Here is a 128,961-nt window from a genome sequence, read left to right on the forward strand (position 1 = left end):
TTTTTGTGAAGCAAAACTTATCGCTTTGCGAATGGCGACAATTATTGGTAGCTATGACTTTCAAAGTATCCAGTAAAGTTTTATAGTATTATGCAATTAATGTACAATTATTTACGAGGTAGTTAATCACCAATCACCATTTTTTCTATGCCCAAATGCCAAAACTGGTATGACCTTTCTGACAGATAACACAACTTTGAAATCCTTTTCACCTTTTCAATCTAATGTTTTATTTTTCCTTTGCTCTGGAATGAAGAGTTACCAATTTTATCAACAGTTATGCATTTAATCACTTTGATTTAAAAAAGCATTAGATATATAACTAAGGGTATTGAGTTCTCAATCAAAGGTTAATATATATATGGTACCCAAGGAACGGAGAGCTTACACAATTTGAAATTACGTGAAATATTTTTTAAAAACAGAATAAAGAAACAACTTCAGAATCTCCCGGATTTTTATTCAAATGTCATCTAGTAGAATGTGATGTATTGTTTTGTTATTTTCACTAAATGTGGTAGATTTCCAGAACCGTTTGCACCAACAAAGCTAGTTAAAACATATTTAAGTTTTGTCACCCACCTCTTCACTGTTACAATAAATGGCTTAGAGCCTCCACAAGCTATACCTTATTCATATTTATTTTGGTCACATCCAGATAATCGGTTTATTTATCTCAATTTAAATACTTAGTTCAGCTCTACAAATATATGAGAAGATTTACAGAAATTCAAAGACCTCTACATATGTTACAAACATATTAACAAATTTAATATACCTGTTTCACACTAAGGTAAAAAAGATCAGTAAGGAAATTGAAATTTGTAGTTTATGTCTTACATGAAAAAAGAAATTATATATTCGTTTACAAAAAGAATTTTAAAAAGAAGAGTGAAGAGTCACACGGAAGACAAAGTAATATGTATATAAACTATTTGTACAGTTAATGCACATATCTAATGATAAAATAGGAAATAAAACACAAATCTAAACACAATTTTCCTAAAACATTAAATGCACATTAACGCATAAAACTGAGTACACAAATTAAAACACACAGCGGAAGACACCGCGGAAGTTGGCATTACAACAAATGGAAGAGTTTTAATACAATAAAACTGCCCAACTGCTTTTTCTAGTCTCTGGAAATATTCAACCTAACAGGTGCGACGTCAAAAAAATTTTGATAAATTTGTTAAACAGGACAATTGCAAAGGAAATTTAACAGCTCGTGCACTCAAAACCTTGTGCACTGAACTATAAAATCAGAAATACTCAGTAGGGTTGAGTAATGTAAAGAAGACGCACCCAAAAATAATTATATGTATGACTCTGCATGATTCCAATTCTTTATGTGAAAACTGTTTCATGTAAAGGTGTAGTTTCAAAGCTCCCATATAACAATGCAATTACCTCAGTATCTACAATTTTATATATAGCAGGTTTTAAACTATTTCATCTGAAAAGCACTACGCCACTGTTTACGTTTTACTACGCTACAATTACGTGAAAATATAAATAACAATGAAATAGTTTCGGTTTCCAAAATTCTAGAGCGTCGATCTATTTTGTTTAGCTTATACTCACCCTTCGTGGACTTGTAATGCATGAGTGCATTTATGGGAAACAAAACTTTTAATTATTAAAGTCCGATTTTATTAGAGACCTACCTAAGGTTATGTTCGTTTATCTATGATTTAAATTATAAAAAATACAAAAATCGTACGCATGTACGCGAATTGCTTTCTGCTTTCAGAATCGTTTTTAACTTTTATATAAAAGCCAATATTTTGTCAAGTACACAAGTCTTTTGTGTTATTCATATGTAAATTATATTCATTAATAGACCACAAAATTGATAAAACTTTTGTTTCAGTTCATTTGTTTTCGCTTAAATAAGTGCGTTCCCATAGATTTCGGAATGAAAATAAAAACAAACCTATTATTTTTGCATTTTCATTTGACTATTTGACTTGAAGTATATGAATACAATACACCCTTATATAGTTTGTGATAGAACAGGGATGGCCTTGAAAATCACATTAATAAAAAATTTATGAAAACAGTAAGAACTCACCAAAATTTTGAGGTTAATGTTTATTTTTTCATAAAACAAAATCTACATGCTAGTTAGTTACTACGGTGACAGAACGAAATATAACCATAATATTGTTCTTCCTTTTTATTGCTCAAGAAAATATTTAAAAAAGTATGGATCACTAGAAAATTTTCTCTTCAGACCTATTTCAGAAAAAGATCCCACTCAAAAGGCCAAATTCGCTAAATGACGGATAACACAATACGATTCAGTAATTCCCGTTTTCGCACTCCGCTAGATCTTCAAGATTGCATTCTAAGATCTTACGAAGTAATTCTGTTCAAGCTTTTTAATCTTCATTTTAGTAAATTTGGTTAAATTTTTTATATTGTTTATTTTTATATTGCTGTTAGCATATTGATATACTAATATGAATATTTTTAACAAATATTGTATACAAGACATTTTTATACATTATACATTATACACTTTTCTTATATTTATCGGTAACTTCAAAACAATTTTCTATTTTAGCAAACACTTCTCCAGAACATATTTTTAACATTTCTAAAGAGGTAGTAGTTAGTAAAGTTTACGGAAAAGTATATAAGTAATATAAGCAATTTGTGTCATTTTGCCTTATAATATTTTGATGATAGGTCACTATCTTCTTCTTTATCTGTTTTTTCTACTTTATCCTTCAAATATAGCAATAATACTTTGAATGACTTTTTCCTCGTAAAGCTAATCAACGAAAAAGTTTTTCTTAAAATATGGACGCGATAAGTTTTCTAAACGAATTTTGATCGCTTTGGTTAGTTTTCATTAGTTGCTATCAATTCAGCTGTCAGTGCTTACCTTAATTTGATGATATTCAAAACAATTTTATAAATATTTTGATGTTTTTTTAAGTGATGAGTGCGGTTTCTCGCAAAGTCAAGAATATTGGAATGCCTTAGAGATGTTATACGGAGTACATAAGTTCAGCGGTAAGGTCATTCTTTTGTTAAAAAATGACAAGAAAAAAGTTTCTGAGTGCTGAGAATAGAAATTTAAATGCGTTAAACATGTTGTATGTAGTACATAAGTAAAACCTATTTTGATCTATTGTATTAACACGAATTTTGAAACCACAAAAACAAAACAAGTCCGTGCTAGATAAAAACATACTCTTTAATCCATAATATTCGTATAAAAACCAAAGTGAAAAATATTGTTAAGAACAACAAGGTGCGCTTAGAATGATCATATTTCAGGAACTTCTAACGATTTGTCAAAGTCACGATAGATTTAAGACCTAGTAGAAAATGTGCACTGGAAAGACCACCCAAACGCTCAAAAGAGAACTGGGGATCCATGTCAACAGAATTTACTTGATATGTATTTTAAACCCTTCTATATATTTATAATTTGGTTGATATGTAGTAAAAAACGGTTTTAAAACTTTAATATGAAAATATTATTATGTTATATGTCTCGAGAAGATTAACAAGCATAATTTCAAACAAAAAGGACTACAAAGAAGTAAAAATTTTTTTTCTGTTTTTTCCGTACTGATATACTCTTATATCAATATTTTGTTTTTTTTACTTTGTAGTCTGTATCTTTTGTAAATAAAAGACAAATCTATTTAAAATATCGTATCAATATTATTCTAAAATAATTTTTTTTTAATTTTTTGCTTCCAATAATCGCTCAATTGTTTTTAATAAATATTTTTGAGGTAAACAAATTAATTATTTTAAATTTATGAAATCTGAATCATACTTAAATTTTTTTCTATTTTGTTTACATTCTCAAGGCATTTAACGATCCATTCTTATATAAGCCCCTCCATATAACATAAACAATTTAATGAAATGAGCGCATTTAGCCATTCTCGGTAAATAAAATATATTTTTGTATTATTATCATATTCTATTACTAAAAAAATAAATTTATTTAAACAACATAGTTTAGTATTTTAGAATGTTTAAAAAATAAAGTAAGAATTTTTTTATTTACTTATTTTATTTTGTCATAATTTATGACCAGGTGAGTGACCCTCGGATGTAAATAAATTACTTAACTTACTTCAGCCTAAAACAATTACGTGTAGGAAAATACGATGGTAGTAATGGATTTTTATGTTTTAAATGTTGGCACGTGACCTCAATTGATATCAACTTTGTAGTTCGTTTTAGTACGCAATGACATCAATTTGCACAAAACGTTAAAACCGCTTAAAATGCCATTTCAAAATGTGTTTGTATTATAAAAATAGAATGTAAACTAACAAATAAAACTTACTCTACTCTGCGAAATAAAATCAAAGTCTATACTAATTGTTAGCATGTATGTAATTCAAAAAGTCCTAATGCTAGCGGTTCAATAAGTAACTTTTAGCCAAACCAAATAAGTTCCTGTTTCAGTGACAATAATAGTCGCTACATATCAATAACACTAGCCACATCAGGTTAATATCATACTCAACGTAATGAGTTTAGGGAATCTTCAGAAGATTGCGTAGCAGGTGTTTTATTCCGGTGCGAGGCTACTGACTTTGCGATCAACACCCAACCTGGAGGACCAGATCCCCTTAAAATCTAGGGATAAAACTGGTGTTTGATAGCTAGAGTGTTTCCACTCTGATAGGTGTTTTCCGGTTTACCGCCTGTGTTCGGTCGCCAGACCCTCATATGCGGGAACAGGTTGCATCATGTGTAGGTAAGGTTGTCTAGGCTGTGTATTCGCATCACTCCCCCATTGGGCACACACTTTTGCTCCTTGCATCCCCAATGTTACAAAATGTGTGTCACAATCTTTCACCTCACATACTTTACGCAGTTCAATTTCTCACAAATTTATTTAACAATTGTTAACAATTTATTTAACAATTTTTTTAACATGATTTTTCAATTCCGTCTATCTGGACAATAATATCTACTCCTCTCTGAAAAAGTCTTACACTTACGTAACATATAACCTAAGTCAATTACAACTACCTTACAGTAAACCCTTTTCTTTCTACCATTTATTTGTAACACAATTTTAACTTATAAAAATAAATATATATATATATAAAATCTTTTTTCATTTTTCTTTATTTGGAAGACTTAACCTGAGTTATTACTTTTTATCCTTCAATTACGATACAAATTAAACTTATATAAATTTATTATGTTTATAAATGTTAAATTTTATTAATTTTTTATCTCGTCGATATTATCTATTCTTTTCTTGTGATCTATTTCATAGATGTTACATTATAACCTGAGTTTTCATAATTACTTTTCATTAAAAAACTTCTTCTCAACTATTATTTGTAATACAATTTCCACTTGTATAAATTTATTATATATTATATTATATAAATATTAAACATTTCTCTATGTCTCTTCCCCAAGAGTACTAGAACACTGTTAAAATATAAATGAGGTTTGAGGTTATTTGTGATACAATTTTGACTTATTATCACGGTTGCCACTTATGGTACTTTAGTACCAAAATTGGTACTTTTTTTTCCGTTTGGTACTCTGGTACTCATGTTCAAAAAATGGTACATTTTCGGCGACCCAAAATGTATTGTATTGTTTTATACTTTTTGTACATTTTATATAAATTGTATTTTCTTATAAAAAGACAATAGAAAAATTTTGGACCTTTTTTTACAGAAATGGTACCAATTTTGGTACAGAAAAAAATTTTCAAGTGGCAACCGTGCTTATTATATAAATATTATATAAATATTAAAAATTTCTCTATGTCTCTTCTCTAGGAGTATTAGAACACTGTTAAAATATAAATGAGATTTTCAAAATATTGACCTTTATAGTTTATATACAACATGGTTTTTAATTCTTTTTACCTACCGAAAAACAAATAATGGTTTGGTATGTTAGAGTGTACCCATATTTCTTTTGCTATAGGGTTAGTTTGTGTGTTGAATATAGACAGCTTTGTGTTTTCGAATCTATCTATATTATTGAACAATTTTAATGCTTTAACTTTTTCTGTGCTCTTAACTCTCAGATCCCTGGGTATATTTACTATTCTGATGTATCATAAAGAGTTTCTTTTTAGAGCTATTATCTTGCAAGTTTACTGTAGTTTAGTAGAAAAAAACGAAGAAGGCCTTTTACTTTTATCAACATCGTAATAATGATACTTGAGTATAATGTGTAGCGTATCGAGAAACCATAACGTGACAATGACAAAAACAACTGCAATCCAATACAATTAAATGTTGTTAAAATTGCGTGAAATCCAATTAATAAAAGTCGGTGTAGAACAATTGGAAATCGGCTTCTTTCTCTATGCGACGTCAGCAAACGCACTTACCGTCCTATACTTATTTAAATGTAAATATCAAAAACATGTCTAGAATAAGTACCTCATGTAGTAGAAAACTGACAGTTAAGGCGTTACAATGCACAAATATTGTAAGTTCATATTACAAATGTTACATTTTATATTTTTTGGTGTTGTTGAAGAGCGGCAATTTCATAAAAAACTGAGACGCCATGAGACGCTAAAGTAGAACAAAACTGAAATAAAAATTTAGGTTACATTTCAAATGGAATGGATAAATTTGTGTATGGCCACTTACTAAACTACAGAAAATAATTCATTAATTGAAATGATACTTACAACTCATAATTCGCCACATTTAGAATTTACAACGAAGTCGAAAATTGTGTAATATAAGAAAATCATAATAAAGCCTTTAGCCTTCTATATTAGCTTAAAGGCCTTTAAGTCATTATTTTATATGCATTCTCTGAAACCGGATAGCCCAATGATGCATACCTTTTTCTAAGATCATTTGTGTGTGGCCCGAAATAAATGAAGTAAAATCAATTTGTAACATTTAATGTTTTCTTAATTATTTAATTCATTTTTTAAATCACATTCAACGCAGCTATTTCCACATTTTTATTTAAGCGGATTTTTAAAAGTTATTTTTTTTCATTTTTTACTGAGTATTCAATTACATTTTGTGTTCAAATGCAGTTTTCAAAGGTTTCAAGTGTTTTATTCTCAAATTCTTTTTTTAAAAGATTTTTTAATAGCTCTTATGTCACTTCGAAGATACAAAAGTATCTACTTGTAACTAAGAATGTGTGTAAGAATATATGTGTATAATGTGGATACTTGTGTGTGTCATCAAATGTCATTTTCACCTTTGGCACCTTTAGCTTACTTATTGCTATTGCATTGAGAATTGAAACTTTTGTGTCAATGTTTTGTACAATTATTTGCCAGTTGAGTATTAGAACTTAGTTAATTTTTGTTCTGAATGTGACTTTGTACTTATTTTTATTTTTTATTTATTTTTTATTGTTCACTAATTTTAAGTATTTAACAAAACATTGTTTGTTGGCGCTCAAGGTATATTTTTTTACTTGGTCACTACATTTTTTACTACGACTAATATATAATATTTAAGCCATACAGTACACATATATGGATAAATAGCTGGAGAATAGTTATAGTCTTATTAACAGAAAGTATATTTATTTATATTTATATTATATATATATTGAATATAAGTTATAATATAATTTTTTATAATAATAAATCACCAAAACCTTAAATTCCCTATTGGAGACCGCTATAAAACTACTTATTTAATTAGTACTATTACACTATTATTTTTAACAAATTATTATTAATCAACACAATGAAATTCTAGCTGGACTAGTTAGATGCGGTAGAACTTTCTTATCTATTCAAATAGCGACTAGGCATCGTCTTATCACTACACACCTAGATTTTATAGAGCTTTCTTATTTATTTAAATAGCGAATAAGCATCGTTTTATTACTACACACCTAGACTTGATATATAAGTTTTAAAATCAATCCCTTCTGTTCGTAAAAATGATTAATTTTGGAGATCTACATTTGGGATATTCGTTTGCATAATGGAATGTCTCAACCCTGCCAGGGATAGTTCAGTGTGAAAATACCTCCCTTATTGTTACAACAGCCCCTACATATCTGGAAGAAGATTAGCACTCTGTCAGCATCCTGTCCAAACCATATGCTGTAACCAAACATATCAGTGTTTTCTATATCTTTATTTTCATTTCTCCCTGTTTCTTAGTAGTTTCATGTGCACAAAATACACCCCACTTACTGCGCATATACGATTCTAGATCGCAAACTTTGTTTCATTAGTTTGAATAAAACTTCTGGTTATTTAATTTCATAGACACTTTTAAATGTATAAAACCGTTTACGAAATCATATGAAACTATATAAAAAAGCTATATGTAGTTTTATCTTGGTTAATTTTTAAAGCAAGAAATTTCATTTTAGCTTCTAGGTATACGCATATTTCTTCTACTTTATGCAAGTAAAGCTAAATTATCACTAAATTCACCTACTTGCATTAATTTATTGAATATCGTCGAGGATTGATATAAATCTTGAATTATATTGCCAGAAATCAAGTTAAAAAATAAAATGAGAACCACATTATCTTATTTAATTCCTGTCTAACTGACTTTAAGTAGTAGCGATAAATATACTTGCATAAGTATTTCAGTCACTTTTAGACCAACAAGTGCTGCAAATCTTTGCTAATACCTATCTTTCTCAAAGCATATCTGCTTTAAAGCAACCACAAATTAAATATACTTTACGAATGTAGGGTGCACGGCGAACACCCATCAAAGCACATACAAGGATATAGAATAAAAATTAAGAAAAAAAAGAAAATAAATATCATATAAAATGATATATACTTATATGATATTAACGATATTAAAATTTAAAATATAAAAGTTATAATACAAAATTTTTCAGTTCTTTAAAAAAAATTGTTTTAATGTTTCATTTCATTTTTGCTGATTTTTGTAACATTAAAGTTGATAATTTTTTTTCCATCAATATTATCGTAATAAGATATAGTATCAAGTAGAAACCTATTTCTTGTTGTATAATTGGCTGATGTGTTATGCGTAGGCGACGACTTGTGTCTCTTATATTTCAATATTTCAATATAAATAAACAAAACAAGTATGCATCTCATACATTTATCTGATGTATCTTTTATTAGCATAGACATGTATGTGTACTTATACTCATATTTAAAGGTTAATACGCCGACACTTAACGACAACAATAAATATTGACATTCAATGTCAAAATAGAGTTGCTGTTCTCTTAATTGAGACAATTTTTGTTTCAAATATCTGACATCTCAAGTCGAAAACAAGATTTTTACAAATGTCAAGAACAGCTTTCTACTATGAATAATGCGACTGCATCAACTAAAGTAACAGAAAACAACTTTTCATTTCTTATTTTTTTCTTTTCATTCTCTAGATCTTAGACTATGACGCCAACTCATCGCTATTCTACAGAACAACTAGTAAATCTACACACATATGTATATGAAATTCAATATATAAATACACATGCACAAAAAATTCTGTCTAAATTCTTTAAAGATTATTTGGTTAGATTTTTAATGTAAGTATTGTTGCACTTCCGGAAACGTGCTATTGCATATTTTTCAAATATAATTATAGTTTATTCGATATTTTCCAAAGATCTTATCAAAAAATATAGTTATCAACAGTTCTTAATTTCTTGAAGTATTTTAAAAATATTTGTTATATTTAATAACAAATGAAACTCGTAGTTCTGACCTATAAGAAGAGGTTAACGGATGGCTAAGAATAACAACAAGAACAAAAATGGAATATATAGAAAAGTATACAGATATTAAAACCTTTAATTCCTTAAAATCATAGTGCCTGAAGATTATTGGTAACAGGTCACATTTTAGACCGATTTTTTAGTTATATTATACTCTTTTTATACTACAATAATATACTTTTTATTTATACTCTTTATACTACTATACTTTTAAATACTAATGTACAGTACGTACATATATACTAATATAAATCATGCCAAAAACTTTCATTAAAATTATTTACAAAATTAAATGCATTATTTCAAAATTAAGTAAGATGTTTTATATTTTTTTAAACAAATACATTCTGCAGAATCGTATATCTAGCTGCGGAAGATATTAATGTCATATATAAAATATTTTAGTAAGCCAAATGTTATAATAAAAAAGGAAATGATTCATACTGTTTATAAGCTCTATGCCATTTCATTACTGACACAGCTTTTAATAATAAATAATATTGTACAAAAATATATTATACTAAGAAAAGATAAATTTGCTGCAATTTATGCTATATTTAGAAAAGCGATTGCTACAAATCTATTCCAGATTTAACTTTTGTATGCATACAAGAATTATAGTATTTGTATTTTTTTTTTAAATCAAGATTAAGAATTTTTACAATTCAATCTCTTTATAAAAAATTCATAATAATTATAATTATATTTACATTTATACAAACAATAGTCATATATGAACATAAATGGAAGTATAAGTGAATCAAGTTATATAGTGACTTGATGAGAACAAAAGTAGAATAGCACCTATGGTTGGAAGTCTAAAAGCTATTTATGCATTGAAAGATATTTATCTTACTATGAAAATATTTCAAAAATATGAAATATTTAGTAATATATTTTAAAATTATATTAAGTATTGCTTAATATTAATATTTAGTTATAATTGTTTTTATTTTTTTTCTTTATTATATATAGAATTTCTTAGCACTTCATTCTTCGATTAAAAAATTTTTTTAAATAAACTAATTTTATAATATTTCAATTATCAAAATGTATTACGTTGTTATGGGGCAAATCCAAAAAAAACAATGTACATTCCATTCCCACTGGCCCACTTACTGGGTCAAAGAAATGCATTTCTACCTAAAAAATTGTTGAGTAACTATACAACTACCAACCAAGAACTTAATCAATTCTGTTTAATTATTGAAACTTTTATTTCTGCCTTTGTTGATTAACTTTAAAATATTTAATAATATTGTACTTTATTTACCTTTAAAATCCAAAAGCGACTTTTTAAGAACTCTCTTCACTCAAAAGACAAATTGTTCATCGATGTTATCTAGGATGTCTGCTAAAAAGTATTTGGTTGTTGTGATGTTAACATTATTAACATTGTTGTGATGTTTACCTTATGTTTTAAATCAATCACTTTCCGGTATCCACAGAGACCTTAATAGATCTCGTATACTGCAACATAACCATAACTAAACAGACCATATTAATTCATACTTTATTTGGATTTATTTAAAAGTAACGCTGTTTTATAATTTTTTTATTTGTGTACGTATTTATTTTGACTCAGACTATATCTAAATGATGTAAAATCGTACCAAGACAAGTCTGGTATTTTTCTAAGTCTGTTTTTATACTTTATTATCTCTTATTAAATTTTTACATTAAAATACTGCTGAATAAAGAAATAAATTATCAGTGAGTTTATCTTCTTTTAAACACAGATTTTATGTCGTCTAATTTAAATCTTATCAGAAACGTGCATATAACTTTTTCTATCAAGAAAAGCTACGATCTTTTGTAGTGAAAATAAAAATAATAAAATAAATTGCTACGTAACACTTTCAATAATCTTAAAACTTTAATAAAATATTATATTTTTCCAATTATCATTACTATATTTATATATTAAAAGTAATAGTTACTTTTTATAATAAACAGTTCTAGATCAATAGGTTTTTTAGTTTTTTTTTAAATGTTGTACCCTTCTTATATCATACATATATATAATTTACTGCGTTATATTAAAGTATATATTGAAGGGCGCCAGCCACAGTATATCACTTATATGATTTCCATTACATTATTAAACATTGCACATTGCTTGTAATATGTTACGTATAAAATCAAAGGGTCTCCATTTTTGTTAAAATTCACCCTGCATAAATACTTTTGTCATTTAGGGGTTAAAATTAATATTAATATATTTTCAAAAATTATTTATTATGCTATTAGTTTCAAGGATTATTTATGTTGCAATTTTTTTATAATAAGTGTGCTAATAAAATTGAAAGTTTTTCACCCTAATTGCAAATAACGTACTTCACTATAGTTCACATATGGACGAGACTAAGCGTTGGAGTTGCAAAGCAAACGTAGTCTTTCAATTTATGAGTTTAATACTTTTAATACAAAATGACTTTATTAAAAGTTTAATTTATTAAAAATTTAGGGATTGAATATCAACTAGTCCAGAAAATATAATTTTCACACATTTTCTACTGCTTTTTGAAAAATTTAAATTATTATTATTATTAATATGTCTCAGTTCCACCATAAAGGGTATTGGAACATACAAAGGCGTTGTGATACCCTTGAAGAGATTTCCTTACCTTTTTAGCAACCTCTGGTTTTCTGTAGCAACCTCAAAATCAAACAATAAACCAAAAAAGCCATAAAAAACTATTATTCGGTTAATTGTATTCAGGTTTACCAATTCCTTAAAATCGAAATCTTGTAAGGAGTTACCGCTTTGTTTAGAGAAAGCCAGAGAATTCTTCATGTTAAAATTTTTAAGTGTGTTATTACTATCGTCTCCAATGAAATTAATCTCAAAGCAAAACTTTGTCAATTAAAACGCTCTCCTCTAAGTGTTTAAATATTACTTATTTTTTGGCTTAGAAGTTTTGAAAACCAAATAGTAATTAAGACTTAAGACTAATTTCAAAGTCATAACTTAAGATTCAGTACTGATTTATGTCATACTTAAGTTACTAATTTTGCAAGCTTCAATCATACTTAAGTCAGTTTTGGGACTGAATTCACAACTGTGCAATCGAGCCGTAATGTCTTATTATTAATATTTAATGTAAGATTCCAAAAATATGGTTTATTCAATATATAATTAAATATACATTTTTATTTTATTTTCTTAAAATGTAAATGCATTTACAAAATATTTATAATGTGTATAATACGTATGTAAAATGTTCAATGTATACTTACTATGGAGTCATTTGAAGTTCATCTATTCAATACTTTATATGGATTTATCAAAGTGCATGATTGAAGAAACTCATTAAGTATTCTTATCATATAAAACTAAAAACGTTCAGGAATGAAAGACAAATTAATGGCACAAAAGTATATACCCTTTCTTTCAATAAATGAATATATATGAATGCATATATCAAAATTAAAATGTTGAAAAAAATTCTAATATTAATTTATTATATATTGAATATTATTTAATTATTCATTCAGAAATATATTAATATTTTTCGTGAAAAGACAAAAAACATTGTACGGATATTAGAAATGAAAGGTGTGGCCTTCTTAAACTTTGAGACAGACACATGTACTTCAAGTACACACTCTTCTGCTATCAATGAAATATACGGAACACCTTTCAAATTAGTCAGAGTACCATATATTGTAATATTTTACTAAAGTTTACAGTAAAAATACTTATAATTGATAAATCATGTATAGAAATTTAATATTGTTAAAAATAAAAATATATATATATATATTGGCGCTCTTGGCTGATCGCTACTGTGCACCCTATCTAAAATCTAAACACACTATATCTCCAGGCTCAACAAAAAGTACACTACACAAATTAAATTAGAATTAACTGCCTAGCTATAACGATTTCAATGCCATTATTATTACAGGTTCTAAGTTTTTTATTTAAAACAAATTTTAAAAAGTTTAGAACCAACTTACCGTGTATACTATATATCCAAAAAGTATTATATAATCGTATGTTTTAGTGCAACAGGAAGTTAGATGATATAATCGCAAATATTTATTGCTCGGGTCCGACACCTCTTCGTTTATATCGTACCACGTACCCCGTTAATATATGTTTATATTTTTCCGAAATTAGGTTCCTTTGAAATAATAACCCATACGTTGCAACAACAACTTTAACAACAGCATTAAGATCTTTCAATCCCTTTAAAAAATACTATTTTATAGATGTATAACTGAACAAACCAAATTTATTCTTTTTTTTTTCTTTGGTAATGCAATATTTTCACTCTTCGGGGTATTTTTAAGAAATTATCATTTTTTATATATCTTAATTGCAAACCACATACAATCATACCACATTAATAGCAAAAAGAAAGAATACTTAGAGCATACTATTCACATTCTACTATATATGTATTTTTTTTTCTTCATCTACAAATTGCAGAAAATTTTTGCTATTATGTGAAAGTAAGTAATAATATCTACAAAATATATAAGGCATTTTTGTTTATAAATCACTTTATGTTAGATACAAAGCATACAAATACACTCACTTTAACCCAAAGAGATAGCCTCAGAAAATAAAGATTTTATATAAACAATACCTTCAATTGCACACCTACTATAATTACAAGTATTAACTATCTTTGGCAGAAAAAAATTACATTCAACTGGACAATAAAAAGATACAGGATCACATTCCAAAATTGGTACGAAACTGGAGCAGTGAATGCTTGTATGTAAGTATCTGTAAAAAAATGGACAGAAATAGGAAAGTTATGAAAGGTGAAGTAATAAACTTGATTCGATTGAGAAAAGCAGTAGAAGGTGAAGTCACGTACTTTTTTATATTATTTCTATACATAAAAATATTATAAATATAGATATATATATATATATATATATATAATACAAATGTTATGCAGGACACAACTTAATGTTTATTATTAACTCAACCAACGACTAGACATAAATTTACTATATAAAAAAGATCTCAACAGGCACCAAATTAAATTAGTTTTAAGCTGATTGATCTCATTTTAAAATCGTTAAATCGATTATTGAACCTAATTTGGCTCCCACTGCACTTAAATAAATTTATGAGAGATGATCTGGTGCATCAATTTCCATGATATGATGTGTCCAAACACCCCATAATATCGTCCATCTGTTTTCATGTCATAATACACTCACTCATTTAATTCCAATTTAGTCTTTTCCCCATTCACATTTCTTTTACCCAACCATATCCTTACACATGTATTCGTACTTTTAATTTCATGTATGTTATCTGCCATATAAATCTACACTAGTAATCATAACAACAACAATAATCTGGTGCTAAAAATATAGAAATAGTGAAATCAGCGAAAGCTATATTTGTTTTCAGTATTTACTTAGAAATGGTGGATCAAAGCAATGCTTGTTTAGATAATGTTTTGAAGCTTCGGAGGCTTTGAATAATGACAGTGTTGAACAAGCGAACCTATAACTTATGTTGAGCCTTTTCCGAGTAAGTGCATCTGGACATTTTTACTCTATGATAGCTGTGGAGTTTCTGCAGAGTCCCATCGATCTCACTGACTAATTTGAGTATTCCTCATAATCTTCGTGATTATTTAATGATTGATCTAAGATCTACGTACCGCCCCGTGCGGTTAGTGATTACTTTGAGATTAGATAGTGCTAAGTAGAGCAGCCTATCGGTTTTCGCATATAGCTTCAGAGCTCTGTCCTAACCTTTTCAACCAGAAATTATATATTTATTTAACTTCACATAAATACATAAACAAATTACTAGACAAGTATATTGAATTAGTATATTTAAGGCTTTTTACTGATCTTCAAATATGTCTTAACGTTAAAAAATCTGAATCTCAGTGAAAGTGACTAAATACACAAATATAATAATTTTAATTTTTCGTTACAAGGCAACGCAATATGAGACGTCTGCTTTCTTCTTTGATTATAGCATAAGAAAAGAACTTATATTAAACATAAGTATAATTTTAAAAACAGTTTAACAAATAAAAACACTCAACAGGTAGTAAAACAGCAAAACGTGGTTAATGTACAGATTTACATGGTGTTTGTGCGTGACAAATCCAAACTCAAAACATTCATCCACATTGGAAAATTATTTACGAAAATAAAAAACTGATTAATATTTATTAACGAATATGCAAAACATATTCGCAAGAGAAAAAACACAACCAACAACCCCTGTGTTTAAATAAACTTCTGCGAACGGTCATTACAATCCAGATACAATACGTGATCGCATCAAGCTGGCAGAGCCAGCCAACTCATAAGATGCAGATACATACAAACTAGCAGTTTGTCGTTACAAAAAATACTGGTTTTTTCGTGTAAGTTGGCTGAATACGAAATTTTAGAACAGCAGACATAGAACAAAATAATGTCGGTATTCCAACTCATACAAATGCAAAAATGATTTTTAATATCTACAAATACTCGCACTCTTTTCTTTTCGTATGAATAATACTGCAACCTTGCTCAGATACATTCATCGATCTTAACACTCTACTTGACTACAATAACAATCATTATACATAATGTGTGTTCATCACTTAAAGTAAAAAACGAAGCTCCTTTCTGTTCCGACACTGTTTTGCAGAACAGATGGCCTACACGTATATAAGTATAAACGTATAGACGATTGAGGACGTATCTTACAATAAGAAATTGGTTCCTTTCCAATTCTTATGCATACGTGTACATGCCACATAAGCAAACACCTGAGTTGAGTACGTACATGTAGGTATGTACATAGCAGCAGCTGCACATGCGCAGGTAGCAAAAGGTTGATTATCAATTCACTTTTTCCGAGTATTTCTTCCAAAAAGAAATCCACTTATTGATGTGAAATTGAAAAAATCAAATAAAACATAATCACGCCATAATCTTTATTTGTTTTCTATTATATTTTTTAGTTATTCACAACTTCCAATAAATCCATAACCTTTAAGAAATCATAACAGGGCAATTTTTTTTAGTTTTAAATTTTATTCCTCATTTATAAGATAAAATAGCGTCTTTAAGCTTGGGAGCGACAATTGAAATAATTAAATCAGATGAAAATTAATTAAAAGAGTTCTAATAAAAAGAATCTGTCTTATTTCTATTTTATAAATAGACCATGATCATTATAGTGCATAAAAAAAATTAAAGACTGCTTACTGATTACACAAAATCTATGAATAAATAAGTATGCTAAACCTTTATTATATTGAAAAGTAAGGATAATACAACTATTGCAATACAGCCATTACATACGTTATATATATTAACTACCCCATAAAATCATTCATTACAAAATACGAAATCTTAAGAATAAAAAATCAGCACATCCTAACGATATCACAATCATGGAATCAAGAGGAAAGTGAAAGAAATTTAATTATACTAAGTGTATTACAGATCTGACATTAGGAGGTCCTCAACGGCCAACATTCTGGCTTTCATTCGGAAGGTGGTATGTCTTCTGTTCGGTTAGGGTCTGTTGCAGCACAAAAGATCAATCATGGTCGCAGTACTCCGCTCCATTGGGAGCTGATATCCAGTTTATCCATATTCCTAAATGTATTCAAGAACATATATCGAAGCTATTTTTACATTTTTAATATAAATCTCAAAAGAGCGATTCATTATAAAGCATGAAACTTAAGAATTAATAATCCCCACACTTTTTCCCATCTCAAATAACTATATCCTTCCTCTTCTCTTATATATAACTATCCGTCTTCTTATTCTGATTTGGTAGTATGGGTCTGCGATATATGAAAAACAGAACTGTCATCCAAATCAACATATGTTTTTTGTCATTATACAATATGTTCTATATATATATGTATAATAAAATGTTTTTTGTCATTATACAATATGTTCCATAATATATGTTTTTGGGTAAATGGATTAGAAAATTATTAAAATTTAATTGACAATTTTTCGTTTTTTAGAAAACCTCATACATCTTTAAAATATTTGCTTTTCATTTTTTCTAACATATATCCTTTTGTAGTCGATTACAATGTTCTTTAAATATAGGGATTTATTAATGCGATAATATGAAGGGACTCTACAAGCTATTTGAAGATTCATCTTTATGCCACATAAGGAGAAATTGCAACAGCTGATTTAATTGAACAACAGTAAGAGCAGATAAAAAGCAAGTATAGTAAATAACTACAGGCAAATTTATTTCCCAAAGATAATATATTACGTATACTTTATTGCTCTAACTTGTTAGATTCTACTTAAAAAGGCTGTTTCTGTAAGATCTCTGGATGATCCTGGTCCAATATAGACAATAAACGTACCAGTCAGTTGTTTTATCTACCGAAACCTGCGAAGCACTATGGTGTCGGATGTAAAGGGTCACTACGTACTAGATAGACATGTTATGAGACTGGGTCTACTATATATTGACTTTTTTAGGGTTATGGCTCCACAAATAAGAAGAAAACTGTACTCCATCTTATGTGGCAGTGTCCATAATTAACTAGAAGAAAATCTAACCTAGGAACTATGTATTATATATATAAAGATCAAGAAAAATACAATATAATTTTCACTTAATTAATTATAAAATTTTTTTTTAAAAAAAATATTCAATGTTAATGAAGTAGTCAAAGTAAATATGTACACATATATGTATGTAATAATAATATATATATGTATGATATATATATAGATATCATATACACATAATTTAGTATAATAAACTTAAAAATTACCTTAAAATAGTTTTGATAGAAAAATTTCTTTGATTTTCACGAAAACATATATAAATTAAAAATTACTACAAACCATAAAATTAAGTAAAATAGCTTTGATCGATGCAATGCAAGAGAATGCAACATTCTTCACTCTTCTTTAAAATAAACTGAATTCACACATGGAAAGAAACTGTGCAGTTTCAATTTCATGCTCAACTGAAAATAAATTGAAAGTATTTTCTTGTTCCACTTATGAAAATTTATTTGTTTTAATTGAAAATCAATTTCCGGAAAATTGATAGTGCATTGGCGAAGGCTGACGTTCACTAGCTGCGGCTATTATGATTCCTCTCAACCATTTGACTCATATTCTATAGCACACAAACCAAGAAAAAACAGCACAAAGAAGTGAACTGGAAAGCAGAAATTGGATTAAGAGGAGCGTTTTCTTATTAAATAATCTGAATTAGCAAAAATAAGGAAACAAGGGCATCTTATTATTCGTATTTTTGAAATCAGTCAGAAAAATTAGAAAAACAGAGACGTGCAATAAACATTTTTCAAGGTTTGAAAATGTGTTTACCTTAACTCAGTAGGAGATGTAAGAAAACTTAACAATTCGTTAGAAAATATTAAACACATTCTTCAAAAAGTTTCTTGGAAATATTTATCATAGTTTTGATATTTTCTAATATAATCTTCAAATATTCAACTCACCGGATTCAATGTGTATTTCAAAGCATATTAAAAAAAGTTGTTTTAACATTTTTTCTTCATACAGTACAAAACATGAAAACTGTACCAGAAGCAAAAAAATAAACAAAAAGTAAAATAAACAAAAACAGCTTCGCTTCTCTACACTTGTTGCACCCTTAAACGTCATCTTCAACAAAGCAGCTGCTATTGTTGCCTTGCAATATTAATGAAAGTGTCTACTGCACGCATGTACGCACGTACAGACACACTTGAATCTTAAATGGATAAGACATCAGTTACGAATCGCCGAAATACGTACCATAAATAAAGCTATGAATGACGGTCGATTGTCTGCGGGTCACTAAATAAACTCAAAATCAATAGAGAAAATCTTAATTAAGAATGCAATAAATAAAACTGTTTATTACGACATTAATAATTTTGCCGCACAATAATATAACAGTACAATCTGTGTTAATTTTTAACTATTGAATAATCTATGATAAAGAAAACTTTAGACCTCCCTCTGTTGTCTTAGAGTAAGATTGTCTTAAACAGTCTTAATTATTCCAAGAATTGTAATCCCAAATATATATGACACTAAAGGTGATCTTAAAAAATAAAATAAAAATAATAGTTTATAAAAAATTTTAACTTATTTTCATAAAAACATCAAAACTTTCTGGTAACATACCACCTTCATATCATTTTACACGTTTTTTTTTAACTACAGTGTCATCTCCTATTCTTACTACATCTCATACCCAGTCTAGCTGCCAAGTCTTAATGTCGCGAGTGTAGTTTACGCAACTTTTTGTTCTATTCAAAACAATATTCACCATTAAAGCAAATAAGACCGATGATCTTTCCATGAATTTTTCTCCCCAATACTTCTAAAGATTGCTCATCATTATCTTCAGAATCCGCATATCTACGTTAAATATGAAGATGAAGAGAATAAATGACTTGTAAAGAATTCATTGATAGAGGGTTCGGCTTCTCCACTGCTTACTAAATCTATAGTAGTACTTGGTAATGGTAGGTTGTTTCTTGATTTTGTTTCATATTTCGGAAGACTAAATAGTAATATTGTTCGACAGACACTCAAGTGAAGTCTGCTAAGCTCTAGGGTCTAGACAACTCGATGCGTGGATTATGATTCGGAGGAGAACAATTGAACACGAATTGGAGAATGCAAATTACTTTTAAAATGACCATGCCATATTTTTGCCCTTACAAAATTTGATATAAATTGTTACCAGAAACTTTGCATTAAACCTAAAAGTATGAAATCACATAGATGTTATTGATTGACTCTTATTATCAGTATATATAATGTGAATTTAAACAGTAAAGAACTGTATCCCTATACTTTTTTCTGTATACATATGTTTTGACTTGTCTACTGTAGTCTATAATATATTAGTCATTATCGTTTATGCATATAATTTATAAATATAGGATTGATTTATTTATTTAATTGTTTATACATGTACGAGTAACATATACCATAACAGTATATGGAATTTACCATTTTAAAAACCCGCGTGAAACATACCACAAAAAAATGTTTTTCTGTACTATGTTACCATTTGAGATTTAGTACATTTTTCTTTTCACAATTATACCTTTCAATGTATAATTGCGGCTACACAAAGAACACTCTCTCTGTTTTTAAAAGATGACTCAAAGAATATGATCAACTAAGTACCATATTCATCAGATATAGACCCATGTGACTCCTTTTAATGGGTCTAAGCACATGTTACCACTTCGAGGAATACATTTTAAGTTAATTGCAAGTATAAAAGAAAATTCCCTAAAAAATTTAAAGGCCATAAGTAAATCAACTTACGAAAAATGGATTGGTTCTAGCGCTGAATGCCGATGAGAAAGTTTTTCACTCTTACGTTATTGACGATATACTTTTATATATATATAGATGTAGATGAATAACAGGAAATTAGGTTCCCATTTACCATCATATTATTTTTAGATAATTATAAGTTAATTTCTCAGTTCATAATGTGTTAAGTTTTCCATTTGCTTTGTGATGTATAGTGTTGTATAATGTCGTCAGTATAATACAAAAACTTACTTTCTTTTTTTTAACCACAAATTCCACAAATTTCAATCGAATTTGATTTCTGTCTGAAATTTTTATTTCAACATTCATTAAATACTTCAACATAAATCATTGGTAATTGCAATTTCAAAGTTTCTATTGTAAAAAAAATGAATGTGTGTTTGTATATTTATATTTAAACTCATATTTACAAGAATACATACATATGAACTGAAATGCTATATTTAAATGTTTTTTAAATTAAAAGCTACATTATTCACAATAAAATATGATCTGTACTGTAAAGTGCGGAAGCGGAGCATCTTTGAATGGCTACATCATTGATTCTGTTGCTATTTCTAAAAACTGATAAGTTCAAATAACCACTTGAATATTTACACTAGTCCGTAAGCGTTGCTATATTTGTTTACTTTACAAGATTCTGTTTGCTCCATGCTTATAAACATACTCGTATATATATATATGTATACATATATATTTATATACATATTTATTACAAAATCGAATACTATACACATAATTCGAAGTAAAAGTGAACAGCTTCCAAGTAACTTAAAATGATAAGAATTGAATTATTTTTATATTCAATGTTTATATAAATAAATTTCTCAACACATAATTGTAATAATTATTTATAATCAATTGTTGAATTAAATAAGAGAAACAAAATTTATATTATAAATATTTTATACTTACATTTCAATCTTATAATTACCCAGACTCTGATCACTGACGATGGTTCATCAAGGTTTTATTCAGATAATGAGTATATATTTACAATTTTTTCGGTGTCTTAGAAAAAGTCCATTGTATATTTATGCATTAATGATTTTGATAACTCTAAATAAATCATTAATCAATATTAATATCCTTAAAATTGTCTCCGGGTATATTAATTTTTTATACTCCACTAAGAACAAAAACATCTATTTATAATGAACATACATTTTTATTTTGGCTAAATTTTGATTGAATTCACAAAATTTTTAACAGTATCTTTTTTTACCTTTTAAACCATTCATTGTCCCATGAGTTTAATTCTACACAGTGCCTGTGCTCTTCATCTTAAATTTAATCCAACCGATCGAAATATTTATACTGTACCACATTACTTTAGCAGTCAATTAATATACGTCAAAGTTGAAAAAGTATTGAACTAACTTCAACAATAATAGAAAAATAAAATTCGATTTTTGTGGATTTATATTTTTTATTAATTTTTTTAGTTTCACATATTTTAATTGATTTATAGGTTTTCTCTTTTTTTTAATTATTGGCTTGTAAAAAATACTATAAAATAATATTTTATACTTCCCTAAATAAAATTTGAAAAAAAAAATTACAAAAATATATTTTACATCTTTTTCTCATTTATTTTTCTTTATTAATTATATTCGCATTTATATTGTTTAAATATATAACTATTTCTTACTTAATTATTTTGTAACGATTTTATTTTATTTTTATATATGTATTTTATGTTTAAAACTATAGGCGTTCTTATAACTAATACTAATACTCGTAAATTAAAACCGATCGATATGTTACATACATTAAGACTGAAAAGTTTTCGGAAATTCTCATTTAAAATTCGCGCGCTGTATATTTTTCGATATTTTAAGTTTATGTAGTTTGGCAGCACTGTCCTTAATTTCTATGCCAAAAATGAGCGCGATCTGTCAGACAGTTCGTTTACGGCAGCTGTTGAAACCAGTTCACCTCAGTAGTGCGTTGCGAAATGTCTTCGACGGTCGTACGCCCGTCCTGAAGGCTTTGTACCACTCATAAACTTGAGTTTTCGATAAAACTGATTCCCCATAAGCCTTTTGTAGCATTCGCAACGATTCTGCACACGAAATTTCGTTCGAAACACAAAATTTGATGCAAACTCTTTGTTCAATATTTTTTCCATTGTTTTTTTCGCAACGCACTACTGAGGTGAACTGGTTTCAACAGCTGCCGTAAACGAACTGTCTGACAGATCGCGCTCATTTTTGGCATAGTAATTGTCATGAATTCTGCCAAACTACATACTTAAAATATCGAAAAATATACAGCGCGCGAATTTTAAATGAGAATTTCCGAAAACTTTTCGGTCTTAATGTATAAAAATACTTATTTCAAAATTAATTATATAATTTATTAATTTATTTTAATTTTTTTATATTTAATAGCTAATGTTTGTTTATTTTTAGTTTTTGAAATTATCTTTATAACTTCATTACATATTTCATATTCATATATATTTCTTTAATAAAATATTTACTAATGCAAAAAAAATAAAATAAAAAATAATTAAAAATTAAAACTAAAAATTATTAAACTAAAAATTAAATATCTGTCTTTATTACATTACTTTTCTTAACTTAAACTTAAATTATGGGATTTTTAAACTCTTTTTAACAAAAAAAATTTATAATTTTTTTGATTTACATTTCATTATTGTTAATATTAACGGAAATATGTTTCATATCTGGCCTTTCTTTTCGAAAGTAATTTAAATAAATGCTTTTTAGTTTTTAATAAATTCACCGATTAATTTAATTTCGTTCTTCTTATATATGTATATTATTTTTGTCTTGAAACAAGTTTCAAATATATCATAATAATATCTATATTTTATCAAAAAACATAGTTAATGATGTAATATTTGTTCGTAATTTATTTGTTTAGTTTTTACACGTATTTTCAAAATTATAACAATCGATATAACTTTTCACACTCTTAAATGTAAATGTTTTATAAATTAAAGCGCCATAAAGCGACATGACAGCGTAAAGTCTTTTAAGTCCATTTATTTATAGATATGTTAATATGCGTATGTATATATACACGAATGAATGTTAAACTAATTTACTTAAATGCGCCATCCTTGATCATCATCTACATTAGAATCTGTATCGGATGGTTCTTCACCGTACATATCAGCTAATTTACGGAATCGTGGTCCGAAATTTGATAAATAATCAAAATTGAGATCTCCGTCATCAGTACATGACGCTAAACTGGATAAGCTACCATCAGAATTACCATCGCCTTCATACGCATAATGTCGTACATCATCAACGGGATAAGCACCCGATTCTCTATCGCAATTTTCTTTTTTATCCCCTAAGAAACCACCGATATCTGGAATTTCACTTGGATCTCGCATACCTTGTAGTACATGAGGATCTTTGTACAATTTTTCCTCATAGAACGGTTGAGTGCGTAATACATTTAGATCATAATCGGTATCGCGTTCACCACCACCTTCATCTTCGTAATTTATAATCGTTTCTCGTATATCATCAATATCTTTTTCATGCCAACCGTTCTTTTGTTTCTTTTGCACAACAACAGCTAATAATATAATAAGAAGAAGCAAAACACATGATATAATCGCAATAATGAAATTACGATCTATACCGAAGCTAACAGCGACAGCTACAGCACGTTGGCAACCCGAATCAATATTACGGGATACTGATGGCGCTCCTAAGTTATATGTTTGTTCATTAATTGTTAAATTTCGTATACAACCGAAAAAGCCTTGCGTACTGGGTATATAAGTCCAATTGAGCTGACGACCTAATTGTAAAAGATTTACTGGTGTTCCACCTAACTGTAATGGTGCGTTAACGTTAAGAAATTCGTTCAGACCTTGTGGTGCGCCTAAACTCATACAAGTCGATAATCTACAATTATCTACAGTCATTTCAATACTTGTTTTTTGTAGTATTATGTCCAATTGGTACGATTTACCAGCTTGTAACTGTATATGTCGATGTTCAATACGTACACCGCCAGAACCATAATCGACTGTTAAAACTGGATAACCTTTGACTAGTTCAAGTGCCAAGAAATCAGTCAACGGAAGTAATGAATTATAGTTTAACGGACCAATGTACATTACAAGGCCATGATCTGTTTGCGGTGCAATTTCCAAACTTATTCTTGTGTTATCACAAGCTGAAATCGGTTCATAGAAAGCATAACCATTTCCATAGAATCCTACAGAGACAAGTTCACAGTGGGGACCCGAAAATCCTTCAATACAATCGCAAGCATCGTCTTCTCCTACTTTCGGCGTGCCTCCATTAAGACAATAATTTCTAATTCTTGATTCGCATACGCAGGCCGCCTCTATGAATGCATTAACTCCTACAAAAGATGTGGTATTCGAGTATATAACGTAAGCAACTGATGATTTTTGTAAAATATTCATGCATGAAGACTCGCATTTATATTTTTCTATTAAACATTCATCAATGGGCACCATTTGGATTTTTAAACCCAGATCATTCTCTAGTTTTTGCTGATTTTGAGCAACCATACCATTGAGTTTTTCTGGTGCATAATAAGGAGATCCATGAGCAGAAAAACGTACATCTAAAGTGTTATTAATATTTTCCAAAACAGTAAAAACATCGACATTCGAAACAGATATGTTAAATAGCTTAGCAATAGAATATTGTAATCTATCTTTAAGCGATAATGAATCATCAGCATGAGCATCGCGTGGTATGCTTATAAAATCTTCTTTTGTTATATTGAAAAAGCGTATACTACCACTTTTATCAACAGCTTCCTCTGGAAGTTCTCTAACCACAATTGTCACATCAGCATCAACGGAGTGGTATGGAATAAAAGTAGATTCTTCTGTAACTACAAATTCTAGCATATATTCTCCCTCCTGTGTTCCTTGTAACATAGTTATCATACCAGAACTGGGATTTAGTCGAAAATTATCATGTGGTATTCCATTTTTCCATTGGAATTGCTTATCATCCAAATCCCAATCATCAGGATCATCGACAAAAACTCGTCCAACATCAGTATCAGGTGCCTCACCCTTATAATTATAAATGAAAATACGTGAGGAGCCCTCAGTCATAGCGTTGTCATTCACGTCACCAATTATGAGATGTAGTATGCTTACTGCACTTTGTCTCGGTTGTCCGGAGTCACTGATACGTATTGGTATGAAGTATTCTTTCTGTTGTTCGCGATCGAATTGTACATTAGCAAAGAGGTAATCATTGTCAATACTAAATTTGGTTTTAATATCTGCCGAAGCATCACTATCAATACCATAAGTAAATGGTGGACCATTCTGAACCTCATCGTAATCATTCGCTTGCAACTGTACCACCTGTCCAGGATTACGATTTTCCTGCCATATAACAGGCATTTTATTAACTAAGAAAGGCGCATTATCATTTATATCTTGTAGAGAAATTGTAACTGGTGTCACAGATTTAAGGCCATTACCATCTGCATCAACAGCAGTTATCAATACTTGCCAATTTTTGTGTCCATCTGGTAAATCACGATCCAATGGGTGAATTAGTTTCAAACAACCATTATTATCAATACTTAAGAATTTCTTCTGTTCTTCCACGACAAGAAAATATTTTATATGTTGATCAGCAGTTCGATCTTTTATATCTGGATCATATGCTTCTATATTAACTATACAATGATCAAAAACTGCTTCCTCTTGTATTTTATATATATTTTTCTTATAATCTTCCTTAAACATTGGTGGATTATCATTAACATCTTCAATTGTTATAGTTACCGTAGCAAAATCATCGTAAATACCATCAAAAGCCCGTATCTTAAGTACATATTCAGTTATATTCTCATAATCCAATCGTTGATTTACTGAGATACTACCGGTCTTTTCCTCAATTTTAAAAGCATTACCTACGTTACCGCTTTCAATAGTGTAGACAATTTGAGATGCATTATCTTCATCCTCCGCTGTTACTTCGACTACAATGTGATTAATATTAGAATCTTCAGGTAATTTTTCAGCTACGTACTCAGACCTTTGAAAATGTGGTTTATGATCGTTTTTATCAGCAATATCTATGGTAAACACCTGTTGGCCACGATTTGGTTCCCCATTATTAAATAAACTAGAAGGAGAGTTATCACTAGCAATAACTTTAATATTATAAAAATCGCGTTCCTCCCGATCAAAAGTAGTCAAAGCGGTTATATTACCAGTGTTGGAATCAATTGCAAAATATTCTTTATAATCTCCAAGCTCAAATGTTACAATATTATTAGCTGAGGTTCCGTCCATATCAAATGCACGCACCTGCATAACAGGCGTACCAGGCGGTTCATTTTCTAAAATAGTGCCTTTATTTACTTCGAACAAAAAGTATGGTATATTATCATTTACATCTTCAACTTTTATCTTTATTACGTGTTCGGTTACAAGATCAAATTTATTCTTAACACTCATAGTCAGCGTATAATCAGTTATTGCTTCGTAGTCTAAAGACTTGCCCAGACTAATGGTAACACTGTTGCCAATTTGGTTGAACACAAATGTCTTTCTACTATTTGTTTGCTCGGTTCGACCAGTTATCAGTTCAAAAGTAACCTCCGGTTTATCAGGTATATTTGAAACTGCCTGCAGTGTCACTATTGGTGTTGAATAATCGTTATAGTCTTCTTTTAAATATATTGGTTCTTCAATTGGGTTAATGAAAGATGGTGGTTTCTTCGATGATTCCACTACCTTTATTTTAACTATTGTTTGTGCATCTTGTGGTATCTCTGGAACAACATTATAGGCGCGAACAGTAATTGTGTAATGTTTTCCAGGTCGTTTATCGATGGGATGATTTAAATAAATAATACCTGCTACTTTGTCGATTTTAAAGTACTTATAATCGCGTTCAGGCAAAATTTGATATTCAATAGCACTGTTTATGCCATCATCAAGATCAGTAGCAGTAATACGCACCACTACCGTATCAGGCTGAAATAGAGTATAAAAACAAAAAATAATAGTTGAAGACGGTTTAGAGTATATATTTCTAAAAAATAATTAAGATATTTGTTTATTAGTTAGTTTACTTATTAATTTTGCAATATATTTTAATTATTTCAGAAGGTTTTTACTTAAACTAAATTTTAATACAATAAAATAATTAAAAAAACATAAATTTTGGTGTTTTAACTTAATTACTTCGTTATTTTATTTTTTTATTGTGAGTAATGAAAAATAATACTAATAAAAATAATAATAAATATATTAAAAATAAATTCGAGATTTATCGGTTGAAGCCTCATTGACCAAAAATTAGAGCATGCACAGGAGAAAGGACATTTAAGCAACTGTTTCTGTACTAGTATTTTTTATATATAGCTTTACACACCTTAATATTGATTACATTTTTCATAATAATTTAATATATATAAAATTTTCAAATAGTTCCTTATGAAGAAATGAGTAAGTTAATCGTAGAAAGAACGTAGTTTTTTATAATTATAACTCAGTTTAATCACTGGATTCTTAACTCGGCATTCTGGTAATAAATCAAGCACGCTGATAGGTCCAGATACTATGAAATATAGAATAAAATAAATTCCCTCTCTTATCTACTTGGTCTTTGTGACTGACAGGGTCAGACCAATATCTCCATACGATTTCCAATGAATCATACAATGTTTAGGATATTAAATCAAGAGATTCAAGACTACTGCTTAATGTGTTGCTAATGAGACTATATATCCAGGTATAGCACTATAGATTTCAAAAATCGTTATTTACATTATTCCTGTTAATAATAAGTATACTACATTTTTTATTATTTTAAGAGAACAGAAAAGAAATAAAATCGGATGTAAATATACCAGAGTTGAAAATTCTTGTTACAGAATTTAAAACGCTATGCTCAACTTAGGGTTAGTTTAGCTATGTAGATCACTTCATTCTTAGCTCTGCATTAAATTTTATATTTACCATAATTCACACAGTAAACCAGCAGAAGTCTACATATACTTAAGTTAAAAACCATGCTTTTTTGGAAATCGTGTGACCATAAACAAAGTTCCAATCTGAAAATATTGATATAAGCTCGAGAACTGTGTAAGTACTGAGAACCCCACTTAAGATACACAAAGTTGAGTCAAAGATGGGCAATGAAGTAGTAAGTACTATATTAATTAAAAAACTGAACTGTCTAAATAATAAAGATTCAGACATCATTGCGGCTTTTTTCAGAAGGTGCTTACTACTGTTCAAGAACTTATCTTAACGTAGATAATATTGCCAATAAACTATCTCATATCTCTAATTTAGATGTTTACATAGTTCAATATTTATCTTTCTTGAGTTCCAAAATATGCAGACATTATTGGGAACTGTAAACCTTGTGAGATAGTACAGCGTGCTACTGTAGAATAGTTCTCGAGAATTCTGAAAAATATTTAATATGTGTAGTAAACTCAAATCATAGTTTATGACAATATAAGCTTTGTCAATGAACTGTATGGTGCTTCTCTAATAAATTTTTTATGTTATACTATAATATAACATAATCTAGTTTGTCTTACTAAAATGTTTGATTTTATATGTATAGCAATAAACCTTTCAAATTAAGAAAAATTGACTTCCAACCTAACATAATATAATATTAGGTAGCAATTATATTTGCTAATTACTTATTAAGTGAGTTATGATAAAAAAATATTTCAAATTAAAACAACTACAAAATATTTTAAATTTCAAGAAGTATAAATATGATTTATATAATATATACTTTATGTCAATTCATATTTTATAAACTTCTATTTTAAAATTATATTAAAGTTTTAAAACACAAAATTTGAAATATCTGATAAACAAAAATCTTGATTGACAATAATATTTAATGGATTGTGTAGGTGTAGTTAAAAATTACTATAAAAGTTTAGAGATTCATATAAAGATTGTAGAAATGTTAATAGAACAATTATTACTAAAAGCATCTCTAGAAAATGAATATTTTGAGTATTTTCAAAAAAAAAAACAATTTATTTAAAATTAGATGTTTGCTTACTATTCGATATATTTGTAATGTTGTTAAAATAAAAAATTATCTTAAACAATAATCTAACTCATCTTAATAGGAGATTGAGGTAATCATTTATTTCACTTTCTAAAATCAGTCTTGACAGTATAGAAGGTTAGGACAACCTAACCTAAATATTGTGATTCTTAATGACATAAAACTAATTTTTGTTAGAAACCTTTCATATGTACTGAAATAAATTATTTCAACTTAAACTATAGATGCGTACATATTAAATTTCAATGAGATTATCTAACAAAATCTAAAATCTTTAGTGAGAAATACCAACTTATATTAGGAACGTTTGATGTGTTTTAGAATAGTCATTTTAATACATATACCTTGAAGTAAAAAACAATATCATCAATATATATTTATTAATTGCTAAACAAAATTAGCTTCTTCATATCCAAACAACACATAGGACTAATTAACTTCAATATATAATATCAACCTTAAGATTCTACATTCAACACAAGATCTCTAGATCTTTAAGAAGAAGATCTCTAGAAATTTTTTAATTTGCTTTATTTAAGTATTTGTTCATGTCTTTATTGTATATAAATTAAATAATAATTAACCACAAGGCATTGAAAAATTTATTTTTAAAATTTAAGAACTTTCGATCTTGGAGAACAAAATGTATAAATAAATCATTCCCAAAATAAAAAAACAATCTTAATCAAAGTCCTTACAAAAACAAAACTTTTTAGTATCCTTTTACAGGTTTTTAATATTGTGTATAATTAAAATTAAGTTTAGAAACTATTTTCGATTTTGGTATTATAATTTATTATAATAAAAGGTTGTGGTAGGATATGAGTTATAAATTTATTTCTTCATTATTTTTATATATTATAAATCAAAAAGGAAATTATCAGATGTTTTTACATATTCTACAATTTTACATATACTATAACCTATTGTAGTTTTTCAGAAAGTTATTATCATTGATTTAGCTAACTCAAGTAACAAAATAACGGATTATAGAAAGAGATATATAATAGAAAAGAGAAAGAAAACTGAATCAATCAACCTTGCCGGTTAATTAAGTTTAATTTTAAGTTTTAGTTTAAAAAGTTTAAGTTTAAAAAAACTTAAAATTTATTATTTCAAATTTCATAAAAAAAAATATGTATTTATTATCTATAATTTAACATAGTCTTTATGAATCAATCGACATTATGAATCAACTAAACTTCTTTTACAAGTAAAAAGTAGTTAAATTTGTTAAAAATATTTTATATAATATAAAAAGATTTTCTATATATATTTATATAGATCTATATATTTTATACTTTAGATATATATAAATAATATTATGAAACGGTTGATATTAGCTTATATATTATTATAAATCTAGTTATATGATTATGTGAACAATTGCCTCTGCTGTTGCCCAAATTCCAATATTTAAAAAACACATTTCTGTAATCTCGTTTCAAATCATATATAGTAATTATTTTAAATATTTCACAATCGGAAAAACTATTTACTGTAACGCGGTAGGTTTCAGATGGTACAATAAACTAAACTAATTTCTAAGGTGACAAACTGTAAACCGCGAAATTTAAGGTTTTCCAAGAGAGGAAGCCAAAGGAACACTAAGCCAACTAATCTAAGTGAAAATGGAAAATAGCATACAATGTAAAAATATGCAAAGGAAAGGTTGATAACATATAAGCATGAACTCTAAGTATAAAAATTGATGAATTTATTTTTAATACTAGAAATAATTTTAAACTATTATAATACAGTGCTGCGCAAAAGTTTGAGACCACCTCAGTATTTTCCAATACAACTTACGAGAATGTTTTAACTAAATAAATTAATTTTTCAAATAAAGTATACAAAATTAAAACAAAATAAATTAAATGTTCTTCATTATATCAATTATTTCTTATATTGAAATATATTTAAAATAAAAAAACAACTGCGCATAAATTTAAGTCCATTAAGTCCATAAGGCAGAATTTTAAATTCTGTGCGGAATTGATGAAAACGAATTATAGAGACCATTAATGGAAATATTTGTTCATTGCTCCAAAAGATTTACTTTAAGATCATTCATTGATATGGAATGTTTTCTTGCTTTTACCTATACGTGTTCAATTTAATTAAGAAAAGACATGTGTGGACACAATGCGTTTATAAATAAGTTTTTGATTATTCTCTTCAGGTTATGTCAATTGTAATAACAATTGTAAAATCAATATAATACATAAAATTTCTAATAAAGATTTAGTTGCATGCTTTATTAAAAAACGAAATGTTATATTAAAATTAGATAGAAAATATGTTCGGTTTCACGTTAGAATAAGTAACTCTATTTAAATGAATGGCCATTTAAAGTATATGAAAATTATAATTTTGCAAAAGGAATATAAGTATGTGTACATTATAGTGTATTCCTTTTCCAAATTTATAATTTTCATGTACTTTGAATTATCATCTTAGTCTCTATCTGGAGCTGCAAACAGAGTAGATTTTCTGACTGACATTAATATTTTATATATTTATATATTATATATTTATATATTATATATTTATATATTATGTATTTATATATTATATATAGATATTATATATATATATTAATATATTTTAATTTGTTATTATGATAGAACAACCGTTTGCATCGTTTTTCATTGAAAATATTATATACTAAATTGATAAAGATTTGAAGGCCTTAAAATTTGTGTTATGATTAGTTTTTAAGTAGGTGCTTATGTTAATTAAAGATTATAACCTGAAGAAGTAGAGAATAGACATTAACCTAATTATGTGCGCATATATTTCTTTTTTAATCAAAATGATCATTTTTAGGCAAAAAACATCTGGAAAAGTGGACAAATATTTCCAGTAATGCTCTCCATAATTTTTTTTTATCGAATTCAAGCGGATTTCAATGCTGCATTAAAACTAAAGATCTTATTATTAAGAAGAATACCTACATTTACTTTAATAGATGTTAATATAAAAAACAATTGATATAAAAAGAAAAATTTAAGTTATATCACTTTAATTTTCTTTATTTGAAAAATTAATTCAAAAATATAAATAATTTTCGTACTTTGTATAATTTTCCTTTAAAATTAGTGCATAGGAAAATTTTTGAGATAATCTTGAACTATAATACTATATATTGCAATTTAACATAAAATATATAACAAATTTTATAAAATTTAATTTATTAAACTAATTATAATTAAATACATATACTTTACTTAATTATGGAAATAAATTATCTATAAATATAGCAATTTAACACCTATACCACCAAATCGCAGTAATCCTGGGTCCACGAATTTGGTAAATATATGTGTGGTAATTACTTAATTAAGTTTTGCATATCAGCAATATGCTTACAATGTACTTACTTGTGCATCTTCTGACATATTCTCATCATATACTCCTTTATTAAAAACCGGTGGGTTATCATTTATATCTAAAATGGTAACTTGAAATGTACAAACATCGTCCAATGCAGGATGTCCATTATCAGTTGCTCGTACTGTAACATATACAGCTTTTTCACGTATAGGTTCATCACGATCAAATGTGTGCGCTGTAGTAATGACGCCGGTTTGAGAATTTATAAAAAATTTGGGACGTTCCGAAAACGATTGTACAACACTGTATTTGATTTCTTGTCCTGGATCAGGATCTTCAGCTAGTACTTGTATGACATATGTGTTTTCTGGTTGTTCTTCTTTCACTGATGGTTTATATGTGGCACAATTCTTGAAAGCTGGTTTACGATTATCAACCGAAAAAGCTTCATTCAAATTCGCGCTGCTCGTTTGTGAGGCACTGTTATGACCAAAATAAACCGCAGAATTACCGGAACGCGCGGATGGTAACGAACTATGTAACGAACTAACTGTATCAGGAGAGCGACGTAATCGAACACTTTTAGATGTATCCGTTATATTTTTAAAATTAATGTCATCTATTAATTGATTGTGAAAATGATGCAGGTGATTTTTTGAATTTGTCGTGGCATATACAATCGCTGGTATATGTGATAATGTGAAAATCGTTAATGTCAGCAGCATTAATTTGTGAGTGCATTTTCGTTTCTGCAGCTTTATTGAAGGCATTTTGTAGCATTACACTAGAAAAAAAAATGGATACAAAATTATGTTATTAACATTTTTTTTAATTAGTTTATTTTAGCAATTTTTAAAGTTAATTTATTGATAAACTAATTTTATAACTTTTTGATTATCTTAATTTCTGAATTTCTTAAAACAACCCTGGTTTGATGATCCTTTAAAGGTATAAAAACTATTGTTACTTTTATAGTATTTAAAATTTAATAATTCAAATACTGCTGACCCGTTGAAAAAATATTTTTATAATTTTAAATTGAAAAATAGGGGAACTACAAAGAATTGTTATGAAATTAACAACTCTGATTTTTAAAATTTTTTTATTTAAAATATAAGTAATTGTTTAATGAAGAAGCGATTCCTGAAGACAAATAACATCACACATCCACTTGAAAAGATTAATACATTTAAACTTCTCATCTAAAAAAAACGTACTTCTTCATTAATCAATTTGTTAATAACCTTTAAAAAAAAAAAAACAAGAAATATGCAGAAATTTTTAAAAACAAGACTCATCAAAAAGTTTAATATAATTTTATGAATCACCCAGTATTTTTACCTTTTTCTTTTTTGCGTACGTTTATTGTAGTTTGAGAGTTATTAAGCGATCGCCGGTTTTTTTAGCGTTTGCACGTTTCTACTATATTTTACCAACTTTTTTTATTTGAATTTCATGTTAATTTCGTTTGGTAATTTTTAGTTTTATTTTATATTAATTCAAGTTTTTGTCAACGTCAGCGGAATCCACTACGTAACTTTGGCACTATAACGTTTATTTATAATTGTTATTGTTAGTGCTGACGTCGTTTTTCATTACTTGTTGTTGTTAGATATGTTATTGCAAACTTTTGCATTTTCATGGAAACCATGGCACACACTCATAGGCACTCATATATACACATATGCATATATTATCGTTTATCTTTTTCCAATTTCTTATAAATTGAAATTTACGTTTTAAATGAGAAATGCACAAAAAGGTATTATCTTATTTATCACTTATTCTCACTCTATCTTTTCTGATTTGTTTGCACGTTATTTCATTTTTTCGTTATTCTCTTGTTTTTGTAAATTTTCTTTTTGTTATATTTCCATTTTAAACAGGTAAATCCAGGTAAAAATAGTGGTTATGAACACTAATACAATAAATTATAACACCACTACCACTACTGGATACCATATCCACAGCCATATATATATATATATATATATGCTTACATAGATAATGTATGTTACCAATAAAATATGGTAACAAAGAGGAATTCCAAAGACAATGGACGGCGTCACTACGGCAAGCGAATTTTAACGGACAATTTTTTCGTTTAAAATATTTTTAAATTCCTTATTTAATTTTTACTGTTGCATTACATTTCATATATACCGAAACGTTGCACTTGCGCACTATTAACCTTATATTTTGGATTCTATTAACAATGGTAAAAATCTTGTTTTCAATATTACCATTTCAAAATATTTAAATCTGAATTTGTTTATAGTCACTAAATGCACTAATCTTCTTAAGAGAATAGAATTCGATCACCCGCTCGCACAGCAAAACCAACCAACGCAACCAATCGACAAATTCGAACTAAATCAACATGTTGGAGAAACAAAAAACCAGTTTTCGTAATGTAAATGTATGCACACAACAACATTTTTTTTTGAGTTTTTACTCTTCGACAAGAGTATTAAGAGAACGAAATTAATATGCAGGGTGTTTCATTGGGAAATACAAAACAACATACTACATATTAGAATTGATTTTATTACAATATAAAACTTATTGAAATATTGATTAATAATATTGTTTATTATATAATTATAAGACAGCAATATATATATATATATATAATGTTCAGAAATAGTTGGCATAAAATTATTTTTATAATAGTTCTACATGAAACTTAATGTTATTTTTTAATTGATAAATTATTAATTCAAGTAACAAAAACCAAATTATAAAATATTTTAAAAATTCATTATATATTATTTTAATTAATTGAATTTTTAGCTGACCACACAGATGTTTCGAGTATTACCAAATACCCATCATCAGTGGTATTGGAAATATTCTTGTATTTCATTTTGCGTAAATAATTTTTTGAGACTGCAAGTACCAGGAATAGAACTCGTGTCCTGCCAAATTTGAAGTTCAGAGTCAGCGCTCCTTAACAAACTGACCCAAGTCGTACTTGACTTTTATGTTCGAATATATTTCTAAAATTTTGTTAATTGGCTGTGAAAGTTTATTAACAAATTCACTTGTTGTGTTTATATTAGAACGAATTAACAAACCAGCTATAGAATATTTAAATTAATTAATTATATTTTTATTTTTAATTGTTAAATTTCAATACTATTATGTTTGTAGAGGCAATATTTATTGCATGATTTATAAATTCTTTCTTATATATAGAACCTAATCTAGGAACGTAATAGAACGTAAGTCATACTAATGTTATTCCACGAGTATATTCATAAAATATTTTAAGATATATTAACATTTAATCAATAATTACTCGATATCCGTGTTTGCGGTAAGTCAAATCCATTGATTTGATTTTTATACATTTTGTAAAAACATATACAAGTTGAAAAGAACTCTATTATGCCATATTAAATCCATAAAAATGTTTAGTGCTACTGGACCCTAATTCATCCTTCAGCATAGTTAGAATAAGCCATGAATGAAATAATTCTTTATAAAGCAATACTTGAACCAGTCTGGGACGAACGGGTTAGAACTTTGACGAACAGCCAGTAATTTAAATTTAAAAATTCTGCAAAAATATCAATCATAGCTTATGGTAATTTATAATATCTTATGGTGTGTAACCAACACATATCGAAAGACTGAAATCTTTCGATGCAATAGTTAGTGCCCACGCTTCTACACTATAAAACAATGATGAAAAAAAGTATCATTTCAGCATTCGTATTCTGAATGATAAAGAATCTTTATCTTTATTAAAGATAGCGTTTCGGAGCAAAACCATTTTTTCATCTGTATAAAAGCGATACTTGCCTTTTCAACGCATACGTATTTATAATGGTCCCATTGACATCATAGATATGTTGACCTTTTTTATATCTAAACCATTTGCTGTCAGTAGTGTCATTTTTATATGTCTATTGCTTATCATTATAAATTTTGCGTTACTGCAATTTAATTTTAAGCTATATAATAACATAATATAAATTATTCCATAATCTCTCTAACAAATCGGCAATAAGCACTGTTTCATTGGTGTATCTCAAGTTGCAAATAAGCATTAATTTACCATAATTATAATTCTCATTCATTGCATCAATCTAAAAATAATGTTTATTGTTTATATTTATTTTGTATATAATATATTAAATAACGTATTAAACGTAATATTATCAAAAATAATAAGACAGTACTAAAAAATAAAACTTTACAACACTGTATAGGAGATAGTTGTCATTTTAATAAAAATTGTTTGATTTGTTTTTTAAGTTGATATTCAAGGTGTTGGTTTACATTTATTAAACAATGTCGGAATTGGAAAAAACGGAATTAACAACAGCGCAAAAATGTCGCATGGAACGAAATCGGGCTAAAGCATTAAATATACGTCAAACAAAATTAGTTTGCCATCCATATGCAGCTGGAAAAAGGTATATACATAATTTATATCTGAAATATATACATAATATGTTTAAAATAATAATCCAAATCATAATAATCATAGCAATTGCCCTGAATCATCAATTATAAAGGTACAAGGTACAAAATATGTCGATAGTGGTGGCGGTTTTCTAATTGAAGAAACACACGATAAACTGAACGAAAATGTGCCGGACACAGAAAAGAAAAATCAGGAAGTTGAAACTATAAACATTCCAATTACATACCAGGAATGCATTGAATGTGGAGACCAATTTGTTGATTCCTTCTTATACAACAACTTTCAATATTCCGTTTGCGACAAGTGTCGCGATCCCGATGAACGTCATAGTCTAATAACTCGTACCGAAGCTAAAGCTGAGTATTTATTAAAAGATTGTGACTTTGATAGGCGGGAACCGATTTTACGTTTTATTAGCCGAAAGAATCCGCACAACGTACGCTGGGGTATTATCTAATATAATACTTTATTGAAACGTTGAATAAATTAATTATCATTTTAGGTGAAATGAAACTTTATTTGCATCTTCAAGTGCAACAGCGTGCTATGGAAATTTGGGGTACTGAAGAAGAACTTATGCGCCAGCATGAAAATCGAGAAGAAAAGCGAGAAGTAAGCAAAGTACGAAAATATAACAAACAAATGAAAAAGTTACGTATGGAAATTAGAAGTTCATTGTATACTAAGGACACAAAAGTAAACCATGAGCATGAATATGGTCCAGAAACGTATAATGAAGAAGATGATAATTATACTCGCTCCTGTACCATATGTCCTTTTGTACAAACATATGAAAAAATGTAAATGTAAATGAAACTACTAGAATACTAAGATTTTCATTTCGATTAATCCAGAATAATATACTTTCGATATTGATTGCTGATAATTTTATAATATATTTTTTACTACAACGATTATGTTATTATAATTATAATTCTCTGATGTTAACAAATAGTTAAGTTATTAAGTCTTCAAGAAATATACACATACTCATGCAGTTTATTATTATATTCATTTCAATAATTTTGTTTTTTTTTAACTGTATTAAATAAAAAAACTTTTAAGGAAGTTCGGATTTATTTAAGTATTCAAATAGTATACGTGAAATATTGGATTGCACATGCCAATTTTTAGGAATTTTAGCTCAAGAATGATTAATCAGCATGTGTAGTACTAAGCTAGTAATAAATTTTATGTTATTTTTTTTCCCCAAAAATGTATGAAGTCTGTTTATTTAATAAATATGTATTTAAAAACGCTGAAACTATAAGTTATAACAACTCTAAGACCACTGATGATGGGTATTTGGAAATCGAACTCGAAGCTGTATAAAAAAACCCAATTAATTAAATAAATAAAGTTTTATTGTTATAGTTTACTACTGTTCAAAATACCTCACTATTGAAAACAATAGTTTATATCAGGGCTGTCCAAAGTACGGCCCGCGACATTATTTACTACAATTACGTAAATTTTCTTTATTTTAATCTACTACAATTACGTAAATTTTCTTTTAGTGTACTGGTAAAAAATTATTTTATTTTAATGGTATACTAAATAAATTAATTTAAATTGATAAATAAATAAAACTAAATTTAACATTATAATGGTATTTTCATTTTTATCGAAAACAAGTGTGAACGTATTTATTTGTTTCTGCGGCCCTCCAATCTGTACAGTGATATGTATTGGCCAGCGATGACATCTGATCTGGACAGCCCAGATTTATATTAAGAGTTCAGTTTCTTTCGTCAAAACATATGTTAAAAATCATTCAATATATATATGATATTATATTATAACAATATAATATATATGCTTACGTTATATATTTATTAAAAAATGTTTGGGTGTTGTGATTTTAATATTTTAAAATTATATATAAAAATTAGTTACAGGTAAGTGATAACACATATATCATTTATGTATTTTATATATATGTATGTTAAGCAAAGAATAGATATTCTTTGGTGTTATGTATGATTTTGTCATAACACCACTAATTAAAAATAATTTTGTGTTGAACAAAAATTTCAATGAAGTATTATTTGAAGCGATATGGCAACGCCATATGCACCAAATGAAAAAAGTAAATGAAGTTTGTAGTCGTGAACATAAAGTGCCAGAGCAGTTCATATATGTTTTGCAATTAAAATAGCGCACAACAAATAATAAAAATATAAAAGACTGAATTAAATTTTATAATAAGCCTACTTGATTACAAAACGAAATTTTGTATAAAAAGCAATTGGTGGGTGTTGGTTAGGAGCATTTATATTGTTTGATTAGACAGTGATCTCATTTTTGCAATGTGATGAAGCCGACATTCTACGTTAAAATATAAGATTTATTAAATTATAAATTGCTATTGAAAATTTTGGTTCAATATTAATGCTGCTTTTGAAGCTAGAGTAAAATCAAAGTAAAATATTTAATTAAATTGTATGTACAAACAATGAAAAAGTTTTGTTGTTTTTGAGATATCAATCACTGTCTCTTTTTCACTTTTTAATGCAAGTGAATCATAATGTGTTAAATCTATTACAACGAAGTCGATAGTGCCTCTTGTTTTTTGATTATCTCTGCAAAATTAAAATACTTTATTTTGTAGCAAAGAGAGTATTTATAAGAAATATAAAACGTTTTCTTTATTTCCAGAATATATATTAGTAAAACACTACTAATTATTTAAAAAAAAGAACTTTGTTGAAATGGAGCAAACACAAATAAGTGATGCCGAAAAGGTGAGGATCGTTTCAGATTTTATTCTACACGCACCTCCAGGAGAGTTTAATGAAGTGTTCAATGATGTACGTGAATTGCTGAAGAATGATGCACTTCTCAAAGAAGGTGCAAGCCATGCGTTTGCTCAATACAATAAAGATCAACTAACACCAGTTCGTATTGAGGGCAGTGAGCATAATGCCGTAATATCAGAATTCAATGATTTAGGTGAGTGCAGATAACATACATAAGTGGTTTAAAATTTACAGTACAATATTTTGCTTAAAATGGGCATAAAAATAAACCACTTGATTCAGCACCTATTTTACATATATACCATATTCAGATATAGTTCTCATACGAATAATGCTTAACAGTTTTTATCAGTAAAGTGAATCGTTATCAATTCAATTTATTATATTTATTTTTTTATTTGCTGTTCTTTTTTTTGGCATGGTTTTTTTAATTTCAGACTATAATACCTCTTGCTAAAGAATTTAAGATATTTATTTATACAAATATTCGTTTTGATAGTAAATTTATATATAATAATATTTATAGGAGGGAGTCGTTTCTATGATCCACGAACGAAACAAACATTTAAGTATGACCATTTGCGTAAGGAAGCAAGTGATTATCAAGATGTGGAATCTGATGCAACAGCAGAACCTTGGCGTGCTGCTTTGGATATTGAAGCTTTGGCTTATACTGCCAGTCACTATAGACATGGGGTACTTATTGTTTTTATCAAATTTATATAAAATAATTTTTTGATTTTTCGTTCGTATATTGTAGGTATGTTCTGTTTACAGCAAAACTCAAGCTAACCAAATTACATTAACTATATGCATTGAAGACCATCAGTTTCAACCCAAGAATTATTGGAATGGTCGTTGGCGTTCACAGTGGCACGTTACATTTCCATCTGGTGGTGGTAGCGCAGAACTAAAAGGTGTACTTAAAGTGCAGGTTAGTATTGTCCATTCATTAGAGATAGATAGGAATGTTATAGCACACATGCATAGAAATATTTCAAAATATTATATTTTTAGGTACACTATTATGAAGATGGCAATGTACAATTAGTATCATCTAAGGAATGTCGAGAATCAGTACTTGCCAATAATGAACAACAAATGGCCAAAGAAGTAATTCGCCTTATAGAAGAAGCTGAAAATGAATATCAACTGGCCATATCAGAAAATTATCAGACTATGTCAGATACAACATTCAAAGCTATGCGTCGTCAACTCCCAATTACAAGAACCAAAATAGATTGGGGTAAAATTGTTTCATATAGCATTGGTAAAGAATTGAAAACGCAATAAGAGCTAGAGGAAGCGGAGGCGGAACCGCAACCTATGAAGAGACCGACTAGTCTTCCTCTGGCTATTGATTATAAAAGAGATGTAAAAAGTAAAAATTAGAGAGAAACGATAAATAATTTTAAAACTATTAGCACTTTGAAGTTTGCTATTAAATGGAAATAATTTTTTGGAAAAAATTATTGCTTTGTTCAATATAACAAAATTTGGAAACAATTTTCATTTAAACATTATAATCAAAAATTAATATAGCCTAGTAAAACAAATTTATTTTACTTTTTAAACTAGAACTTAATGATTTTTTTCGTTGTTACAATATTTATATCGTTTTACTTTACATACTTGCGTGGGTGAAAAAAAGATATGAGAAATTTAAACCCTATAATAATGTTATAATATGAAACGTTATTAACATTTATATTAATAAATACTATAAATATTTTACAAGTTTTTATTTTAGACTTTTGAATTTTATTACACCACTAAAAGATTATCATATATAACAAGGATTTTAATAAGACTTAGTTTTCACACACCTATACATAATATATATTATCTTTTAAATATCTATTATCTTTATAGGAACGTAAAAATATAACGTCAATTTAATGAAATTGTTGAAAATTCTATTAACATAAAATTTTTTTATCAGTTTTTGAACTCACCAGTTCAAATGCAATGACTTCATTTTTATAAGAATTGTGTTAATAATAAATATAAAATATATGCTAATTGATATTTGGTGTTTTTAAATTTACTTTACTCTATTAATCTACCATTCCTTCATTCACTGATTTTTTTATTAGAAATCGTTTATCTGGTTGAGATTTAACTTCCAAGTCAAGACGGTCTAAGATCCAACCTTGATTATCAGTGCGAGTTGCCCAAAAATATATTGTACCTGTAAATAATAAAGCGTTTGTGGGTTAAAAATTAAAAGTACGTTTATAAAATCTATACAAAAACTGCAAAGGTTTGACAATTGTATATGTATACATATTATAATTTTAGTGTTTTGAATTCAAGAGTCGTACCACGATCTTGCGGTCCTCTAACTTTTATTTCGAAATGCGCTTTTTGACCATCACAAGAATTTTTTTTGTCACTTAAATCGAAACCTAATTCCTTTATGGGTTCGCCCAATAAACTTACAGCACCTGGAAATATTTATTATATTGTTAGAAAATTCCATTAATAATATACAATTAAATTCATGCCTTTGTGTTGTCTTAAAGTCTGTACTGCTAAATGATAGTAATCAGTATTTCGTATGCGATCTTCAATTCTATACTTCATATACATAACAGCTGAGATGGAACCGATAGCACCATAAACTGCGATTTTAGCAAGAGTTTTATTTGTTAGAAAAGTCATCTTCAATTCATTTAATATGTAACAACAAACGGTTAAACAGCCCAACAGGCATATTTACAAATAAAACAGCTGTAAGGGTTTCTAAAGTACTTTTGGTAATTATAGTAACTCATAAAATTATAAAAAGAAAATTAAATAATTATCCAACATGTAAAAGTCGGTTTGAGATATGTATAAATATATTTAATTTATTAGTGTATAAATATAATTTACTCAAAATTGTACATTTTTAACAATATTTTAGCTACTATTTTTTATTAAAAAATTAAATTTATTTGCAACACTGGTGTCATTATAACACTTTTAAACAGATGTTAAATCAATCTTTGACAACATTTTTAGGTTAGAAATCCTAGTGTTATTATAAAATAAAATAATCTATTAAATTTAAAACAAATTTGAAAAAATGAATAACTTGGCAAATGGACTGAATATACTGAAACAAAAACTGTTTCAATCGACAATTTTAACAACAAGATTTTATGCAAAACCATTGGGTGGTAAATTAGAAAATGTTTATTAATTTTACAAAGAAATATGGAATAAGTTTTATGTGAATTTCAGCGGCTCCAACAATGAAAAAGAAAAAATTGGGTAAACTTGGTCCAATGATGGAAAAAAAAGAAATTCCTGTAGAAACTGATGTCAACAAACTAGTTAACTACGTTTGTGGTAGTAATATTTACAAAACCGGAGAAGATATTAAAGTAATTTGTTGTTTTTTTAAATTATGCCTTTTCAAAATTTTTTTACAAATATTTACAGCTAAAACCCGACAGTGAATATCCCGATTGGTTATGGAGTTTAAATGTGGACCGTATTATACCGTTGGAAGAATTAGACCCTAATACAAAACAATATTGGAGACGTGTCCGAAAAATGGCACTTCGTCGAAATAATCAACTTGCGAAGTTGAGAAGATTTTAAAGTTTTAAATGTTATGCATAAATTTTATAAATTTTCTGTTGGTATGTAAAATATGTGTTTTCAACATATATATATATGCAGAATGTAAATTGTTATAAGGAATATAAATAAATATAATATAAATCAAAGCTATTATTAATTTAATTTTACTTTTGATTTTATGCGTAAGTTTGTTTTTGTTTTTATTTTATCACAGCGAAGTTAAACAACTTATATTACAGAATTCATTTATAGCGCAAATATGTTTTCAGATTATTATTGTTAAAAATGCATAATAAAAATTTTTACAACATATAAATTTTCTTGTAAACCAAGTGTTTTACAAACAATAATTTCTTTGATAAATTCAATAATTATTATAGTTTTTGTTTGATATATTGTATTTTAATCAAATTATAACAAAATTTATAATAATTAAATACTAAATAAAAGTCTTCTTTTTATATCTGTTACTCAATTAATTACACTGTACATTAACAAAATCTTAAAATAAAAAATTATGGAATAAGTAAAAGAAAAATTAGAAAAAGATTGATGTTTATTTATGTGCATTTCTTCGTGAACTCATAGATTTGATTTAATTAAACATTTTATAATGTATAACTTAATAATTTCCATTTTAGGTTTATGCAATTATTTATATAAACAATATTATAGACAAGAACAAATAAATATATCCTTAACGTATCGATCGATTTTTTTTAATTAAATATTTACGTTGCAACATTTTTTTTTTTTGTAATTTTTTATAATCTTTGAATGCCATAATGATTTTATTTATCGATTTCACATATCTATATAATATTTTTATATAAATAAACAACGTAATTTGTTTTGTTTCACTTCAGCTTAATAATATTAATAATAATTACTTTTAATATAGTTAGTTTACCTCTCTGGTTATGTATCTTTTTAATATTATTTATCTTTTATTTTGGAGAGTTCAAAGTTGTTTTTGTCTGCCGACATGAATGCGTCATATTTTTTCTTGTTATATATAATAAAATTATTTTTTGCAATAAGTGAAGATATTGTTAACATATTTAAATTTTTTATTGATTTCATATCTTTATTTTTCTTATCGGACCTTACACAAATATTGTTTTACCCTCAACGAAGAAAAATGAAAGCAGTCTCCAAAAGATTTTCTACTATAAAATTGAATGATACATTTTGAATTGCTCAGTTTTAAAACTGATACGTAGAGTAAAATACAATTAAATTTTAAAATTTTGTTATTAAATTAAAAGTTTTTTCTTATATAATAAAATGCTTTTAAAAATTTATATAATAACTGTGCTATATATGCTGCTACATCAAAGTGAAGTCGACTGCAAGATAAATAGTAAGTGCTAGCTAAAATATTATTAATGTTGAGTATAAAAATATAAACTAATAGTTAATATTTACTATATTAATATAAAATAATAGTTGATATTAAGTATATTAATAAGTATAAATAACTGTACTAAAACTCTTAACGAAAATAACTAAACTTAGATTTTTAGTGTTAATTCGACAATTAAAAATTTTATTTTTTTTTAAGTAATTTCAAATATTTTTTAAATTAAAAATAATATATATATATATATATATATATATATATATATATAAACATATTTATTTTGAAGAAAATATTCAATTATTTATTTAAAACTATTTATTAAATTGATATTATATTTAATATAAATTTGAAATTTCTATAATAATTATGTGAACAAGTATCAATTTTCTTAGTTAATTTATGTATATTTGTTGAATACTGATTACTATAACTGCGTCAATTTCAATATGGTTATGTAAAAATTATATATATTTATTAAAAATTTATTTATATTAATGACAAAAAAATTTATTTAATTTTAATGTTTATTATTAGTGTTTATTATTATTAAATATTAAACACAAACATATTTTCTTTTAATTAAAAATCAAATTGAATTAATGGCCTATAAAAAAACATACTTAAAATATACACATTTTTTTGAACAAATTAAATAATATATTTGTTTCTTATGTATTGTATGTTACATAATAAATATATTTTATATCTAATACAATTAATGTATTTATATCGAAAATATATAAATAAAAAATAAATAAAAAAGTTTTATGCTTTGCAGCAATTTCTTGAAATTACTATATATAATATACATATAATTACTATATATAATTACTATATATAATATATATATAATATACATTAATAATACTGTTTAACCAAATAATTAATAATGCTTTTTAACAATACTGTCATATTGTTTTTTTGAAACGGCAAGGAAATTAAACTTAAAATATTATCTACTTATTTAGCAAACGGCTGCACATCTGCACAATTCACGTACACATATATAAAGTAAAAAATAATAGATCTGTATAAATAATTTGAGTTTACAAGAAAAATCAATTATAATATTTAACTGATAAGATATATCTACACGATTTGTAGTTTTGCTAAAGGGGACTTTATTTTTATATCAGTAAACAAGAAATAAATGAACATTTTTCTTTTGTTATAGCAAAAGCTACTAAATATATGTTTATATATGTTTATATAGTATATATATATATATATATATATAAATAAATAAATAAATATAAAAAATATCCAATATATATATACAAATATATATAACCCATATGTACTAATTTATTATTGATTCCAGAACATGTTATATGCTACCACGGAACATGGTCCACATATCGATCTTCATACGGTAAATTCGACGTCTCTAATATTGATCCATTTTTATGTACTCATTTAATGTATGCCTTCTTTGGCATCGAAGAGAGTGGAGACTTGCGTATAATTGATCCTTACTTAGATTTAGAGGACAATTACGGTCGTGGTAATATAAAAAAATTTAATGCTTTGAAATTGAAAAATCCAACACTTAAAACTTTGGCTGCTGTTGGTGGTTGGAATGAGGGTTCGAAAAATTTTTCAATTGTAGCTGGAGATGCCAACAAACGTGCACGTTTTGTTAAATCAGTTGTAAGTTTTTTGCAAAGGCATGGTTTTGATGGATTAGATCTAGATTGGGAATATCCACTTCAGAGACATAATCTTACCACACAAGATGATCGTAATAATTACATAACGCTGTTAAGAGAACTTAAAGAGGGGTAAGCCTAATATAGTTATATTGTAAAAGTTACAACCTATAAGTTTTTTTTCACATTTGATACATATACGTTGGTAAATTCATCATTAGATGCAATAGAAAAACCTTTACAGTTTGTTTCAAATCAAATAAGAGTTAATTTTGATAATAATGTGACTTTTCTTGTTTCATGCTATTATATAAGTTATTAAGAGTCTAATAAAAAAATCGTTCTCATTTTTTAATAATTTAAACATAGAATATTATACCACAAATAATTTAAGGATCTCTATTGACGCTATGTTTACACTTGTAATTATCATATCGTATTATCGTACAAGATTTTGTATAAAAAATGTTATTTATTGCTGCATTTTTTATCAAGTTAACGTGCTGTTCGTTGGGTGCAGACACCCATCTGCCTCATAGATATAGCAAAAAATTTAATACCACATTCTCCACAATAAAACCCTATAGATAAATTTGAACCATCTTATTAAATTATGTAGTTATTATAGATCAATTGTATTGAATGATCATCAGGCTAACAGATTATCAAGAAATTATTTTCTTTTTAAAAAAAAATCTGTTTTTTCTGTTAACCAAAGTTGGGCAGTGGCAGCGAAATTATTAGATAATATTTTCTCGTTCAAGATTCCGCAATTTCTATTATAAGAGTTGAACTTAAGTTGCAGTTTTTCTGCATACATCACAACCTATATAAAAAACTTCAGTTAGCTTGACAGGAGGGACTAGATCTCTGTTAATAAATTGTGAGTGACTGTCACCTATGATTAGCAGGAGAGTTCTCTCTCCTCTGAGAACTAATATCTGAGACCTTAATATTTAAGCTGTCTGATTTTTCATTCTATTTAATGTACCTATGAGCTGAACTATTTATATGTTATTAAGTGTTTAAGTTATTAAGTCTTTTCTATTTCTATTTTATTCTATTTAAATTGGATGTTGTTGCTATTGTTTCTATCAGAATGTTGATAATTTTAAGATTATTTTTGACTTTTGAGCAAGATGTACGTGATAAATCTTTAACAACTCTATATTTAAAAGCTTAACAGCTTTTTTATCACATTTATTATATTTTTAAACTAAGTTCGAAATACTTCCATAGATAATATAAATACAAATATCGTGAAGTAAATCCCGTAATAAAATACTTCATATTCTCTTTATCTTATATGCTATAATACATATAATTGTCTTTAGCATATGGTTAGTTTGATGATAAATTATGTGTATTAAACGATACTCAATAAAATACTATATCTTTTATACTAATTTTTTGAATGTTGCAGTTTGGATCCGTTCAATTACTTACTGACAGCAGCAGTAGGCTCAGCGGAATTTTCTGCATCCCTTTCATACAATATACCAGAGGTATCGAAATATTTGGATATTATCAGCGTTATGGCTTACGATTTGCATGGTCCTTGGGATGATGTTATAGGAATTAACGCTCCACTTTATGGTGGTAATAGTGATAAAACTAAACGGGAGAAGCAGTTGAATGTCGATGCAATAATTAAATATTGGCTAAGCAAAGGTAAAGTATAAACAGGAATAATTTATTTAAGTATTAAATACTATTATTTATATGTTATCAACATATTTTCTAATTAACATAAAATGAATAATAAAACCTATATACATTTTAGGTGCACCGAGCGATAAACTTGTTTTGGGAATACCATTTTATGGACGTTCATTTACTTTAGAGAATGCTGAAAAACATACACCTGGTTCTCCTCATCTTGGGCGTGGTATAGCTGGACAATACTCCGTAGAACCAGGCGTAATAGGCTATAATGAATTATGTGAAAAAATGCAAAGTGAAAGATGGCATGAAGAATGGGAATCCGAACAAATGGTGCCATATGCTTATCAAGGCAGACAATGGGTTGGTTATGAAAACTTAAATAGCATTAAACTGAAAGCAGATTATGTTATGGAAAAGAATTTAGCTGGCATTATGATATGGTCAATTGAATCAGATGATTTTCGTGGACAGTGTGGAGAGGAAAAATTCCCTTTGCTTAAACAAGTCAATAAAATATTGTTTGGTCTTACCGCTACAGGAATGACTGAGGCAACAAGTAAAATTCAAAACTTGTCAACAACAGATGCCAATAAAGATAACAAAGGTATTTCTGGAACTGATGGTTCTTCAACATTTATTTTCAAATGTGAAGGACAAAATGGTTATGTACGCAGTCAATACGACTGTTCCAAATTTTATTACTGCGATCCAAATGACAATAGTTTTTCATTTGAATGTCCACATGGCCTTTATTTCGATTTAGAGTCGATTAGTTGTAATTATGCGGATCAAGTTAAATGCTGAAATAAAATAAACTTAAATTTAGTTAAGTAAATATTTACAAAATTATTATTCCAGTTTTTGTAAATTAAATTCTAACTTAAAAAAGTTAAAAGTAAAATACTTTCAAAGTCTTCTTGACAAACCTTAATATTTCCTTAATATTTGTATTGTAAAATTATTTTTTTAACTAATAAAAATAAACAAAATATTAATACAATTGTATATAATTCCACATTATTATTTATTTATTTAACATAAAAATTAAATTTTTTTTTAATTATGACAATTTACTAACTCAGGCCAATTACACCTTATGGTGGCTTCATCGAAGTACAAACCACTAGGACATGACATATCGTAACGGATCATATCATTAGTGCAATAATAATATTTTGTGCAGTCATTGGAATTAACAAAGTATCCTTGTTTGGTACACCCATTGGAATTCGAGGTGCTCGTCGTAGTTGTTACGGGAGGTAGTGTAGTTACGACTGCAGTTGTGGAAGTTGTTATAGAACCTTGTGTGGTGCTTGTTATACTCGTACCACTGTATAATGCATTATTAATGGCATTCAAGAGTGGATATGCACTTCCACAAGTACCTCGAAAATCATCACTTTCTATTGACCACACCATTGCACCAGCCAAATTAAGTGATTTCAAAAAATTAATTTTCAAAGTTATACTCTCCTGATTGTCATAGCTAACCCATTGGTTATCTTTAAATGCATAGGGAGACGAAGAACTTGTGTCCCATATCTTATTCCAGTTTACAATCTTTTCACAAATTTCATTGTAGCCCAAAAATCCAGATTCATATGTATATGGACCAGCAGCTCCAGGACCTGCACTAGGTGATCCAGGCGTATTTTGATTTGAATATGCTAAGGTAAATGTACGTCCATAGAATGGTATACCTAACACCAATTTGTTCGGTGGAGCACCTGGACAAGTATATGAAATAGTTATTCTGGAGACATATGTGTATATTTATTTCGGTAAACCTTACCACTTTGCAACCAGTAGTTAATTGAAGCTGTTACTGTATTAAGACCGGAACCAGTTAAAGGTGAATGTATGCCAATATTGCTATCCCAAGAACTAACAAAGTCATATGTCATAACGTTTATGTAGTCAATATATTGCGACATGCTTGGTATGTCGTACGAGATACTAGCGGATGTTTGACCAGCAGCAACGGCGGTAGTGAGTAAAAAGCTCCGCTGCGAAACTTAAAAAATTAATTATAATTAAATTAAATTTTCTTTTTGGTGTTGGCACATTTTATTTGTTTACAATCTTTGATGTAAATTAGGTATACTAATTATGATTAACAAGTATATAATTAACAAGTATATAGGTGTAACAAAACACTGTTGTGCCACTAGTAATCAGTATACCGATTAACATTATTTTACTTACCGATTAAAAATAAGTTTTTATGTTTCTAAGTTTATTTAAAATCTATGTGATATATAATCGCTAAGAACCTACAGATCTACGTGTAGCTATAAAGTTCTATATACTTATTTGTTTTCATATTTTATAATTTATTATTTAGCAATTTATTAATTTCAAATGTATTGAAATCTTATAGATTATTACCGATATATTCATCTATATGAGGCTGCAGGGACTATCTAATATATATATAAAATTTTGTATGAAGTTTTGTCAGAAAATCTTGCACTAAATATATGTAAACGTAATGTTAACCATTGTCGTGTGTTTTAAGACGAAATGGAGATATAATAACTGACTACTTGTTTGGTCGAATGAATATCAGAGAACATCAATACCCCATGAGATACACTCACTGCTCATCAAGTTACAAGTAAATCTTTGTGATCCAAGTAATTTGGATCAAAAAGCTTCTGTTAAACTAGAGAAATTATGTATGTCCGCACGTAAGGTGTGTGTAGGTATATCTTTAACATTATTAAATCAAGAAATAAAAAAAGAATTTACGGAAAAAAACTAACTAAAGGTCGCAAAAATGATCAGGAAAAAAGGATCAGTCGACAGGGTATGACAGTATATGATGATGTTTTTATAAAAACACATATCTATAACATAATGCGAAAATGGCTTAAAGCTTTAGAGTTAATTAAATTTTCTTTTTGACTTTAGTAGATAATGCCTTTGAGTCATAATTCCCTACTTACGCTTGTTTTAATTCCTTCAGCAAAATTACAAAATTTTGTCGGTCTGCAGAGATTCCATCGCGCTGCGCTGGATATTCCCAATCTAAATCTAATCCATCAAAATCATTCTGATGTAAAAGAGCTAATGCTGAGTTGATAAAATTTAAACGTTTTGTCGCATCATCTGCCATTGTTGAGTATTTTATTGAACCTTCATTCCAACCACCCACAGCCTCTAACACTTTAAGGCCAGGGTTTTGTTGTTTCAATGCCACAGTATTAGCAAGATTATCTAAAAAACACTGTCTATATAACTGTCTATAGCCATTTATATAATAAACTTGAGCTTACGCAAATCTTCATCCAACCAAGTATCCAGCCAAGTAATATTATTTACTTTGTAGTTTCCATTTCCATTTCGGTAATGGGACCATGTACCCCAGTAACAAAAAACAATTTCTTAAAATTAAACAAAATCCACATTACTTAAAAAGTTTTTGAATTTAATCAATTAAGACTAACTTTCCGTAGTAGCCCTAACAGCTATAACTTGAAATAGCAAAAGTACAAAACTGAACTGTAGTATGGTTCCCATTTTAAAAAGATTTCAGTACTAAATCAGACGAGTAAAACCACCAGCTTTTATAATGTCGGTCATACTATCTATACTAATTTACCTTTCTTAAGAAAAATTTGATAAATTATATTAAATCTGCTGACTTTAAATTTTAATCTAAACAAATATTATAAATTTTTACGAAAACAAAATGTGAATATTCAACAAATACACTTTTGAGCTACATTTTGAAAATAATAAATAAACTAAACATGTATTGAGTCCAACATATATCTATTAAGAAGTAGTAATTATTATTAAGATCTGTTTAGCTCATAAAATATCATTTCAACATATTGTGACTGTTATTTACTATTATTATTACTAATAAGCTACATTTTCTTTTTTGTAGATACATATATAATTATCTTTCTAATTAATTTAATCTGAACATGCTAGCTTTTATGGTCGTAATATCTTGGTTTTTATTTCTAAAGAGATTAAAACATTTTGTTTATGGCATCCCCAATATATTCCAAATAGTGAAAATCAAAATAAAAATTCTGATAAATACATTAAGGAAATATTTACATTAAAACTTTTTTATTTTTCATTTATTCAAATGAATCATGTTTATTAAAATTTACAAAATAGTATGATCCACAAACATCTATTCAATGGTCGCCATCAAGAATTTTGCAGCTTCTGTGTTGATCATATATCTCTATTTTAAATATTTGATTTTTAATAAAAATTTCTTTTATAATTAAAAACAATGTCATGTTTAGGTCTTCACATCTTTCCATAGCTTGGATCAGCTTATTTTAACGAACATATAATCCATTTACAAATATCTGAAGAAAGTCGATGTCTAAATGCAATCTAGAAATTATGAAACTTCTGTGACGTTCGCATATCTTTACTTTACATTCTTTATTGTTTTTTTATAGTTAAAAATAATTTAATTTTTAGGTCTTCACACCTTCCCATCGCCTGATTAAAGTCACTCCGACAAATATATAAACCAACTATAAATTTGTGGCAGAAAATCGTTGATTAAAATTTGTTTTGTCTATAACTTTTAAATAAATTTAATGTAATTTTTCTTAATCTTTATGTTTTATAATTTCTTTATGCTATATTAATCTTAAATTTATAACTCAATATTGATTTATTAATTTTAAATATTTTCTTATTCCAAAAGTCGACAGCCTCTACGTCAATACCTATTTGTTTCTTAGATATAATATGTTTATTTAATTTATATTATTGAAATAGAAAGAAATGAATAACATAAAATATTTATTTTAAATTTTTCTCTTTATTGTAAAAAAATACTTATTCCTCCTACGCTTGCATTTGTATTATCAGTTGCATATTTATATGAGAGAAAATATTATTAGAATTAATTGCATATTTTAAGGCGTAAAATTTTTTTAGAAACTAATATAATACTTTTATAACCTAGCAGCTTATAGTGGCATTGACGCTAAAAGCATCACAATGGCATCGATGCCTTATTGATGCTTTAAGCAGCTTGGAGGAATTAATGGGCGAAAAGCAGTTTTTGTATGAGCAATTTTTTTACATTTGCGTTATAACTAATAAACACATTGGCAATCTTATATTATAATAATGTTTCATGCAACATAGGTGTGGTTCTGATTTAAAGATTTTTTGTTTTTACAAATCCTTTTTTAAATTTGTAAGTATTATTATTATTATTATCGTCCCTGTAGTAATATAATTCTTAGAGAAGTTACTTGATTTGCTTCCCTAGCAAATGCAGAAACTTAAATGGGTATGATAACCCACAATTTGACAAACGAAGATGAGATTTTATTCATATTTTTCCTTGAATTAAAAACTTGTCATAAAAAAGTTGAAAATTAAAATATAACATACTTAGAAATAAAATGAGTAATAGAAACTAATTTTGCATAATTAGAAAATACGAAACAGTTTTGAACCCAGAATTATTAGAATAAAGAAAGAACATTATTAAAGAAAATAATTACAAAAACTTATGCATAGTCTCTTTACAATATTAATGTTATTGTGCCAAATATAATTTTATATTAATTTTTTTTATCACTTAGTGATGGTTTTTTCTATAGAATTGAGATTAGAGCACAAATTTTGCTTTACATGAAAACTTTATTTACGTACAATTTGTGATACTCTTTGAACAGAGATTTATTAAAATTTTAAAATTTCACATTACGTATATATGCTTAAATAATAAAGTTCTGATATAAAAATATATTTAAAATTACAAATAATTATTTGTAATTGAAAATGTAATAAAATCATTTTAAAAAATATATTTGGATTTGGTTATTATTCACTACGAGTTCGGCTATTACGACGTAAATTTATGCATTCTTTAGCTACTAGTCGTATTAATAATATCATTGCACAGGTCAGGGCCATAATAAGCATTTGAAAAACTTGTTCCCAACCTCCAGTACAGAAAACACCAGCCAAAAGTGGACCCACAGCAGCACCTTAAATAACAACAACACAAATACGTCTTATAAAATCATAAAACTTTTAAAATTAATAAAACTTTTATTATAATTATTACCAATTGAGCCGATCCCATCTATAATTGCAGTAACAGTAGCTAAAGCTTTGGCATTTCCTTCTACAGTACTATGTGTTCCTAATTCAGCACTCACTGCTGTCGTTATAAGACCATATGGTCCATTAACCGTAATGCCTCCGAGTATAAGCAATACAATGCTTATTTCCATAGATACTGAACCAAACTGTTGATACAAAAGCAACTAAAACGATATTAGGTAAGTTCAAATTTTTTTCAATACAAACAATTTTGTATACCACAGGAGATGCTATCAAAAACATAACCATGCACACAGTAGCAGGCATTCCAGTTTTATCAGATATTCCACCAGCTGTAATAGTACCAATTATACCACCAACATCAAATGTCGTTGATAAAATGGCAGACACTTCTGCTCCCAAAGTGCCTATAAAAAAATTTACCATCTATGTATTATAAGTGACTTTTAAAAGGTTTAAAAGAAAATTAATCTCGAAACTTCAAATTCCAACACATTGGTATAATCTCAGTTTTAACTGTACCAATGCATGCCCTAATTACAGCTCTATCTCCATGATTTCGCTCAGCTGTTTTCCAAATCCACACACTAACTGGATTCCAATCAATATTTGAATTCACAAATCTCACCCACCCACAACCCATTTCGACTCCTAAACTATCGCCTACCTCTACACTATTGTAACCTACTCACATCCTAATTCATACATACGTATTTGTAATTCCATTTATGTTATCTGATCAATAGATCCGCGGGTTACCACAATAATAACAACAACAACAATGGAGAGAGTACTACCTACAGCAGTAAAAAGGCCAAAGCGTTGTTCATCTCTCCAAGCTGTGACTCAAAAAAGAATACATCTGTCTACGTAATAACATAGCAATTTTTACATAGTTTGTACATTTCATCTCTATCTTTTTAAATATAATATAATTATAATTAAATAAATAAATAAAACTAAATGAATTATTTATATTTAACAATAAATAGGCAATAAATAGAAACAAAACATTATATTTGTAAAATAACTTACTTGAATTCTCAATGTACAGCGGCAACCAGTACAGGAATGTATAACTGACTAATTTTGAAAAAAATAAACAAAATGAAAATTCGATTACGCCTGGTATATGAAGTGCATCAATTATACTAATTGATGGTCTATGCCGTAACAATTGTGCTCTTTCACTTGATTCATTACGCTGTAATAACAGAAAACTTATACAATTACAACAAACGTAAATTTATTAAACATATTACAAACATTTCTATCATCTTCGACATCGGAATCATTAATGAGGTCATATGAGTAAGGCCGGTCAAGTTGTAAGCTAACTGATTCTGGACTTTCTGCCAGAAACAAAAACATGATAACACCGCCAATACAAATTATAATGGCGGGAACAATAAATGATAGCGACCAGTCTGATTCCACATACTCTGCAGCTATTAGCGTACCAAGTATATTGCCAATAGAAGTATGACTATTCCAAATTCCAAATACTAAACCACGCTTTGATTTACCGAACCAACGGCCAACGATAGTCACCACACCAGGCCATCCTGTTGTTTGGACTATACCACCAAATATTTGTATAAGTAAAAAATACGTCATGTTATGAATATCCAAAATTTTAGCTAAACCAAATAAGTATTGAAAAAGTCCTGACAAGATCATGCCAAAACAGAGATAATAACGTAATGATACACGTTCAGCTATGAATCCTGACGCAAACATGGAAAGTGCATAGGTGAATAAAAATGCAGAGTCCATCTCACCAAATAATTTAGGTCCATCAGGAGTATCTGAAAAAAACTTAAAATAATACAAAAAACAATTAAGAATATTATTAAAAATCTTACTAAAAGGCGCATAACCACAATGTGTGGAAGTACCATTTGTGCATGTATCGTGCAGTACAGATTTTACTACGGATATTGGCTTTCTTGACATTTTATAACATATATAGCACATATATGTGAGGAATAGAATTGATATTTTATATCTGGAATTAAATCACATTATATAAGTTACTTATATTAATATAGCACAGTTACAGTATAACTTTTTGACAGCGATTACGTGGACAACATATTCGTGCACATTTCTGAATTGCTAATATCCCGTATGGAACATCGTTAGTATTCCTTTTTAAACTTGGCGGTGTCATGAGTATTGCAGCTGGCACAGATATAATTTACAGATTTTTGTAAGATTAAAATCTGAAAATCTATTTATATAAGAAAAATTATGAACATTTTTATAAAAATATATTAGTGTTTGATCAAAACAAACAGCATACACGCCCGCATATCTATAAATTGTTATCTTTTCTATTATGCAGGAATATTAGTTTTTTAATGATTCATCGTAAATGTATAGAGTGTATTGTTACTGATTTATTGCTTTGTTGGCAAAATTGTTAACAATTATGTTAGATAAATTAGAATAAATATTAACATATGATATGTACTGACTGTTTCAAACATTTCTATTACCTTGCCAGTGTTTTATTTTTACTGTTCAAAACGTTAATTTAATCAAACATCCAAAAGTAATCTTCATACAGTATTAATTAAATATTTTAATACTTCTTGAACAAATATAACAAAAATTTACAAACGTAAACAAAATGACAAAGCCATCCCTGTTTATGAAATTGACACTGACACAGCATGAAATTAAAAAATTATTTAATTAATTGCTGCAATGAGCACAATATAGAGAAATTATGTATTAAAAACATTTCTTATTATGATTATTGAAATACAAACTATGAAAATAATGCTATATATCCGTGTTAACCTACATCAGAAACGCACAACTGGGCACCTTAAAATTTTAACAACGTGTGGTCACCTAACATATGTGTGACAGCGAATGTCAAAAGCAAAGAAGATTTTATATAGAACGGAAACTTAAATGAGCACAACAGAAAATAACAAACACACTTTCAGAAATTGCACTAATACCATCTCAAAACGTACGATTATTTCTAAATTGAGCAAGTTAAGGTCCTTATTCGCTCCGAATACGGACCTTAACTTGCTCCGAATAAGACCCTTAAGTTACTCTTAAGAAAAATTTTATGGACAATGAGTCCAACAGGGAGCATAATTTTGGTTCTCTGTTTTGATTTTTTGACAAAAAATTTGAATGCACTGCCCTATATTTAAAAAAAAATTACCGCGCAATTGATTGTTAAAAAGTAATAAAACTAATTTGCGCCCAATATTAAAAAAAGTATAAAGCAAAAAATTATCAAAGTGATTTAATTATAAATTTTTTTGAAATGATAAAGTAAGTAAAGAATAATAATTATGATTTAAAAATACTAGTTTATATAATTAATAAATTAATGTTTTGTAGATGGTGAGACATTGTGTTAGTATATTTTCGTATTCGTGTATTAATATTCAGTACTGTGCAAATAATAATAAGAAATACCATCAGTATTGTTTTTTTATATGTTTTACAACTACTGTATTTAAGTATTTTAAGATGCTGCATTTTTAATATTAAGTTTATTATAAACATGTTTATTCTATATTTACTTATTTGTCTAACTATAACTGTTTGAGTATTGTATGAATTGCATCAAGTGTATTTTATAATAAAAATTAAATTTATATATAAATAAAAGAGTTAACTGTATATTTTTTAAATACATAAAAGATAACGAAAGAATTTTATATGAGGTATACGAAATTTAGATGGGTCTCTAAAAAAGAATACTAATATATTTAATTTCATTTTGTTTGAATTTATTTGCAGTAAAAGAATATTGAAATGTTTTCAACAACAGATGCCAATAAAGATAACAAAGGTATTTCTGGAACTGATGGTTCTTCAACATTTATTTTCAAATGTGAAGGACAAAATGGTTATGTACGCAGTCAATACGACTGTTCCAAATTTTATTACTGCGATCCAAATGACAATAGTTTTTCATTTGAATGTCCACATGGCCTTTATTTCGATTTAGAGTCGATTAGTTGTAATTATGCGGATCAAGTTAAATGCTGAAATAAAATATACTTAAATTTAGTTAAGTAAATATTTACAAAATTATTATTCCAGTTTTTGTAAATTAAATTCTAACTTAAAAAAGTTAAAAGTAAAATACTTTCAAAGTCTTCTTGACAAACCTTAATATTTCCTTAATATTTGTATTGTAAAATTATTTTTTTAACTAATAAAAATAAACAAAATATTAATACAATTGTATATAATTCCACATTATTATTTATTTATTTAACATAAAAATTAAATTTTTTTTTAATTATGACAATTTACTAACTCAGGCCAATTACACCTTATGGTGGCTTCATCGAAGTACAAACCACTAGGACATGACATATCGTAACGGATCATATCATTAGTGCAATAATAATATTTTGTGCAGTCATTGGAATTAACAAAGTATCCTTGTTTGGTACACCCATTGGAATTCGAGGTGCTCGTCGTAGTTGTTACGGGAGGTAGTGTAGTTACGACTGCAGTTGTGGAAGTTGTTATAGAACCTTGTGTGGTGCTTGTTATACTCGTACCACTGTATAATGCATTATTAATGGCATTCAAGAGTGGATATGCACTTCCACAAGTACCTCGAAAATCATCACTTTCTATTGACCACACCATTGCACCAGCCAAATTAAGTGATTTCAAAAAATTAATTTTCAAAGTTATACTCTCCTGATTGTCATAGCTAACCCATTGGTTATCTTTAAATGCATAGGGAGACGAAGAACTTGTGTCCCATATCTTATTCCAGTTTACAATCTTTTCACAAATTTCATTGTAGCCCAAAAATCCAGATTCATATGTATATGGACCAGCAGCTCCAGGACCTGCACTAGGTGATCCAGGCGTATTTTGATTTGAATATGCTAAGGTAAATGTACGTCCATAGAATGGTATACCTAACACCAATTTGTTCGGTGGAGCACCTGGACAAGTATATAAAATAGTTGTTCTGGAGACATATGTGTATATTTATTTCGGTAAACCTTACCACTTTGCAACCAGTAGTTAATTGAAGCTGTTACTGTATTAAGACCGGAACCAGTTAAAGGTGAATGTATGCCAATATTGCTATCCCAAGAACTAACAAAGTCATATGTCATAACGTTTATGTAGTCAATATATTGCGACATGCTTGGTATATCGTACGAGATACTAGCGGATGTTTGACCAGCAGCAACGGCGGTAGTGAGTAAAAAGCTCTCCGCTGCGAAACTTAAAAAATTAATTATAATTAAATTAAATTTTCTTTTTGGTGTTGGCACATTTTATTTGTTTACAATCTTTGATGTAAATAAGGTATACTAATTATGATTAACAAGTATATAATTAACAAGTATATAGGTGTAACAAAACACTGTTGTGCCACTAGTAATCGGTATACCGCTAATAGTAATCGTAAGAACTAGTAATCGCTAAGAACCTACAGATCTACGTGTAGCTATAAAGTTCTATATACTTATTTGTTTTCATATTTTATAATTTATTATTTAGCAATTTATTAATTTCAAATGTATTGAAATCTTATAGATTATTACCGATATATTCATCTATATGAGGCTGCAGGGACTATCTAATATATATATAAAATTTTGTATGAAGTTTTGTCAGAAAATCTTGCACTAAATATATGTAAACGTAATGTTAACCATTGTCGTGTGTTTTAAGACGAAATGGAGATATAATAACTGACTACTTGTTTGGTCGAATGAATATCAGAGAACATCAATACCCCATGAGATACACTCACTGCTCATCAAGTTACAAGTAAATCTTTGTGATCCAAGTAATTTGGATCAAAAAGCTTCTGTTCAACTAAAGAAATTATGTATGTCCGCACATAAGGTGTGTGTAGGTATATCTTTAACATTATTAAATCAAGAAATAAAAAAAGAATTTACGGAAAAAAACCAACTAAAGGTCGCAAAAATGATCAGGAAAAAAGGATCAGTCGACAGGGAATGACAGTATATGATGATGTTTTTATAAAAACACATATCTATAACATAATGCGAAAATGGCTTAAAGCTTTAGAGTTAATCAAATTTTCTTTTTGACTTTACTAGATAATGCCTTTGAGTCATAATTCCCTACTTACGCTTGTTTTAATTCCTTCAGCAAAATTACAAAATTTTGTCGGTCTGCAGAGATTCCATCGCGCTGCGATGGATATTCCCAATCCAAATCTAATCCATCAAAATCATTCTGATGTAAAAGAGCTAATGCTGAGTTGATAAAATTTAAACGTTTTGTCGCATCACCTGCCATTGTTGAGTATTTTATTGAACCTTCATTCCAACCACCCACAGCCGCTAACACTTTAAGGCCAGGGTTTTGTTGTTTCAATGCCACAGTATTAGCAATATTATCTAAAAAACACTGTCTATATAACTGTCTATAGCCTTTTATATAATAAACTTGAGCTTACGCAAATCTTCATCCAGCCAACTATCCAGAGATATTATTTCTCCATTATTGTTGATACCAAAGAATGAATATGCGATATGCGTACATAAACTTGGATTAATATTATTTACTTTGAAGTTTCCATTTCCATTTCGGTAATGGGACCATGTACCCCAGTAACAAAAAACAATTTCTTAAAATTAAACAAAATCCACATTACTTAAAAAGTTTTTGAATTTAATCAATTAAGACTAACTTTCCGTAGTAGCCCTAACAGCTATAACTTGAAATAGCAAAAGTACAAAACTGAACTGTAGTATGGTTCCCATTTTAAAAAGATTTCAGTACTAAATCAGACGAGTAAAACCACCAGCTTTTATAATGTCGGTCATACTATCTGTACTAATTTACCTTTCTTAAGAAAAAATTTGATAAATTATATTAAATCTGCTGACTTTAAATTTTGATCTAAACAAATATTATAAATTTTTACGAAAACAAAATGTGAATATTCAACAAATACACTTTTGAGCTACATTTTGAAAATAATAAATAAACTAAACATGTATTGAGTCCAACATATATCTATTAAGAAGTAGTAATTATTATTAAGATCTGTTTAGCTCATAAAATATCATTCCAACATATTGTGACTGTTATTTACTATTATTATTACTAATAAACTACATTTTCTTTTTTGTAGATACATATATAATTATCTTTCTAATTAATTTAATCTGAACATGCTAGCTTTTATGGTCGTAATATCTTGGTTTTTATTTCTAAAGAGATTAAAACATTTTGTTTATGGCATCCCCAATATATTCCAAATAGTGAAAATCAAAATAAAAATTCTGATAAATATATTAAGGAAATATTTACATTAAAACTTTTTTATTTTTCATTTATTCAAATGAATCATGTTTATTAAAATTTACAAAATAGTATGATCCACAAACATCTATTCAATGGTCGCCATCAAGAATTTTGCAGCTTCTGTGTTGATCATATATCTCTATTTTAAATATTTGATTTTTAATAAAAATTTCTTTTATAATCAAAACCAATGTCATTTTTAGGTTTTCACACCTTTCCATTGCTTAGATCAGCTTATTTTAACGAACATATAATGCATTTACAAATTTCTGAAGAAAGTCGATGTCTAAATGCAATCTAGAAATTATGAAACTTCAGTGACGTTCGCATATCTCTACTTTACATTCTTTATTGTTTTTTTATAGTTAAAAATAATTTAATTTTTAGGTCTTCACACCTTCCCATCGCCTGATTAAAGTCACTCCGACAAATATATAAACCAACTATAAATTTGTGGCAGAAAATCGTTGATTAAAATTTGTTTTGTCTATAACTTTTAAATAAATTTAATGTAATTTTTCTTAATCTTTATGTTTTATAATTTCTTTATGCTATATTAATCTTAAATTTATAACTCAATATTGATTTATTAATTTTAAATATTTTCTTATTCCAAAAGTCGACAGCCTCTACGTCAATACCTATTTGTTTCTTAGATATAATATGTTTATTTAATTTATATTATTGAAATAGAAAGAAATGAATAACATAAAATATTTATTTTAAATTTTTCTCTTTATTGTAAAAAAATACTTATTCCTCCTACGCTTGCATTTGTATTATCAGTTGCATATTTATATGAGAGAAAATATTATTAGAATTAATTGCATATTTTAAGGCGAAAAAAATTTTTTAGAAACTAATATAATACTTTTATAACCTAGCAGCTTATAGTGGCATTGACGCTAAAAGCATCACAATGGCATCGATGCCTTATTGATGCTTTAAGCAGCTTGGAGGAATTAATGGGCGAAAAGCAGTTTTTGTATGAGCAATTTTTTTACATTTGCGTTATAACTAATAAACACATTGGCAATCTTATATTATAATAATGTTTCATGCAACATAGGTGTGGTTCTGATTTAAAGATTTTTTGTTTTTACAAATCCTTTTTTAAATTTGTAAGTATTATTATTATTATTATCGTCCCTGTAGTAATATAATTCTTAGAGAAGTTACTTGATTTGCTTCCCTAGCAAATGCAGAAACTTAAATGGGTATGATAACCCACAATTTGACAAACGAAGATGAGATTTTATTCATATTTTTCCTTGAATTAAAAACTTGTCATAAAAAAGTTGAAAATTAAAATATAACATACTTAGAAATAAAATGAGTAATAGAAACTAATTTTGCATAATTAGAAAATACGAAACAGTTTTGAACCCAGAATTATTAGAATAAAGAAAGAACATTATTAAAGAAAATAATTACAAAAACTTATGCATAGTCTCTTTACAATATTAATGTTATTGTGCCAAATATAATTTTATATTAATTTTTTTTATCACTTAGTGATGGTTTTTTCTATAGAATTGAGATTAGAGCACAAATTTTGCTTTACATGAAAACTTTATTTACGTACAATTTGTGATACTCTTTGAACAGAGATTTATTAAAATTTTAAAATTTCACATTACGTATATATGCTTAAATAATAAAGTTCTGATATAAAAATATATTTAAAATTACAAATAATTATTTGTAATTGAAAATGTAATAAAATCATTTTAAAAAATATATTTGGATTTGGTTATTATTCACTACGAGTTCGGCTATTACGACGTAAATTTATGCATTCTTTAGCTACTAGTCGTATTAATAATATCATTGCACAGGTCAGGGCCATAATAAGCATATGAAAAACTTGTTGCCAACCTCCAGTACAGAAAACACCAGCCAAAAGTGGACCCACAGCAGCACCTTAAATCACAACAACACAAATACGTCTTATAAAATCATAAAACTTTTAAAATTAATAAAACTTTTATTATAATTATTACCAATTGAGCCGGTCCCATCTATAATTGCAGTAACAGTAGCTAAAGCTTTGGCATTTCCTTCTACAGTACTATGTGTTCCTAATTCAGCACTCACTGCTGTCGTTATAAGAGCATATGGTCCATTAACCATAATGCCTCCGAGTATAAGCAATACAATGCTTATTTCCATAGATGCTGAACCAAACGCTTGATATAAAAGCAACTAAAACGATATTAGGTAAGTTCAAATTTTTTTCAATACAAACAATTTTGTATACCACAGGTGATGCTACCAAAAGCATAACCATGCACACAGTAGCAGGCATTCCAGTTTTATCAGATATTCCACCAGCTGCAATAGCACCAATTATACCACCAACATCAAATGTCGTTGATAAAATGGCAGACACTTCTGCTCCCAAAGTGCCTATAAAAAAATTTACCATCTATGTATTATAAGTGACTTTTAAAAGGTTTAAAAGAAAATTAATCTCGAAACTTCAAATTCCAACACATTGGTATAATCTCAGTTTTAACTGTACCAATGCATGCCCTAATTACAGCTCTATCTCCATGATTTCGCTCAGCTGTTTTCCAAATCCACACACTAACTGGATTCCAATCAATATTTGAATTCACCTGATTAAAGTATCCAAATTTTTCCACTTTAACTCAAGTTGACTTCAATCAAAATCTCACCCACCCACAACCCATTTTGACTCCTAAACTATCGCCTACCTCTACACTATTGTAACCTACTCACATCCTAATTCATACATACGTACTTGTAATTCCATTTATGTTATCTGATCAATAGATCCGCGGGTTACCACAATAATAACAACAACAACAATGGAGAGGGTACTACCTACAGCAGTAAAAAGGCCAAAGCGTTGTTTATCTCTCCAAGCTGTGACTCAAAAAAGAATACATCTGTCTACGTAATAACATAGCAATTTTTACATAGTTTGTACATTTCATCTCTATCTTTTTAAATATAATATAATTATAATTAAATAAATAAATAAAACTAAATGAATTATTTATATTTAACAATAAATAGGCAATAAATAGAAACAAAACATTATATTTGTAAAATAACTTACTTGAATTCTCAATGTACAGCGGCAACCAGTACAGGAATGTATAACTGACTAATTTTGAAAAAAATAAACAAAATGAAAATTCGATAACGCCTGGTATATGAAGTGCATCAATTATACTAATTGATGGTCTCTGCTGTAACAATTGTGCACTTTCACTTGATTCATTACGCTGTAAATACAGAAAACTTATACAATTACAACAAACGTAAATTTATTAAACATATTACAAACATTTCTATCATCTTCGACATCGGAATCATTAATGCGTTCATATGAATAAGGCCGATCAAGTTGTAAGCCAACTGATTCTGGACTTTCTGCCAGAAACAAAAACATGATACCACCGCCAATACAAATTATAATGGCGGGAACAATAAATGATAGCGACCAGTCTGATTCCACATACTTTGCAGCTATTAGCGTACCAAGTATATTGCCAATAGAAGTATGACTATTCCAAATTCCAAATACTAAACCACGCTTTGATTTACCGAACCAACGGCCAACGAGAGTCACCACTCCAGGCCATCCTGTTGTTTGGACTATACCACCAAATATTTGTATAAGTAAAAAATACGTCATGTTATGAATATTCAAAATCTTAGCTAAACCAAATAAGTATTGAAAAAGTCCTGACAAGATCATGCCAAAACAGAGATAATAACGTAATGATACACGTTCAGCTATGAATCCTGACGCAAACATGGCAAGTGCATAGGTGAATAAAAATGCAGAGTCCATCTCACCAAATAATTTAGGTCCATCAGGTGTATCTGAAAAAAACTTAAAATAATACAAAAAACAGTTAAGAATATTATTAAAAATCTTACTAAAAGGCGCATAACCACAATGTGTGGAAGTACCATTTGTGCAATTATCGTTCAGTACAGATTTTACTACGGATATTGGCTTTCTTGACATATGATAACACGTATAAGACAAATATGTGAGGAATAGAACTGATATTTTATATCTGGAATTAAATCACATTATATAAGTTACTTATATTAATATAGCACAGTTACAGTATAACTTTTTGGCAGCGATTACGTGGACAACATATTCGTGCACATTTCTGAATTGCTAATATCCCGTATGGAACATCGTTAGTGAGACTCATCCTTCTTAAACTTGGTGGTATCATGAGTATTGCAGCAGGCACAGATATAATTTACAGATTTTTGTAAGATTAAAATCTGAAAATCTATTTATATAAAAAAAATTATGAACATTTTTATAAAAATATATTAGTGTTTGATCAAAACAAACAGCATACACGCCCGCATATCTATAAATTGTTATCTTTTCTATTATGCAGGAATATTAGTTTTTTAATGATTCATCGTAAATGTATAGAGTGTATTGTTACTGATTTATTGCTTTGTTGGCAAAATTGTTAACAATTATGTTAGATAAATTAGAATAAATATTAACATATGATATGTACTGACTGTTTCAAACATTTCTATTACCTTGCCAGTGTTTTATTTTTACCGTTCAAAACCTTAATTTAATCAAACATCTAAAAGTAATCTTCATACAGTATTAATTAAATATTTTAATACTTCTTGAACAAATATAACAAAAATTTACAAACGTAAACAAAACGACAAAACCATCCCTGTTTATGAAATTGACACTAACACAGCATGAAATTAAAAAATTATTTAATTACTTGCTGCAATGAGCACAATATAGAGAAATTATGTGTTAAAAACATTTCTTATTATGATTATTAAAATACAAACTATGAAAATGATGCTATATATCTGTTTCAATAGGACAATTGTTGAATTATATAAAATGGGACATAATAACTGATTTTTGTAAAATTGCCCATTGTGAAGAGTACATTTTTGCATAAAAAGTAAAGCATGATAAAGACAACACTACATGTATGCATACCACCAAGTAAGCCACCAAGTAAGTAAGTAAGTAAGTATGTATACCAAATTTTGGGATGCAGACATGTATACGGTAAAATTACATCTTGTTTTAAAGTGTGCAACAAAACGCATACTTGGTGCGCATACATGTAGCAACGTTAATATTATGTTTAAGCAATAAATAGAATAGCTGTAAAAACTAATTAGCGTCGTTTGTGTAATAAATGTAATAATTGTTCTTAAGTAGTATTCGAGGTTAGGCGTAACTAATATGTAAAGTTCATAAATCTAAAGTGTGATACCTTAAATCCCCAGCTATAGCTGTACATCGCAATATATTGCGATGAACATAGCAAAACAAGTTGCTCATACTGCTGAACTTTACAAAAATCGTAACTCGTATGTAATTTATAATTACAAATTTATAATTGTATTTAATAATAATTTCATTTGTTACATTTAAAAATTTTATAAATATAAATTGTGAAAAACCACCACTGCTTGCGTATGCTTTGTTAAATCCAATCGGATATACATGTGTATACGAAATAGAATGCACAGGTGTTAGTTGCTGAATATGTCAGTACACTTATTATTATTTTCATAAATAATTTAAAATTATAAAAATGATTGCATTAATTAATATAATTATATCTACATAATTATTGCAGGCAATAAATTTCATATAATATAGATTTTTCTGCCACAATATTAATCGTTAACGAAACAATGGCGTCGTCGTAGTCGTACACGAACACAAATACGCTGCTGACAACGCATACATTGACGAACTACTATACAGAAAAGGGCAACTAAAAATTTATTACACTAATTTTAATTGTATTTATGTTATTATATTTATATATAGGTATTTTTATATAGTGTAGTATCTTTGAAGTATTAAAGTAATTGTATTTATTTTATTTTGAATTACTTTTTTAAAGATTAATGCAGTTTTAGTGCGTTACAACCTAAATGCTTACTGCACTATTGCATATGAAAAATTGCCCACACCAGTACAAAATGCGACGCAACGTTGCCGAAGTTTGATTCAGCAGTCAGATTTATTGTGTCGTCGGCTTCGCTTTCACGTTGTCATTCAGTTAGCGCAACTAGAAAAATATTTATTTCTCTGCAAGTGGAAAAAATTTCAGTTGGCAGAGACAGAGAAAAGGAAATTAGAATTTTAGTGAAATCGTCGACGTTTACAGCGACGCAATTTTTGTAATTTAAAAATTTATTAACAAAACAAATAAAAACTTTTAAAAATGGATACAAAATTAGACACAAGTATGGAACAACAATTTGATTTGAATCTTATAGAAGCAGTAAAAATGAATCCTGTTATATATGATCGCTCCCACTACAATTATAAACATTTTGTAAGAAAAGCGCAAACATGGAAACAAATAGCGGAGACACTTGGCGTGCCAGGTAACTTTGTAAATTAAAAATATTAATGGTGAACATTTATTTAAACATTTTATAAAACAATGTGTTCGCCATATATACATACATATGTATAAAAAATAAAGTTTTTGCGGCGCATAAATACAGTGAAAAAATTTGAACAAAGTGTATTCACATATATACGTTATATTAATTGAAGGAACCTACGTTTATGCGCTGCTGCGGGGGTCGGATTATATATGTAGAAATCAGTCGCCTTTTTCGTAGCGTTGGCTGCTGCTGTACTTCGCTGTCAATGCTGTGTGCTCGCTCACACTTGCACTATCGCAGCAGCAGCAGCATAGCTTAATATATTCAGTTGAACCCCACAATATATTATTTTGTTAGCACAATGGGACTTAACTGTCTTTTCGTGCTCGAATTTGATTAAAAATAAAGAAATTTGTATATGTTTATAAATTAAAAATAAATATATACAAATAATCCCATGATAATTTAATAACCATTCTTGAAAAATAAACGTAATTATAAATTATTAAATATAGAATAATAAAATATATGATATATATTATAATCAATAAAAAATACAAAATAATAATAATTAATTTTATATTATAAATACTGTTATATATATATATGTATTTCTTTTTTTTTTTTGTATTAAAATCTATTTCTTAAAATTGTTGAAATATTATTTTTATATGAAGTACTCAGTTAAAAAATTCTTTCTATTTTATAAAATATAGAACAAAAATGTACTAAACGATGGAAAAGTTTACGCGATAAATTTGCTCGTGAAATGAAATTATGTCAAGAATCACGTTGGCGTTACTTTAAACAAATGCAATTTTTAGTGGATTCTATTAGGTACACTATACTAAACTATACAATATTTTTAGTGTTAATTTAGAAAATAATGTGATTATAGACAATACCGTGAATCATTACTTGGCAAATGTGGTGCTACTCCTGGACAAGGAAATACACAAGTTACAGCGCAAGTGGATCCTACGCAACAACAGCAGCAGCAACAACCTCAACAACAAACTGTAGTTGACATATTCGCGCAACCATTCAATGGTAATGCATCAACCTCTGCTCAAACATTGACCCATTCGCATGGTAAGTCTGTAGTGAACACTTTAAGCTACGTATGCTCTGAGTGAAAATCGCTCATATTATTTGTTTTTTATTATTATTTGTTTATTGTTTCAAGTTTTTTTTTACTAGTTTTTACGCCTAATGTACATTCAAGTTCACATTTAGAAATTGCAGTTACAGGCGACACCCAATTGGCTGCAGTGAAACAGGAACAAAAACCTTACTTCTATGAGCCGCCATTAAAACGTGAACGTAATGATGATGATAATCATGATAACATGTTAAATACGATTAAAATTTTCCAAAACTCTATGTCGCAAGGTGTCAGCGCTGAAGATCAATCGTTTGGAATGGTAGTCACAGATATGTTAAATACACTTGGAGTCAGGCAGAAGGCAGAGGCTAAGGTGCATATTATCAAGTATCTTACGGATATGCAGCTGCTGGCACAGCATAACAAATACTAAAAAATGGGAATCAATTTTTGCGATCGCTGTTAAAAACCTTTTGTAATTACAACTTTTTTTACATATACTATAAAACTCATCGTTTTACTTAAAATATCTGATTTTATTTGAGGAAATTCACAGATTTCAAAGATAAAGGTGAAAATTATTTTTAAAAAAAATATGTTCAATAATTTTTATATTAAAAATAATTGATTTTAATATATTTAATTTATATATAATATATATATTATTTGATGTGCAGTAAATTACAGAGTACAATGGGAAATAATTTTTAACCAATCTATATTTTAATAATTTACATATAATTTTTTTGTTATATATGGCTTTAATTTGTGCAGCTTAATACTTTCATACATGCAGGTAATAATCCTTAGCTAATATATTTGTACATGAAAATATTTAATATTTATCTAATATTTCTAATTTCAGTTTAGTCATGTATGAGTTCTTGCTTTAATTCAACAAAATTGATGAAACTTCATATAATTTTAAATTATTTTAAGTCGTGCAAAATTTTACGATAAGCATATAATAAATTTATACTTATGATGTCTGTATATAAATAAACAATTAAGAATTTATGAATTATAAAATGATTGCTTATTCGGTTAAATGAAAAGACTTTATTATATGTTGAATTAAGTACCCATTCACACAGTGTCTAAAACAGGTTCTTGACACTTTCTTAAATTTCAAGGTTTGGTCAGAGATCTAAATATAATGAGATGCTTATGGAAAAATATACTTATGGAAAAATAGGAACAATTTGCTTTGCATAAACTACATAGATGGATGGCAAGATAAAATTACGATATGAAGCATAACAAAAAAAATTTTATTAAATCAAACATGATAGTACTAAAATTTCGATATTCGAACATAATAAGCGTAACCAAATTTTTTTTATTAAATCATTTTTTTTAAATCATGTTTATGATTTATTACAGCTTCCCCTTCGATCATAATAAAAATTCATGAATGAAAAGAAATCTAGATTTTTTTGTTAATAGAAATGAAGCAATACAAAAACAACTAATGCATATATACAAAAATAGTCGTAATAGCTGTATGCTATATAAAAGTCATATACCAACTCCCCGATTCAGTCTTGTCATATTGGAAGAATTAACATTCACACAAACCTACAAAACTTGGAAAAATCTCGCGAACATAACATCAATACCTACCATCACTTGTGGATTTAATAGATATTATTACGCCGTAATATGTCAGCTATCCCTACAAAGTTACCTTCGGAGTATGAAGTCGAGGAATACTTGTACTTCCATTAAATTAGTATCAAGACTCTAAATCTTTGAACTTTCCAGGCTTCAAACAATAGTCATCACTGATATTTTCTCTGTTGCGGAAGGGGTCGACGTATTAATGAAATCATTGTGTGCGACAAGATGGATAGAGCTCTTCTATTTATTTTGGCGGTATTGTGTAGACATTTGGATGTATAACTTTGTTGTATCAAAGGATGTATGTTTTTGACAGTAGCTGGTTTTGTACCTTGAAGGGAGCATTTTGAATCTTGATTTTGAAAAGTTTGAAGATTATTTCAGCGTAACTTGACGAGCTGTAGAGTCGATACTGGTGTAGCATGGATTGCTCTATTGCGTTGTATAGCCCGCGAGCTCCTTCAGAACGTATAGTATAGGCCGCAATAAATTCTATTATTTTGTATGTTACCACCAAAATTTTTTATCCTTACCTAAAGAACAAACCGCGAGCGACATCAGTCGTTGTTACAACTGTACTACCGACTACGTACAGCAGTTGCACGAGCTAAAAGGGGTAAGCATATTAACCGCTTTTAAAACACCACATTGCAAAAGCCATAAACAGAGGAGAGGTGCTTGAAATTCATTTGTAAACAACGTAAAAATATGGCCACGGTTTTAAAAAAAAAAAAACAATTTTTTTATGTACTGTATTCCAATATTGTCTATAAACAAAAATTTAGATATCCTAGTTAATTAGCATGTTAAAGTCTACCCAGTGAAGGCGGATTTGGATTGCAAACAGCATTAATAATTTTGGAAATTTATGTTGGCAATGCCAATGCTTTAGTTGACATGTGTTAAAAATGAACGTCAAATTTTTGACATTAAGCGTTTTCTGCCGGAATCTTTGTTTTGTTTTAAAGTAGATTTTTTAAAAATAAATTTGAATAAAAATGCCAACTTGGAATCAAATTCAATCTCAATTACGAAATGCGAACAATCCAGTTGTATTTTTTGATGTATCTGTCGGCACCACAGAAATTGGACGCATGATATTCGAATTATTTGCAGACACGGTACCAAAAACTGCAGAAAATTTTAGGCAATTATGTACTGGTGAATATCGGCCGGATGGCGTTCCAATGGGCTATAAATCTGCTAGCTTCCATAGAGTGATTAAAGACTTTATGATACAAGGTGGAGACTTTGTGCATGTATGTATATGGGTAGTACTTTTGTATACATAATGGAACAGTTTACTCTCTAGGGTGATGGCACTGGTGTAATGAGTATATATGGTGGAACATTCGCAGACGAGAATTTCATATTGAAACACGATTCCCCTGGACTTTTATCTATGGCAAATAGTGGAAAAGATACCAATGGTTGTCAATTTTTTATAACTTGTGCAAAATGTAATTTTTTAGATGGTAAGCATGTTGTGTTCGGTCGCGTTTTAGACGGTTTACTAATAATGAGAAAAATAGAAAACGTGCCCACTGGACCCAATAATAAACCAAAATTACCTGTTATTATATCACAATGTGGACAAATGTAGTTAATTCATTTTATTTAATTGCTTATATTAATTTATATAAATAAAAACAGATCAAGAAACATACAAAACATTTTAGGTAAATATGTTATAAAATTTACATATTGGTTTTTTCTTTTCGCAATATTTTGCAATCATCTATAATAAAACTAAAATTTAATTAAGTTAGAAAGCAATTCTTTCCCGTTATATAAATAGTAGTACGATACCTGTAAAATAATACAATTATGGGAGCCGTCACTAAATGCCATAATGCATGTGCATCAAATATCCACAGAATTGGTGGGAAATCAAAAACTTCTAAAGTCATAGATAAAGCAAGAAGAACATAGAAGTTTAATATTTTTTTGTTGTGCGTATATTTTTTTCGTACAATAAAGCACCATGAAAGCCAACCACCAGCCGATAGTATACCTAAAATTAATGTAAAAAAGTTTATTTTGTTGAAGCAAATTGTTTGAATAAAACAGTTTTAATACCTGTTAATATGTTTATTTTCATATTTAATGCATAACTAAATTTGTTAACACTTAAATACGCAAAGTAATTAACATAGAAAGACAAGAAGGTTAGAGTCAGAAGTCCTCGTAAAAATAATGAATTTTTATGTAACATTCTAAAACAGGAAAATATATAAAGTATTCAATATTAGTGTGCTAGTTTTAGTTAAAAATACAAACCTTAATACCATACAAGCAAATGTAGCCAATACAATAGAATAGGCAAATGCATAATCCATAAGTTCAGTAAATGGAAAATCTCTGGCATGAAAAACAATTGACCACACCCAACCATTAAGAGAAACCTGTTGCAGTTTGTTTGAGTAATTTGTAATGTTTACTTATAATATATAACTTACGAGGGAAAATACTTGCCAAAGCCTGTAACATGGACTATCAGGTCGTACCTCTCTTCTAAATTTTTGAAACATTCGATAATGAACTACTAAATTTAAAATAGAAAAAAATACTGATGCCGGCTCTTGAAATCCTAAGAATCGCATAAATGGCCACTTAAAAAATAAAGGTTTACATATCTATCAAATATCTGAAAAAGTTTTTAAAAACCTTGCCATAAAATTGAGGTACATTCCAGCCTCTATCTAAAAAAGCGTCTACCGTTCGCCACATACAACCATATTGGCACTCATCTGCACAAGTCCATTGCAATGCTTTGTCGAATACAGATTGTTTGTAGTATTTAATAGCTTGTTCTTGCAGCTCAATTCCATCTGTAAAATTTAAAAATGAAACTAAGAATTTATTCATTTTTTTATTTTTATTATACTAACCTGCAGAACAATTTTGTCGTTCACAGTTTTGGCGACAATTTCGAAAAAACTGTGTTCTATCCCCATTTGAAGCACTAGAGTTCGAAATAAATAAAAAAATTATAACAAATAATATATGAACATATGTACAATTTATAAAATTCATATTATTTCCCACACTTTGTCACTTTATTTTACGCTAGATACATTTTATATTGTAAACAAATATATTATTGATTTTTAATAACAAAGTGATTTTACACTTTACACAGTGTAAATAATAATAAAGTATACACAGGGATGTTAATGTTTCAGCGATTATTGGTATTTACTGTTCAAGTGCTCTAAAATAATAAATACATGTATATAGATAATAAATTCAAATACTATTTCGAGAAAGCAAGCGATATTACTCTACATTTATATTTTTTCTCAAGTATCTGTATAGTATAATAATATAGTTTCTTGTCTTATACGGTAAAGTCGTTATCAAACTCTTATTTTAAAAATAGGTGCTTTCTATGGCTCGCAAGTGTAGTAAAAAACGACATACTGGCCTATAGGAGCTAAGCGACATTGGCATCACTGTTTCAATCTGTCAAATATTATGTTTTCGCAAACAGTGATTCTCACATATGTGCACATAAATCGAGCAAATTACAATTTGTATAAAAATAAATAATATGAAATTGAATGAATAATGAATTAAAAGCAATGTTAAGAAAATTATGAATTTTCCGTTTACAAGAAAATTTATAATAATTTAGAATATTTATGCCTTAATAAATACTGACTTCTTCGCAACTAGAAGTTAAAAAATTTAAAACTATTTTTAAATAAATGTTCTTCATATACTCCCAAAAATTTTTGGATTTATTTATGTGCATATTTTTAAAATATTCATTTTCCACAATTTTGCATATTTTTAGAATATTTCATTTTCACAATATTCAAATTTGTAAAACAGTTTAATCTTATTTGAATTTGTGTTTACAAATTTTGATATATGATTGAAATATTCATTGAAATTTCCAATTTTTCTTTACTGACCAAAGTGTTTGCCCACTTCACAACTACTTGCTTACATGTAAGCAATTATAGGCCAGCAACTTGCTGTTTTTTTGTCACACTTGCGAGCCACCGAAAGAACCTAATAAGAATGAGTTGCACAAAAATGTGTTTTATTTATTTTTTATTTCTAATTAAGAATATATTATTTTTCAATGTTTGAAAACTTAATTAAGAATATCTATCACTTATTATCAATTTTTATTAGTTTCAGTCTATAATTATATGTGAAAAATAATTTATATTTTATAGTTTTTTAATTAGTTTTTAATTGTTAAACAATTTGATACTTGTAATGTAAAGTTTTTTAAAACAAGAAATATGCTCATATCAATTATTCGGTTTCTTGATAACCTATAAATTTTTCAAGTGAAGAGCATCTCTGTAAGAAAAGAACATTCGTATTGGTATTCAAAATAAAATGAATAAGTTGGTAGCACTAGAATTTTATATCGATAATATAAACAAAAAACATTGTCACTGTCAATATCATATGTAAATTCCTATCGACATTTAGATGTTTTACGAGTAAAGATGAAGTTTAAGTAAATAAAGTATAAATATTATACGCATTAAACATTTTGAAAAATGCATAAAGAGAAAAAAATGTTTTTTTCATCATAACTTTAAAACAAACAACTAAAAATTTAAAAAAGTGTAGCTAATATAAAAATATTCTTAATATGCATTGGTACTTACATATGTATATAAAAAAAAATCACATGCTTTAACATCAAAAGTACTTCTAGAGGATATCTCTATATACTATTTCATCAATGACAACTAATTTTGCTTTAATAGCAAAATCAACAAATGTTACTACTACATCTCAACTGACCGCTGATGGTCAGTGCAGTTATCGCAAAAAGGTTAGATAAAACTGCATCTGCATATTTGGTATAACAATAATTAACAATCTATATGGCATTTCTATCATTTGCAGCACGAGCCAATCATTCTTTTCATTATGCGAGTTAATCTCAAAGCTGTTTTGTTTTTTTTAACCGTTGCTGTAGTTGTTATAACATTTGCAGTTTATATCCGCTGCTCTGAATTCACATTTCCACATGTCCTTGTCAGACATTGGGATCGTCGGTTATATGAAGTAATTGGTGACTCCAGCATTGGAAATGAGTTAACAGATAATGATATTACGGAAAATACAAAAATAAGTGGAGCTCTCAGCACCTTGCAGTCTATTGACTGCGATATAAATCAAGAGTACACAATAACTTGTATGCGCGATGAGAAATTCAACGAAATATATGTACCATTTTCCTTTATACATAAATACTTTGATATCACTGGTGGTATAGCTGTTAATACAAAGGAAGCTGGTAACGTAGAAAAAAAAGAAAAAGTTATTAAATTTAACTGGTGGCACAGCACTGCTAAAATTAATTTACCGAAAGGCAAATATGATGCTCGAGGTTTATATATGTATTTTGAAAACTATAATGTCGAGGTAAGTCAAAGATTCTAATATGAACACAACTTCCATTTGATTTCATGGAATATCATTAAATTTCTTTTTTTAAGGTTCGAGATCGTGTAAAATGTATCAGTCCAGTTGAAGGTGTACCTTTGAGCACGCAATGGGAAAAACGTGGTTATTTTTATCCAACTCAAATTGCACAATTTGCATTATCACACTATAGTAAAAATCTGACAGAACAGGAACCACGCAATAAGGTATAAATAATTACCTTATGAAGTACATTTGCATTAATGTTAAATATTGCAATACAATTTTATAGATTCTAGAAGATGCTGATGCTAATCAAAATGAATGGCTTATGCCGAAAGGTAGTAATATTTCTCGAATATGGCATCCCAAATTCAATACTTCCGTTATACAATACGAGACTTCAATTGATTATGATAGCGCTGTAACGATTAAAGTTGATCAAGGTGCTGATTATGTCCTTAGTATAGATTTGCTATTAGTTACAAATAGCAGCAGTTTAATGATAAACATGCTAAATCGAGAAACAAAGCGTATATATCGTTTGCATTATATACCAGCCGATTTATTACTAAGCGTACAGGAAGATAACATTTATTATGGATTGGGTACATCTGCTTTAAATAAATGGAGACATACTACTCGAGATTTAGCTATTGATATCCAGAAGGGTCTCACATCTGATAAGAAATCTGCAATTAAAGTTCGTCGTAGTGATTTAAGAGTATTATCAATATCATTTTTAGGAATAGGTTTCTTTGATAATATAACGCTTGCTACTTCGAATCACATGGCGCATTTTTATGATGCCGCCGAGTGGTTTGTTAATAACCAGGACATGAAAACTGGCGGCTGGCCAAATCCTGTTAAACGAAGTTTAAATGGTTTTGCGGAACTTCATGCTGGTTGGATTTCGGCAATGGGGCAGGGGCATGCTATTTCAGTTCTATCACGAGCCTATTGGCATTCTGGTGGTGATAAACGCTTTTTGAAAGCTGCAGCTTTTGCGCTTAAACCTTTTCATGTATTGTCTAAAGACGGCGGAGTATTGGCACAATTTATGGACAAATATTTTTGGTATGTTTTTTTTTTTATTGAACAATTTATTAATATAACAGAGTACTCAATAATAGGTACGAAGAATATCCTACGACACCATCATCGTTTGTGCTTAATGGTTTCATATATTCCTTACTGGGTTTGTACGACTTAAACTCGACAGCGCCAGCATATGTGGCAGGAGAAGCTGGTAAGCTTTATAATCAAGGGATGCAGTCACTTAAAAAGATGTTGCTTCTTTATGACACTGGTTCTGGCACAAGTTACGATTTAAGGCATTTGAGTTTAGGTTTGATATTTAGTTTTATTTTAATAAATTTCTTACAATAAATTGAAATATTTATAGGTGTGGCACCTAATTTAGCTCGGTGGGACTATCACGCCACACATGTAAATCAGTTGCTATTATTGGCAACAATTGATAGTGATCCTTTAATATCCCGAACTGCTGAACGTTGGAAAGGATATATGTTTGGTAAACGTGCCAAACATAATTGATAGCTTCAATAACTGTACTACATTATACTATATATATATATATACATATATACACTTAGAAAATAAGAAAATCGAAAATTAGGACGTCTAGCGTCTAACAAAGTGATATTGTGAACTAATTTTAAGTATTGTTTTACTTAACTTAAAGTTTAATACGTTTTTAAATAAACTTTTTAGTATTGTTCCATTAAAAAATATTTTTTGTAGTATTGACTTACCTTTATATGTATTTTTCTTCTTGTATTTTTGTGGTGCTGCTTTATGTTTTAAGTTTGTTTATTTTTTCAATATGTTTAAGTTTTTTAGTAGCACATCTAACTTAGAAAGTACCTTAAAGTATTTTAAGAAGTTTTATAATATTGAGAAAAATTTACACTGTAGAAATATATGTATATGTAGTGGCACTGTCATATATGAAAGAATTTGAAATGAGTGTTGTAATTAATTAATTTGCAACAATTTTTGATTAATTATATTTGCTTAATGTATTTAAGTTGAAAAAAAAGCTAGTAGAAATACAATATATTGAATTTTAATTTTAAAATAATGTAGTGTTAAGCTTTTTTCTTTTGATCGTGTTATAAAATCAGATATTTAGAAAAAAAAACTGTTATAGTGATGCAACATTTATCTAAATCAATGTTTTTTTTTTTCAATCAATGTTTTGTAAAATAGTAGGTCTCTAATATATAAAACGTTAATATTTCTTAGTAGTATTAAATTGAAGAAAATGCAATTTAATAGTTAATATGAATAACATGCCAATATGGAGCAGTGCATATCGTCTTAAAATTAAATTTAAAAAATTAACTCAAAAGGATTTAATATACAACAGAATTTGTATATTGTAATTTTTTTATATTATCCTTATTAAATTCATTCCATAATTTTTTATACAAAGAGATATTGCAATAATGTAATATAGTGCATATGAGCGACGCAATAATTTCAAATATTTGTTTTGTTAAAATTTATTTATTTTTAACATAAAATGCTTAAAAGTAGTATTTTATATATAGACAAGTATACAAACATCAGTTTTACACATAATATCAACGGAATTGCTAAGACTTGATTGGTTTTTAATGTACATGTAAAAGTTTGTCATGTCAATTAAACAAAATTGTACAATAATATTTTATTATACGAATTAATTTATATTTATTTGAGTCTTATTGGTTTCAAATATTTATATGTACTCCCAAACTTTAAATTTTATTTCATTCAATAATATTGTTATTTTTAAAATCGAATTTAAGAAATGTGTACTTAATTAAGTTTTAGTTTTTAAATAAAAAAATATTTTATTAACTAAAAGTAATAATAAGCAGAGTTTAGCGAAATTGAATATATACATAATAAAATACAAGTAAAAAATTGTGTATTTTGGTTTTGAATTATTTAATAATAAAATAAACTAATGAGAATTATGTTGAAATTTTATATATAATAATTTTTTATTTTGTTTAAAGCTCTTTTTAGAAAAAAAAAAGTGAAGGAATATTAATTTTGCAATAGATTAACTTTATATCCGGAAAAGTCGTAAAATGTGCATTTTAAAAATTTTAGTGTAGAGGAAGATTTAGCTTATTTATGCACATGAACTTAACATATTTATTTAGTTATATCAATATATTTATATTTAATTGAACATCTTCGCGTGAAATGTACATTTTATTTTAATTTTATAAGAAAATATTGGTTATTTTTTGATATGAGTTTAATTTATTAAAATTATTTACATATAATTGAAAAATCTATAATAATTTATGAATGGGGTAATTGGTCATTTAAATAAAAATAAAAAAACTATAATTTATTATTTATATTGAAACGAATTATGTTATTAATATAATTTCCATCTTCTTGACCATCTTCGATAGTCAGTTTCCCTGAAGATGACCACTGATGATGGGTATTTGGCAATACTCAAAAAAACTGTATAACTGTATTACTAAAATTCAGATAATTAAAATAATATAAAATAAATTGTTGTTGTTGTACTTCACTACTTTTCGAAAAATCTCTTCATAAAATAATTTGTTTTAAATATAAGTAATAAATTATAGTTTTTTATTTCTATTTAAATGACAAATTAGCCCACTCATAAATTATTATTTATATGTTATATTGTACACCTTTGATAAAGGTACTTTTTATTTTTAAATTAATGGAAAATTTAGTTTATTTTTATCCATATGATATTAACATATTTATTTAATTATGTGATTCAATATTCATTTTTAATTGAAGAATTTTATAAAATGTACATTTTGTTTTTAAATTTTAGTTTTGAAGAAAATAAGATATAAGGTGTATTTTCCTCTTTTTACTCTTGCAACTTATGCATTTTGCTGCCAAATGGCTTAGGAAATATAATATTACTATCCTGCTATGTAATTTGAATGAACGATATGTTAACAATAGTTATCGATAAGTTAAATTTGACCTAATACAAGCTGTAAAAAATAACTATAGTTAAAGATACAGAAGAGTCAATTATATAGGAATAGAAATAGTAATAAATTTAATAAAACTAATTATTATTTAATAGTCAAGATCTGCGTGTCGATAAAATATGCGATTTTATTGAGGGTGCACCATATCTACGTATAGCCTCTTTTACAAATGCATGTTCCATTTGATCACATATTAAGTCAAAAAATAAGTTTGCTATATTACTATGTAACAATGATTTAAATTCAAAAGAAACTTTAAAATCTACAACACAAGATTGTGGAATATCCTTTAAACCGGCACTGAAACGCCACTCATTTAGAAGATAGTTGAATAAACGTCCATCTTTACAAACAGATTTTACTAAACTGTGTGGCATTAAGGAAACAGTCGATGTATAAGCTTCATTAAGTGGTGGAAAACCGACAATAAGATCTGCTCTAAATCCATTTTGTTGTTGACTGTGGACATGTGATTTTTTCACGTAAGGTACAAAGTTATAATAATTCGTTACATCTGCTACAACTTCATACATTTCTTGCATGGAATAACTATAATTTAATAACATTTAGTAAAAATTATATATACATATAAACATACTGTATATAGATCTTACCCAATTAACTCCTTTTTCACATATTCTCTATTTTTATTTGTTAAATTTGATATATTAAAGATGTTACGAGCTTTAGAATTTGAGTTCACGTGCCATGATGCAATACTGCAATAAAAGTAACATATGTACTTACATATATAATTTTATTTTTCTAAATCTTTAGCACGCCTACATTGGAATTTCACATATTAAGGATCAGCGCAACACGTGTATTCGCTGGACTGTCCCAGTTTCATACATTATGTAATGTAAATATTTATATTAAATTGGGAATTTTTACAAACTTACGATAATTTACAATTACAGCAAAGTATGTGTTTATTTGGTAAGACCAATTGTAATGTTTTTAGCATAATTTTATTATTTTAAATAAAGTTTTCGTTTATTAAAAAATATTAAAGCGTTTACAAAACTAAATAAAGGACTTTGTAGTCAGTAATTTATTATTTTGTTTTGCTAAACTATTCTGTGAACAGCTGATAGCTTTTATTATATGCCAAACAGCTGTTCTCGCAATTTCAAGGTAAACATACTTATGTACTTATTAGACAGGAAAAATATATTAAAAAAATTATTAAAATATTCTAACGGTGAGTTCGTTAATAGATTTACATTTCTTTATTATTAAAAACAATTTTGTAATTCATATTGGCACATTTACACTCCTGCGTAAAATAAAAATGAACTGGTTCCAGAAGTGACCACGGCTGGGCTATAATTCGGAATCATTTATCACCATCGACAACTGTGCTCACCATTTGTATACATTTTTAAAATAATAGAATAACATATAAAGATATAAAACAAAAATTATTATATGTAAGTTCAAACATAGAAATTAATAATTATTGTTACTTAAAGGTGCATCCAAACCAAAACGAACGAACCAACATTTGCAGATAATGGTCGCTTTGGGGTGGATGTATCTTAATATAACAAAGGGAATTTTATTTATAACAATTATTAAGTTAATTAGAAATGATAAATTTGTTATATTTTTATTCTTACTTATTTAAAACGATATTTATAAAAACGATGACATAGTTATATTTTTAACCTTACAAATGATGATGATGATCATAAGTATTATTATTTTTGTAAATAATATAAATAGCATTAGAACAATAACTTGCACCAAAAACGACGGTAGTGTCCGAAATATTAATATTCAATGATCTTACATAAAGTACATATATTTTCTCATTATCTATTGCTTACGTTAACAAAAATTTATTTATTTTCAGGAGGTTGACCTATATTTAAATGCATTAAATCAATCTAACTTAAGAATTATATTGCAGAGAAACAGTTTACTTTCACTATGCATATCACAAGATTATGTACAAAAAGTCGTCTTTTATTGCAGTGTGCAAATAGAGCAACAAGTGATGTTAACATTAAAAAATCATTTCTGCACAATCATCGTTTAGGTTATGGAAGTAGGCTAAAGTTCAAACTAACGTACCTGGGTTTTGGACTTTTAGGCAGTACAATTGCTTACGATGGCATTATCAATGAATTTACTTACTGTGGTGCTACTTTTAGATTTATACGTTCACTGAAAACTGCTTCTTTGATTGCAGTTGATTATATATTACTGGAAAGGCATGAAAATGATAAAGATTATGACAACCAGTTAAGTGCGGTGCATCAGAGAAGTGCTAATCGCTTATTAGAAACATGTTTGAAAAATGGTGGCCTATATATTAAAGTTGGGCAAGGTTTTGCTGCTATTAATCACATACTCCCTAAGGAATATACAAGCACACTTGCAAAATTACAAGATGAGTGTTTGCCAACTTCACGTAAGTGCCATACAAAATTGGTAATTGTGCTTTTATAAGTTATATTTTTATTTTAATTTTATTTTCTTCACTAGGTAATGATGTACAAAAACTATTTCATGAAGAATTTGGACAATTGCCAGAGAAAATATTTGCCGAATTCGACTATAAACCAGTAGCAGCCGCTAGTTTAGCACAAGTGTTTCGTGGTAAACTCTTGAATGGTGATGAAGTAGCTATAAAAGTAAGATGAAGTAGCTATATACATTTTTAGTGTATTTAATTTAATTTTGGAAATGGGTTTAATATAGGTTCAATATAGTGATTTACGCAAACGTTTTACTAGTGATCTGGGTACTATAATGTTTTTACAAGATATTATCGAATTATTTTTCAAAAACTATAACTTTGGTTGGATATTGCGTGACGTACGTAAGAATTTAATACAAGAGTTGAACTTCGTGAATGAGGGCAAAAACTCAGAAAAATGCGCAAAGGATTTTGAAAATTTTAAATATGTTTACATACCGAAGGTTTATTGGAAATATACTACAACCGTAAGTATAACCGTTGTTAAGATGTATATAGACATTTTCTTAATATGGTCGGCTTTTTCATAAGCGCGTTTTAACTTTAGAGTGGATGAATGGATTTAAAATTAGTGATATGGAGCAAATACGGCGTAATAAGATGGATTTACGTGATATTGATATGAAGTTATTTAAAATGTTTGCTGAGCAAATATTTAAAACTGGATTCGTACATGCAGACCCCCATCCAGGAAATAGTAAATTTATTATTTTAATTTATCATTAAGTTTTATATTTATTAATAAAGAATTTAATAGTTTTTATACGAAAAAACCCAAATAATGGCAAAGCAGAACTTATATTACTTGATCATGGCCTTTATGAAATATTACCGGAAGAAGTACGTTTGCCGCTCTGCGAGTTTTGGGAAGCTACTGTATTACGTAACGACAAAAAAATGGAAGAATGTGCAAAAAAAATGAACATAAAGGACTATATGAAGTTCGCAGAAGTTTTATTTCAACAGCCTATTAGTATGAATAATGGGCATATAAAAACGAAATTAACACAAGCAGATATAGAATATATTCAGGAAATTGCGAAAAAGAATTTCGATTTAATAATGAACACATTAAAGGAAATGCCACGTAATATGATTTTTGTAGTAAGGTAGGTAATGCTTATTTATAAACACAAATACTTGTTGATATGCACATTATATAATTATATTAGAAATTTAAACACTGTAAGAGCAATTGGAAGGCACCATGGTGATGTAGTTGATCGACCTAGCGTTATGGCAAAACATGCTCAAAAATGTGTGAATAAAAACTTCAATTCATTTACTGGACGTTTACAATGGTTTTACCGGCGGTGTATATTTGAATATTGCTTGTGGTAACTTAATTATTTTTACTATTTCATATAAATGCAATGACTGTATTTCATTTCAATTTTAGGCGAAATGCTTTCAAAATAAGATGTTTAAATTTGTACTTTTTAATTCTGTACAAATTGGGACGAGCCCCTAAAGAAGCTACAACATTACTGCAGACATTTCCATTTGAAGAACAAAGTTGACGTCTTTTGTAAAAACTTTTGATATTTAGTTAGATATATCAAATAAATATATATTTTCATATTTAATTTTCAAGTATTTACATTATTGTACAGTATGACTTTGATTCTTTCTCTACAGGCAATTGGCCTTCCAATTCCATTTGTTTAAGTTTAAGATAAGAGTTCTCATAGCGTTTTGTAAGCCATTCTGGTAGGGGTTTACTCCAGTCATCCGGTGGGCTTGAACGTTTTTTCCATGTTGTGTTGCCATAATGAGCTTTCATACGCGTTTCACGCCTTTGTTGTTCGCTTTTAATTATAGCTTCACCTGCTGTTACATCACGTCTTTCAGATTCCTCGTACGCTATACAGTTGTCATAATCTGTTTTCCATTGTGTACAATCGGTATTTTCGCCATCCACAAAATATTGATGAAAACGGGCTTTAATACTAGTGCAGTTATCATATTCATCCTTATATAAGCTGCACGAACGTATCTAATGTAATAAAAATATGTATATAAATTTCAGCTGTTTTTGTGTATTTTTCAAATCTTCCTACCGACCAAGCATTCTTTAGGGTTGGCGCAATGTTTGAAGAAGAAGAATTTTCACTTATTTCATCTTTATTCGACATGTCTTCCCTTTAAAGAATAAACTATAAACAAAAATCTGTATAATACATACTAAAGTATATTACACGCTTTATAAAGTGACGTTTAACTTAACAGCTGATTTAAAAAAAAAAACAAAAAAAATTGTTTATCCATACAAAAGCATACTTTGCTCCGATACAGTGAAAACACATTATAAACACGTTTTATCAAATTTTGATTTATATTTGAACATTTAAAATTATACAAGATACAAAATAAATTGCGTTATTTAGCTTATACATAGAAAATACATATTCCTGATTCAATTAATATTATTTTAATTTATAGACTTATATTTATAAATCAAACATTTATATACATTTATTAAAATTTTCTTAATATTTATTTGAATGCAAAACAATAATGTGACACAGACATAAATCTTATTTAAATTATTAACGATATAAAATATTTGATTATGTACTCCTTGGCGATGCTAATCAAATAATTCTTAATAAATTAAACACATCACCTGGGTACTTAGTGGTTCACAATTATTATACTTAACTCTATGCAGTAAAAAAGCAGTAAGTTTCCAATTCATCATTGCACCAAAATCATCCTGCATCAAAATGACGTAAATCATTCAAATAATATATTCTTTGATAAAAATTCAAAATGAATCACAAATTTTCTTCTAATTTTTCGACCAAGCTGGTACTTCTTGCACATTTATCGTTTTGATACAGCATGCCCTATATAATGAAAATATGACATAAAATAAATAAAATAATCATTTAAATGCAGCTAAATTCAAAATAATTGGCTTCTCTGCAAAATTTCCTGCTTTTAGTATGTAAGAAGATTTTGTATGTATGGAGATAAATCAACATCAATTCTGTTTTTCCAATTCCATATTATTAATTTAATAATGATTATCTTCAATAATGCTATTTTTATTTCAAAAGTAGTAAAAGTCTTCTTCATGAAGATCTTCTTTCATTATCATCATCCGATTTTTCAGCGTTATTATCTTCAATTTTAAAATCGCGTACTCGATATGCAACAAATTCACCAATTTTTTTATTACCGGTATAGAAAAAATCATTCAAACAATTTCCACATAAATAAGCTGGATCATGCAGTTGGCGATTACTATTTTTAACGACAAAAAAGTAATGTTGACTACTACACATTTCACATATGCGATTAGTGTGCACATTATATGATTTTAAAATTGGATAACATTTCTTTGAAAAGTATTGATCACTAGGTGTTAGGATTTCGACTTGTGAAAAAGTAAATAAATGTTGACAATTTCCATGATGCTGGTATAATTGTGGAAAACCAATGCTTACTGTTAGGTCAAAAAAACGCACATTTTCCATATTTTTTACAGAAAAGTTAAAGTTCTGTAAACCATTAGTTTTTTTAGCCCATTCACGTATAATTGCTGAATAGTCAGCATTTTGTGGAATCCGCATATCGTTGTAAAATGTATCTGTTATAAAAAAAAATCCAGGATCTTGAAATTTTTCTGGAAGTTCTGCATATGGTTCGTCACTTACATCAAAAAATCTTTTTTTACCGCATATACATGAAACTTTGTCCCGAAGCTCTGTTAGTAAATTACTTCCCAAGCACTGAAATTCTTCAGCAAATTTAGGTTTTTCCAATTTTTGACCTTCATGAGAAACACGTCGTGGACTGTAAAATCTTACAGTTATAACTAAATCGCTAACAAAACCCCTTGCATCAATTTTTTCAAATGGAGTTTCTACCATCTTATATATTTCAGCTGATCGCTTAAATGGATTTTTTTCAGATTGTTTCTTAGAATTCCTTAAATAATTATCGGATTTCAAATTTGATACACTTTCAGCACATTTGTATCGACAGCGATAGATTTCAGAAACACCTGGTTGATATTCATATACCTCACTCTCATCTGGCACTGAAAGTTTATTTAGTGATGTAGCTTCCTCCAGATTCAATAATTCCTCGTCCGTAATACGATTTCGCATACAATGTCTTATATTTAATTCCACTAATGGATGTTCGATCATAAAAATTAAATTTTCTTTAAGCTTATTTGAATAGTTTACGAAAAAATCATTAAGCGAAATGGGAGGAGCCATTTCAACTCCCATTATTTCTTCCATTACTTTTGTTTCTATAGACATTTAGATTTAGATTAATATAATCAATCAAAATATTATCAATATAAAAGTTACACAATTATTGTCTATCTTCTGGAAAAGTCTTAATAGCTTCAGTATATGATATATTTAATTTAATATTTTGTTCAGTACTTTTATCTTCCAGTATATTTTTGTTTGTGTAACTTGAATTATCTTCAATATTAGTGTTTTCGCCTATAAACATTCTTTCAAATTTTATAATTTTGTTCGTTTTTCCCATATACGAGTACATTTGTGGAGACGAAGTTTCAAAAAGTGTATCAGCTGCAACGTTTTCCGCACAATCATCACTGAAAAACACTTTAGTAGCCAAGGCAAAGTCAAAATTACCTGAAATGTTTAATTTTTTATATTAGTGCTCTGTAATGTTATAAAATAGTTCACCACGCCTAACCTTTAAATATGTTGCCCTTTATTTCTGCAATTGGATTTTTCGTTTCTAATCCAATTATTTTAATTGCTTGTTTACAGTCTTCAACTTCATGTTTCAATAACTGATTTTGAAAGTCTGCGAAAACTAAATAAGAATCTTCATCTTCATATTCGGAGTCGCTCATTACTATAATCAAAACAATATACAAATATTTTGTTATATTTTATAACATTCCACGCTTCGTCACAAATTTTGACGTTTCGATTTAAAACGAGAAGAGTTGCCAGTTAAAGTTGTTAGGCGTTCATTTCTCCAGCACGATATAAACAAAAGAATATTTGTACAAGTATTCCTTGATGTTTAGACTTCGTATTCGGTTTTACGAAGTATTCTGACATTCTGATTAAACAGATTTTAAAAAAGTCTCCGAAATTGAAAATTTAATGTGAGAGCACAATATGCAAACGGACGTGCATCACACAAATTGTTTGAAGGATGATAGAATTTGCTTTGTTTGTATTATTTTGTGGTTTTGGTATTTTATGCAGGAAATTATACACATGTGTTTGTTTTATTTTATTTAATTACATATTATTAAATAAAAAATTTATAAATTATAATTATAAATAACTTATATTTATAATTTATATTAAAAAAATTAAATTAATGAAAATATTATATATAAAATACACATATAAAAATTTGATGATATTAATGAAAAATTTATAAAAGTTTTCATTTTTCCTTTCTAAAAAAATATTAAATCACAAAATAAAACCTTTTAAATTAGTTATGAAGAAATTAGTTATGCTAATTTTATGAAAAATTTATAAAAGTTTTCATTTTTCCTTTCTAAGAAAATATTAAATCACAAAATAAAACCTTTTAAATTAGTTATGCTCCTCAATGCATAATTATTTGACCTGAATGACCTCTAATGATCACGCAGGTAGGCGCAAATTTATTTTTGTATATTAAAATTCAAATTTTTTTGTTGTAGTTATTGTTGTTACTGTTGTTATTGTTTTTAAATCGTTATTTCTAGGAAAAAAATAAAATGTAAATTAATATATAAGCAAAATTGTATAAAAAAATTAATATTTGAATTACATAATAGATATAGAGATTTCATGGGTTTTAGGTTATGTATAAAATCGAATAATCGTAGAACTTGGGTTTTTAAAAAATCCGAATAAAATGAACAGCACTATTATATATCGGTGCATGGTGTGTTTATTTCGTGTTATAGAGATTTTCAGTAATGAAGGTCAATGGCACAACAATAAAATACATTGCAAAGTCGGTTTCAACTCTTTTAAGTATGTAATTTGTTGTTATAATTCTTATAAAAGGTCTTTTGGTTAGTAAGTATATCACAAAAGAACAGCCGCTTATTTTAAATCTCATGTAAAACAACAACACTGTTGGCTTATTTGGTCCAACCTCTTTGAAATCGCCTAAGTAATATGCAGCTCAAATCGCATGGTTGCCAAGACTAAAAATTCGTCTATTGTGAACGACTTTTGTAATTACATACGAAATTTTCAGTTAATTGTCAACGAATGATTTCGTTAATTATTTTATTTTTTCTATTTATTATTTTACTGTTAAAAGTCATGAAAATTCATATTTTATTCACAATCATGTAAAAGAAAAATATTCTTACCAATAATTGCAAAGAATTATTATTCATTTTCGATATTTTAACTTTAAACTTTTTATGTGTTTTGCATATAAGCCTAACAAAATTTCCATTTTGTCCAGAGTTGAATGGAGTAGTGCTTATTTTATTTGCTCTTTTGAGACGTGTTTACAAAAGAATAGAAAAGTTTTAAGTCACACTAAGAATAGTTAAATACGGAGACCTTATGAAATATTGGATCTGATATATCGAAGTGAGTAAATTTTTAATAAATTTGTTTAATAATAGTTTTGGACATAATTATAACTAGAATTTGTTAAGTTATTGTTATGAAACTATTTATTAAATTTATATTACAATTTTTGTGTACAAAAAGATAGAACATAAAAATTAAACATTTTTTGTGGATTTCAGTAGTCTTACTAATTGCTGGACCTTATTCAAAGGTTGTCCAAATAAAAAACGCAACAATGTTGAGTATTAAGTATAAAATGAAAATATTAAAAGTAAATAATACAAAAATAGTTTAATGCGATTCATTTTGAAATGACATATAAGGTATATAATAATTAATATATTAATATGTATATAATGATTCATCTAAAAAGAGGTATAACCGAACACGCCCGAATAACCTTTATATATGACCTTGTAATTATTTTCAGCAAACGACATTATTTCAATGTGTAATTGTCATACCGAATCGTGTTACTGCATATAAAAAAATATGGCATCACTTACTTGACGAAACTTTAAATTCAACGAAAAATTTACTATTAATGGCCGGCGGGAAGATAGTATCACGTCAAAGCAGAGTGGTTGAGAAAGAGAAAGGGACGTGTTCGAAAATACGTGAAATTTTACACAAAAGTGCCTAAATTGTCATTTTATATAATAAATATTAGTTGTTTAATAGCTGCCAAAGGTAAACATACTAAGTTCGGGAAATAGTGTCTTATATTATAAATTTGTATGTATTAAAACATCAGTATTCGCGAATGAGAACAAAAAACGTGGAAAAGAATATTGTGATAAAGTGTTACCCATTGTTTTGAAAAGTTGTGTCGCGAGATAATAAATAAGTTGGCATATATATTTATTAGATTGATTTCAATAAATAATATGTATATATCATTAAATTGTTGATGATTTTATTATTAATATCATTATTTATTTATTTTATGGAATGTTAGCAAGATAAAGTTAACTTAAAAAATACAACGCTGGGTTTTTCCATTACTATATGTGTATATTTACATCCTAAGTTTACCACGAAAAAAATTTAAAGAGGAACGCGGAATTATCGATTGAAAATGGCAGACGAAGATATTACTTTGAACGAAGATCAACTACTAGAAAATTTGGATGAAGCTAATGGCGAGCACGAAGCGGAATTGATGAATGAAAACGAGGTAAGCAAAAAAAACCTGTTTGTTAGATAAGTGAGATAAATAAACGAATTATATATAACGAATAACATAAAAGGAAGCTTTTTTGGTTCAGCCATTTTTCCATTAAGTTTGGGCGTGCATGCATTTAGCCGACACACAAGTCGTTTACTAAAAATTATATTTGGTTTATTTTAAGGACGAAAATAATATGCAAATTGATCCTGAACTTGAAGCAATAAAAGCAAGAGTTAAAGAAATGGAAGAAGAAGCTGAAAAAATAAAACAAATGCAAACAGAAGTCGATAAACAAATGACACAGCCGTCTGGAGTTCCTGCGACACCATTAACCCTAGAAGAAAAACAAGAAATTGATACGCGCTCCGTATATGTTGGGAATGTTGATTATGGAGCATCAGCTGAAGAATTAGAATCGCATTTTCATGGTTGTGGAACAATTAACAGAGTGACGATTCTATGCAATAAATCAGATGGGCATCCAAAGGGTTTTGCTTATATTGAATTTGGCTCAAAAGAATTTGTAGAGACGGCTTTGGCAATGAATGAAACACTGTTCAGAGGGCGACAGATAAAGGTAAGAAGTTTAAAATTTATAATATATAGTTGATTTAATTATATATTTTGGAACAGGTTATGTCCAAACGCACCAATCGTCCTGGATTATCCACTACTAATCGATTTGCTCGAGGTAGTTTTAGAGGTAGAGGAGCACGTATATCGCGTGCCTGCTGTCATTCAACTTTCCGTGGCACTCGTCGTCCAATGTAAGCGGATTTTAGTCATAAACATATCTATTGTTTGTTATTGTTTGCACGCGTTTTATTTTTCTTTAAACAAATTTTTTTTTTTTTGTGGTTTTAGTAAGGGTTACCGTGGTCGCGCCAATTTCTATACACCATACTGACTAATAATGTTTGATTAATATGGTAAGTTGCCTTTAATTTTGTTGCTCTTATTATTTTTAATTACATTTTGTATTTGTTATGCATATTGCTTGAAACAACACTAATTATATCATTTATAAAGAAGCAAAATTTATATTATTTTCATGATAACCATTTAGACCATATGCCACATAATACCACTTCTAAATTTATATTTCTTTAAACACACAAATTACATTTTTTTAAAATTTAAGTACTGATGTAGTCTTAAAAATTGTAGTAATATTATCCTTAACCCTATTGGAGTGTAGGTCAGTGAATTAGAACATTGGAAAATTGTAACTTGCGGTGAAAAATAGTAAATGAAATGAATATTAATAGTTTAGTTTATTTTTGTGTGTTTCAGGCAATATTGTCATAGATATATAATGAAATCATTAATTAAATTAAGGTTTGTTTAAAAACACTATATAATCTGTATTTTTATATATTGAATAAAATATAATTTTTAATCAAACCTTTTAATTTAGTTTGATATTTAAATAAGTTTTATTAAACTATTTCTAAACCCAAGTAATTTGAAAGTGATTTTTCACAAAATTTATGCTTAATATGAGATTTTTTGAATTATAATATATGTAAATGAAATCACAGTGTTTGGGTCTAGAGTTTGCATATCGGCCTAGTCGAAATGAAGTTGTTTTTAATATTTTCTTAATAATTTGGCATTTATCATTATTTGGACAAATATATATTAAGTTTTTAAATAAAATGGGTGCTTATAATTTTCTCGTACACTTTTATAGTATTTGCGTTTACATATATTACAAATTTATAATTTTGCTGTTTATTAAACGATAACCTTAAATGAACATTACTAGTAAAAGTATTTTATTTTTGATTTTCTAATGTATATTTATCATGTAAAATATGAGTGGGGTTAAAATTTAAACATTTCAAATTTCAAATTTTTATTATGAATTTAAATTTTAGTTATTTAAAAAGTTTTAAACATTTATTTTTTTTTAAATTTTGATTATTTGATATATATATTAATTTAAATTTGAAATATGTTAAATTTAAATAATTGTGAATTTAAAATTTAATTATATAAAAAGCTTTGAACATATTTTTCTTAATTTGTAATTTGTATTTGAAGTTTAAAACATGATAAATTTAAAAAGTTATAAATCCAAATTACTTTAAATTTAAATAAATTAAAATGTTAAAATTTACATAATTTTAAATTTGATGTTTTTAAATTTGAATAGCTTTAAATTAAAAGAGAATATAAAACTTTAAATTTAATAAGTTAATTAATTTAATAAATTATAAATTTATAATTTAAATTATAGTTACTTTGAACTGTTTTGTCTTTATATAAAAGATTATTGAGAAATAATTTTTTTCTATACCATCTTTTAGTAACTGAGGAATTCTACACCTATTTTAAAATATGAATTTTTAGCAATGGTTTTATTTTTTATTTTTTGTTTGTATATTGATTTTGAATGATATTTGATATTTAGTTTTAGTGAATATTTAAATTTTTTGAAATAATTAACTAATTTTAATATTTTACATTTATCATTTTGTTTAAAAGTTTGCTTTTCTTGCATTTTTTACCAAGCATACATATGTAAATAATGTCACCACTTGTTTTTTTTTGTAAACGTTTTGTTTTTAACATTTTAATTTAAAACAGCGAATTTAATTTCAGATTTTTTTTCATAGCCAATAATTTCAAAAAACATTATATATTGCCATGCTTCATAAGAAAAAAAATAGAGAAAAAATATATCCAAAGTATATGAGATTAAGGAAAATAATTTACTTTCTTAAAAAGTATATGTACGAAATGACTATGAATAGAAAAGGATTCTTAAGAACTTTAAATATTTATTTGAACAAAAAAAAAAAATAAATAAATAAATAAAAAAAAAACAAACAAATGGACTACTTGTTATCATCGATTTTATTTTTATGTTTTTTTATAATGTTTTTTGAATGAAACTTCCACTACAAATTCCCCTAAAATATTTTAATTTACGAACTGCTTATCTGCAAAATTTATCAAAATTAAAAAAAAAAATACAAAAAGGAGTTAAAAAAAATATCAAAAAAAAAGGAAAAGATGGAGAAAAAGAAAATAAGAAATATTTAAACAATAAGATTTTCTTGAAAAAAATTAAAAAAAGTCGAAAAGGAAGATAAAAAGAAAAAATGGCACAAAAAGAAAAATCTGAAAAGGAAAAAATAAAAAAATAATGGCAATTAAAAAAAAATCAACATTCAACACCCTATTAAGTAGCAAAAAATCTTGAAAAGAAGCACATCAAAATGGAAAATATAATATAAAAAATTAGTCATTTCAAAATAATAAAACTCTGTAAAAACTAAAAGCTAAAAAATCTCTGAAATAAAGTTCTTTCTAAACCTATTAAAAATTGTTTTACTTATTTATATAAAATATAAAACGACAGGCTTCTCGGGGAGATATGCAGATCTAAGGTGAATTATTGCTTAGTCTGATGAAGTGATAAACATTAATCCAGTCAAGGCGTAAAGAGGAGTTTTGAAGATATCTCGAGTTAACAAAGAGTAAAATTGCTCAAGTACACTGGCTCAAATAGCTTGAACATAGAAGAAAATATGTACACATTTTACATTGTTTGAATTATGCGAAATTAAGACATTAGATTTATTTAATCTTTAAAGTATGTTTACAATACTTAAAAATTAGTATAGCAAATCTATAGTAGGTCTGTTCCACGAGCTACTCGTAGTAACTTTGATTAACACTGTGTATAAACAAGTGCGTTCCACCAGCAAATTTTCGAATAAATGAGAGCATCTGAGAGAGCATAACATCCCTGTCGAAATTTGAAAATGCTACACAGACTTTACTCGTACATTTTATTTAAAGTAATATTTGTATGATGTGTGAATCAGCTATTTTGATTTGAATTTAAATTTTTGTATTGTCTATTTCCGTAGCACTGGTGTTCTCACCAGATTTTACATAAAGCTGTTCCCTGGAAAGCTATGTAAAGAGCGTAATTTGGCACTTTATTTGTATTACCTCTCAGTTTGTACTTTATTTGTGTTTTACTTGAGTTTTACTACGAGTAGCTCGTGGAACAGATCTAGTATGTATATAGAGTTGACGACTGAAATACATTGACGCGGTGTCAAAGTGAGCCGACATTATGATACCCTGCAAAATCAAGAAACTGTTATTATTTCTCGATGTAATGATATACGAAACTTCAGAAACTGACATGAAAAAATTTTTAAATTTGATCAATAACTTGAGATTTTTACAAATAAATTATTTATTTATTAGTTGAAAAAATATTTTAGCTATTACATATTATTATCAAACAAAATGTGCAAACATTTGAGAAACACATATAAACGACACATTTCAAATAAAACACGTACCTGTCACCGCACTCCCAGGACGCAGACCCAATCGCTTTTGAAACTCGACGGTATGTAGAGCTTTTCTGCACATGCCACGGCGATGAGGTTTCGGCTGAAATGCTCATCGCAATGATGTTTTAAATGCTCTCGCAGGTTACTGATTTGGTAAAGATAAAGAAACTGTAGTACACACACACACATACAAAGTAGTTTCTTTGAATCCTCCTCGTTTCAATCTAATTCACACCCATTCCCAATCCAATTTTACTTCTAAACAGTTCTCTCACCCCCCTGTCACACTACTTTCACCTATCCACATCCTAATAGCATGTTTCCACTAGCTTCGTTAGACCAGTTAAATTACTTGAGATTGCTTGAATTACTTGAATCTCAAGTAAATTAACTGGACTAACAATATAGTGGAAACGTACTATGACACATGTACAGTATGTTCAACGAATAACTGAAGCATTTGGCAACTCTATCACTTTAACACTAGTTATCACATTCATTTCATTAAACGTTTAAATGAAACTTCAATCAATGCTAATATTTAACATACTATAGAGCAGTATATGCCAATTCAACGCGATCAAATTGAAATTTCAAACGAAGTTCTTGTATCCGAAAAAAGCTTTCTGAAAAAACTATTCGTAGTTTATTAACTCTAAAATTATACATAATGTAATAAGCAGGATAAAAAAGACTTAGATAGATTTGGGGATCATGGAACTAGAAAGACGTTTTGAGCCACTGGATTGCGATGCTGATATTATTTCGATTTGTATTTTGGCAGTATATAACTATAACATCAGTGATCTTTGAAATTCCAAGATCCTTGTGGATATGAGCGTTTTTGACACACCACGGTGCACCATTTGTTTGTATAAGTAATTTATATTATATTCTCTGCACCTTCTCCATATTAGAGAAGCACTAGGGAGGAGCATTAGCGTATTTTGTTTTGTCCCCATTTACCATAAGACTGATTTATGTCGCTTGTTTTTCTAAGTTGGAAAACCCCGCACTGACGGCGTGAGTCTTCAAGCCACCAATATCAGTATCGTCGGCATACGCAAGCAGCATCACACTTTGGTAAAATATGGGGTTTGTAGGTACCTTTTTTTGTGAATAGGTCAATGTACAGATTATCCAGATTAGTGTAATAAATACATTTAATGTTTATAAATACCGGTGTAGTCTGACAAAAAATTCGGTAGAAAGACTTTGACAAGGGTGTTCCTGTCGTATCTCTCCGGTAAAGGAACTCAGATTACATTATGCGCTATAGATAACTCAGATATGAGGTTCTTCGATGTTTTTCAGATTTGGTGAACTTATATTAGAGAGAAATAGTGTTAGGCTTGGAACAATATATTATAATTTCTACAAGGATAAATCATAGCGGAATAGTTTATTCTGAAAAAGTTTAATTTCTACATTAAAAAAATGTTGTTGACTAATAAAATTACGGCTACGAAATATGAAAACATGGTAGCATATAAAAATTCGATATATATATAAATAAATACAAATAAGAAATAGAACATGTGTTTTTATCTTCTTAAAACAGAATATGATACTTATAATAAACGATCATTAACATTCTTGACTGTTTTTACTATAACATATATATGAGGCATAGTCTTAAAAGCAGACTGTTTATTTTACTTCCAATGCTATGAAATGTTTTAATATTTATTTATATAAGAATAGTGATGATTAGTTTTATGATTGTAAAATTGATTATTGGTCGTAAGATTGTTTTGTTAATCTTGGTTAATCATTTGCGAAGTTAACCCTGATAGTAACAGTTTCTTGCAAACGATCGCTCCTAAAGCTAATAGCCAATAATATTAATTGTTGCGCAGAAGATGTTTCCAGATGATAAAATTGTGGCAAATACTGAAAATGTTAACGTAAACGTACTAGAGGACAGTGGAAGAGAATCACCACTATTGTCACCCAATACAAAAATTATTACTGCAATTGAAGGAATACCGAGTACTGCATTTACGTGGCGATTATATGTAAATGATCTCATGGAAACCAAGAGGAAACGCAAAGATCGAGTAGCACGCGATTCCGAAACATTACCCGAATTTTTGGAACGATTTCCGTTAAGTGGTAAATTTTCAATATAAATTCAATATAATATATTTTCCGATAATTGTATTAATTGTTTTAAGATCATGCAGAATCTGTATGTTATATTTAATTAATTTTTGTACTCAATCGTAATAAGATGTTAATAATATTAAATTAATCTTACCTAGAATTACAGATAATTTTTTTAATAAAAAAAAAAATAGATAAAATCAACAGTCCTTAAAAATTTACTATGTACGTTTATATAAATTATCATTATATATATAAATATAGATATTTATAAACATATGCATATACCTATCAGGTAGAACAAATGCTATTCTTAGAAAGGATTTTTATTTGTAACCACAATTTTTAAATTGACGCTATTCAGGGAGATATCTATAAATTAAGATCTACCTGTCTTTTTAAAAAGTCACTATATAAGATCAAATATCAGAGCCTAGTCATCACAGTATCCTTAAGACTCTTGTTGGGAAGCAACGAAGATATTATAATTTTTAACGTACATAAAATTTATTTGAAGCGAAGATGTTTTTAGATGACCAAAATTTGCCAAATCCTGAAAACGATTATGCGAACATAGTACCGGACTCGATTGGAATGGAATCACCACCATGGACTCCAATATCAAATAATATCAATACAATTGAAAATTTACCGTGTTCTGCACTCAACTGGAAAATTTATTTAGAAGATCTCATGAAAGCGAAGAAGGAACGTCAGAAGCGAATAGAACGGGAATCGGAAAAAGTATCTGAATTTCTGAAACGTTTTCCCTTAGTTGATGATTTTGCATTGTAAATTATATTTGAAAATTTGACCATAAATTTTAATAATTAAATACATTTGTTCCTAAATATTCAAAATATATAATATATTAACTTGTAAAAATAAAAAAAATCTTCGAATATTATTAATATATTAAATAAATATAAAATTTTCTTCTGTTCAAAATCAAAATAAACTAATGTTTTAATAATTTTTACATAATTCTGATGAAATATTAAATATGTCTGGAAAGATGATAAAAAACTGTCGTCTTCTCTTATTGACCTCTGATTGTTAGTTTTCCTTTTAAATGTTTATGACGAGGAAGAATTCGATTCAGAGATTATCCATACTTGCAAATATTAGTAAGGTCATATCAGCATAGATCGTAAAAGAAAAACAATGAGACTACATATAGCAATAAAATGTTTATAGAGAAATTCTTAAGAATTTTTTATTTTTAATATTTGTTATACAAAGAAATATTGTAGGAAGTAGAAGTTATTGCCTAATTAGAGGGAAGCTAAATTAAAATTTCAATAGAAATTGAATCGTTCTTAAAGTTCATGGAACTGAAGTAATAATTTCACATTTTCACTAAAATTTTATAGTAATAAGGACGAAATTCTTAAAATGATTTAATTATTGTAACTGTGAAGAGTAAGCAGAAAAATATAGTTCCTTAAGTAGAAGTAAGTTAAGATGGTTTCATTTAAGACTTGCTCCATTTTAATATTGATAACAGGATCACTCCTTATTAAAGTTAGGTACAGTAATTCTCTTGATTACTTTAAGAGACGAAGTGTTAGATCTATATTTATATTAAGCTACCTTAAGCACGAATATTTTTGTACTCAATCGTAATAAGATATTAATAATATTAAATTAATCTTACCTAGAATTACAGATAATTTTTTTAATAAAAAAAAATAATAAATAAAATCAACAGTCCTTAAAAATTTACTACGTACGTTTATATAAATTATCATTATATATATTTATAAATATATAGATATTAGATATATAGATATATAGATATTTATAAATATATGCATATACCTATCAGGTAGTACAAATGTTATGCTTAGAAAGGATTTTTATTTGTAACCACAATTTTTAAATAAACGATATTCAGGGAGATATCTATAAATTGTGATCTACCTGTCTTTTTAAAAAGTCACTATAAAAGATCAAATATCAGAGCCTAGTTATCACAGTATCCTTAAAACTCTTGTTGGGAAGCAACGAAGATATTATAATTTTTAACGTACATAAAATTTATTTGAAGCGAAGATGTTTTTAGATGACCAAAATTTGCCAAATCCTGAAAATGATTATGCGAACATAGTACCGGACTCGATTGGAATGGAATTACCACCATGGACTCCAATATCAAATAATATCAATACAATTGAAAATTTACCGTGTTCTGCACTCAGCTGGAAAAGTTATTTAGAAGATCTCATGAAAGCGAAGAAGGAACGTCAGAAGCGAATAGAACGGGAATCGGAAAAAGTATCTAAATTTCTGAAACGTTTTCCCTTAGTTGATGATTTTGCATTGTAAATTATATTTGAAAATTTGACCATACATTTTAATAATTAAATACATAGTAGTAGTATTTCTTTTATTAAATTTAGGTTATATTTACATTTACAAAATTAACATTTTCAATAATTTATAATATATAAAACATAAATATTATAAATAATTATAAGAAAACTAATAAGAAAAACCTAACTTCATTTACATAATATCTAATTTTATCCTTATACGATTATGGCATTTGCCGTCAATCGGGTTAATTAAATACATTTGTTCCTAAATATTCAAAATATATAATATATTAACTTGTAAAAATAAAAAAAATTTTCGAAAATTATTAATATAATAAATAAATATAAAATTTTCTTTTGTTCGAAAGTACATGCACTTTCCAAAGAAGAAACACCCTTCGGGATTTCGGTCTATAATCTATGGTCATTGTACAACATGCATCGGTGTTCAAGGTCAGAATAAGAGAAATCACTTTATGCAAAAAAGCGTTTTATTATTCCTATATATATATTGTTTTTATTTGGTCGATGCACGATATATACATGCTTAAATTATGCCTTAAAGGTTTCGGTTAGTTTTCGCAGCGAACCATATTCTTTCAAATAACAAATAAATAGATGCATAAAATATAAAACAATGATATACATGGTAATAGTTGCTGACGTTATTCCGGTATAGGTAGTTAAGTCTATTGCATTTATCTTCTTAACTATGTACCATATGTCTTTCGTAACATAATGTAATAAATCAAGAAGTGGTTTGTTTGCCATAAAAAATGAGCAAAATGGAATGGAAGGTAACAGTTTCCATTTTTATTTCATCAGATATGGGATGGAAAAGAAAAGAAACCTTGTAAAAATCTTTACGCAAAAATAATGGAGTTTTTAATTTGTCTTAAAAAAAATCACAAAATTGGATGGGAAAACAAAATTGGATGATTTTTAATATTATTTTAGATGCAGGGTGAAATAGAAGAGTCCATCCGAAAAAGAGAATATAGTCAAATAATTCTTAATATCTTGAAGTAATAGACAAGTAATAGACATATATAAATTTTAACTCTATTAAATATTGTTTAGTTGACCTTCTTCATAAGATTTTTACTTCATACATGTATCGAAGATTATTTGTAAATATGATATTCTGAGTATATACATATATGTAAACAAAATGTTTCTATTATTTATAAAAATTTCAAGTGTTTTACAAGCGACGTTAGACGTAGCCTACTACGCGTTTTTCTTCTATGATAAAAATTATTTACTCATCTATACGCTCAAGTAAATGTATGCGTCATAAAATTTGAAATCCATTAATTTATAAGTACTATAAATTGACAAGCTTTTCGGATAAGACATTTTTGAAGTATTAGTTAATCTGAAAAGACTTTTCTTATTGTCTTATATTAGGAATTCTGCAGATGAAGGCAAAAGTGTATTTGCCGAAATACGTATAGAAATACCGACATCGAAATTGTATCTCTCCTTCCGATTTTTTTCTTTTATTGGAACAAGAAAATAGATTTTTTATTTTATTATTATTATTATGTTGAGGGAAGTTGAGTCAGTGCACCTGAGCACTTTTACTCTATATTAACTGCGAGGTTTCTTCAAAACCCCTGTTTGCGCCTTGACTGGATTATTATTTATCACATCATCAGACTAAGTAATAATTGACCTCAGATCTGCATCTTATATAAAAATCTGTAAATAAAATGGTATTTACTAGGCTGAGTGATTTATTCTCAACCTTTACGTTGCTATAGAGTATAATTCCAATTGATTTATTTTAATTAGAAGAACACACAAAATTATACTGCAAATATGAATATAGTTTTTATATATTTTATAATGCACCTAAACTAATTGATTATTAATACATAATTAATACATTATTAATATATAGTCTTTCTAGTTCAATACAATAATTTTTGGAGGTATCATACTATTTCTATTTCTTTTTCATTATTTTAATTAATTATTTCTTATCATTTATTTTGTAAATTCTTTTAATCAGTGCTTCATCATTTGAAATTAATTAATTGTTAAGTTGATTTTTATTGCATTGCTAAGATTGTTTTTCCAAGATTAGGATGCTTGTGAAGGAAACATTCAAAGAAGCGTTGTGCCCAAAGACAGGTATCTGTCTTAAGTTTATTGCCATCATTGCATGAGTGTACATGTGCTTTCATTACATCCTCGTCAGCGCCATATTCATGTAACATATTAACCAAATATTGTTCATCAAAACCTTTATAAGGATCAAATACACCCATTCGTTGAAGAACGCATTGTATATAGCATGGCATGAAGCTATCGTTAGGATATTCGTGATGGGTAACGATGTACTCTTCAATATAGTGTGGACCAATATTAAACTCAGCCTTACATTGTTCACGTGAGGCCATTAAACGTTCCATATTTAAATGATCAGCGGCAGCAAATGTTGCTATAAAGCATAAACTTATTATGAACGATTTCATTTTTAAAATTATTTTTTTTTAAAAACCGATATAAAAAAGTTTCAATTTTAATTAAAATCGTTATTAATAACTAATTCACTTCGACTTAGTTATTAGCTACTTAGAACGAAACTGAAAGGTGTATGAAAATCTCTGCCTTTTTATAGTGACTGCGAAATCGAGCTAAACCGCTTCGATACGATCGTTACGATCGTTTCTTCAAAAACGAATTATTCACTACATAAACGAATTGCTTGTAAAATTGATGAGTAAAGAGGATTGTAACATACTAACAATTCTGGGCTATAATGATTATAACTTCGGAATAAAAATTATTCCCTTATATATAAATATATAGTATGTATATTGTAAATGTTAATAGATGAGTTTTAATGATATTGTACCTTATATTAATTTTTAAGTAGAAATTTTATTTTAAAAATTCAATTTAATAAGTTAATAATATATATTTGACATGTGTTATATACAAATGTACATATAATAGATATTATATATTTAATAAGCATTATATATATAATAAATATTGTATATATATGTAATAAATATTATAAATATATAATAACCTTCTCTCTACTATCCACTATTATGAGGTTTTGTGAATTCAAAACCGCTTTTTTAGCTAATTGAAGATGACTCGTTCCTCCCTCCACCACAACGAACTAACTGACTATAATAAATTAAATATTTATATTTTACATATATAAATCTTATTACATATAAATGATAAATATTATATATATATAACTTATGTTATAAATTATTCCTTCCATAAATATATATTAGCAATTATTGTAACTTACAAAAAACATGACTAAAGTCATTGATTATTTGTAAATTATATTGACAATATAAGAAAAATATATAAATATGTTATTAATCTAAATATAATATATATGATAATTTTAAAATTGTAGGGTGTTGATAAATCGTACCAGTATTTCATCTTTTGTTTTTGCATTAATTCAAATAATTCTTAACAAATCTAATTTATTCTTTTATAAATCCTTTAAAATATTAATGTAATGACTTTATTAACTTACTTAGTTAAGATATGTATAAGTAAAGTTAAGCTTTGATTTAAATTTTGAAGTTCATAACCTTATACACAGTAAAGAGCTTTAACCTTAACATATTTATTTAAATAAATTTTTTTTCTGGATGTTTGAGAAGATTTGTATAGGAAATAAACCGGAATATCGCATATTTAAATCAGAATCAGAGAACATTTTGTTAATAGTATTTTTAAGTTTTATTTAAATATTTGTTAAATATATATATTAAAATAAAATATACTTTTTAAATATAAAAAACTTACAGAAAAACGTATATATTTAAAATAATTAAAGTTATTTGAATTAATAAATATTAAAAACTCAGGTTGTATCAAGTATAAGCGAAAAATTTTCAGCAAAGAATGTCCGTGGTACCATTATTTGACCTCAAATGGGTTTTAGTAACAAGGCCGACACTACAACATAACCTAACCAAAAGAACTAATTTAAAATTGAGGGAAAATTCTTTCCGAAAAACTATCAGAAACTATATCAGAAGCCTTATAAAAATCTTGAATAAAAATAAATATTAAAAAGAGATACGGTAAGTTATTGAATTAGGAATGCATGTATTGAAATCCTCAGTGCATAGACTATTAACTAGAGGAGAGAGTTTCTGATGACAGAAATCGCAGCGAAGAATAGATATAGCTATCAGCAAATGTTTTAAGAGCATAATTATGTGTAAGAAATAAATTATTGCAATGCATATTTATTGATATTATGACTTAATAAATATTTTGAAGAATTCATAATAATAGAATTTTTTAAAATTAATATTAATATATATCTGCCCGATTTTTGTATCTAAATTGAAGTATGCCCAAATAGATGCAGTACAAGAGGCGGTACTTAAAATCATTGCGGAATATGGAATAAGACAAATAGCCCCAGTTAGGTACTGCGGTAGTTTCTTATATTAAATGGTACCGTATCAGCATCGCATTGAAAAAAATGATCGTACTGTAGAGAGTCATTTTTATTTAAAAGAGTTGACAGTCAAAACTTGAACTCAAAAGGACTGCTTAAATTGAAAATATCGATTTACAAAACTTATTTATTTTCATTATTTTAATTGTTTATAAAGTTAAATTTTTATCCATATTTTGTATTTTATTTAAAGTTTACTTTACAAAATATGTTATCAATATTTGCTATTGTAAAACATGACTTGTACATAGTTTCATATACATATTTCTTATAGTTTTATTGTATACAATTTTAATATACGTATACATACCTATTTCATATATAAAAAATAGATAATTATATTAAAAATATATTGCGTTTATTTAGTTGAATTGACAGTACCGTACCGTACCTTCAATAATGGTACCTTTTATGTCGTTATGGGTACTAGTACGGGACTCTATTGCACCATACCCATTAATTTGTAGTTTTTGCTTTATTAAGTATACATATATACTATATGTATATGCAAAAGTTGTAGATTTCAAAATTGATTATTCTTTTAAAAATTGTTATTCTTTTCTCTACACATAATAGTAGATCCTCTGCTATGTTGTATATTGGAATTTTGTTATGTAGGAAAGGAATTTATGAACGAGAGTTTTATCTTTGATAATCCTCGAACGAGAGCTACACTTTTCATCTTGAAATGCTTTATAAAAGTTGCGTTTCCTTTAGGAATTCTAAACTTATATTTTATTCATTATTTGTTAAAATCACTATAGTATTTTAATACATAAAAAATAATTATTTAATTTCAGGGATATGTTATGGTTTATCACCGTTTAACTAATTCGCAACTTTAAATTTAGTCATTCTTAATTAATTATAATTATTTAGGTTAACGAGTCGCAACTGTTTATATGTACCAATAAATGAAATTACTTTTAATTCGAAACATAACATAAGCACAGACATATTAATTACTTTTCCAATAATATAAAAACAACGTAAGCAATAATAATTATGATATATTCTATAAACACATGTTGATGAGTGAATGAAGATCCAAGTTCATATAATCGTAATTATTTTATTATTTATTGGTGAAATGAATCATGTAAATATCTGTAGTAAATGAGTTCGAATTGTGTACGGTTTTAAACATCGACATCGACTAGTTAGTATACTATATATATATATATTCTCACACATGGATTACTAAGAAAATGTGTTATTATTTCCGTTCAATTATAATCAAATAAAACTGTTTCACTATATAAACTATATATATATAAATAGAAAAATATGGTTTTTAATGCAAAACTGCATTCCATATGGTCAACAGTTGCATATCGAATAAATAGCAAACAAACATAAGTTACACACACATTCTTCATAATTATTATAAAAAATATAACGCTATTCTTAAGATCTACTGTGCGCCATCTAGCATTTATCCAATTTTTAAGTTCACTTTCTTTCTAAAATAGTAAAATTTATTCTTATTCTTGAATCATTATGAATTCAAGATGCGAAAGAAAGTACAATACACCTTTCATACATGCAATCTGCTTCGTAATTTCTCTGCGTCTTCCAATTCTCAGTTTATTAGGTTAATAGCTTAATCTACAGTATCCAATTAGAGAATTTCTGTTAATATACTTTTTCTATTCTTCGTTATGCTTAAACAATTCTTATATCGGTTATAGGTTTCTATAAGTGATGTGAAATTTAATGACCTTGGTAGGTTGTCCCAGTGTAGGTATCTTTGTTCTTCTTTTTTTCCTAATAAGCATGGAGATATCTCTTTTTCGATACAAAAAAAAAAGAGTTCTGGGCGTGGAGACAAGAATGTGGTTTTTCTCCTTACTATTTTGTTGCCTTTTCGTTACCTTAAATTCTAATATATCCGGAAGTACATAGAATTTGAAATAGTTAGTTCATTTTAGTGGCGGCAGTTGTTTCTTGTCTGTTCAAGTAGTGCTCAAGCACCGTTTTGCTATCATATACCAGGTCTTGAAAATCTTAATATTAAAACCAAACTTCACTGTGGATAAATAAATTACTTCGTAAAGATCAACTTTTTGGATGTTGCCAGGGTCATTTGTTCATAGACTTACATAGTAGAAAGTATCGATCTTCGTACCAAAATGTTCAGTTATTTCTGTTTCCTTTTCTTCATTGCAGGTTCTGCATTTCTGGTTAAAAGAGATATCTAATTTTCGTAATGGGTGTCTATTAGTCAGCACTCCCACAAATTTCAAGCACTTCTATATTGGCTATATTTAGTAGAATTTTCGTTCTCGATAGATTATAGTTTGGTTATATTAGTTTCTAAATCTCGCGGCCCATAGTAGATTTCTATTTGCGAATTCTTATTAATAATTTATGTGTTCTTTAAAAAACGATTAATGAAAGTACTGAAAAAACTAATCTATAAAAACAGTAAACTGATTCAAACTATGAATATAATATGGCTGCATATTGTACCACTGTCTAACGTATGAAAGTATAAATATACCTCATATTAATAAATATGTAAAATAAATTATATGATGATTCTAAGAATTGCCGGATCTAGTTTCATTTACCACCCCCAAAGTAGTCCCTTCGGGGGGCAAGCAGATGCCTGTGACTTACAAAAACAATAACAACCAATTATATGAGCAATAACACTTTCCATAAATATGCCCAATATCACTGCAATTATTACAAGATAGGGTTTTAAAAGTGACAGGAGTCTAGAACAAATGCAGACATATAGAAAGAAGTGTCATATCAAACTACCAACAGTTTAAGAATCGAAACTGTTGTGTGATAACTCGAGTAGTGCTCGTTCATAATTTGAGTAGTTTGCGTTGCTGAGCAATACTGCTGGGTTTTATTTTTTTTGTAAATAGTTTACATCAAATAGGTGTTGGGTACCACAAAATTGATGACAAGTATACTCTATTGGTACTGAATCAAGTAATTACAGGTACGATTGTGATGTGTTGTAGTGGCATAAAGCTTAGAGCAAGACTTTCATCTATTAAACATTTGCAGAAACAAACTTCAAAATATAATAAGCCGATTTTTTTAAACATTTTTTCTTACCTTTACAGCACAATTTTTTTAAAAAAAGAATAATAAATTTTTTTTTTAAGCAATAGAAGCAATATTTATTTATGCATTTATGATTTACTATAATTTCATGTAAGCACATATAATTTCATAAACTTTAATAATATGAAAATGTTTATAATCACTTTATTTCATAATCTCTAAATCTCTAAACTTAACTGCTACTCATTTCAAAGAAATTCAGAAAGATCAAATCAGTTTCGTTTTTGGTTATCGATACAAAAAAAAAAATATATTCAAATAGATGAACAATATGAATATATATAAAATTAAATCACGCAAATTAGTTAATTTGTAAATTTTACAAATTCTTAAATTTTATCACAACATAAATATGAATGTTCCTTTAATGTTAATAAAAAAAATTAAATAATTCTTAAAAATTAAAGCGTACAACAAAACTAAGTTTTCATTTTAAATTAAGTTTTCAACAAAAAGTAATCACAAAAAATATTTCAACTTATTGTATAAGAAAAGAAATGCGAATCTAAACTGCTACTATAGTGCTATTCACGATCCCGAGTAACGAGCCTTGTAATCGAGTAACAACGTAGCAGTGTAAAGTGGCAACAACAAAATAGATTTTGTGTAAAAATATATTGTTGTTGCCGCTTTAGAGTCTGATCCTGTTAATTGATTACTGTGCTCACGATTTCTCGAGGATAGTGATTACCCGTTATATATTTTTTTTGTTTAAAATAATATTTTTCGTGTGGTTCTATTAAGTAAAATGTCCTTTCGTATTTAATTATTTCATTTCTATGCTTAATGTAAAAGATTATAATTTGCTTTATCAGAATTACTGAACTAAGCTTAATAAGTGGAATTGATAGTAGCTATGGTTATAGTCTTCCTTTTATTTAATAGTGTATGTTATAAACAAAAAAAAAATATTTAAAAGGACTTTATATAATATAAATGCATAATACAATATATTATTCTATTATTTTAATTTTAAGCAAAATGTGTACATTAATAAATTTGAATGTATCAAGTTTGTTATAAAATATATTTGTAACAAATTTCAGTAAAAGTCATAAATGACTATTTAAAACGTATATAGAAAAATGCGAGTACATTTAAAATGTTCTTCTTGATTATTGATGTACCAAATGCAGCTTAGTTTATGGAAATATTTTGAATGCGCTCTACTAAATCATACTGTTTTGGTTGATATTACAATTTTCTTTTGCTTTAAAACTCAACACTTCTATATAATGAACCACACTATAATTGAATATTATTAAACATAAATATATTTGTTACCTTTACAAATTAATCAGAAATTAATATATCTATTTTAACTCAGGAATGATACTTAACGTTTTTGCGTAAGAAGTCACAGGAGCTTGAGTTTTAGAGAAATCGTTTAAACTGTTATTAGATACCGGTAGATTAGCGGTTGTAGTGTTTGTTAATGTAGTATTTGATTTATTAAATTCTTCTAAATCTATATCCAGTTCTGGTATCGGATCACGCCAATAATTAAAGTTAGAAAATTCAACTGACCCTTCATCGGGTTTATTTGGTGGAAAGAATTGATCCACAATATAAGTCATACTGCTATATCTGTAAATAAAAAATTTATAAGACATTAAATAGAATAAATTTAAAATAATATCTTTAATAAAAAATCTATTGAAAAGCTGATTCAAATTTATTTAAATGTATTCATAATATAGAATATGATTATTAATAAATATTTATAATTTAAAATTTTAATAAATAAATAACTATTAATGCATTTCTAAATGTAAAATAATTCAAATTTATACAAAAGACAGATTATATCTTTTTAAATATAATAATTTATAAATATTTCGAATTTTAAATGTTAATAGTAATATAAATAATAATATTTACTATAACAAAAAATACATAAACTATTGTTGTTAATAGATATTTGTTTTTAATAGTTTATTAAAAACAATAGTTTGTATTCTAATTAACTAATAATCACGTGGTTTAGTTATAAGATAATTTTAATAACAAAAATAAAAAATATTTATATAAAACAAATTACAGAAGTAATCCTAATAATTAAGAATACTGAATCATGATTCTGTATATATAATTTAAAATAATGTTATAAGTAAAGAATTTCTTTACAAATTTTTAAAAAAACAATTATAACAGTACATTCAAAAAAAGCAAATTTATAAAATTTCAGTATTATTAATATTAATAAATACATAAATATTATCACTAAAGTAAATAAGCCTATCATTTCTAGATAAATAACCTAGTATTCTCTAATAAACAAATTTGTTTCACCTATCTTAACACTACAATTATTCAAGTATAAATTTGTTCTTCATGATATGTATTATTAAAAAAACATATAAATATTATTTTGGCATCAATTCTTTTAACTCTTAAATCTTCAAATAAATAGTTTCTTAAACTTAATCAATGATGTATGAAGAATATAGATAATACAGACTTAGACTACTAGCGGGATAAATCAGTGTGATATGGTATACATTTTGCTTCATAAGCTAAGAAGAACACAGATTTCTAAAAATACAAGTGCATTAATTAAAAAAATTATTTTTTAATATTAATATTGTTTTTTCAATAGAATACTGCTATAGGCCAAAAAATATTTAAGTGGTTTCTAAGAAATATAGTAATGAAGGTATTCATTATACATAAGTTTATCATATATCATAAGTTTAAAATTAAATTTGTTTAATTTTGTACATTAACATCTGTTTAATATATAGACATGGTCATAAATTATAAATAAAAATGTATTTAATAGTTTTATTGGAACTCGTTAATTCAATTTACCTTTATATAAAACTTACTTGGAGTTTTTACAGATAAATAGATTGAAATAATTTAATAAAAGAAAAATTGTAATTCTAATTTTATAACAACTAAATTAATTTAGATAACAAAAATAATTGCAACCAGTTTTGTCACAAAATCCAATGCTAGAGGTTGAGGCAAAAATGTTATAAAACTCAGTAGAAAGTATAACATTTTAAAAAGAATTGAAATCACATATATCACAAAATCTAACTTTACAGTTAAGATATTAAGGTGAGAACGTTATCAAACATACACCTTTACGTGGGATAATATATTTATAAGTCATAGTATACATAATATACTAGTTTTTTTTAGTACTGGTTATTTGAGAATCAATATAACTTAAACTTATAAACGAAACCTATTATAATCAAAACTAATTACAATATTTATATTATTTAATTCGTTAACGAATTATATATCAAATAACATTAAAGCCCTTTTCAAATCAAAGATAAATATTGTGCCATCAATTGGAATTCTCGATCGTTGATAATTTTTTTTAGCTGTAATGAAGACTAAACTAAAAACCTGTATATAATAGAACATTATTAAAAAAATTGTATATTTACTTGCAAGAAAAAAAGATTCTATTATAGAAAAAATATTATCTAATTGTGTATAATAAGTTGCAGAAGTATTTATTTATATATATCAAAATAATTTAACAAAATTTATATCATCATAAAAATATAATATTATAGTCAGCATTAAAATATATATTTATTGTAAAATCTAAAACGTAAAGCTTGAAGTTATAACCTGAAGTTATTGCGTCCTTACATCTATTAAAAAATGTATTCCTATAATATGTTTATGTAGGTGATACGCCATTTATATATTATATTATACCACATATAATATATATGTATATAGTAATAAAACAAGCAATCAAAACAAAGCAATAAAGTTTTAATTTTATTTCTTAAATAAAACAATAAAAATTATATTATAAAACTAATATTTTTAATAATAAAAAAATATGATACGAAAATATAATATATATGATTTACACATCATATAACTGATTTAATATAAGTTATAGTAAATATAATTTAAATTGAAGTCACTACAAATTCATGTGAATTCAATATTCTTTAATACATTCATATTGAACATTAGCTACTATTAGCTACAAAATTCTCAATATAATAAATATTTATATAGCTCAACATTAGTAATTGTAATTAATTGATTAATTTCCCTATCTTAAAATAAATTTGTGTATTACTAAAAAATTATCACTTTTTTCTTCAGGTATATTTTGTATCTGTCTATAAAATTTACTTTATATACTCATATATCCCATACAATTTGAAAATATATAATTAATATGAGTATAATTAAATTAACTTAAAATTAACATAACAACTTATCTAAACTGCAAACAACAATATCACAATTAATTTCTTTTAACAAAACATGTTTTTGTTCCAAGATCTTATTAACTTGTATAAATTAAGTTTTCTAAATAATACCTATCAAACATTTAATTTTAAATGACTAAAATCATCTACTTTTCTTTTTTTTACATCTAAATTGATTGTTGGTAAAAGTATCTTTGCATTCTCATACATTTCAATGTCATCATCAACATATTCATCATTGGGCTCAATATCAATACCATCATCTATACCATCGGATTCATCATTGTCAGATTCACTAAATTGTAGCTCATCTTCCTCTTCTTCGTCATCAAAAATATCAGTTTTATACTCATAATCATCATCAGCAGTGTTTATTGCTGGAAAATATTCATCAACTTCTAAGGACTGATTGATGTAACCACTACAATGTAATTTACAAAAGAGTGGGAATGGAAATATAGAAATTATACAACTTCTTTCAATTGCTTTTAATCATAATAAAGTACTGTGCATTTGATGTAAGTAATTCTGTGATTGTTTAGGAAAGCGTCACAAACAGGCAATATGTAGAAGTACACAATAGTATCACTTTCACATATTCAAGCTTAATAAGTATTATGAATGAACTGATCTCGGTTAATATATACTAATAGATGAGTTTAGAGTTTAATACTTAGAATTTCTTGCCAATTTTAATGGTCTTTACGATGATATTAAATAATGATAATTAATATATTAACTTGATTCCAGAAAAAGAAACTATACATATATATATATATAAATACTTAATAAATGAACCTATGTTAGCACTTTGACTAATATTCAAGTAAATTATTATAAAATTTTAGATTACTGTAGATATTTTTTTTACAATGAAGGCTTCAACCATTTAGAAATGCAGTGAAATAATTTAAATAAAATTAAATTATTTTAATATTTTACTTACGATGATTGGAATGTTTGTGTCAACTCGTGCTTGAGCTCTCCTTTGGCATTTATTGTGAAAATACGCATAATTGGTATGCCAACTGCTCGATACGCCCAGACATCCTAAAAATCAATATTTATTTTGTAAATTTAAAAAATTTTTTTAAATTAATCTAAAACTAACATTAATACGATTTCCATAGCCAGCATAGAATGGATCCTTATCAGGAAATAAATCTCGTATATCAGAGAGGCAAGCAATTTTAAATTGTTCCGGTTTGCGTTCGATAACTTCACGATGAAATGCAGATATTAATGATGTTGGATTAAGTAACAACGGGCCGTCAGGCAGTTTTGTATCGCCTTGGCGTATTGATCGTAAATATTCACGTGTAGCACGTGATTGCCCTATTGCACGAGCGGACAGGTACAGTAATTTGTAACCATTTTGCTCGATTTTTGAAAACAATTGTGCAACACCCATTTGTGCCCAATCTTTTCCAACCATTGGAAGAATATGTCCCAAGACATCAGATTTAGTTATCGTACCATCGATATCCGATATAACAACTTTATCATTATATTTCCAACGGAAAAGATAACACTTACAGCGTGTTGTACCTTGATAAGCTGTAGTAACGCTGAATTCAACTTCATTCATGCCTTCCTTTAAATTCAATTTTTTCTAATAATTAAGAAAAAAGGAAAGTTAAATAAATATTGCAATTATATACAAGACACTGCTTACTATAATATCAGAACTTAAGCGCAAACTCTTTTTGTAACGCTCATTTTTGATATTTTGGCTTGATTCACTTTTAGCAGATATTTGAGATAATTCCTCAAAATTTTCAACTAATGCCGATGTATTCTCTGCATTTAAAGTTGAGTCCGTTTTACTTAATGTATTATCGCTCACATCTGGGGAATTAGGTCGAGTTGTTTGAGTTCCAACAGCAGTTTGATCTGCATCTAAAAACATTAAGTGTATATGTGTAAATGATTATTTTTTTAACTAAATAATTGACGTTACCTTTTTCATCTATTTTATCAGCGCTCTTTATAATTGTATTAGCTTGTGCGCCTGTTTGAGGTCTCCTCCAATACCACCAGGAACGCTTAGACTGACCTACTGCATCAATTGCAATAGTCTCATCTCCTTTATTATTGTCAGCACAAGCAGCAACTGCTGCTTCGGCATCTTGTTTAGCGTTTGTCATGAGTTGCTCCACAACATCCTTTATATAAATATTTTATTTAAATTAATTTCTTATAGAAGCATATTTAAGCGTGCATTATTAGTATTGCAAATTGGATGGCTTAGTTTACAATGTAAAGTTCAATGTACAGAACGGCACATTGGTGTTATTTATAATCGAACTTACTTCTGCTAAGGGTTTCTGGAATGTTATTATAGTCATAACAATTGGACATGCAGCAGCCCAGCTGAAGTATTTACCGTTAAGACGCACAATTAAATTCGGTGACGAAAACAAGCTAGGATTTTCACAAACCTATTAATAGGGGTTATTTTTAGTTGTGTTAATATGTTGGATATATTGTTTAAAATAGTATACAGTAATAATATGTATTGTAATTATGTATATGAACTCAACTAATTTTTGTTGTAAATACTAAATATTTAATTTTTTATTAAAAGTAAAAAATGTAAGTATTTATAGTGACTCAAATAAGATATATATCGATTGAATATAAACAGATGTACTTCCATTTGTGAATAATTTTTTTTTTGACATTAGTATCAACATCGATTTTGCAGGAAAATTTGACATAAGTCTTATGTAAAGTCATATAAAAAAATGTTCCAAAAAATTTGGACACTGCAGAAAATTTTTTTTATATGGAAATTTATGCCAATTTTTTAGATAAAGCTTTAGGTAAAGTGTCTAATTATGTTTATTTAAGATTTAGTGTTCCGTATTCTAACAATTAACATTTCAAAATCAAAATTTGTATTTAAAATGTGCTAAAACGAATGCAATTGTGCATGTGCAGTAACAAAAATTAGTGCAAAACAACAAAACCTTTAAGTTTATACATAACTCACATTATATACATGCAATTCTGAACATAAGATAAAATTTTATTTCAAATACTTACATCACTGTACTTGACCATGTGTCTATCAAATTCTTCGTCCGTCGGATTTCCTTTTTCCGAAAAACCACAAAGTGACATCGCAACAAAATCAAGATACCTAAATGAATGATATATTTTCTATTAAATCACATACAATACTATAACTCATATATATATAAATTACTTATTCTCTTGCAATTTTCCATCATCATAATCCGAATCTACACTTTTTTGACCTTCCATAGAGCTCGGTGAGTGCGGAAGACTAGTACCATTGCCACTTTCACGATCATCCTCAGCAAGTGGTACTGGTAATGTAGTTGGAGCTACTTCTTTTGTTATAGTTGCATTAGGAAAATACATTGCTACCATTTCGGGGTCCATGGTATCGGTATCTAGATCAGATAAATAAACTCCTCCATCGGTACCCTGCTTACGCATTTTATTATGTTTTTTCATAAAATTAAACATGCTACTGAGCATTGACTTGTGTTGTGCAACTGAGTCACCATTGCCTTCTTTAGTGTTACTTTTTTCTGGTGTTGGTAATTCACCCCATTTCCATGAAGGTGTATTTGAAACTAATTGCTCTTCAGCCTTCTCATGCGAAAGAGTAATCTCTAATTCACTATCACTTTGTATTGGTGTGGATGGGCGACCAGCGCCGCGGCTCGCACCCCCAACTCCATTGCCACTGGGAGAAGTAACTTCCGTATCACTAAAGAAATGAATATCTAAATCTATCATTCTAGTGTTAGTAGTTATTGGTGTTGTTTGGTAAGTATCTGCTAAGATACTATCTTCTCCAGTAGTTGCGGTAATAAGTGGAGCAGAAGGTTGATCGCCAGATTTTGTTGTAGACTCATCATTGGATGAATTTGTGTTATTTGAAATCGATAAAGACATAGTTTCACTTTCATCGACACTCTGTACATTGACTGACACACCATCTTGTGGTGTATTACTGCCAATAGAGCTACTTGATGAAGATTTTCGCTGTGCGTTTTTCTTTTTCATTTGTGACTTCTTGCGACGTTTCTTCTTGCTTTTGGACTCTTCTTTAATACTGTTATTATTAGAAGGTTGTTCCCCTGTGTTACCACTTACTATGATGTTATTTACTGAAGTATTATTTATTGTACTTATATCTTGTGTGTTCTTTTCAATATTTGTATCTTTGGTATTTTCTGTTAAAACTACATCTCTATCTAATAATAAGTTCTGTGTTGTAGTTTCCTGTGGCTTTTGTTCACTCTGTGTGCTATTGATCCAATCTTTTTCTTTATCTACGGTGTCAAATTGAAAAATTTCTTCATGTTCAGCCCATTCTTGACGTAACTTTTGAGTTGTGTATTCCTTAAGCTGAAAGCTCAAATTTCGACGTTCCAATGCGTTATCAGTGTGTCTATTTTTTAATAGAGATCATAAAGAATTATTGTTAGATATTATTTTTATTATTTTGTACTTTAAAAGCTGAATTAACTACCTTCTATGACTAAAATCTGAAACTTGATTTTCAAACTTTGGAGCATCTTGATCTTGAGCGACATCTTTTGTCAAATCTATGGAATTTCTTCTAGGTATAGGTAATGGTAATGGCAGCTGTATGTCATCGCTAGCATTTCTACAAGTATGAAAGAATGAATTAAAAAATTATTACAAAATTGAAAATATCAAAACTAAAATATTGATTATTATTATTATTATAATTATATGTAATTATATATTATAATTATTATATATATATAGTATGTAGCACAATTTGAATTAAATAGGTTTATAAATGATAATATGATATACATGATCATATGCCAATTAAAGATTTGTGAAATCACTACTGTAGTCTTTACAAATTTGTAATACACTTTATTACACATCTCAACAATATACTTTATCATACCTCAACTACAGGTCTGTGTAATTATACTGCTGACTTTTTTAGAACTATTTTATATATGTATTATCGTATATGAAAATAATAACAATTTATATAAAGCAATTTTAATTGTAGTTATATAAATAGCGGTAAGCTTAAAATTGAAATTTAAGTTAATTTTTATTTAATTATCATACTTACTTTATTCTATCATTAGGATCAATTTCTATTTCATGATCAAATTTGTTAGGCATATAGCTTGTTGGAATGGGGGAAGTAGCCAGATTATCTGGCAACTCTTCTACGTCATCTTCTGGACATTCCTCAACGAAAAATGCTTCGCCAGTTTCTCCCAATTTCATATGAATATCAACTGGTTCACCATTTATTTCTATATCAACCTAGAATGTCGAAAATAAGTTATTAATACATTTAAACAAAAAATATAAGTTGGCAGCTCAATTTTTTAAAAGAAAGCTAGACATATGTGTACGTATGTAATATATTAAAGCTCATAAGATATAAGAATTGATAATAACCGAAAGTAGGTATCAGGTTTTTCTTTTACTAATATTTTATCATTTTTAATTTTTTAAATATTTAATCATTTGCTATACTACGTTAATAAAAATTTTAAATAAATATATACAAATCCTTTGAATAATAAGATATGTACTGTTGAATAATTGAGCTATGTACATATATATTACTGACAATTAATCATACCATTATTCAAATTTTAATAATAAAACAATAAAATAATTTTACTTTAATATACTTACGACTTTTTCACGGGAACGTAAAACACCCAATTTTCCAAATCTTACATGAAAGGGTGAACATTGGAACTCTCCATCGGGTTGTTCCACACATATTACGTCTATTGCACCAGTAAGTGTAGCACCATTAATTTCACTATAGAATTCTCTAAAATTGCTAAACACTTTAACCAAACTGTTCATTTTGTGTTTCTTAATTTGAAAAATTCGTTGTCAAAAATGTAGACTGATTGATAATACCTAGATGTAGGTATTATATGTATATATCAATGGCTAATCTAGTGTATAGAATCCAATTGCTTATCGATGTTTCTTTTATATATGCTTTAGAATCATATCTAAATTTATAGTTGATTTATCTGAAAGATAAAAATGGTTTCATATTAGATATATAATTTATAAGTCTATAATTCACGTTAACCATAGGTCAATTACTAAATAAATTGACTATATGGTTTATTATTATACATATTACTAGTATATGTACTCATAATATATTTTACAATTGCTTGTTGATTAGATTATTAGTTTTTAGTTAGACTAATTATTACCATGGAATTTTTGTATATTTTTTTACCATTTATGTAGCGCTTTTTTTTCTTAATTCTCAATTTTGAAATTTTTAAAAAAAAAAAAATTTATATAAAAAGATTTTCGCAAAAATTAGATATTACAAACACAACAATAGTCTCTTTTAAAAAATTAATAATTAATATCGTAATTATGACTAACACAAATACCAAAAAAATTCTAAAGATTTAATGTTGTTAGTCTGTAGAATTCGTACTTTGAACTGCAATAATTAAACAAAAATTATATAAAGATTTATAGGCGAATTTTTTGAAAAAAATGTTTATGAGGCAAAAAGTCAAAGAAATTATAGAATTTGTACTTGTGTGCGGCCAAGGTAAGCGTTCTAAAAATGGATGAATGCCCAAATGTTTCACCGAAATGCAAAAATCTTGAAAAAGTTTCGGAAAATTTTTAAGAATATTATTTTTTCCTTTTTTGACGGTGCGCAATATTGCTATATAAATATGTATTTGGATTATTTACACTAATAACTAGAGGTCGTTGAGATGAAAAAAAACTATTGTATATTTCAAATATAAATTAAAATAGCTTTTTCTTCACTTTTTTTTATTTACTTTAATATTTTCAAGAGGAAAAATACAGAAAATTTGGCAAAGTAACTGAATTAATCATGTGAGGAAATTTATTGCTATGTTTATGTTATTAAAATTGAATGAACAAAAAAATTACAAAATATATTTTTAAAAATATTTTTTTTGTAAGTTGTCAAAAATTAAAAAAAATATTCTACATCGGAAGTATATTTCATTCAAAATGTCGAAAAAAATGAAAATATGAGTCATTGAGTATTTTTTCAAACTATATGACAGATAAATTGGTTCAAGTAGATCCCAATTTTTTTGCTATCACCTTCCTAAACTTATCCATCTCTATAATGAATGTATTATTACAATAAAAGAACACTCGTGGTTTTTCTTATAAGATTTTTATAATATAATCATTTTTAGATTTTTTAAAATATACTATGTAGTCATATATAGACATACTTTATATGACTAGTACATAGTCATACTAATATGACTAATTAATATATTAAGTAGTATGCCTAATTTAGATTCCAATTTCTTGCGATTGGCATCTTACACTTTCTCGGATCTGTAACATATATACTATTATAACTAATCATTATCTTTAATCTTTCTAACATGTATTTAATATTTGATGTATATTTAAATCGCTTCAGATATACATTTGTATAAAAGATTAATATATAGGACAGTTTATCTAAATGATTTTCTAATTTTCTACGAACGCCAACCGAATTTTTCCACACCCATAGGGAATATTTTATCATAATTAAATATTATACTTAGTCTTTCTAACAACTTTTCGAACAGTAATAAAGAAACAACAACACAAATTTGATTACTTTATTGAAATTCGGCTGACCATATAACACTGTTTGAGTATTGTCAAGTATTTAGCATTAGTGATGTTAGGAAATATTTGACTTTGAAATCAATTAGTTTATAGTCTGTATATAATTTGTTGGACTGCAAATCAATTATTCAAATTTGAAAATTATTTTATTCCTTCCAAGTGTTTGAAACCAGAAATCGTTACAGTTGGAAAAAGTTCGTTATGTCTCAATGTTCTTTTAAGAACACAATGGAATGAAGAAAATGTATTTGATATTACGAGGTTTACAATATGGTAAAAGAATAATTCATATTATAACAATAATAACTCTAAATATAGATAACAACACTTTTGATTTGAAGATACAATTGAAAAAATCCCAAAAGGGAAGCCACTGCAGGTGTCATCCTTGACGTCAATACGAAAATAGGAAAACTCATGCAAGTACATGTGGCAACGACTAATGTTTTTAACAGTTGCTAGGAAATATTTATTTATACTTTTTTTAACTTTTGCCAATTTTGTATATATTGTATGCAATTGTATAAACGTAAACGAGCATGAATAGAAAATTTGAAGTGAAAAACTTTTGCTGCTGTTGCAGAAACCCTAAAAGTGCCATAGAAAAATAATTTACCAGAATGTACATGAGCTAAACATATTATACAATTACCGAATACACAGGAAATTTGTTCATTTTCAATTATTTTCTTAATTTGTATATAATGAATAAATAGCTGAAAGCTATTCAGTATGACCATAACAAATGATTATTTAAATCTATTAAATTTATTATAAAAAATCATTAGTAACGGTTAGGTTTTATTTTATATTTTTACAAATAATCGCTAATAGGAAGTTACTGTACTGTACAATGAAGATACAGATGTATATATGTTATTGTATTTTAACCCCTTTTATAAAAATATGTGTTTAAAAAGAAAAATTGCTCAATAACAAAATTTGACTTTTAAAAGTTTTTTATATGGAAATAAGATATGATTTTGTAGTTTAACTTGGGTTAAATCGACAATCCTAAGGATTCACGTAGGCCTACTGACCTATTAAAATAATAGGTATAAGAATTCAGATGTTTAAAAATAGTCTTTAGAAGAAGGTCCTGAAGGTGGCCAAGATCATCCAAGGTAGGCCCTTATTATTCAATCATCGCCACACAGAATAATAACAAAGCAGATATGAGAGAATTTTATTGTTGTCCCAAAAAACAGCAACAGGATTAATTAAACCGGGGATTTTATCTTCTAGGATAGTTTCCTAAACAACTGTGAACCATTAACAATCCTACGACAAGTCTGTTACGGGACATCTCAACGAGATCGATGTATTGTTTCTTAATTTATTTTATACATCAAAAAATAAATAAAGTACTTAATAAATATTAATTAATACTTTGATTTTTTACCTATTTGTTAGTAGTAATATTTTCACTTAAACTGCGACTATGGCTTTGTTACAATTGTTTTGCACATAACTGTAAGTTACTGCCTTTATTTAATTTATTAACAAACAATAGTACTCGTCTCCTAGCGATATCAATCAAACAATAAGAGTTGATAAATCATTTATAGCTTTTCCAACGGTGATCCTAAGGGTTCATTTAGACTTATTAGCTAATTGTCTTACAGTACAAAAATCTGAGGATTTAAAATCATCTAGATTCCTTAAAAAAGCTACTATACCTTTTGATCAAAAAAGAATGAGAGGCCTATTTTTGAATTCCCGCGGTTATCCAATCGGTAATTTTTTTTTATTTTCACGCTGGCAATACTATTATACACATTCTGTCAAAGTTTAACGCATATCGTACAATTAGTTTTTGTTGGGCGTCTATACAAAAAGTCGAAAAATTTTCGTGTGGCGACTTTTACCTTATGACTTCTATGGTCTCAAAACGCGTTCCTCGCAATGGCAATTTGAGTCGGTGGAAGAGGAAAAAGAAAGTAAACATGCAAGGTAAAGATTCTGCTTGCATTTAATATGGTCACTGTTCTCTCCAAGTTGACACACAGCCTTCACTTGGCCCCCTCTGGATAGTTCATTCATCCGTGCGTAGTGAACTAATGTGTGCACCGAAATCCTTTTCATAGATATATGAGGTTATGTGTCGGGCTTGGAACCCATCATTTAAAAACACCTTTCTACGAAAAGAAAGAGGTAGCCTCGCATCAGGAAACGATTTATTGATGAAGACAATCGCAAACGTTATAAGAAATACGATTTAAAAATATTGAACTTATATAGTCAATCAATATTTTTGTAGTAAAATTTATTTTATTGATAATAAGTTTTTAATGTTCATAAAATATTGTAGCAAATTGTTTGTTTTTCATTATTTTTGGGAAATTTATTTGGAAAATATCTTTAAAAATATTAAGTACTGTTATCAGTTGTTTTTCCAACTATAAACATTTCAAATATTTTAAGTTAAAACTATTTTATCAGTATATTACTATAATAAATAAGTACTACTGTATTGGTATTAGGTACGAAAATATTTTTTTTTGTTTTTGTTTTTACTGTTATCTATAAGCTTTGAAACAAAAACCGCGGTTATAAATTTTTTGCTTAACAATAAAACCGTCGATCATGCCATATTATCGCGTGATAAAAACACGTCACTTTGGTATGCTCCAAAAAAAAAGTTCAATGTGAAATGATGGAATATAAGTTTATCTGCAAAAATTTTTTTTTGCTTAAAATCGATATTCAAAAGTAATTATTAATTGTTAATAAAATAGCAAAGCTACCACTTTTATATAAGTGACAAAGTACAATTTCTATAATTATTAGTTTAAAAAAAAATTAATAATTGACTAGAATGAATTATTAATTTATGTATATTAGAATGGAATAAAATCAAGAAAAATTAATTTTTTTATTATATTTTTTTTTGCAAATAAAGTATAGTTTTTAAAGAAGTGAATATCTTTTTTTTCTTAACATATTTTACTCTTTTATTAATACTTTTATTTGATTTTTGTTTATTTTTGTATTAAACAAATTCAGGTTTTGCTTAATTTTTATACTTCAGTCAGTTTTAATATTTCTGCTGCTGTGCGTAAAGAAATCACGCCACTTTGAGTTAAGCCCATATATGCTTTCACTTCTTTTAAGACTCAACTTAACTATTTTGAGTTATGATGCTGAATTTTTATAAAATTACTCTGAGCTTCAAACAAAAATAAATAAATAGTATATCTAATACACTTTTTTTTTATTTTGTTTTTATTAAACTGGTTTTAAAATTAATATTAAACTAACAGTTCTAAAGGTTAAACTTTTTGCAAAAACAAAAAAAAATGTATATTTAACAGTAATAATTTCTGATAATATAGGCATTTCGTTATTTAAAAACCGGATATATTGAAATGGTACCAATAGATGAAACTGTTTTTTTTTATTAAAGAAATATAAATGAATTTCATTTATTATCGCAATTAACAATTCTAGACACATAAACACAATCTGCAATGCACATGTGACGCTGCATTATTTTTAAATATTTCAGCTGTTGTTGACAACAACAAACCTTGTCGGTCGTACAACTTAAGTGAAGGCTATTTTTCAAAAAATTTTAAATCACAAATAAACAATACATAATTATAGAGTATATTTTTTAAGTATTGTATATTTATATTAAATAAAACAAACGACTAACATTAGTCGTTAGACACTACTACTGTACTTGTCTCGAAAATCGATAAAGGGATTTAATCATATACATATATTGTGTATATAGTTTTAGTTCTAATATTAATGTCTTCCTATATATAAGTGTTTATATTAAGCTAAACAACAATTGTTTATATTTTTATTTCAGTTCTTTCACTTTTCATGAAGCTCTAACTTTAACAGAGTTGCTAAGTTGCAATTGCAGTTTTCCGGTTTTTATTTCATTGCCTTTGCGGTTTAGTCACTCGCTGGCTATAAACGAATCACTCGATTCTTGTATAAACATACGAAGATTCAACAAATTTCTAGCTAAAAGCAAAGTGTTTGGTATCAAAGTCCAATGCGGAGTGTTGGTAACGTTTTCAAAATAACGAAAAATAAAAGCACAAGCAAATGTAAAACAAAAAAAAATAAATTCACAAACAATAAAAATATAAAGAAAAAGGGTTTTCAAAATACCTTCTTATAATTGTTTAAAATTTCAGAAAAATTATACAAATTTTTAAAATAATATGTCAACGTACTGTTAATTTACAATACAATATTTTTTTTAAACTATTGAAAAACTAGTGAGTTTCACATATTTATTTGTTTTTTTACAGCACATGTAATTATTAACACTCTACTTCTTTAGTTTATTTATTTTTTGTTCTTATAATAAATTCAATTTATTTGATTATGTTTTATTTACTATATTAATATGAATAAACTTAATTATATATTTCAGTCTTAAAAGTTCTTAAATTATTTAAATTTAAATTTTAAACTCTTTTTATTTCCGACTTCTACTGTTATTCCGTCAAGTGCGATTTTAACACTGAAACTTGCACAGCAAAGCACAGCGATTCATATAAACTGGCTGCTTTATTGTATTAATCAAATTAACTAAACAACTACATATGTGTGTGTGAGCGTAAGAAATAAAATTTGTATCGTTTATGGGGGGTAATCGTTGAAGCAACAATTCTGTACAGAAGTCATAAGTCTGTAGACATATAAAGAAGCTTTTAGTTTTATGATGAATAGCGGAAATACAAATGACTTAAAGAGAAAATGTATTTGTTATATTATTTTTCTCTCAAGATCATTTGTTTCTTCCTTATACAATTTCTCAACATTGCTAACAACATGTTTTTTTTTATAAACAACTTAACTCTTTGAAAACTTTTTTATTTACTCTATTTCTCTCTTAGCGATATACGTCATAACGCTAAGCTTTTAAGCATATGATAATTGTTTACGTTTATTTTGTAATGTTTATACTATATCACCCCACTTCATTAACAATACACACACATATATATTTGTCTATAGTTTACATTTAGTTATATGCACAATATTGTTATATACATACATATATCTCAATATATTTTTACAGACAAATATTTTGCATGCATATATGAATTAAGTTCAATATTATGTGCGTAAATAATTAAAACAAAAAGTCAGTGGTTCTTATCAAGTGCTTTGTTTAATTTGTTGTTGTTGCCTTTACTTTTACCACTGTTTTATTGTTTGCTGTTTGTTTGTAGTGTATATAAAATATTTCTGCCTTAGAGTATTTTGTGTTAATTGCATACATAAAAAAAGTAAAACTGCTTAAAATGTAATTATAAATTTAATTAGCTGGTTTAACACTCTATAGTTATTGTGTAAGTTTGAGTACACGTACAACATACGATATATTCATTTTATGTGATGACTCATAAAAGTATCGCCCCATTATTTTCTTTTGATACATTCACAAACCCTTATCTTTTTAATTTGTTGTGCCCTGACATAAATCGGTTCACAGATGTTTTTATAAAAAGTATTTCAATACACAATATTAATATTAATATACTATATGAAAATGAATATGTGTTAATATTTCAGTTTTATAAACTATATCGGTATGAAATTATTTTGAGTTATCACTCTGATTGGCACTGACTATATGTTAGAAGCTTATTTACCAAGGTTGCTCTAAGGTTAAGGTTTCGTTCATGGGCTGGAATGTTATTATTAGACTAGTCAGTTGAGTCAGTGGACTTGAGCACTTTTACTCTCTATTAACGCTGAGATTTCTTCATAACCCGTCTTTACGCCTTGGCTGGATTATTGTTTATCATTTCTTCAGACTAAGCAATAACTGACCTCAGATCTGCAAAACTTCCCGAAGAACCTGTAACCGTTTGGAGATTCGATATCGCGATGTTGGAAAGCCTGTGAGTTTTCGTAAATAGTTTCAGGGCTGTATCCTTTATGTATTTTTTGATCGGATCAATCTTGAAGTCGTCCTAATGTACTGCCTTAAAAAGTCTTCTCAGAGCCTGGTTATGCAGTTGAGTCTAAAAGGTTTTCTGCAACATTGTTGGAAACAGTTTTCTATACTACATATTGCAATTCCTGAGGATATATTCCTTTTAGGACGAATATCGTATTTTGTTTTGTTTAGAATATTATTCTTACCAATTCAATAATATCATCATCCAAAGAACGATAAAAAACTTCTATTGTTCTCTGAGTATAAATATTATTGAATAGAAATAAAAAGTTAAAATATATATTTGAAATATGTATGCGCAAATTTAGTTACAGATGAAGAGAGCAAAGTTATAGTTTCGAAAAAGGTTAGGTTAGATTATGTCATACCGGCGATCCTAAGAATCCAATTAGATCCATTGGTCGATTGTGTTATCGTATAATAACTCAAAAATTAAAAACTACCTTGAACCTCTGGTAAAGCGTGAAATGGAGGAGGTCATACACCTAGCCAAGATCCTTAAAAAAAGTACGCGAATAGTATAGTTAATCACCGCCATGCATGTTCTGCACAATTACCAAACATATATAAGGCAGTTTCATCATTCTCCCTACAACTACAAAATTATTAAACAGAAGATTTAAACTTCTAGCTGTAATCCTCAACGGTTGTGAATAATAAATTTACTGACAATCTCAATTAGAATGCTAGATTTTTTTCTTAATATAACGTGGCCAAATTGCTTGCAGATTACTGCATATCCTTGAATCCTCTCACCTTTAAATAAATTGCTTAATACAAAAAGAATTCAATAAATGTTTCCAAGATGCAGCTGTATGCCCAGATCTTTCATATGTTCCACAACAATTTATAAAGTGAAAGTGTTCTTGGAGCAAAGAACTAACATTGAGTTTTATTTTAAACTTAGTATTTATACTCAAGTTAAAAAAATATAATATATTATTGTATAATGCAAAATTAAATTAATATTTTAGTAACCTCCTTTCACATTTCCTATCTTATCTAATTAGTCTATTTAAAAATATTTTATAAAATGTATTACTCACAGAAAGAGTGCATTGTTCGACTAATCATAATTAGAAACTGTAAAATATATATAATAGAACAAAATTTTGAAATACAATGGGATACAAGGTCATTGTGGATGATTTTAAAAAGATTAATAAGCATTGAAGTGAAATAATGAAGAAAAGATACGAAATGGACGGAATATTCAATTACAAAATGAAATATTGGATAATAAGAATATTTTCATAGGATTTTAAAATTGATTAGCTCTTAACGAATAAAATCAAATTAATTATTTATTATCATTTAATTCAATATGGATGTGGTATTTTAATCACAGTCTGGCCATCAAAAAAATTTTAAGGGTTGTTTTACAAGGTAGGTTTCCATTTGATATCTGAAGGGAAAAATATTTTATACAGGCCTGTGGGCAAGTATTATATTGTCATTGGAAATTGGTGTCTATAAGCTTAGTCCTTGTTGATCATTGGTCATATTACTTTTAATTTATAATTCTTTTAATGTTGACTTGCAAATAAGATAAACCTTAAACAATGAAAATTATAATATCGAGGACTTTTATTTAAATTTAAATTACTAAATTAATATTTTAACACTACCGTACTGAACTTGATTCTTACACATACTCAATATTTGGACACCTTGATATTTGCGACATTAAAAATTTTTTATTGCGTACTCTGTACTTGCAACATTTTTAGGTTCTTCGCTTGAATAAAATAAAGTAGCAGTAAAATAATCGATACACAAAGCTGTTAGATCTAACTTTTTTCCGAAGTAAAAAATTAGAAAATAATTATTTGTTTTATATGTACTAATGCTACTACAATACTTCTGAAGATAACACTTCTGTAATAGAACGTTTAAGTTAATATAAAAACATTAGTTCTGGGGCATTAAATAAGTAAGGGAATAATTATTTATATGTACTAATGCTACTGCAATTTTTCTGGAGATAACCATTTTCTTTATTGATATCTCTCCAAGCCTTTCAAACTGTGAATGCTTAATACAGTCCATGTATGAGAATATTATAATACATAACAGACTGAATTACAAGAAAATCAAAGTCTCATATATTAAATATCAACCTGAAAAGACAATGCATGGGATGTGGAATGTCTTTAACCCATCAAGTACCAAGCAATTTCAGAGTTGAAATTTTATGGTGTAATTTCAATTAAAATTTAAGATTTTAAAATTTAAAATTTAAATAATAAAAGAAAATAATTTTAAGTAAATGAGAAATGTTTAATATTTACTTAAAAGATTACTCGTATTTTCTTTTTGCCTAAAATATATAAAATATTCCTTGTATATTAAAAAATATTCAAAACTAGCCGTGTGGTGCAACACACGGTGGTCCGAAATGGGTTAATGTATTTTAACTTGATTCATTATCTTTTTAAAAACTGTTTAAAAAATTCTCTGGATGGAACAGTAAAGATATAATTCTTTTTGAGTTATCCTTATAATTGACTGGTGATGTGTCCTATTAATCCATTGCAAATTCTCTTCGGAAAGAAGCAAATATCCGATTCCGAAATTGAGCAATATGTTGCTGATATTTGAGAAAATTATTCTCGTCAAAAATTTCAATAATTAAAGAAAACAAGAAGTTTCATTTTTCTTAAAAAAAATGTTCTCAACCAAAATTTATTACTATGGTTAGTAATATTAGAATTAAAACGTTATTAACAATTTTCTTTTAGGTAACAATGAAAACTGTACCGACGTCATATCTGACTAATGGTGCAAAAAGTGAAAATCTGTAATTTACAAACCGATCCCGGTTTTCAATACGAGCAATAATCGAGTTACTACTATAATCATATTCTAGAATATCAATACTTGATCAATACATGATTTTACTACTATATTTGCATAGAATCCATTAAATTTCATATATGTTTTATAGTTTATAACAATAAACAAAAATATATATCAATCATTAGTCATCTAATGAAAATTCATATTTTTTTTTCGTGAATTATAATAAATAATTTATTTATACATATTATAGTTTTGTTTTTATAGGGCACTTTAAAAATTATTTTATAAAGTCTATATTAGTCAGCTGATAAAATTGTATGAATGAATGGACTAGGAAACATTGCCAGACAAATTATATTTACCGCCCACACAAAAATTTTTTGAAAAATTTGTTACTGCTGCCAAAAATATATTAATAAAAAAAATATAAAACAGAAGAAAGGTAAATAAAAAATTTAAATAAAATTTGAAAATACTAAGCACGTGGGTAATAATATTTAATATAAATAATGGAAAAATACTAAACAAATATGACAAATGAATAAAAAAATCATATTTTTGTGTTTTAAAATAATAAATATTTTGTTTTTATTTAACTATTTAATAAATATACAATTTATAGAAAAATAAATTAAAATGAGCAGAACAATTCATTTAACATTTTATTTAATTAATTTCATAAAAATAAATATTTATAATATTTAAATGCTTTTTTTTCTACTTCAAAGTAATTTTTTACAACATAGCTTTATATATAAAATAGATTTTAATGTCAAACACATTATTTTTTTTTTGTAAAATTTAATTGATATTTTATTGTCTGGCAAAATAGTGTTTGTCTATAAATCGGTAATACCTATTATAACATAGCTCAATAAAACTATGAGTTTTTTTTAAACTAAATATAAAATGATTTAGGAATGACACATTTCAAGTTCAATTCTTTTCAGTTTTGAGACGCCTTGCATCGGTTATAGCACCCCAAAGTTCAATAATAAAATCATCAGTAAATCCGAAAGATTCCAAATCTGAATTATCGATTGCTTCTGCAAAGTCCATAGAATTTGTTTGATTAACACCTAAGTCCCAAATTTGTGAGGCTAGT

General features: G+C 27.4%; 23 protein-coding genes across 33 annotated transcripts; 10 read left to right on the forward strand and 13 right to left on the reverse strand.

The window, feature by feature from the left end:
* Positions 1-23,836: 23,836 nt before the first annotated feature.
* LOC119677581 (DE-cadherin) lies at positions 23,837-35,740 on the reverse strand. Its single transcript, XM_038088984.1, has 3 exons — positions 34,716-35,740; positions 33,422-34,158; positions 23,837-27,964 (listed from the first exon to the last, which is right to left on the reverse strand). Exons 2-3 carry the CDS (start codon positions 34,142-34,144, stop codon positions 24,059-24,061), a joined length of 4,629 nt encoding a protein of 1,542 aa, XP_037944912.1. The 5' UTR covers positions 34,145-34,158; positions 34,716-35,740; the 3' UTR covers positions 23,837-24,058.
* Positions 35,741-37,637: 1,897 nt separating this feature from the next.
* Positions 37,638-38,801, forward strand: LOC119677584 (DNA repair protein complementing XP-A cells homolog). The gene is made up of 3 exons (XM_038088987.1): positions 37,638-37,798; positions 37,873-38,255; positions 38,312-38,801. The coding sequence occupies exons 1-3, from the start codon at positions 37,674-37,676 to the stop codon at positions 38,611-38,613; spliced, it is 810 nt and encodes a 269-aa protein (XP_037944915.1). The 5' UTR covers positions 37,638-37,673; the 3' UTR covers positions 38,614-38,801.
* A 1,092-nt stretch (positions 38,802-39,893) lies between these two features.
* On the forward strand, positions 39,894-42,302 carry LOC119677582 (F-actin-capping protein subunit alpha). The gene is made up of 5 exons (XM_038088985.1): positions 39,894-40,060; positions 40,468-40,761; positions 41,095-41,264; positions 41,329-41,502; positions 41,586-42,302. The coding sequence occupies exons 2-5, from the start codon at positions 40,521-40,523 to the stop codon at positions 41,859-41,861; spliced, it is 861 nt and encodes a 286-aa protein (XP_037944913.1). The 5' UTR covers positions 39,894-40,060; positions 40,468-40,520; the 3' UTR covers positions 41,862-42,302.
* A 218-nt stretch (positions 42,303-42,520) lies between these two features.
* Positions 42,521-43,315, reverse strand: LOC119677585. The gene is made up of 3 exons (XM_038088988.1): positions 43,076-43,315; positions 42,893-43,015; positions 42,521-42,759 (listed from the first exon to the last, which is right to left on the reverse strand). The coding sequence occupies exons 1-3, from the start codon at positions 43,230-43,232 to the stop codon at positions 42,626-42,628; spliced, it is 414 nt and encodes a 137-aa protein (XP_037944916.1). The 5' UTR covers positions 43,233-43,315; the 3' UTR covers positions 42,521-42,625.
* A 240-nt stretch (positions 43,316-43,555) lies between these two features.
* Positions 43,556-44,217, forward strand: LOC119677586 (39S ribosomal protein L54, mitochondrial). Its single transcript, XM_038088989.1, has 3 exons — positions 43,556-43,732; positions 43,797-43,939; positions 43,998-44,217. The coding sequence occupies exons 1-3, from the start codon at positions 43,639-43,641 to the stop codon at positions 44,157-44,159; spliced, it is 399 nt and encodes a 132-aa protein (XP_037944917.1). The 5' UTR covers positions 43,556-43,638; the 3' UTR covers positions 44,160-44,217.
* A 1,164-nt stretch (positions 44,218-45,381) lies between these two features.
* LOC119677589 (chitinase-3-like protein 1) lies at positions 45,382-49,650 on the forward strand. The gene is made up of 4 exons (XM_038088992.1): positions 45,382-45,504; positions 46,826-47,285; positions 48,577-48,824; positions 48,937-49,650. The coding sequence occupies exons 1-4, from the start codon at positions 45,429-45,431 to the stop codon at positions 49,620-49,622; spliced, it is 1,470 nt and encodes a 489-aa protein (XP_037944920.1). The 5' UTR covers positions 45,382-45,428; the 3' UTR covers positions 49,623-49,650.
* Positions 49,651-49,834: 184 nt separating this feature from the next.
* Positions 49,835-61,684, reverse strand: LOC119674158. Its single transcript, XM_038085282.1, has 12 exons — positions 61,576-61,684; positions 61,342-61,512; positions 61,012-61,282; positions 59,905-60,128; positions 59,180-59,839; positions 56,154-56,695; positions 55,923-56,091; positions 55,146-55,294; positions 54,889-55,090; positions 54,668-54,808; positions 50,611-50,832; positions 49,835-50,545 (listed from the first exon to the last, which is right to left on the reverse strand). The coding sequence occupies exons 1-12, from the start codon at positions 61,646-61,648 to the stop codon at positions 49,875-49,877; spliced, it is 3,495 nt and encodes a 1,164-aa protein (XP_037941210.1). The 5' UTR covers positions 61,649-61,684; the 3' UTR covers positions 49,835-49,874.
* LOC119677590 (probable chitinase 2) lies at positions 51,270-52,376 on the reverse strand. Its single transcript, XM_038088993.1, has 3 exons — positions 52,268-52,376; positions 52,097-52,204; positions 51,270-52,037 (listed from the first exon to the last, which is right to left on the reverse strand). Exons 1-3 carry the CDS (start codon positions 52,338-52,340, stop codon positions 51,763-51,765), a joined length of 456 nt encoding a protein of 151 aa, XP_037944921.1. The 5' UTR covers positions 52,341-52,376; the 3' UTR covers positions 51,270-51,762.
* On the reverse strand, positions 54,557-57,510 carry LOC119677588 (glucose-6-phosphate exchanger SLC37A2-like). Its single transcript, XM_038088991.1, has 8 exons — positions 57,389-57,510; positions 56,948-57,120; positions 56,753-56,895; positions 56,154-56,695; positions 55,923-56,091; positions 55,146-55,294; positions 54,889-55,090; positions 54,557-54,808 (listed from the first exon to the last, which is right to left on the reverse strand). Exons 2-8 carry the CDS (start codon positions 57,058-57,060, stop codon positions 54,642-54,644), a joined length of 1,485 nt encoding a protein of 494 aa, XP_037944919.1. The 5' UTR covers positions 57,061-57,120; positions 57,389-57,510; the 3' UTR covers positions 54,557-54,641.
* Positions 61,685-63,866: 2,182 nt separating the features above from the next.
* On the reverse strand, positions 63,867-66,870 carry LOC119677587 (glucose-6-phosphate exchanger SLC37A2-like). Its single transcript, XM_038088990.1, has 8 exons — positions 66,756-66,870; positions 66,309-66,487; positions 66,114-66,256; positions 65,515-66,056; positions 65,284-65,452; positions 64,456-64,604; positions 64,199-64,400; positions 63,867-64,118 (listed from the first exon to the last, which is right to left on the reverse strand). The coding sequence occupies exons 2-8, from the start codon at positions 66,425-66,427 to the stop codon at positions 63,952-63,954; spliced, it is 1,491 nt and encodes a 496-aa protein (XP_037944918.1). The 5' UTR covers positions 66,428-66,487; positions 66,756-66,870; the 3' UTR covers positions 63,867-63,951.
* Positions 66,871-68,163: 1,293 nt separating this feature from the next.
* Positions 68,164-70,706, forward strand: LOC119677593 (transcription factor Adf-1). 4 transcript variants are annotated; one of them, XM_038088999.1, is made up of 7 exons: positions 68,164-68,603; positions 69,326-69,446; positions 69,508-69,701; positions 69,810-69,932; positions 70,002-70,285; positions 70,392-70,510; positions 70,580-70,706. In XM_038088999.1, exons 1-5 carry the CDS (start codon positions 68,438-68,440, stop codon positions 70,145-70,147), a joined length of 750 nt encoding a protein of 249 aa, XP_037944927.1. In that variant the 5' UTR covers positions 68,164-68,437; the 3' UTR covers positions 70,148-70,285; positions 70,392-70,510; positions 70,580-70,706. The 4 variants fall into 4 exon arrangements, with proteins under 4 accessions (XP_037944927.1, XP_037944925.1, XP_037944924.1 ...); XM_038088997.1 differs by having other exon boundaries at positions 68,167-68,603; positions 69,855-70,285; XM_038088996.1 differs by having other exon boundaries at positions 68,168-68,603; positions 69,846-70,285.
* Positions 70,707-72,092: 1,386 nt separating this feature from the next.
* Positions 72,093-73,002, forward strand: LOC119677594 (peptidyl-prolyl cis-trans isomerase H). Its single transcript, XM_038089000.1, has 2 exons — positions 72,093-72,593; positions 72,647-73,002. Exons 1-2 carry the CDS (start codon positions 72,333-72,335, stop codon positions 72,935-72,937), a joined length of 552 nt encoding a protein of 183 aa, XP_037944928.1. The 5' UTR covers positions 72,093-72,332; the 3' UTR covers positions 72,938-73,002.
* Positions 72,979-74,375, reverse strand: LOC119677592 (post-GPI attachment to proteins factor 3). Its single transcript, XM_038088994.1, has 7 exons — positions 74,226-74,375; positions 74,002-74,165; positions 73,794-73,946; positions 73,615-73,739; positions 73,414-73,550; positions 73,144-73,348; positions 72,979-73,083 (listed from the first exon to the last, which is right to left on the reverse strand). Exons 1-7 carry the CDS (start codon positions 74,368-74,370, stop codon positions 73,032-73,034), a joined length of 981 nt encoding a protein of 326 aa, XP_037944922.1. The 5' UTR covers positions 74,371-74,375; the 3' UTR covers positions 72,979-73,031.
* Positions 74,376-75,927: 1,552 nt separating this feature from the next.
* On the forward strand, positions 75,928-78,427 carry LOC119680919 (D-glucuronyl C5-epimerase B). The gene is made up of 6 exons (XM_038093943.1): positions 75,928-76,141; positions 76,216-76,737; positions 76,812-76,964; positions 77,030-77,814; positions 77,871-78,085; positions 78,143-78,427. The coding sequence occupies exons 1-6, from the start codon at positions 76,049-76,051 to the stop codon at positions 78,292-78,294; spliced, it is 1,920 nt and encodes a 639-aa protein (XP_037949871.1). The 5' UTR covers positions 75,928-76,048; the 3' UTR covers positions 78,295-78,427.
* A 2,125-nt stretch (positions 78,428-80,552) lies between these two features.
* LOC119682298 (coenzyme Q-binding protein COQ10, mitochondrial) lies at positions 80,553-81,728 on the reverse strand. The gene is made up of 3 exons (XM_038095708.1): positions 81,656-81,728; positions 81,368-81,472; positions 80,553-81,302 (listed from the first exon to the last, which is right to left on the reverse strand). Exons 1-3 carry the CDS (start codon positions 81,718-81,720, stop codon positions 80,849-80,851), a joined length of 624 nt encoding a protein of 207 aa, XP_037951636.1. The 5' UTR covers positions 81,721-81,728; the 3' UTR covers positions 80,553-80,848.
* Positions 81,729-82,623: 895 nt separating this feature from the next.
* LOC119678358 (uncharacterized aarF domain-containing protein kinase 5) lies at positions 82,624-84,827 on the forward strand. Its single transcript, XM_038090147.1, has 7 exons — positions 82,624-83,172; positions 83,247-83,395; positions 83,463-83,708; positions 83,773-83,938; positions 83,999-84,350; positions 84,414-84,578; positions 84,641-84,827. Exons 1-7 carry the CDS (start codon positions 82,689-82,691, stop codon positions 84,759-84,761), a joined length of 1,683 nt encoding a protein of 560 aa, XP_037946075.1. The 5' UTR covers positions 82,624-82,688; the 3' UTR covers positions 84,762-84,827.
* Positions 84,787-85,469, reverse strand: LOC119678359 (UPF0545 protein C22orf39 homolog). Its single transcript, XM_038090148.1, has 2 exons — positions 85,302-85,469; positions 84,787-85,237 (listed from the first exon to the last, which is right to left on the reverse strand). The coding sequence occupies exons 1-2, from the start codon at positions 85,374-85,376 to the stop codon at positions 84,839-84,841; spliced, it is 474 nt and encodes a 157-aa protein (XP_037946076.1). The 5' UTR covers positions 85,377-85,469; the 3' UTR covers positions 84,787-84,838.
* Positions 85,470-85,737: 268 nt separating this feature from the next.
* On the reverse strand, positions 85,738-87,537 carry LOC119678360 (snRNA-activating protein complex subunit 3). The gene has a single exon (XM_038090149.1). It carries the CDS (start codon positions 87,516-87,518, stop codon positions 86,319-86,321), a length of 1,200 nt encoding a protein of 399 aa, XP_037946077.1. The 5' UTR covers positions 87,519-87,537; the 3' UTR covers positions 85,738-86,318.
* On the reverse strand, positions 87,435-88,294 carry LOC119678361. 2 transcript variants are annotated; one of them, XM_038090151.1, is made up of 3 exons: positions 87,931-88,294; positions 87,570-87,866; positions 87,435-87,508 (listed from the first exon to the last, which is right to left on the reverse strand). In XM_038090151.1, the coding sequence occupies exons 1-2, from the start codon at positions 88,091-88,093 to the stop codon at positions 87,574-87,576; spliced, it is 456 nt and encodes a 151-aa protein (XP_037946079.1). In that variant the 5' UTR covers positions 88,094-88,294; the 3' UTR covers positions 87,435-87,508; positions 87,570-87,573. The 2 variants fall into 2 exon arrangements, with proteins under 2 accessions (XP_037946079.1, XP_037946078.1); XM_038090150.1 differs by lacking the exon at positions 87,435-87,508 and having other exon boundaries at positions 87,566-87,866.
* A 1,998-nt stretch (positions 88,295-90,292) lies between these two features.
* LOC119683596 (polyadenylate-binding protein 2) lies at positions 90,293-93,737 on the forward strand. Of its 3 annotated transcripts, none has more exons than XM_038097369.1 (6): positions 90,293-90,476; positions 90,745-90,963; positions 91,139-91,534; positions 91,591-91,724; positions 91,822-91,886; positions 93,565-93,737. In XM_038097369.1, exons 2-5 carry the CDS (start codon positions 90,865-90,867, stop codon positions 91,862-91,864), a joined length of 672 nt encoding a protein of 223 aa, XP_037953297.1. In that variant the 5' UTR covers positions 90,293-90,476; positions 90,745-90,864; the 3' UTR covers positions 91,865-91,886; positions 93,565-93,737. The 3 variants fall into 3 exon arrangements, with proteins under 3 accessions (XP_037953297.1, XP_037953299.1, XP_037953298.1); XM_038097371.1 differs by having other exon boundaries at positions 90,817-90,963; XM_038097370.1 differs by having other exon boundaries at positions 93,579-93,597.
* Positions 93,738-97,700: 3,963 nt separating this feature from the next.
* LOC119686423 lies at positions 97,701-98,197 on the forward strand. The gene has a single exon (XM_038101006.1). It carries the CDS (start codon positions 97,911-97,913, stop codon positions 98,181-98,183), a length of 273 nt encoding a protein of 90 aa, XP_037956934.1. The 5' UTR covers positions 97,701-97,910; the 3' UTR covers positions 98,184-98,197.
* Positions 98,198-101,695: 3,498 nt separating this feature from the next.
* Positions 101,696-102,303, reverse strand: LOC119682222 (general odorant-binding protein 99a). Its single transcript, XM_038095593.1, has one exon. It carries the CDS (start codon positions 102,187-102,189, stop codon positions 101,764-101,766), a length of 426 nt encoding a protein of 141 aa, XP_037951521.1. The 5' UTR covers positions 102,190-102,303; the 3' UTR covers positions 101,696-101,763.
* A 5,978-nt stretch (positions 102,304-108,281) lies between these two features.
* LOC119685833 (phosphatidate phosphatase LPIN1) lies at positions 108,282-117,501 on the reverse strand. 5 transcript variants are annotated; one of them, XM_038100222.1, is made up of 12 exons: positions 117,146-117,501; positions 116,565-116,764; positions 115,974-116,111; positions 114,672-115,892; positions 114,509-114,605; positions 113,773-113,901; positions 113,421-113,625; positions 113,136-113,359; positions 112,572-113,072; positions 112,407-112,510; positions 108,543-108,845; positions 108,283-108,486 (listed from the first exon to the last, which is right to left on the reverse strand). In XM_038100222.1, exons 1-11 carry the CDS (start codon positions 117,323-117,325, stop codon positions 108,572-108,574), a joined length of 3,273 nt encoding a protein of 1,090 aa, XP_037956150.1. In that variant the 5' UTR covers positions 117,326-117,501; the 3' UTR covers positions 108,283-108,486; positions 108,543-108,571. The 5 variants fall into 5 exon arrangements, with proteins under 5 accessions (XP_037956153.1, XP_037956150.1, XP_037956148.1 ...); XM_038100220.1 differs by having other exon boundaries at positions 108,284-108,503; positions 108,600-108,845; XM_038100225.1 differs by lacking the exon at positions 113,773-113,901 and having other exon boundaries at positions 108,282-108,503; positions 108,600-108,845.
* Between the last annotated feature and the right edge of the window lie 11,460 nt (positions 117,502-128,961).

This window comes from Teleopsis dalmanni, chromosome 2 (assembly GCF_002237135.1).
Source record: "Teleopsis dalmanni isolate 2A chromosome 2, ASM223713v2, whole genome shotgun sequence".
NCBI classification, from domain to species: domain Eukaryota; kingdom Metazoa; phylum Arthropoda; class Insecta; order Diptera; family Diopsidae; genus Teleopsis; species Teleopsis dalmanni.

What these genes read in the sequence shown, in the direction of transcription:
- LOC119677581 (XM_038088984.1), bottom strand. Translation starts at nt 34,144, where the DNA reads ATGCCTTCAATAAAGCTGCAGAAACGAAAATGCACTCACAAATTAATG. An exon ending in ATATGTCAGAAGATGCACAA is followed by an intron (nt 27,965 to 33,421) that starts GTAAGTACATTG and finishes ACTCTATTTCAG; the next exon opens with CCTGATACGGTAGTGGTGCG.
- LOC119677584 (XM_038088987.1), top strand. Translation starts at nt 37,674, where the DNA reads ATGTCGGAATTGGAAAAAACGGAATTAACAACAGCGCAAAAATGTCGC. An exon ending in CCATATGCAGCTGGAAAAAG is followed by an intron (nt 37,799 to 37,872) that starts GTATATACATAA and finishes TAATAATCATAG; the next exon opens with CAATTGCCCTGAATCATCAA. An exon ending in TCCGCACAACGTACGCTGGG is followed by an intron (nt 38,256 to 38,311) that starts GTATTATCTAAT and finishes TTATCATTTTAG; the next exon opens with GTGAAATGAAACTTTATTTG.
- LOC119677582 (XM_038088985.1), top strand. Translation starts at nt 40,521, where the DNA reads ATGGAGCAAACACAAATAAGTGATGCCGAAAAGGTGAGGATCGTTTCA. An exon ending in ATCAGAATTCAATGATTTAG is followed by an intron (nt 40,762 to 41,094) that starts GTGAGTGCAGAT and finishes TAATATTTATAG; the next exon opens with GAGGGAGTCGTTTCTATGAT. An exon ending in CCAGTCACTATAGACATGGG is followed by an intron (nt 41,265 to 41,328) that starts GTACTTATTGTT and finishes CGTATATTGTAG; the next exon opens with GTATGTTCTGTTTACAGCAA.
- LOC119677585 (XM_038088988.1), bottom strand. Translation starts at nt 43,232, where the DNA reads ATGACTTTTCTAACAAATAAAACTCTTGCTAAAATCGCAGTTTATGGT. An exon ending in GACTTTAAGACAACACAAAG is followed by an intron (nt 43,016 to 43,075) that starts GCATGAATTTAA and finishes AAATATTTCCAG; the next exon opens with GTGCTGTAAGTTTATTGGGC. An exon ending in TAGAGGACCGCAAGATCGTG is followed by an intron (nt 42,760 to 42,892) that starts GTACGACTCTTG and finishes TATTATTTACAG; the next exon opens with GTACAATATATTTTTGGGCA.
- LOC119677586 (XM_038088989.1), top strand. Translation starts at nt 43,639, where the DNA reads ATGAATAACTTGGCAAATGGACTGAATATACTGAAACAAAAACTGTTT. An exon ending in TTATGCAAAACCATTGGGTG is followed by an intron (nt 43,733 to 43,796) that starts GTAAATTAGAAA and finishes TGTGAATTTCAG; the next exon opens with CGGCTCCAACAATGAAAAAG. An exon ending in AAACCGGAGAAGATATTAAA is followed by an intron (nt 43,940 to 43,997) that starts GTAATTTGTTGT and finishes AAATATTTACAG; the next exon opens with CTAAAACCCGACAGTGAATA.
- LOC119677589 (XM_038088992.1), top strand. Translation starts at nt 45,429, where the DNA reads ATGCTTTTAAAAATTTATATAATAACTGTGCTATATATGCTGCTACAT. An exon ending in AGTCGACTGCAAGATAAATA is followed by an intron (nt 45,505 to 46,825) that starts GTAAGTGCTAGC and finishes TATTGATTCCAG; the next exon opens with AACATGTTATATGCTACCAC. An exon ending in TAAATATTGGCTAAGCAAAG is followed by an intron (nt 48,825 to 48,936) that starts GTAAAGTATAAA and finishes TATACATTTTAG; the next exon opens with GTGCACCGAGCGATAAACTT.
- LOC119677590 (XM_038088993.1), bottom strand. Translation starts at nt 52,340, where the DNA reads ATGGGAACCATACTACAGTTCAGTTTTGTACTTTTGCTATTTCAAGTT. An exon ending in TGTTAGGGCTACTACGGAAA is followed by an intron (nt 52,205 to 52,267) that starts GTTAGTCTTAAT and finishes TTTAATTTTAAG; the next exon opens with AAATTGTTTTTTGTTACTGG. An exon ending in TTGGTTGGATGAAGATTTGC is followed by an intron (nt 52,038 to 52,096) that starts GTAAGCTCAAGT and finishes AGTGTTTTTTAG; the next exon opens with ATAATCTTGCTAATACTGTG.
- LOC119677588 (XM_038088991.1), bottom strand. Translation starts at nt 57,060, where the DNA reads ATGACACCGCCAAGTTTAAAAAGGAATACTAACGATGTTCCATACGGG. An exon ending in CGCTGTCAAAAAGTTATACT is followed by an intron (nt 56,896 to 56,947) that starts GTAACTGTGCTA and finishes ATTTAATTCCAG; the next exon opens with ATATAAAATATCAATTCTAT. An exon ending in AGATGGGATCGGCTCAATTG is followed by an intron (nt 54,809 to 54,888) that starts GTAATAATTATA and finishes TTGTTATTTAAG; the next exon opens with GTGCTGCTGTGGGTCCACTT.
- LOC119674158 (XM_038085282.1), bottom strand. Translation starts at nt 61,648, where the DNA reads ATGGGAACCATACTACAGTTCAGTTTTGTACTTTTGCTATTTCAAGTT. An exon ending in TGTTAGGGCTACTACGGAAA is followed by an intron (nt 61,513 to 61,575) that starts GTTAGTCTTAAT and finishes TTTAATTTTAAG; the next exon opens with AAATTGTTTTTTGTTACTGG. An exon ending in TTGGCCTGAGTTAGTAAATT is followed by an intron (nt 56,696 to 59,179) that starts GTCATAATTAAA and finishes AGTTTTTTTCAG; the next exon opens with ATACTCCTGATGGACCTAAA.
- LOC119677587 (XM_038088990.1), bottom strand. Translation starts at nt 66,427, where the DNA reads ATGATACCACCAAGTTTAAGAAGGATGAGTCTCACTAACGATGTTCCA. An exon ending in CGCTGCCAAAAAGTTATACT is followed by an intron (nt 66,257 to 66,308) that starts GTAACTGTGCTA and finishes ATTTAATTCCAG; the next exon opens with ATATAAAATATCAGTTCTAT. An exon ending in TTTTGGTAGCATCACCTGTG is followed by an intron (nt 64,401 to 64,455) that starts GTATACAAAATT and finishes ATATCGTTTTAG; the next exon opens with TTGCTTTTATATCAAGCGTT.
- LOC119677593 (XM_038088995.1), top strand. Translation starts at nt 68,438, where the DNA reads ATGGATACAAAATTAGACACAAGTATGGAACAACAATTTGATTTGAAT. An exon ending in GGAGACACTTGGCGTGCCAG is followed by an intron (nt 68,604 to 69,325) that starts GTAACTTTGTAA and finishes TATAAAATATAG; the next exon opens with AACAAAAATGTACTAAACGA. An exon ending in AACATTGACCCATTCGCATG is followed by an intron (nt 69,702 to 69,809) that starts GTAAGTCTGTAG and finishes TTTTTTTACTAG; the next exon opens with TTTTTACGCCTAATGTACAT.
- LOC119677594 (XM_038089000.1), top strand. Translation starts at nt 72,333, where the DNA reads ATGCCAACTTGGAATCAAATTCAATCTCAATTACGAAATGCGAACAAT. An exon ending in AAGGTGGAGACTTTGTGCAT is followed by an intron (nt 72,594 to 72,646) that starts GTATGTATATGG and finishes TTTACTCTCTAG; the next exon opens with GGTGATGGCACTGGTGTAAT.
- LOC119677592 (XM_038088994.1), bottom strand. Translation starts at nt 74,370, where the DNA reads ATGAATTTTATAAATTGTACATATGTTCATATATTATTTGTTATAATT. An exon ending in TACCTCAATTTTATGGCAAG is followed by an intron (nt 73,947 to 74,001) that starts GTTTTTAAAAAC and finishes TTATTTTTTAAG; the next exon opens with TGGCCATTTATGCGATTCTT. An exon ending in TTTGCTTGTATGGTATTAAG is followed by an intron (nt 73,551 to 73,614) that starts GTTTGTATTTTT and finishes TTCCTGTTTTAG; the next exon opens with AATGTTACATAAAAATTCAT.
- LOC119680919 (XM_038093943.1), top strand. Translation starts at nt 76,049, where the DNA reads ATGACAACTAATTTTGCTTTAATAGCAAAATCAACAAATGTTACTACT. An exon ending in AGTGCAGTTATCGCAAAAAG is followed by an intron (nt 76,142 to 76,215) that starts GTTAGATAAAAC and finishes TATCATTTGCAG; the next exon opens with CACGAGCCAATCATTCTTTT. An exon ending in TTTAAGGCATTTGAGTTTAG is followed by an intron (nt 78,086 to 78,142) that starts GTTTGATATTTA and finishes AAATATTTATAG; the next exon opens with GTGTGGCACCTAATTTAGCT.
- LOC119682298 (XM_038095708.1), bottom strand. Translation starts at nt 81,720, where the DNA reads ATGCTAAAAACATTACAATTGGTCTTACCAAATAAACACATACTTTGC. An exon ending in TGCTGTAATTGTAAATTATC is followed by an intron (nt 81,473 to 81,655) that starts GTAAGTTTGTAA and finishes CTTTTATTGCAG; the next exon opens with TATTGCATCATGGCACGTGA. An exon ending in GTGAAAAAGGAGTTAATTGG is followed by an intron (nt 81,303 to 81,367) that starts GTAAGATCTATA and finishes ATTAAATTATAG; the next exon opens with TTATTCCATGCAAGAAATGT.
- LOC119678358 (XM_038090147.1), top strand. Translation starts at nt 82,689, where the DNA reads ATGCATATCACAAGATTATGTACAAAAAGTCGTCTTTTATTGCAGTGT. An exon ending in AATATGATTTTTGTAGTAAG is followed by an intron (nt 84,351 to 84,413) that starts GTAGGTAATGCT and finishes TAATTATATTAG; the next exon opens with AAATTTAAACACTGTAAGAG. An exon ending in ATATTTGAATATTGCTTGTG is followed by an intron (nt 84,579 to 84,640) that starts GTAACTTAATTA and finishes TTTCAATTTTAG; the next exon opens with GCGAAATGCTTTCAAAATAA.
- LOC119678359 (XM_038090148.1), bottom strand. Translation starts at nt 85,376, where the DNA reads ATGTCGAATAAAGATGAAATAAGTGAAAATTCTTCTTCTTCAAACATT. An exon ending in CCCTAAAGAATGCTTGGTCG is followed by an intron (nt 85,238 to 85,301) that starts GTAGGAAGATTT and finishes TTATTACATTAG; the next exon opens with ATACGTTCGTGCAGCTTATA.
- LOC119678360 (XM_038090149.1), bottom strand. Translation starts at nt 87,518, where the DNA reads ATGTCTATAGAAACAAAAGTAATGGAAGAAATAATGGGAGTTGAAATG.
- LOC119678361 (XM_038090151.1), bottom strand. Translation starts at nt 88,093, where the DNA reads ATGAGCGACTCCGAATATGAAGATGAAGATTCTTATTTAGTTTTCGCA. An exon ending in AAAGGGCAACATATTTAAAG is followed by an intron (nt 87,867 to 87,930) that starts GTTAGGCGTGGT and finishes TAAACATTTCAG; the next exon opens with GTAATTTTGACTTTGCCTTG.
- LOC119683596 (XM_038097369.1), top strand. Translation starts at nt 90,865, where the DNA reads ATGGCAGACGAAGATATTACTTTGAACGAAGATCAACTACTAGAAAAT. An exon ending in AATTGATGAATGAAAACGAG is followed by an intron (nt 90,964 to 91,138) that starts GTAAGCAAAAAA and finishes GTTTATTTTAAG; the next exon opens with GACGAAAATAATATGCAAAT. An exon ending in CGTGGCACTCGTCGTCCAAT is followed by an intron (nt 91,725 to 91,821) that starts GTAAGCGGATTT and finishes TTGTGGTTTTAG; the next exon opens with TAAGGGTTACCGTGGTCGCG.
- LOC119686423 (XM_038101006.1), top strand. Translation starts at nt 97,911, where the DNA reads ATGTTTTTAGATGACCAAAATTTGCCAAATCCTGAAAACGATTATGCG.
- LOC119682222 (XM_038095593.1), bottom strand. Translation starts at nt 102,189, where the DNA reads ATGAAATCGTTCATAATAAGTTTATGCTTTATAGCAACATTTGCTGCC.
- LOC119685833 (XM_038100220.1), bottom strand. Translation starts at nt 117,325, where the DNA reads ATGAACAGTTTGGTTAAAGTGTTTAGCAATTTTAGAGAATTCTATAGT. An exon ending in ACATGGTCAAGTACAGTGAT is followed by an intron (nt 113,902 to 114,508) that starts GTAAGTATTTGA and finishes CCCTATTAATAG; the next exon opens with GTTTGTGAAAATCCTAGCTT. An exon ending in GTGACTTCTTACGCAAAAAC is followed by an intron (nt 108,504 to 108,599) that starts GTTAAGTATCAT and finishes ATTCAATTATAG; the next exon opens with TGTGGTTCATTATATAGAAG.